The sequence below is a fragment of the Salmo salar genome, chromosome 10, assembly GCF_965601325.2.
Source record: "Salmo salar chromosome 10, fSalSal1, whole genome shotgun sequence".
NCBI classification, from domain to species: Eukaryota; Metazoa; Chordata; class Actinopteri; order Salmoniformes; family Salmonidae; genus Salmo; species Salmo salar.
In genome coordinates, this window is record NC_138300.1 from 35208173 (window position 1) to 35352351 (window position 144179).

The 144179-nt window shown below is 41.8% G+C and overlaps 1 protein-coding gene across 1 annotated transcript; it reads right to left on the minus strand.

Moving 5' to 3' along the window:
- Positions 1-37690: 37690 nt before the first annotated feature.
- LOC106560298 (BMP/retinoic acid-inducible neural-specific protein 3) lies at positions 37691-92436 on the minus strand. The gene is made up of 8 exons (XM_014123051.3): positions 91832-92436; positions 91051-91379; positions 71099-71289; positions 70717-70901; positions 65737-65842; positions 65127-65363; positions 61309-61531; positions 37691-39544 (listed from the first exon to the last, which is right to left on the minus strand). Exons 2-8 carry the CDS (start codon positions 91323-91325, stop codon positions 38428-38430), a joined length of 2334 nt encoding a protein of 777 aa, XP_013978526.2. The 5' UTR covers positions 91326-91379; positions 91832-92436; the 3' UTR covers positions 37691-38427.
- Between the last annotated feature and the right edge of the window lie 51743 nt (positions 92437-144179).

Genomic DNA, 144179 nt, shown 5'->3' on the forward strand with positions numbered 1-144179 from the left:
AGAACTGTGTTCAGTGTTTTTCAAAAAGTGTTTTAACATTTGCAAACTGAGTGTGAAGCAGAGCATGTGCTTGCAGTTTTGCAGACTTGGTCTGAAGATTAGGTACATGAGTTAACCTCTTACATCTAGACGTTCCGCTAGCAGAACACCTGCTCCAATATCCAATGATAGGCGTGGCGTGAAATACAAACTCCTCGAAAATCCGAAAACTTCAATTTTTCAAACATATGACTATTTTACACCATTTTAAAGACAAGACTCTCCTTTATCCTCTCTGGGCTAGGCGGGACGAATTCGTCCCACCTACGCAACAGCCAGTCTAATCCAGTGGCGCGATTTTCAAATACCTTAAAAATCCTATTACTTCAATTTCTCAAACATATGACTATTTTACAGCTATTTAAAGACAAGACTCTCGTTAATCTAACCACACTGTCCGATTTCAAAAAGGCTTTACAACGAAAGCAAAACATTAGATTATGTCAGCAGAGTACCAAGCCAGAAATAATCAGACACCCATTTTTCAAGCTAGCATATAATGTCACAAAAACCCAGAAGACAGCTAAATGCAGCACTAACCTTTGATGATCTTCATCAGATGACAACCCTAGGACATTATGTTATACAATACATGCATGTTTTGTTCAATCAAGTTCATATTTATTTCAAAAACCAGCTTTTTACATTAGCATGTGACGTTCAGAACTAGCATACCCCCCGCAAACTTCCGGGGAATTCGCTAACAATTTACTAAATTACTCACGATAAACGTTCACAAAAAGCATAACAATTATTTTAAGAATTATAGATACAGAACTCCTCTATGCACTCGATATGTCCGTTTTTAAAATAGCTTGTTGGTTTTTAAAATAGCATGTTGGTTTGGTCCAAAATAATCCATCGTTATATCCGAATAGCGGCGTTTTGTTCGTGCGTTCAAGACACTATCTGAAAGGGTAAATAAGGGTCGTGCGCATGGCGCAATTCATGACAAAAAAAATCTAAATATTCCATTACCGTACTTCAAAGCATGTCAACCGCTGTTTAAAATCAATTTTTATGCCATTTTTCTCGTAAAAAAACGATAATATTCCGACCGGGAATGTTCATTTAGCTAAACAGAGGAAAGAAAACAAAGCTTTCGGTCGACGCGGGCACGAGCCTGAGTCTCACAGTACTGTAACCAACCACTACCCAAACGCGCTACTTTGTTTCAGCCAGAGCCTGCAAAGCCACGATTCAGCTTTTTGCCGCCTTCTGAGACCCTATGGCAGCCGTAGGAAGTGTCATGGGACAGCTAAGATCCTCACTCTTCAATAAACAGAGACAAGAAGAACGACACCTTGTCAGACAGGCCACTTCCTGCATGAAATCTTCTCAGGTTTTTGCCTGCCATATGAGTTCTGTTATACTCACAGACACCATTCAAACAGTTTTAGAAACTTTAGGGTGTTTTCTATCCAAAGCCAATAATTATATGCATATTCTAGTTACTGGGCAGGAGTAGTAACCAGATTAAATCGGTTACGTTTTTTATCCAGCCGTGTCAATACTGCCCCCTATCCCCAACAGGTTAACTAACCACACTGTCCGATTTCAAAAAGGCTTTACAGCGAAAGCAAAACATTAGATTATGTCAGCAGAGTACCCAGCCAGAAATAATTAGACACCCATTTTTCAAGCTAGCATATAATGTCACAAAAAACAAAACCACAGCTAAATGCAGCACTAACCTTTGATGATGTTCATCAGATGACACTCCTAGGACATTATGTTATACAATACATGCATGTTTTGTTCAATCAAGTTCATATTTATATCAAAAACCAGCTTTTTACATTAGCATGTGATGTTCAGAACTAGCATTCCCACCGAACACTTCCGGTGAATTTACTAAATTACTCACGATTAACGTTCACAAAATACATAACAATTATTTTAAGAATTATAGATACAGAAATCCTTTATGCAATCGCGGTGTCCGATTTTAAAATAGCTTTTCGGTGAAAGCACATTTTGCAATATTCTGAGTAGATAGCCCGGCCATCATGGCTAGCTATTTTGACACCCACCAAGTTTGGTACTCACCAAACTCAGATTTACTATAAGAAAAATTGGATTACCTTTGCTGTTCTTCGTCAGAATGCACTCCCAGGACTTCTACTTCAATAACAAATGTTGGTTTGGTTCCAAATAATCCATAGTTATATCCAAATAGCGGCGTTTTGTTGTGCGTTCAAGACACTATCCGAAGGGTAAAGAAGGGTGACGCGCCCGGCGCGTTTCGTGACAAAAAATGTCAAAATATTCCATTACCGTACTTCGAAGCAAGTCAAACGCTGTTTAAAATAAATTTTTATGCGATTTGTCTCATAAAAAAGCGATAATATTACGACCGGGAAACCCTGTTTTCGTTCAAAGACTGAAAATAAAAACATGGAGTCGTCTCGTGCACGCGTGCGCCAGTCTCATTGTTCTCAGATCCACCACTTACCAAATGCGCTACTGTTTTTCAGCCATGGCCTGCAAAGTCATCATTCAACGTTCTGGCGCCATCTGAGAGCCTATGGGAGCGTTAGAAAATGTCATGTTACAGCATAGATCCCCTGTTTTGGATAGAGATGATCAAAAAGGCCAAGAAATAGTCAGAGAGGGCGCTTCCTGTTTGGAATCTTCTCAGGTTTTGGCCTGCCAAATGAGTTCTGTTATACTCACAGACACCATTCAGTTTTAGAAACTTTGGAGTGTTTTCTATCCAAAGCTAATAATTATATGCATATTCTAGTTTCTGGGCAGGAGTAATAATCAGATTAAATCGAGTACGTTTTTTATCCGGCCGTGAAAATACTGCCCCTTATCCATAACAAGTTAATGGTTTCACTGAGTGTGCCTCAAGTACCACGTTTAGTGTGTAAGCGATTGTAAAAAAAAAAAAATGTAATCATCTTCTTGATATGCCATACATGTCATGTAGATGGATTATCTTGGCAAAACATAAATGCTCACTAACAGGGATGTAAACAAATGTGTGCACAACATTTGAGAGAAAGAAGCTTTTTGTGCCTATGGAAAATGTCTGTGATCTTTTATTTCAACTCATGAAACATGCAACCAACACTTCACATATTGTGTTTATATTTTTGTTCAGTATAATTCCTATTGAAATCTTGACATTTTTTTATCTAACAATTGAAACTTCAAATCACCCACAATCTGCAGTTACAATGACTGCCAAGTTAGCTTTTTAAGGTATAGGGGGCAGTATTTTCAATTTCGGATGAAAAGCGTGCCCAGAGTAAACTGCCTAATACTCGGGCCCAGAGTAAAATATTTGCATATTATTATTATTACTGGGCAGGAGTAGTAACCAGATTAAATCGGGTACGTTTTTTATCCAGCCGTGTCAATACTGCCCCCTAGCCCTAACAGGTTAAAAAGGCCCTAAAGATTGATGCTATACAACGTTTGACATGTTTCTACGAACGGAAATACAACTTCTTTTGACTTTTCGTTGTGAAATTCGGCGCGCTTCCTACATTTGGAGTAGCTTACTGAACCCGCAAACAACAAGGAGGTATTTGGACATAAATTATGGACTTTATCGAACAAAACAACATTTATTGTGGACCTGGGATTCCTGGAAGTGCCTTCTGATGAAGATCATCAAAGGTAAGTGAATATTTATAATGCTATTTATGATTTTAGATGACTCAAAAATGGCGGGTATCTGCCTTGCCTGATGTATTTTTCTGAGTGCCGTACTCAGATTATTGCAAAGTGTGCTTTCCCTGTGAAGCTTTTTTGAAATCTGTCACAGCGGTTGCATTAAGGAGATGTTTATCTATAATTCTTTGAATAACAGTTTAATATTTTATCAACGTTTATGATGAGTATTTTTTCACCGGCAGTTTTGGAGGCAAAATATTTTCTGTACATCACGCGCCAATGTAAAATGGGGTTTTTGGATATAAATATGAACTTTATCGAACAAAACATACATGTATTGTGTAACATTGAGTCCTAGGAGTGTCACACAGGGGCTTATTAATCTTTGAGCACTTCCTATGGCTTCCACTAGATGTCACGAGTCTTTACAAAGTGTTTTGAGTCTTATACTGTGAGATCTGACCCAAAATAGAGCCTTGGAACGGTGGTGGCCGATTAGACTCTGGCGCGCGAGTTCATGTTGGGTACTCTCGTTCCAATACGTTTTAAAAGAGAATGCAATCGTCCGCCTTGAATATTATTCATGTTCTGGTTAAAAAAGGCACTAATGATTTATGCTATACAACGTTTGACATGTTTGAATGAACGTAAATATTTTTTTCCCCCTCGTTTATGAAGACAAGTCCGGCGGGCATTGATCATGTGCTAACAACACGGAGCTTTTTGGACATAAATTATGAGCTTTTTCGAACAAAACTACATTTGTTATGGACCTGGGATTCCTGGAAGTGACATCTGATTAAGAGAATCAAAGGTAATGGATTATTTACATAGTATTTTCGATTTTAGATCTCTCCAACATGGCGGTTAGTCTGTATCGCAAAGCGTATTTTTCTGGGCGCAGTGCTCAGATTATTGCAAAGTGTGATTTCCCAGTAAGGTTATTTTTAAATCTGGCAATCCGGTTGCGTTCAAGAGATGTAAATCTATAATTCTTTGAATGACAATATAATATTTTACCAATGTTTTCGAATAGTAATTATTTAATTTGTTGTGCTGATTGACTGGCGGTTATTGGAGGGAAACGATTTCCTCAACATCAACGCCATAGTAAAACGCTGTTTTTGGATATAAATATGAACTTGATAGAACAAAAAATGCATGTATTGTCTAACATAATGTCCTAGGAGTGTCATCTGATGGAGATTGTCAAAGGTTAGTGCATAATCTTAGCTGGTTTTCTGCTTTTGGTGACGCCTGTCTTTGAATTGACAAAACATTACACACAGCTATTGTCAATGTACTCTCCTAACATAATCTAACTTTATGCTTTCGCCGTAAAGCCTTTTTGAAATTGGACAACGTGGTTAGATTAAGGAGATGTTTATCTTTCAAAGGGTGTAAGATAGTTGTATGTTTGAGAAATTTGAATTATGACATTTAATTGTTTTCAAATTTGGTGCTCTTGATATTTCACCTGTTGTTGATAGGGTGTACCAGGGGTGGGACGCTTGCGTCCCACATAGCCCATAGAGGTTAAGGACAAGTGTATCTTTAAAATGGTGAAAAATAGTTATGTTTGAGAAATTTGAATTATGAGATTTGGTTGTTTTGAATTTGTCGCCCTGATATTTCACTGGCTGTGTCCCGCTAGCATCCCACCTAGCCCATAGAAGTTAGGGAAGATTGATAAATGAGACTAGCTAAACCATCTAAACTGGCACAACAATCTCAATAATTTACTTCGCATAAATTCAACCACTTACAGATTGGATTAGTTTAGAAAAATGTATGTGATTTACCTTTGAGTTAGTATAAGATCAATGAATCAATCAATGTGTATGCAGAAACATTGATATTAAAACAAACTATTCTAAAAAGCAACAAAGCACGGAAATGAACTCACTGTCGAGTAAGAACAACATCACTTGGTTAACACTTCATTTATTCACCCCATGTGGCATCAATTTCAATCCCACTGGTGTCAACACTCAGAGAAACACTCACAACACTTTTTACCTCAACACCGAGATTTTAACCCCCGCAAATTTGCTGTGTGCTGTCAAATCCAGAGGTGATCAATGCTATTCTACATTGACCTCATAAACCCATGCATTGTTTGCATGGTTCAATCAATACAAATGCATTAAAAATCATTCTCACCCAAAAGGCAACTAAAACAATTCACATTTGACACATGACATATATCTTATCAAATCAAATTTGATAGGTCTATAGGTCTTCTAGTTACAAAGGTGCAGCAATATCTAACAAGTAATCTAACAATTCCACAACAACTACCTAATACACACAAATCTAAGTAAAGGGATGGAATAAGAATATACAGTTGAAGTTGGAAGTTCACATACACTTAGGTTGGAGTCATTAAAACTCGTTTTTCAACCACTCCACTAATTTCTTATTAACGAACTATAGTTTTGGCAAGTTGGTTAGGACATCTACTTTTGCCATGACACAAGTAATTTTTCCAACAATTGCTTACATACAGATTATTTAACTTATAATTCACTGTATCACAATTCCAGTGGGTCAGAAGTTTACATACACTAAGTTGACTGTGCATTTAAACAGAACAAAATGATATCATGGCTTTAGAAGCTTCTGATAGGCTAATTGACATAATTTGAGTCAATTGGAGTTGTACCTGTGGATGTATTTCAAGACCTGCCTTCAAACTCAGTGCCACTTTGCATGACATCATGGGAAAATCAAAAGAAATCAGCCAAGACCTCAGAAATAAAATTGTAGACCTCTACAAGTCTGGTTCATCCTTGGGAGCAATTTCCAAATGCCTGAAGGTACCATGTTCATCTGTACAAACAATAGTATGCAAGTATAAACACCATGGGACCATGCAGCCGTCATCCCGCTCTGGAAGGAGACGTGTCCTGTCTCCTAGAGATGAACGTACTTTGGTGCGAAAAGTGCAAATCAATCCCAGAACAACAGCAAAGGTTCTTGTGAAGATACTGGAGGAAACTGTAACGGCTGTCGTCGGGAATAGAGGACCAAAACGCAGCAGGAATGTGGATGCTCATCTTGTTATTTATTTTAAATAAAGAGAACACCAAAATAACAAAACGAAGAACACACGAACAACAAAACAGTCTTGTCAGGCTCACACAGGCAAAACAAGAAACAATCTCCCACAACACCAAACCAAACAATTACCCATATATAGGACTCTCAGAGGCAACGAGAAAGCACCTGACTCCAATTGAGAGTCCATCCCCCATCAACCTAAACATAGAAATACACAAACCAGAAAGAACATAGAAATACAAAACATAGAACATAGACCAAAACCCGGAAATAATAAATCAAACACCCTACTACATACACCACCACCCCGAAACACATAAACAAAATACCCTCTGCCACGTCCTGACCAAACTACAATAGCAAATAATCCCTAAACTGGTCAGGACGTGACATTATCCCCCCCCCCCAAAGGTGCAAAAACATAATCCCCAAAAACAAACAAAAATCCCCCTAAACTAAAGGGAGGGAAGGGAGGGTGGCTGCCGTCAATGCCGGCACCTGTGCTACACCCCTCCTCCTCAACCCACCTAAACTGGAGGTGGTTCCGGCTCAGGCCTACTGCCCTCCAGACTGCAGACAGACTTGCTCAGTTCCGGGCCATAGGCAGACTCCCATCTTTCCGGATCGTAGGCAGACCCATTCCGTTCCAGATCGTAGGCAGACCCATTCCATTCCACGCTGTAAGCAGACTCATTTTGTACACAGTTAATCACATTTAGTTCCGGATCGTCAACAGACTTACTCAGTTCCGGGTTGCTGATAGACTCCCTTGGTTCCGGGTCATAGGTGGACTCACCCGGTTCCCGGGTCACAGGCAGACCCCTTCGGTTCCGGGTCACAGGCAGACTCCCTCGGTTCCGGGTCACAGGCAGACTCCCTCGGTTCCGGGTCGCAGGCAGTCTCCCTCGGTTCCGGGTTGCAGGCAGTCTCCCTCGGTTCCGGGTCGCAGGCAGTCTCCCTCGGTTCCGGACTAGACACTGTTGCCGGATACTCTAGACTGCACACTGTTGCCGGATACTCTGGACTGCACACTGGTGCCGGATACTCTGGACTGCACACTGGTGCCGGATACTCTGGACTGCACACTGGTGCCGGATACTCTGGACTGCACACTGGTGCCGGATACTCTGGACTGCACACTGGTGCCGGATACTCTGGACTGCACACTGGTGCCGGATACTCTGGACTGCACACTGTTGCAGGATACTCTGGACTGCACACTATTGCCAAACTCTCGAGGCTGGGCTGACGCACTGGAAGCCTGATGCGTGGTGCTGGTACTGGAGGTATCAGCCTGGGAACACGCACCTCAGGGCTAGTGCGGGAAGCGGGAACAGGCCGAGTCGGACTGGGTTAACGCACTGGAAGCCTGATGCGTGGTGCTGGTACTGGAGGTATCAGCCTAGGAACACACACCTCAGGGCAAGTGCGGGGAGCGGGAACAGGACGAGTTGGACTGGGCTGACGCACTGGACCGTAGAGGCGTACTGGCGGTCTCGAGCGCAGAACTGGCATCGTTCTTACTGGCTGGATGCCCACTTCCCCCTGGCAAATGCGGGGCGCTGGTACTGCGCGTACCGGCCTAAAAATACTTGGCCTCGCCACAGTACCCATTACCCTGAAGCACGGGACCTGTCCAGTCACTGGTTGCCCAAAAAAGGTTTGGGGATTTGGCCTGGGGCTCACTCCTCGCCCAGCAAAACTACCCGTGTGCCCCCCCCCAAAAAAAAAAATCTTGGGGCTGCCTCTCGGGCAGCATTCTTACATAGGTATTCCTCTTGTCCAGATGGGATAGGGGAGTATGAGTGCTACGGGGCGATAGTCATTTAGTTCAGTTACCTTTAACTTCTTGGGTACAAGAACAATGGTGGCCATCTTGAAGCATGTGGGGACAGTAAACTGGGATAGGGAGAGATTTAATTTTTCTGTAAACAAACAGCCAGCTGATCTGCGCTTGCTCTGAGGACACGGCTAGCGATGCCGTCAGGACCGCCAGCCTTGCGAGGGTTAACACGTTTTAATGTCTTACTCATGTCATCCACAGAGAAGGAGAGCTGACTGTCCTTGGTAGCGGGGCGTGTCGGTGGCACTGTATTATCCTCAAAGCGGGCAAAGAAGGTGTTTAGTTTGTCTGGAAGCAAGACGTCGGTCTCCGTGACATGGCTGTTTTTTTTGTAGTCTGTGATTGTCTGTAGACCCTGCCACATACGTCTTGTGTCTGAGCCGTTGAATTGCGACTCCACTTTGTCTCTATACTGACATTTCGCTTGTTTGATTGCCTTGCGGAGGGAATAACTGCACTGTTTGTATTCGGCCATATTCCCCGTCACCTTTTCATGGTTAAATGCAATGGTTTGCGCTTTCAGTTTTGTGTGAATGCCACCATCTATCCATGGTTTCTGGTTAGGGTAGGTTTTAATAGTCACAGTGGGTACAACATCTCCTATGCATTTCCTTATAAACTCACTCACCGAATCAGCGTATAAATGAAATTAGTATAAGTGGATTCCGATTGATCAGACCAGCGTTGAAAGTCCTTGTCACGGATACATCCTGTTTAAGTTTCTGCCTACAGGGAGAGAGAAGCAAAATTAAGTTGTGGTCAGATTTGCCAAAAGGAAGGCGGGGGAGGGTGTTGTATGCATTGCGGAAGTTAGAGTAACAGTTATCCATTGTATTGCCAGCGCGAGTGCTACAATCAATATGCTGATAGAAATTAGGTAGCCTTGTTCTCAAATTTGCTTTGTTAAAATCCCCAGCTACAACAAATACAGCCTCAGGATATATGGTTTCCAGTTTGCATAGAGTCCAGTGGAGTTCCTTGAGGGCTGTCGTGGTATTGTCCCTGTAGCTCAGTTGGTAGAGCATGGTGTTTGCAATGCATGGTGTTTGCAATGCCAGGGTTGTGGGTTTGATTCCCACGGGGGGCCAGTTTGGGAAAGAAATAAAAAATAAAATAAAAAAATGTATTTGTCGTAGTGGAGAGAAGACCAAGGCGCAGCGGGTATGTGGATACTCATATTCTTTAACCTCTATGGGCTATGTGGGACCGTCAAGCGTCCCACCCCTGGTACACCCTATCAACAACAGGTGAAATATCAAGAGCGCCAAATTTGAAAACAATTAAATGTCATAATTCAAATTTCTCAAACACACAATTATCTTACACCCTTTGAAAGATAAACATCTCCTTAACCTGTTAGGGCTAGGGGGCAGCATTTGCACGTCTGGATAAAAAAAATGTACCCGATTTAATCTGGTTACTAATCCTACCCAGTAACTAGAATATGCATATACTTATTATATATGGATAGAAAACACTCTAAAGTTTCTAAAACTGTTTGAATGGTGTCTGTGAGTATAACAGAACTCATTTGGCAGGCAAAACCCTGAGACATTTTCTGACAGGAAGTGGATACCTGATGTGTTGTATTACCTTTAAACCTATCCCATTGAAAAACACAGGGGCTGAGGAATATTTTGCCACTTCCTATTGCTTCCACTAGATGTCACCAGCCTTTACAAAGTGTTTTGAGTCTTCTGGAGGGAGATCTGACCGAACAAGAGCCATGGAACGATGATGTCCCATTAGACACCTGGCGCGCGAGTTCATGTTGGGTACCCTCGTTCCAATACGTTATAAAAGAGTATGCATTCGTCCACCTTGAATATTATTCATGTTCTGGTTAAAAAAGGCCCTAATGATTTATGCTATACAACGTTTGACATGTTTGAACGAACGTAAATATATTTTTTCCCCTCGTTCATGACGAGAAGTCCGGCTGGCTTAGATCATGTGCTAACAAGACGGAGATTTTTGGACATAAATTATGAGCTTTTTTGAACAAAACTACATTCGTTATGGACCAACATGACGGCTAGTCTGTATCGCAACGCGTATTTTTCTGGGCGCAGTGCTCAGATTATTGCAAAGTGTGATTTCCCAGTAAGGTTATTTTTAAATCTGGCAAGTTGATTGCGTTGTAGAGATGTAAATCTATAATTCTTTAAATGACAATATAATATTTTACCAATGTTTTCTAATTTTAATTATTTAATTTGTGACGCTGACTTGACTGCCGGTTATTGGAGGGAAACGATTTCCTCAACATCAATGCCATAGTAAAACGCTGTTTTTGGATATAAATATGAACTTGATAGAACTAAAAATGCATGCATTGTCTAACATAATGTCCTAGGAGTGTCATCTGATGGAGATTGTAAAAGGTTAGTGCATCATTTTAGCTGGTTTTATGGTTTTGGTTACCCTGTCTTCGAATTGACAAAACATTACACACAACTCTTGTAAATGTACTGTCCTAACATACTCTAAATTTATGCTTTCGCCGTAAAACCTTTTTGAAATCGTAAAACGTGGTTAGATTATGGAGATGTTTATCTTTCAAAGGGTGTAAAATAGTTGTATGTTTGAAAAATTTGAATTTTGACATTTATTTGGATTCAAATTTGCCGCTCTTGAAATGCACCTGCTGTTGATGGAGTGCACCACGGGTGGCACGCTAGCGTCCCACCTAGCCCATAGAGGTTAATCTAACCACATTGTCCGATTTCAAAAAGGCTTTACGGCGAAAGCATAAAGTTAGATTATGTTAGGACAGTACATTGAAAATAGCTGTGTGTAATGTTTTGTCAATGCAAAGACACGCGTCAACAAAAGCAGAAAACCAGCTAAAATTATGCACTAACCTTTGACAACCTCCATCAGATGACACTCCTAGGACATTATGTTAGACAATACATGCATTTTTTGTTCTATCAAGTTCATATTTATATCCAAAAAAAGCGTTTTACTATGGCGTTGATGTTGAGGAAATCTTTTCCCTCCAATAACCGCCCGTCAAATCAGCACAACAAATTAAATAATTACTATTCGAAAACATTGGTAAAATATTATATTGTCATTCAAAGAATTATAGATTTACATCTCTTGAACGCAACCGGATTGCCAGATTTAAAAATAACCTTACTGGGAAATCACACTTTGCAATAATCTGAGCACTGCGCCAAGAAAAATACGCTTTGCGATACAGACTAACCGCCATGTTGGAGAGATCTAAAATCGAAAATACTATGTAAATAATCCATTACCTTTGATTCTCTTCATCAGATGTCACTTCCAGGAATCCCAGGTCCATAACAAATGTAGTTTTGTTCGAAAAAGCTCATAATTTATGTCCAAAAAGCTCCGTGTTGTTAGCACATGATCTAAGCCTGCCGGACTTGTCTTCATGAAAGAGTGGAGAAAAAATATTTACGTTCGTTCAAACATGTCAAACGTTGTATAGCATAAATCATTAGTGCCTTTTTCAACCAGAACATGAATAATATTCAAGGCGGACGATTGCATTCTCTTCTGAGTTCTGTTATACTTACAGACACCATACAAACAGTTTTAGAAAATTCAGAGTGTTTTCTATCCAAACCTGAACAATAATATGCATATCCTAGCTTCTGAGTTGGTGTAGGAGGCAGTTAAAAATGGGCACATATTTTTTTCAAAACTCTCAATACTGCCCCCTATCCCCAACAGGTTAATGAAAAAACACGCAGAGCATCCACAGTGAAAAAACAATAAATGATACTCACGACAAGAACAGTTTTGCAGGCTATCAAACGCAGTGCAAAAACAACTACCCACAACCCCAAAGAAAAACACACACTACTATATAGGACTCCCAATCAAAGGCAACTCAACACACCTGCCTTTAATTGGGAGTCCAATCACCAACACAACACTTAACACACACAAAAACCCTGCCACGTCCTGACCAAAACTAATGCAATTACTCCCTCTGCTGGTCAGGACGTGACAGTACCCCCCCCCCCCCCCCCTCAAGGTGCAGGTGCAGAATGCACCTTAAAAAAGAAAACACAAAAAAATCCCCAATACCCCAACAAAACCAATAAACAATAACCCCTAAACAATAAGGGAGGGAAGGGAGGGTGGCTGCCGTCAACGACGGCACTGTGCTACACCCTCCCTCCCCAACCCACCTATCCTGGAGGTGGCTCAGGTGCAGGACGTGGACTTCGCTCCACCTTCGGCGTCGCCCACTTCGGTGGCGCCGATAGCTGTGCCGGGCAGACGGGCCACTCGGGCTGACCCTGGCAGACGGACCACTCTGGCTGGGCCGGAGGACATGCGGGCCACTCGGGCTGGGCCGGAGGACAGGCGGGCCAATCGGGCTGGGCCGGAGGACAGGCGGGCCACTCGGGCTGGGCCGGAGGACAGGCGGGCCACTCGGGCTGGGCCGGAGGACAGTCGGGCTGCTCTGGCAGCTCCGGGCAGTCGGGCCGCTCTGGCAGCTCCGGGCAGTCGGGCCGCTCTGGCAGCTCCGGGCAGTCGGGCCGCTCTGGCATCTCCGGGCAGACGGGCCGCTCTGGCATCTCCGGGCAGACGGGCCGCTCTGGCATCTCCGGGCATCTCTGGCGGCTACTGACTGGCGGGCGGCTCTGGCGGCTCTTGACTGGCGGGCGGCTCTGGTGGCTCCTGACTGGCGGGCGGCTCTGGCGGCTCCTGACTGGCGGGCGGCTCTGGCCGCTCCTGGCTGGCGGGCGGCTCTGGCGACTCTTGACTGGCGGGCAGCTCTGGCGACTCTTGACTGGCGGGCAGCTCTGGCGACTCTTCACTGGCGGGCAGCTCTGGCGACTCTTGACTGGCGGGCAGCTCTGGCGACCTCCATGCTAGTGCGTATAGCGGGAAACACCGGACCATAGAGGCGCACTGGCGGTCTTGAGCGCAGGGTTGGCATCACCCCTTCAGGCTCGATGCTTACTACACCCTGGCACATGCGGGGCGCTGGTACTGTGCCTACCGGCCTGAAAACCCCAGGCCTCACCACAGCCCCAACCCCAAAGCACGGGACCTGTCCAGTCTGTCTCTGCCCAACAAGGGTACGGGGAGCTGGCCTGGGGCTCCAATCTCGCCCAGCCAAATAGCCCTTGTGCCCCCCCCCAAAAAATTATTGGGGCTGCCTCTCGGGTTCTACCTGCCTCCCAGGCAGGTTGTCACAGTGGACCCGCAACTGCTCCCATGTCCAGTCAATCCTTTCCTCCAATACTTCCAGCGACCAGGATGCCATCTCCTCCTGAGCGTGCTGCTTCCAATAGTCCTCCTTGACTTCCCTCTGTCCTCTTCTCCGCTGCTTGGTCTTTTTGTGGTGGGTAGTTCTGTCACATGTGTCGTAGTGGAGAGAAGACCAAGGCGCAACGGGTATGTGGATACTCATATTCTTTAATGAAAAAACACGCAGAGCATCCACAGTGAAAAAACAATAAATGATACTCACAACAAGAACAGTTTTGCAGGCTATCAAACGCAGTGCAAAAACAACTACCCACAACCCCAAAGAAAAACACACACTACTATATAGGACTCCCAATCAAAGGCAACTCAACACACCTGCCTTCAATTGGGAGTCCAATCACCAACACAACACTTAACACACACAAAAACCCTGCCACGTCCTGACCAAAACTAATACAATTGCTCCCTCTGCTGGTCAGGACGTGACAGTATTAAATGAAATGTATGCATTCACTACTGTAAGTCGCTCTGGATAAGAGTGTCTGCTAAATGACTAAAATGTAAAAATGTAAATGTATTGACTTGAGGGGGCATATATATATATGGCTGTGACAATAACCGACAAGAATTATCTTGGGAGATAAAAAGGTAGGCATTTGATTGTGAGGAATTCTAGGTCAGGTGAACAAAATGACTTGAGATCTACCAACTCACAAAAACTGTTGCGTTAAATAGCAAATGTGCCTACTCTGGTCTTCCACGTGTGCTCTAGCCAACAGCTCGCAGATAAAGTACGGGTAAACTGTGCTGGTAAGCTTGTCTACATGATGAGATTATTATGGATAAGACTAAGATCGAGAATATTTTTATTTGTCAAACGGCAGTTAAGCATCGTTCATCATGTCACCAGAATAAGACCCTCAATATTTATTGGAAAGCAGCATCAACCTGAACACCGGGCACTTTCAACCAATGGAGGCTCCTCAGAGGAGGAAGGGGAGGACCATCCTCCTCAATGAATTTCATAAAAATAAAAATTGTAATACATTTAAAAGTTTTCCTTTTTAGATAAAACTATACTAAATATAATCATGTCAACAAATAACTGATTAAAACACACTATTTTGCAAATAAGGTCTGCAGTAGCCTCAGCAGCACTCTGTTGGGTAGCACCATGGTGTAACCAGAGGGAAAGGGGGATACCTAGTCAACTGAATGCCTTCAACTGAAATGTGTCTTAACAGTGGGTTAACTGCCTTGCTCAGGGGCAAAACAACAGATTTGTACCTTGTCAGCTCGGGGATTCGATTCAGCAACCTTTCAGTTCCTGGCCGAATGCTCAAAGGACAGCTACCTTCCGTCCTCTTCTGGGTACTTTTACTTCAATACAAAACCTAGGAGGCTCATGGTTCTCACCCCCTTTCAAAGACTTACACAGTAATTATTGTTGACTCAAAGAGAGAAAAATCCAATAGTTGAACAGTTTTGAACAAATTAATTTCTTCCAAAATGAAGGAGAAGCAAAAGAGAAATAGAGAGAGATTTAAAAAAAAAAACACGTTCAGTTTGACTTACTTAGCCTGTTAGGGCTAGGGGGCAGTATTGACACGGCTGGATAAAAAACATACCCGATTTAATCTGGTTACCACTCCTACCCAGTAACTAGAATATGCATAAACATATTACATATGGATAGAAAACACCCTAAAGTTTCTAAAACTGTTTGAATGGTGTCTGTGAGTATAACAGAACTCAAATGGCAGGTCAAAACCTGAGAGATTCCTTTACAGGAAGTGGCCTGTCTGACCATTTCTTGAACTTCTTTTCCATCTCTATCTTTTACTAAGGATCTCTGCTCTAACGTGACACTTCCTACGTCGTCCATAGGCGCTCAGAGCCCGGGAAAAACCTGAATGTCGTCATCCCAGCCCCAGGCTGAAACACATTATCGCCTTTCTCAAGTGGCCGATCAAGGGACTCTGGGCTTAGGCGCGTGACCTGACCGCCCCCGTCTTTGTGATTTTTTCCTCTGTTTGCCGAAAAGGAGATTCCCGGTCGGAATATTATCGCTTTTCTACGAGAAAAATGGCATAAAAATTGATTTTAAACAGCGGTTGACATGCTTCGAAGTACGGTAATGGAATATTTCGAATTTTTTTGTCACGAATTGCACCATGCGCGCGACCCTTCTTTACCATTTCGGATAGTGTCTGGAACGCACGAACAAAACACCGCTATTCGGATATAACGATGGATTATTTTGGACCAAACCAACATTTGTTATTGAAGTAGCAGTCCTGGGAGTGCATTCTGACGAAGACAACAAAAGGTAATCAAACTTTTATTATAGTAAATATGATTATGGTGAGTGCTAAACTTGCCGGGTGTCTAAATAGCTAGCCCGTGATGCCTGGGCTATGTACTTAGAATATTGCAAAATGTGCTTTCACCAAAAAGCTATTTTAAAATCGGACATATCGAGTGCATAGAGGAGGTCTGTATCTATAATTCTTAAAATAATTGTTATGCTTTTTGTGAACGTTTATCGTGAGTAATTTAGTAAAATGTTAGCGAATTCCCCGGAAGTTTGCGGGGGGTATGCTAGTTCTGAACGTCACATGCTAATGTAAAAAGCTGGTTTTTGATATAAATATGAACTTGATTGAACAAAACATGCATGTATTGTATAACATAATGTCCTAGGGTTGTCATCTGATGAAGATCATCAAAGGTTAGTGCTGCATTTAGCTGTCTTCTGGGTTTTTGTGACATTATATGCTAGCTTGAAAAATGGGTGTCTGATTATTTCTGGCTTGGTACTCTGCTGACATAATCTAATGTTTTGCTTTCGTTGTAAAGCCTTTTTGAAATCGGACAGTGTGGTTAGATTAACGAGAGTCTTGTCTTTAAATAGCTGTAAAATAGTCATATGTTTGAGAAATTGAAGTAATAGGATTTTTAAGGTTTTGAAAATCGCGCCACAGGCTTCAAGTGGCTGTTACGTAGGTGGGACGAATTCGTCCCGCCTAGCCCAGAGAGGTTAGCTAGCAAATGCAGCTAGCTGGTTTAGCCAACTGAAACGCCCTGCTCAAACAGAGGGATGCTATGTTAGCTAGCTGGCTATGACTTTCCAGCACAACACTGGAACTCTTCCAAGTCAAGGTAAGCTTTTGGTATTACTCATTTATTGCAACCGGGGCCTGTCGGTGTAACTGCTAACTGATTGTACACTAACGTCACTGCATGATTGTAGCGGGTTTACTAACGCATTAGTTCAATTAGCTATGCTGACTGTGGCGTTACTTTAGCTAATATTGTGAGAAAGATGTAGGCTGTGTGCAGCAGTTTGGTTTGGAAAGTGTTTTTCGCCTGGTCACATACAGCTGATGTGTTGTGCATTGAAGTCCACAAGCAAAGGGAAGAGGTGAAAGGAGGAGAGTGCATATATACGAGAAGGAAAACAACGTGGCTGCTATGAAAGTGAACTGTGTTTAAGCGTGGACAGGGGTGTATTCATTCCAGACAATTCTGTTGAAAACGTTTCTTAAATGGAAGCAAACGTAACAAAACAGGGATGAACATATCTGAATTTGTCCAATAGAAACTCTCATTTGCAACTGTTGGACTAATGATTACACCCTATATCAGCTAGATGCAGGCAACAGTATGCAAGGTGGCATTGAATGTCATTGTCTGTCCATGTGTCACTGTCTGTCACCTCAATTTTTTCTCTCGACCTGTGTTCACCTACGTTGTAAACTTTCATTCATAGGCTAGGTTTGAGCAACCTCATGATGGGAATAGGGAAAATTTGAGTATCAAGTAGCCTAAACCTATCGCTGTTACATTGAACTGGGTGAATGGAATATGAATGAAATTCATCCAATATGCTGTAATTGTCACGACTTCTACTGAAGTCGATGCCCCTCCTTGTTCGAGTGGTGCTCGGCGGTCGACGTCACCGGTCTTCTAGCCATCACTGATCCATTTTTCATTATCCATTGGTTCTGTCTTGTTTTTACACACACCTGGTTCCAATCCCATTCATTACCTGTTGTGTATTTAACCCTCTGTTTCCCCTCATGTCCTTGTCCGAGATTGTTTGTATTGTTATTTTGTGTCGTGTATTTTGTAGTAGTGAGCTACGAGTATTGTTGCCAATGTTATTTCATGTACATTTTGGTTTTGGAGTTCATTATTTGTTTATTATCTTATTAAAACAACTCCAGTGATACCAAGTTGGTTTCTCCTGCGCCTGACTTCCCTGCCACCTACACACACGGCGATGACAGTAATAGAAATAAGGTCATTCTCATGGAAACATTTTTTGTCCTCCCTCATCTTAAACGGCACTGACGCCACTGCTTTTACCACCCTGTGAAGTTCTTTCACCACCCTGTAATTTATTTAATCTGTAGCCTTAAATACTGCATGGTTTCCAGAGTTATAGTGGGAAGACCACACACCATATCATTGCATTTCCGCCACCATTTTTTGCATAATTAATTTTACAGACACAAAAAGATCCCACCATGTCGAATGAACAAATTATCTATCGCCATTTATCAAGCTGTACCGAAACTTCCTGTTTCCATCACAGCTGTCGTGATTTTATTTTAATACGGTAGGACATTACTCACATAAAAACTATGGATTGAAATGTGGTTTGTGGTACCAAATCTTTAATCTTTCGTTCTTCAGTACCTCTTCATTTAAGGCGCTGCAATACAGACGTATCACAGGGTCCATGAACAGGGTCCATGCTACATATTGCTACAGACAGGAAGAATAGAGCTGTTTTTGTTTGATGTTCCCTCTGGCAGAAACCTCCTCAGGTGTCTCCAGTCCTGACTGAGCCAACCTGTCCCCAGTGTTTGTCCCACTGTATCATTAGCCAGCGACTCAGCTCTCCTTTCCAAAATGTCATATATCCACAGTAATAAACTGCTAGAGAGAAGAAAGTAGAGTACATGCTATTCCCAAACTTCCTTGCTGCACAACTCCTATTAATCCAAATGCTCTGACTTTGCTGCTCCAGTACCTCTCCTCATTAGCCATGGCAGGTATCAGGATGCACATAATCTGGAGATGCCCCAAGTCAAGCAGTTGTATATACTAGAGAAGGAGAAAGAAAGAGGGAGAGAGAGCCATGAGGAAATGATGAAACACCCTGGAGAAAGATGACTAGGGCTCAGATTACTGCAGGGGTGCAAGTGGCAAGCATCAAGCTCGCATTCTGTTTGTCAAACCGTGTCAACCCCTTCCAGTGTACTGTGCCAATCAAAAGTCCCTAAAAATATATATAAAAATGTAGAGAGGGGACAAACTAGGTGTTTGTGGATTCCAATAACCCTCAGAGGCTCTGTGAGGCGCCCCCTATATCCACTTATGCAATGTTTACCTCACAGAGAAGCATTGTTATAAAAAACTAATATTTATGTATCCTGCACGTTGAACTTCCTTGCCAGTCCCTCAGTGGGGGAAAGTGAGGCTCTACTCTCAAACTATCTTTCCACTGATGTTCATTGTCTTGGATTAGAGTATGTCCTGTGGTTAATATTACAGCACTGTAACAGAACGCCTTGCCTTCCTGGCTTTGTCACAATTAAGACAATCTCATCCTAGCTCCTCATGAATCTGAGCACTTGGTACACTTCATGGCGAGGGATGACTGAGAGCCCGATTTGCGGAAATGCTTTCACAAATAGATGCACAAACAAGTTATAACACTGCTATGGTACCTCATTCTCTACATGTTTCCCCTGCATTAGTTTCCATGTTAAATTGAACGGGGGGTGTCCACCTTAATTGCATCTTGCCCTGGAGTGACGTTGGAGACACGTGGTGTGGAGGGGCATGGAGCGGCATGGTGTGGGGCAGTGCGGAGTGGGCAGGTGTGGTTGGGTGAGAGTGCTTTAATAATTGCCTGGGCAACATGGCCGAGCCCTGGTGGTTGTGTGCTGCAACTCTGAAGAAGACGCTCAGAATGTGCCACTGCATCATAGATTGAGGTTGGGAACCTAGGAGCACGTCTGGGCCATTTTTCAAATGTGCAGTTCTTGTCCCAGAAGGAAGAAGTGGTTTTCCCCTATCATAAGCAATTGGAATAGATACAGGCACTAATATACTTCTTCGGCATGCGTAAGTAGGTTGAGAAAGAGGGCTTACTGTGATGTTTTTCCTGGAGCACTCTATTTCTCCTTCCTGTTTTCACTGATAGAAGAATGAGGAGAGATCTGGGCTTACTGACCCATTCAATACTGCAACAGCCATGCAATTACTCTCCGTATGCTCTGACACCACTTTGAATGTGGTATAGAAGATGGCAATGCAACAACACAGTATTTACAACAGCATGGTGCTTTTAGGAGATTGCATGGGGTCCTTACTGTAACAGACAAACACTGTAGAGATTTTCACAAGGGAATAACACACAAAAGCAGTTACCCCATTTGAAAATATAAATATGAATTATATATGAATATTGAAATATAGAAATAAATATGAATTATAACAGTAAATCCAAATGGCACCAAAATAAGTAGTGCCTGGACCTGGAAGTTCTTACAACTTAACACCCTTATTGTGGATATGATTTTTCCTTCCTGTTCTCTTTCAAGAAAAGGCACCAATCAATGTTAGTAATTGGAGAGCGAATGGAAAGGACATTCCTTAGAAATACCACTCCTAAATGTTCCCCCAGTGTCAAATGAGGTAAGGGACATATATTCAAAATCCCCCTCATCTCTACTTCCTTATCAAATGCTATGCAAAAATCTGATGATTTAGAGAAAAGCCTTGCCTTTTCTAATCCAGCAGAAATGTCATGCTTGATTGAAACTTGGAGGAGTTGCAGAGTCGAGTCAAGTGAGAGGCGCATTCATTTGCATTTGGCCGACCAAATCACTATTTTTATAGTCTCCCTTTTCACAATTACACTCTCAGGATGTTAATGTTACTTTCAGACAGAATTACCTCTTTATGTGCTCTGATGCTTGTACTCCATTAATTTAGTTTTATTGCCACTAAATTAGTTTCACTCAGCCCCTCTGGCAGAGAAACCTAATGTGCATAAATATAATTTATGCACCTAAACATTTGTACTCAAAATATTCAGCTCAAGTACACTGTAGGTAGGCCGTGGGAATGTCAATTACCTTCACAACTCTTTGACTTCCACTCTGTTCTGACTGTGTAGGAAATGAATAGACTTATAGAGTTATTCTGGTAAAGTCATTCACCACAGGAATACCTTGTCTCTAACCTCATAGATAAAGTTTCTAAGGGAACATTTTCTCAGAGGATTGTGCCTCATTGTAAAAATGTCACCTTCAGCCCACCAAATTCGGAAGTCTGTGCTATTTCACTTTCATGCATGAACATTATGTTTTAGTGCTACTATTAAGGCTATATGAGTTCAGATATTACTGTTTTAGCAGTGGGCGGGGGAAACTAGGTGTCACATTGGGAATTGCACTTGATTGCAGTTGTGTGGTGAACTATGAAGATCATTTTGGAGAAGGATGCAGAGATTACACCATGGGGAGCTCTACAGTACCTAACTGAGGAATAAACATCCACTAAACAATAAAACAACAATTATAAAACATTTCAGGAATAATGAGGTCTTTATGAAAATCTATGTTTATAAAGACTCAAGGTTGAGTCTTTCCTTGTCGACTGAATGACATTAGTTGGAGCATGAATATACATATGTGGACTACAATAAATAAGATTTTTTTTGTACTGCTTCAGAGGGAGAGACATTACAGCAAATAAAGTAATATCAGCAGGAGATAGCTCTACACAAGGATGCACTAATGAACCTGAGATGTTTTGGGAGATACTGGCTATTAAGGCTTTTACTCCAGCCCTGATCTAACACACCTTATTTGGCTAATCAAGGTGATGAGCAGCTGATTTGTAAGGCAGATTTGTTAAAGCAGGAGAGCACAGTAGCTCTCCGGCAGGAGGGTTGACCACCCCTGTTGTTTTCTATTTACTATTTTCCTCCTGCTTCACTCATTGTGTCTGAGCTGTTCAGAGGATGCTGTGGAATGTTTGAGTGTCATTTCCTCCAGTTGTCATTCTGGGTGATGAAGCTAAAGCTGAGCTAGGGTTGGGAGATTTAAACCAGAATGTAAACATTTGTCTCCCATCGAGACAACCCAAAGCTTTTTCACTCCGAGGCCTCTCAGGTGAAATTCCTTTATTCCAGGACCCAGAGTAAGACATAAAACTCTATAGATTACAAGAGACTGGCAGCTAGGGAGAGAAACACCTGAGATAATGAGCTTTGATACGCTGCCTGTCTCTCTTCCTCCAGCAGCCATCCATCAATGGAAATGTTAGAGACAGAGAGGGCAAAAGCTGGGTTATTCTCCTCCTGTCACTGGAAACTAGATTCCACACACCTGCCTGACCTTTGGTGAAGCAATTTTCTTCCCATGTAGTACAGCCTACTGCTGGTGTCCTCCCGACTACGCCAGCTGCTGGGATGAGCGATGGGATTTTATTAGGGATGGCGACATCTTGTTACTGACCGAACATAACTTATACCTGCACCCACCTACATCCCACTGGGAACACCATGTCATTTCAACATGGGTAATTAGGTAATATTTGGTTGCGATATTGATCAATGAGATTACAACCTATATTCAACCAAAAAAAAAGCTTCTCCCAAGTGGGTGTGACACATACTCCCATTGCCTGCTGCACTGCTGCTTGGATTCCACCTGGCGATCTGTTCACCGTCTGCCCTGGCCTGTCTCCCACTGTCTGGTACAGGTACCTCCACCACACTCACCCCTCTCTCCCAAGCTTTCGCGCGCCTCCAGCACTCACACACTGTTGGGGCGAGTGACTCTGAACTTACAATGGCTAGCCCCAAGTCGTTATATATATCTTTTTTTTTTCTTGTGAATTTTGCTATTTGCCTCATGACTGCTGCATGCTTTGTTGACTACAAAGTTTCTTTACCCAACCGTTGGACAGACTGTTTGTTCCCACACTCGGAACTTTGACTCTCTATTGGTTACACAGACTTTTGGCCTCCCATCCTATTCCAACCACCTCTTGCCGGCTTTGTATTCATGTTACCTGATGAAATTGCTGTTCAATATGCTCTTGTTGCCATCTGATGCACATTCAGATGTAATAATTTAGCACTGCAGATCTCTCCCTGTACTATGCCGTGCCTTGATTGTATTACTGTTGATCATATCTGGAAATGTGCATGAACACCCTGGCCCACCTACTGTTGCTAGCCCCAATTCTCATTGTGCTCTGATATCTGCTTCACTGATTTCTGCTCTCGTAAAAGCCTGGGTTTTCTGCACGTTAACACTAGAAGCTTATTACCTAAAATGGATCAATTGAAGTGTGCGTTCACAGCTCCAATCCAGATGTGTTGGTCATTACTGAGACATGGTTTAAGGATGAGTGTTTTGAATACTGATGTTAACCTTTCTGGTTATCACTTTTTTTGGCAAGACAGATCTTTCAAAGGTGGGGGAGTGGCAATCTTTACCAAGGATGAGCTTCAGTGCTTGGTCATCTCCACCAAGTCTGTCCCCAAACAATTTGATTTGCTGGTTTAAAGCTTTAAACTTGCAAATAGCTCTTTGTTGACTGTTGCTGGGTGCTATCGTCCTCCGTCAGCACCAGCCTGTACCCTACCTGCCCTAAGCTCTCTCCTGGCCCCTTACAATAAGTCTGAATTTGTCCTGCTAGGTGACCTAAACTGTGACATGCTCAAACCACCTGACCAGGTCCTAAAACAATGGGACTCCCTAAATCTCTCTCAGATTATCACCAATCCCACAAGGTATGACTCCAAACACCCAGATAAGGCTACTCTCCTCGATGTTATCTTCACAAATAATCCTGATAGGTATCAGTCCGGTATTTTCTGTAATGACCTTAGTGATCACTGTTTTACAGCCCGTGTTCCTAATGGCTGCTCAGTGAAACGACCTGTCCTGATTTGTCATTGATAAAATGACAAATCATGATAAAAAACTTTAATGAGCAAGCCTTCCTTCATGAACTGGCCTCTGTAAAATGGTATAGAATCAGCTTGATCCCCTCTGTCGAAGACGCTTGGACCTTCTTTTTTGATATTTTCAATGGTATTGTTAACAAACACGACCCCATAAAGAAATGAGAACTAAAAACAGGTTCAGCCCCTGGTTCGACCGTGATCTTGCTAAGTTACTCCACCTCAAGAATTGCATTTGGCGAAAGGCTCGGCACACGCATACTCAAGCTGACTGGCTATCATTCAGGCAAATGAGAAATAAGTGTACTCAGGCAATCTGGAAGGCCAAAGTTAGTTACTTTAAGGAGCAGTTCTCTCTCTGTGGGTCTAACCCCAAGAAGTTCTTGAAAACGGTTAAAGACCTAGAGAATAAACCCTCCACCTCAGAGCTTACCATGTCCCTTAATGTTGATGATGTGGCTGTTACTGACAAGAAGCACATGGCTGAGCTCTATAATCATCACTTCATTAAAAACTTATTTGGGATCGGTGTCCCTTCCACGGGATGGTTGAGCTATCGTAGGCTAATTCGATTAACATGAGGTTGTAAGTAACAAGAACATTTCCCAGGACATAGACATATCTGATATTGGTAGAAAGCTTAAATTCTTGTTAATCTAACGGCACTGTCCAATTTACAGTAGCTATTACAGTGAAAGGATACCATGCTATTGTTTGAGGAGAGTATACAATTTTGAGCATGAAAAGTTATTAATAAACAAATTAGGCACATTTGGGCAGTCTTGACACAAAATGTTGAATAGAAATGCAATGGTTAATTGGATCAGTCTAAAACTTTGCAAATACACCGCTGCCATCTAGTGGCCAAAATCGAAATTGCACCTGGGCTGGAATAATACATTTTGGCCTTTCTCTTACATTTCAAAGACGATGGTAGAAAAAAAATACAAAAGAATGGTTGGTTTTTTTCTTTGTATTATCGTTTACCAGATCTATTGTGTTATATTCTACTACATTCCTTTCACATTTCCACAAACTTAAAAGTATTTCCTTTCAAATGGTACCAAGAATATATACTGCTCAAAAAAATAAAGGGAACACTTAAACAACACATCCTAGATCTGAATGAAAGAATAATGTTATTAAATACTTTTTTCTTTACATAGCTGAATGTGCTGACAACAAAATCACACACAAATAATCAATGGAAATCCAATTTATCAACCCATGGAGGTCTGGATTTGGAGTCACACTCAAAATTAAAGTGGAAAACCACACTACAGGCTGATCCAACTTTGATGTAATGTCCTTAAAACAAGTCAAAATGAGGCTCGGTAGTGTGTGTGGCCTCCACGTGCCTGTATGACCTCCCTAAAACGCCTGGGCATGCTCCTGATGAGGTGGCGGATGGTCTCCTCAGGGATCTCCTCCCAGACCTGGACTAAAGCATCCGCCAACTCCTGGACAGTCTGTGGTGCAACGTGGCGTTGGTGGATGGAGCGAGACATGATGTCCCAGATGTGCTCAATTGGATTCAGGTCTGGGGAACGGGCGGGCCAGTCCATAGCATCAATGCCTTCCTCTTGCAGGAACTGCTGACACACTCCAGCCACATGAGGTCTAGCATTGTCTTGCATTAGGAGAAACCCAGGGCCAACCGCATCAGCATATGGTCTCACAAGGGGTCTGAGGATCTCATCTTGGTACCTAATAGCAGTCAGGCTACCTCTGGCGAGCACATGGAGGGCTGTGCGGCCCCCCAAAGAAATGCCACCCCACACCATGACTGACCCACCGTCAAACCGGTCATGCTGGAGGATGTTGCAGGCAGCAGAACGTTCTCCACGGCGTCTCCAGACTGTCACGTCTGTCACGTGCTCAGTGTGAACCTGCTTTCATCTGTGAAGAGCACAGGGTGCCAGTGGCGAATTTGCCAATCTTGGTGTTCTCTGGCAAATGCCAAACGTCATGCACGGTGTTGGGCTGTAAGCATAACCCCCACCTGTGGACGTCGGGCCCTCATACCACCCTCATGGAGTCTGTTTCTGACCGTTTGAGCAGACACATGCACATTTGTGGCCTGCTGGAGGTCATTTTGCAGGGCTCCGGCAGTGCTTCTCCTGCTCCTCCTTGCACAAAGGCGGAGGTAGCGGTCCTGCTGCTAGGTTGTTGCCCTCCTACGGCCTCCTCCACGTCTCCTGATGTACTGGCCTGTCTCCTGGTAGCGCCTCCATGCTCTGGACACTACGCTGACAGACACAGCAAACCTTCTTGCCACAGCTCGCATTGATGTGCCATCCTGGATGAGCTGCACTACCTGAGCCACTTGTGTGGGTTGTAGACTCCGTCTCATGCTACCACTAGAGTGAAAGCACCGCCAGCATTCAAAAGTGACCAAAACATCAGCCAGGAAGCATAGGAACTGAGAAGTGGTCTGTGGTCCCCACCTGCAGAACCACTCCTTTATTGGGGGTGTCTTGCTAATTGCCTATAATTTCCACCTGTTGTCTGTTCCATTTGCACAACAGCATGTGAAATTTATTGTCAATCAGTGTTGCTTCCTAAGTGGACAGTTTGATTTCACAGAAGTGTGATTGACTTGGAGTTACATTGTGTTGTTTACGTGTTCCCTTTATTTTTTCACCCCAGGCCCCTGTCCCTGCAGGACGCCTTTTGCCTTTTGTTAGGCCATCATTGTAAATATGAATTTGTTCTTAACTGACTTGACTAGTTAAATATGATTTTTTTATTTTTTTAAATAACCACTCGGAAAGATAACCAATGTGTTATCACTATGCTGTCAACCATCTAAAAGGCAACCAAATATCAACATTTGAAGGAGATTAATCTTCTGCTTGAATAGTTCCATCTGTGCCACTGACTTGGTCTGGCTTTAATTCCAGTTTGTCTGCAAATGAATAATTGATATGTTGGATTCAAGTCTCCATCTCAACCAAAAATGTAAATTATATAATATGACTAAATCAAATCAAATCTTAAAACAAAACAAAAATAAAAAACAAAGTTTGATACTTATACTTTAACCTTTATTTTTGGTTGAGATGGTTATGTGAATTCATCAATAAAATTATTAATATGAAGACAAACTGGAATTATCCAGCAACGTGCTTCAAATGTTGGTTTTTATGTGTGTTGACAACTAAACGTGCGCTTCGATTTGTTTGTTTGCAAGTGTTTTTTGTTATAATTATTTCAAATAATGTTTTGATGTAGTCAACAAGTTACTTGGGCCATATAAAATATTCTCCATCTTTTTGATTATGGGAGAAAGCAAACAGATATCAATTGCTCAGTTGCCAATGCTGAAAGCTCCTCAACCACGCACCTCTGTTTGAAAGTCTCGTCTCCTACTCAGCCTCCTGACATCAGTCTCTCCCAAGCACCTAGGCTACTCCGGTGGCATGCTGCACTGCTTGGCTTCCACATTTCGGTATTTTCTTGACTACCTAGGCCTGCTCCCCAATGTCTGGTACAGGTACCCCCACCACTTGGCCCATTCTCTCCCGAGCTTCACTCATCGCTCCAGCACACACTTACACTCAACATCTGATCTAAATGTTATCTTTAGCCTGTGGACTTGAGTGGACTTTTCCTTGAGAACTTGTACACATTTAGATTTGTATTACTTGGCCTATTGTTATTTTATTATAACTTATTCATTGTAGCTTAGGCCAATTTGTGATTAGTGTGCAACCTCATATGCTTAATATTTTATAGTCATAGAAAACTTATGGTTATTTCTCATGTTGATTGATAGGCCACAAATGAACATGTTGCTGTTGTTATTGTTGCTATTGTCTACCATTGACTTTTACACTGAGGATGATGCATTTAGGTCCTGTTGTCTTTTAAATGAAAAACCATGTCTGGATTGTTCCTTCGGTACTTAATCATGTCTCTGGACTGTACACATGTTGTGTTAAAGACTCTGGTTCCTCTGGACTATGGTTCTAGTACTGTTTGGGAATCCAAATGTTGTAAAATCGGATATTTTGCTGCTTTAACTGTCAGGAAATTTGCAATCTAACCCACATCCTGACATTTCCACCCCCCTCTGAATTAAAATGCCAGAGTGGTCTGAAGTTTGCGCATAAATGTAAGAAGTCTTCTTCCAAAACATGATTTTGTGAATATTTGCATTAAAAACCTCAGACACAGATGTATTTATGCTTTCTGAAACCTGTCAATATATATATATATATCAGTGACAAAGACAATGATATTGATGGTTACAATGTTTTTTTGTTCCGATTGCATATTTAAGGGTGGTGGTGTTGCTATATACATAAAAGACAAGTTTTTGGAAACCATTCTGACTTATGTTACCAAACCCAAGCAATTTCAATATCTGTCTTTGAATATAAATCTGACTGTCACGACTTCCGCCTAAGTCGGTCTATCTCCTTGTTCGGGCGGCGTTCGGCGGTCGACGTCACCGACCTTCTAGCCATCACCGATTCACTTTTCATTTTCCAGTGGTTTTGTCTTGTCTTCCATCACACCCGTTTCAATTACTTCAATTACATGTTGTGTATTTAACCCTCTGTTCCCCCCCATGTCCTTGTCCATAATTGTTTGTTGTCAGTGCTTGTGCATGTTATGTTCTGGTGTGCGTCGGGTTATGTACCCATTTATTTTATTGTTCTGTATCCGGTGGGTTTTGATAATTAAACTTAGCTGTTGGAAACATAGTTTTGCTCTCCTGCATCTGACTTCTCTGCCACAAGTACGCACCCCTGACACTGACTCACAGGTGGTAACTAAGAACCTATATTCTGAACTATTTTAATCAACATTTTCATGATGCAGACACATTATTTGATAGAGTTAAATTGATGTAAAAAAATCCCCTGCCCAATGATCTAAAACCCCACCTACTACAATTAGCTGCAGACATCGTTGCTCCCCCTTTAACATACATCTTTAACCTCACCCTAGAATGTAATGAAATCCTCAGGTTGTAGAAATCAGCATTTGTCCTACCTCTTTTGAAACTCTACTTAATAATTATCGGCCAAGATCTAAATCATCTGTTCTGGCAAAGGTATTTGAGTCCCTAGTCAATAAGCAGCTTAAGGTTAACCTCCAGGAAAAAAACATTTTGAATGGTATGCAATTAGGTTTCAGGTCTAGCCATAGTACTGCCACAGCAACTTTGAGGGTGTGATATTCACTGTGCCTTGGATAAGAAGCTGCATTGTGTATCTGTTATCATAGACTTGACAAAGGTTTTTTGACATTGTAGACCATCTGTCTTGGTGCAGAGCTTAAAGTTTATTGGGATTACTGGTCATACTCTGGAGTGGTTTGTGAACTACCTGTCAAAAACCAGTGTGTTAAGGTAGATGGTTGTAAATCGGACACCATAGAGTTGTGAACGGGTGTGCCTCAAGGATCCATTTTAGGTCCCCTGTGGTTTATTATCTATATCAACAACATTAAGGGATATATTGAGACAGCTGAAGTATGTTATTTATGCAGATGACACTGTTCTCCATTCAAGTGGCAGCAGTTTTACTTTGGCTTTTGAAAAAGGCTCAAACAGCTTTAACGTCATTCAACAAAATCTGTACAATTTGAAGCTTGTTCTGAATTTCTCTAAAACAATATGCATGGTATTTCCCAATACTAAACATTCTGAAAACCATGAAATTACTACCTTGGAAGGACATTCTACAGAGCAAATAAAAACATACAAATATCTGGGAGTTTGGGTTGTTGTGACTTTTGGCTAATTCATATTTAAGATAATTTACTGATTAATAACTGGAATAATTAAATTATCTGATTTGTTTGATTAATTTGGTTATCCTATTCAAAATAATCTATGTGGACACCATTAAGGTTTGGATACAGAGAAACCCTTGACTTAATGCTCCCAGTAGTTATCATTAACCGTTATACCATTAATGACTATATCAACAAGTCAATAATTTCAAGTTTCAAGTTTTAATGTCACATGCAGTGAAATGGCTTTCTTGCAAACTCAAAACCCAACAATGCAATAATCAATAACAATGTATCAAAAAACAAAAAATACAAGAAATAAGAATAAGAAATATGAAATACACAATAAAGTAAATATACTATATACAGTAAATATTTTAAAAGTCAGTTCCAATACAATAGTTACATGTGCAGGGATACTGGAGTGATGGATGCAGATATGTATAGCGCTAAGGTGACTAGGAAACATGATATAATATAAACAGAGTAGCAGCAGCTTGCATGTGAGTGGGTGTGCGGGTGTGTAGAGTCAGTATAAATGTATGTGCATATTATGTGTGAGTGAGAAAATGATGGAGTGAGTGTTTGTGTGTGTTGGTGTGACAGTGTGTGAGTGTGCAGGGCAAATACTGAAATAAAAGGTCAATAAAGATACAAGGTAAACTCGGTCCGTGTAGCTATTTTGTTAGCTATTTATCAGTCATATTGCTTGGGGGATAGAAGCTATTCAAGAGCCTGTTGGTGGCAGACTTGATGCACCGGTACCTCTTGATGTGCGGCAGCAGAGAAAATAGTCTATGGCTTGGGTGGTTGGGGTCTTTGACGATTTTCCGGCCTTCTTTTCACAACACCTGATATAGCGGTCCTGGTGGCAGGGAGCTCGGCTCCAGCAATATACCTCAAGGAATACTCTGTCTAATAAAATTCTCATACTTAATTAAGGATTAGCCCCTTTTTTTCAATTTTCGCCTAAAATAACATACCCAAATCTATCTGCCTGTAGCTCAGGCCCTGAAGCAAGGATATGCATATTCTTGGTACCATTTGAAAGGAAACACTTTGAAGTTCATGGAAATATGAAAGGAATGTAGTAGAATATAACACAATAGATCTGGTAAAATATAATACAAAGAAAAAAACAACTGTTCTTTTGTATTTTTTTTCTACCATCATCTTTGAAATGCAAGAGAAAGGCCATAATGTATTATTCCAGCCCAGGTACAATTTTGTCCACTAGATGGCATCAGTGCATGTGCAAAGTTTTAGACTGATCCAATTAACCATTGCATTTCTGTTCAAAATTGTGTCTAGACTAAATAGGTATATCGTTAGGTAATTAAAATATACAATTTTAAGACAGGGTACAATGGGATACAACACAGTTATTGAGGTGAGAAGCTCCACAGGTCAATATGAATAGGCTTATGTACTCAACAACACATTCACAGGACTTTTGAAGGTGATATGATCTTATTCATTGAAAGAGAATATGTGAGAGGGCTACATCAACATAGGCTTTCACAACCGTGAAACTATAGAGCTCACCTTCCAGGAATAGACATGGACTAGGCTACCAGTTAGCATCCAATGTTGACAGTGCCAGGACAGTATTGATCATCCATTTGTAAATTATACCTACCCTCTTACAATACTCAATGACTTCCACCACTTAACACACACAGCACCACTTTCAGAGGAACGACTTGCATGTCGGTGTTGCCTGCCCAGTTGGATTCCGTTAGGATGAGATGGAGCTGGGGTAAAGGGTTTGTTGTCCAAGTCTCTCTCGACAGTACTGCTGAGGTCAGTAGGCCGAAGTTGCTCATAGCAGAAAGAGCTATACCCTCTTCTCTCTCTCTCAGTCCTCAGTCCAGGAGAGAAAAGTCTATTAGAGCTTTTTCCTGTGCAGTGAGTTCTTCCTCTGATCAAAGCTGGGATGGATTGTGAACTCAGTCAGTTAGTCTGAATGAGCAAACAGTGCATTCCGCAGGATCACCTCTAGGATGATTGATTCTGTCTGAGTGGGATAGGTCTCGTTGATAGGTGTTTGGTTCCAAGGTAATGTGGATAATTTGTTCAACTGGTGTGGCTGCACCGCGAAGAAACTTGATATACCAGTCTGTTAGCAAATCCTGTAATTATAGGGATACTCACAGAGGGAGGGCAGATAGGCCGGACAAGGTACCACAGGACCACCCCGTTGATTCCAAGAATCCAGCCAATTTTTGACAATTGAGATACATCTAAGATTTCCTCATAAGTATCGACAGTATGTTCCTACTGTAGAGAAAACAGGTCAACAGTCCCTAGGATGAAATACATATCCTGTTGATTCTAAACATGCCTTAAGTAAAATGCATTAATTCCATGTAACACATTATAACCCTTTTAGAGACAGAATAATCAGAAGAAAAATATCAAGTTATGCCAACCAATGTCATGAGTCCTTCTGTTCGATACATTGTTCAGAAATGAGTTTAAATGTCACTGCCACAATTGCTGCTACTTTTCCTTCTTGTTACAAGGAATATCATAGCCTGCCCCCCTTGGAATCCACATCTATGATACCCGAAAGTCTAGTTGGTAATCTCCAGTAACACATGTATATTGTAAAGATGGTCTGCTGATCTACAGAAAGTGCCTGTTCTTTGTCTCTTGGACCTCCTTCAGGAGACACTCAGAGTCATAAAAAGGGGAAAGGGAGAGGAGTTTATTGTTCTTGTGATAGGGGCATCTTGTAAGCTACTTAGTGACTGGAAGGTCTGACCCCCTTTGCACATTAATGCGTGCAGAGGGAAAATTTGCTCTATCATTGATAGCTTGAGGAAGGTGCTGTCATTAACAGAACACTCTGGCCTGGAATGTAGTACATAGGGAATATATGTTCTCCACCATTCATAACTGAGGGCCACTTGTCAACAACAAAACTTAAAATCTTTGCCTGGAGGGTGTGTAACCCTCACTCGTGTGCTCTTGTTACAACAGGGAGGATGAGAAGTTGAGTTAACACCCATGTAGAGAACCTTGTCCATAAACACATGCTGGGAATTGGGTTTTATTACCGGCACAAATCTCGTTTTTCCTTTGCCGCCTTTGTTGATTCGTTGTACCTTTCTCTCTGTGTTGGTCTATGGTGATACTATTATGTGTAAGCCTAAAGCTCTACACTGAAGGCTCTTGAATCTGTATCATGCAGCCTTCATTTTGTTACCAATCAGAGACATCTAACTCATCATGGTGATCTCTACAGTGTACTAGCAACACGCAGGCTCAAACACTGATACATTCTTGAGGTCATTTTAGGTCAAGTTTATCTATCCACTCTTCTAGCTTGAAATGGAAACACAAACAAGCTCAGATCTCAATCTTGTCTTATGCTAATCGTACAGCAAATTAGAACCAAGCATGGAAAAAGCTCCTTTCATTACAAAGCCCCCTGGTCTTGGAATTCCATCCAAGCCAACCTAAATCTCCAAGACCTGGTGTCCCTGGAGGAGTTCAAAGGACAAATAGATAAACAGGTTGTTGAGACATGTAGTTGATTCTAGTTCTCACCCGATATCACACACATCCACTGTTTGCCAATGTTGTATTTGTTCTGTAGCCAGTGTCTTCTGTCTGTGTTGTCCATTTTGTCTCACATTGTTGTCACCAATGATGAAATTGGGGGAGGGGAATGTGGATCTTTCTCCGTCCGTCTGTACATTCGTTCGTTTATTCGTTCGTAGATTTGTTTGTTCATACATTAGTCACACACAATATTGCAAACAGCACTGGCCCAATTTTAACTAAACTTTGGTGTATGATGTGTCTTGCCATAGAGATCCAGCATTTACACAATTACACTGATTGGCCAGATGGTGGCGCTATAATAAGAGATTGAAAATGCAAACTTTGAAAGGTCACGACCCTCACCCCGTTTGATCTGAAGTCATGAAATTATGTACATAGGTCCAACCCTCACAAGGAACACATTTCCTTCAGGGACCCATAAGGTCCGATATGATGGAATTTCTGCCATTTTTAATTTTGTGAAAACACTTCTGGCACCGAATGACTGATATGCATGGAACTTGATGTGTGGCATCAATGGACAATATTTTCCAGACTAGTACCTAAAACAACATTGCCAATAAACATTTACGTGGATGTGGCCTGGTACATAAATGCGTATAAATAAGTCAAGGTTATTCGTATTGTAGCACAATTTGGTACATATGTTGCAAACACTCAAAACATGCAAGAACATTCATATATTTTTTTTTTATTTAACCTTTATTTAAATTGGCAAGTGAGTAAGAAGAAATTCTTATTTACAATGATGGCCTACCAGGGAACAGTGGGTTAACTGCCTTGTTCAGGGGCAGAACGACAGATTTTTACCTTGTCAGCTTGGGGATTCGATCCGATTCAACCTTTCGGATAACTGGCCCAATGCTCTAACCACTAGGCTACCTGCCACCCCAAATAATATGTTTACATATCAACCACATTGTGGCGCTATAACGGGAACATGTTTATATCTCTTGATCTGTTTGACTCAGAGTGCTGACATTTGGCACATATGGTCAGGGACAGGAGTCTAGCTAACCCACACAATATCTCAGACACCACTGGCCCAATTAGGTGTATTTTTGGGGTAAATTATCTGTCTTGCCATAGCGATCCATATTTTACAAAATTCCACTTATTAGCCCAAGGGGGAGTTGCATCATTCGCGAGGGACTACATGTTTACTGTTGCCTTTTTTGATCATGGTCAGTGATACACCCAATTTTGACAAAGATTTTGTCAATTATGCATCTTGCCATAGAGATCCGGCATTTTCAAAATTACACCGATAGGCTCAAGGGGGGCGCTATAATAATGAACTGAAATTCAAAACTTTGAATAAGCATATCTCCTGCCTTTCACCTGCTGTTAATGTAAATCATAATTTGTTCTTAATTGACTTGCCTGGTTAAAGTGGAACTGACAGCATTTGAACTACTTTGGAGATATGAAACAAACAGACAATCATAACATCAGCCAAAAATATAAAATTCCAAGTTTGTGCTACAAACCAACTTTATAAGAGGTTTAAAAATAGGTTATATTTTTTATCAACATTCCATGACGTACAGTAAGGCATTGTTGGCAGAATAAGTGGATGCAGATCAATGCATGATTAATATAATTCACCAATACTTTTCTTGGCAGTCCCAAAAATATTGCTATCATGTTGTAAATCACAGCTGTCATGGAATATTGTTTGCTGCCTCCATTTGGGATGCACTGTTTTAGTTTCAATTATTTAATATTTTGGACAAAAAAACGGACGAATGTAACTAAGGCTGGGAATGTCAATACAATGAAACTAGCAACGGCAATGATCACAAGTCAGTCATAACGTGGCTAATAGGCTAGCGTATCTATTTATGTAGAAATCTAAAAACACAGAACCTAATGTTAGCTAGCTAGCTGCTAGTAGAATGTTATGTCATTGCAGGAGTGGGTGAATGACTGACTGACTTCTTCCCTCATATTGTTTTTCGGTGGCTACACAGCTAGAGAGTCAGGTGTCTTTTGCTTAGCTAGCAAGAAATGTGAATTGTTTTGCCAGCTAGCTAGCTAGCTATGCTGAACTTGAACGACTGTTACCCAGTTAGCATATCTCTTGTGTTTGCAAATTTACTCTGACTATCTACTCCGATTTCAGAGCACTCTCGTCTGTGTGGCAAAGTACAGAATAAATGATGAATAAGAATGTGCAACATGCTGAATACGACCGGTGTCATTAAACATGGGCAAAACAAGTAATTGTTAGTCACGAATGCTCTAGATAACATGCAAACACCCTAACCAGCTCTGTTACGGCAAGTAAAATGGTCAAAGTGAGGTGTTCTCTCGTTTGTGTCTGGAAGTAGCTAGCTAGTAAGCTAGCCAACTTTAGCCATTTAGATTGGGTGCTTGGTTGTGAGAAGCATGCATATGGCAGGCATGCTGCAGAAAGAAGAGCAGGTAACTTACTATTCCCCATCGTTTATCAGTGCAATTGTGACAGCCAACTAGCTCAAAAAGTTTGAGAGGGTTTATCTAATGTTCCTTCGTTCGATTTTACCGCATCTTGCTCTGGCTAGCATTAGTTGTTCATGTTGTTGTTGTTGATTGGCATATAAGGAAAGATATCCTAGCTTTTTGTGGTTGTTTGATCAATTGGACTGTAAAGTTCCAAAATGTAAGAGGACTCACATGGTATTTATATATTTGCAGAAATCCATTAAGGTGTAATTTGTGGCTTGTGCCAAATGCATTCTAATTTTCTAAACAGTTGTGCTGATGCAAATGTCTGTAAACACACAGGTCAGTTCAAAGTGAATAATGGCAGGTCCTTGTGGCAAATGGTTGTTTGCATAAAGGCCTACTGTAGCTCTGATTGGCTATGGCGCAACAGCCTGTCTAGACTCCAGTCCTGGATGAGAATTATTTTTATTAGGTTTTATTTACTGTAGTGTCTATTAACTGTCCAAACACACAGCCGCTTTCCCACTCTATATTACTATAACATTTTCTCAAATGCCTTAATATACGTAATTCCCAAACATTCTAAGAATTTCTGAAAAAGTGAAAAAAAAGTGCTCGCTTGTCAGAAAATGTACCCCAAAAAATTCCATTCTTCCCAGGGGTGTATTTGAACAGATTTAAAAAAGATTTAATTAAAAAAAAAAATGCTGTCAGTTCAACTTTAAATAAAGGTTAACTAAAAAAATATAGGCCTAAATAGCATCATTGATGTTATATGAGTCACATTAGTTTGCTCTGTTAATCTACCCTTTGGAATGACTTCAATAGCAACAGTGAATCTATTTAGTTTTTAAGTGGAAATCACTCAACATAATTCTCATGATAGCATATTGGTAATAGTCAGTAACAAATATCATAGCTAAGCAGGGCTTGGTTAAAATCCTGAATGGGAGACCAAAAGGTTGCTGTAGATAGATTAATTCTCCAGTAGGAGGTTCTGCCCAGCTTATTGTTTTTTTCTGATAGTGGATTTTACTTTGAAGATCTGATGTTTTAAATAAACAAATTCAAAATAATTTATAGAAGGTTTGTCTATGTTGAAATGACATAATCCTGTGGTTGAAATTTCACCCTCAAAAACAAGTTTACATTGATGACTTTTTTTCGAATCTAATGTATTTTCCACGTAGATTCCACATCACAATAGGTTGACAAATTGCGTCGAAACAACGTTAATTCAACCAGTTAGTGCCCAGTGGGATGTAATTAAAACAAAGACAATTGAAAGTCCTTGAAACTCACATTTCAAATGTACCAACAGACACTTTTGTTTCACTGTTATGTCATCAGACATCCAATTAACCTAAAAAAAAATGTTTCTTTCTTAAAGCCAGATTTCATAGTGGCACATAAAAAACATTCATACCTCATATTCTCACAAATTCTGAAAAAGTACTAAATAATGACAGACAGAACGAAGACAGAGTAAATCGATGAATAAGGAATGCCTCCACTTTGATTGATGATCATCTGAAGTTATAGGGAAACTTTCCAGGCTACCATTCTTATAGTATTTTACACTTTTTTTCCTGCAGTGAATTGGCTGGATTGCTTTCAAGGATATCCAAGGGGAAAAGTAATTAGTCGAAGAATAAGTCACCTGGCGTTTCATGCCAAACACTGGAGCGAGTTGTGCTCTAGGGTTTGTTGTGACTTAAATATATTATTTTGTTGTCGGGCAATGTTGCCTTGTCGAAGTATTTTACACAGATAAATTGCAAAGGTTCATTCAAGGCAACATTTCTTAGAATGTCTGGCTGTCCTGCTCTCAAATTACAGGATAAAAAATCCTCTCAAAACACAGAAGGACTGAATGGAACATCTTATATTCTGTGGTTTGCATGAAGCATTTCCTTTTCATAGAAGAGATTGATATTGAAATATAATCTTAAATGACACACGTCCGTTTTATATCCCTGTATTTTTGTGAATTGGTATTAATTGACAGGATCTGGAAATACATTAAAATGAAGTTGTCTCTTTTTGTGCTAGTTGCATCAGATATGATATAATCTAGATTAATTAACCAAAGATCAAATATAAATATGAAATTGATTCATCATACATAGATTATCTCTGATAAAAATATCCACTAGATAAAACATCTAAACTTTTATTTAGTGAATTAGCAAATTCAGAATGTTTTCATACATCATATAGACATTGTTTCATAACTGTTCACAAACGACTGCATTATAAAAAATAAAAGTAACATAAACATACTAGCCATTGCGTGTATGGTGTTTTATTCCGGCATGTCTGAAGTATTGTATAACGTGAAATAGAAAAGCCTGTGTAGGAATTTAAACTTATGAAAAACAAGGAACATTTGATTTCCTTAGCGTCTCATTTAGCTCTGGACACATGGGGTGGAGTGGGATTAAACAGAAGAGTATGATAATAAAAAAAATGGTGTGTTCAATAACAAAGTGAAAGACCTAAGTAAAGCCATGCTGGTGTCAAACCAAACACACTGTTGAGATAACACTTAATTATCAGCAAAAGCTTCACATTTTAACGGATTATTGAGATCTGTGCAATCTATGGGAAACATATCAGTGATGACACATCTTTTATATCCATCACGGTCAGAAATCAACTCTGTTTCTTATTCTTATCATTTAAAAAAGGCAAAGTGGGCATGCTGAAGCCCCCTTGTGTTTGTATGACACACACTTTCCAGAAATATATCATTTTACATGAATCCCAATAAACAGCGCTCAATATCATAAAAACAAAGAAAATGTCCCTCAGTGCCTTACAAAATAGCTCTTAACTGTATCAAGTCAGCGTGATAGCAGCACAAGCATCTGTGTAGTTGGACTCCGGCCCCTTATTAGCTACATAATTTGGTTGTTTCGTATTCCATTGAGTTCGGCTGTTTGGCAGAAAAAATCTGCAACGCTGCCTGTATTCGGACAACATCTGTGGTGGATAATTTCAGGCGGTGGCGCAGCAGGCAGGAAAATAGGTCCAGGAGCTGAGTTCCAGGAGGGGACAGTCTGTTGACCCGGTCCCTGATCTCCAGCAACTGCAGCAGGGCTGAGTCCTGCGATCCCTGAGTGTACGGGTAGTCCAGCTGCAGAATCAGGTCCTGGATCGCTTCCGGGTCAAAGTGCATACTGTAGCCAAACACCTGGATGCTGTTTATTTTCATGTAGCCCAGGTTCTTACCAGGCTCCAGGAACTCTAAAGGTTCATAGTAGACTGAGCCATTCCCTTGAGGCAACGGAGCACTGATCCGGCTCCGCAAGTAGAAGTGGACAGTCTCAAAAAATGTTTTCCACTTGTTGCCCAAAGTCAACGTCCAGTTGTAACAGTCCAGGGGAATGTCTAGTTTAGTCCTTTCCCAGTCGGGGTAGCTGTTCTGGTGTATAGGCATGATCCAGCTCTCAGAGTGACTGCCCCCGAAGGGGTTGATGTAGACAGACAGCACTGGCTCCAGGGTGCTGTTCTTAGTAAGGCAGATCTGCAGGGTCATCCCGAGGAGCATGTGGACGTGGTTGGACTTGTACTTGTTGCTCTTCAGTGTCAGTAGCATCCTCTTTCTCCACGACGGGTCAAACCAGTTGTTGAGCCGGACATCGTTGCTGACGAAGATCCCATGGATGCCAATACGGCTGTCTTTCTTCTGTAGCAGGTATCTCAGCTCCAGGTCCTGCAGGTCCATCTCAAAGCCGATGTAGTGGTCTGTGGAGTCCGGCACCTCATTGCGGCAGACCCCCTGGCTGAGCATGTACCCAGGATTGCATGTGGCACAGCGGGAGCGGTTGTCGTAGGAGCAGGAGGCGCAGAAGGAGCCCTCGCCCATGGTGCAGGGTATGACACCCTGGCAGGACGGGTGTTCATAGGGGCAAGAGCAGCTCCTCGTCTCCTCCAGGTATGAACCTATGTGGTTGTTCTCACTGCAGTACATGATGGACAAGATAAAGTTCAGCCAGTAGGTGAAGGACCTGCAAAACACAGACAAACACAATGAAGATAATCTTCCAGTTTTCTACAGGAAATGCACGTTGTGTGGCCAAACACTTTGCAGTTCTGGGAAAAGGGAAAGGGGGATACCTAGTCAGTTGTACCACTGAATGCTTTAAACGGAAATGTGTCTTCCGCATTTATCACAACCCCTTTTGAACACTATCTGCACTAGGATCAAATCAAAATGTATTTGTCACATGCTTCGTAAACAACAGGTGTAGACTAACAGTGAAATGCTTGCTTTGTCCTTTTTAAATGTGTGTGAGAGTGTGGCGTCAGTATGCATGTGTGCTCATGCGATGTGTGGGCGTATGTAGTATATCTGTGTGTGTTGAGGTGTCAGTGTAAGTACAGTTGAAGTCTGAAATTTACATACACCTTAGCCAAATATATTTAAACTCAGTTTTACACAATTCCTGACATTTAATCCCAGTGAAATTCCCTGTCTTAAGTCAGTTAGGATCACCACTTTATTTTAAGAATGTGAAATGTCAGAATAATAGCAGAGAATGATTTAATTCAGCTTTTATTTCTTTCATCACATTCCCAGTGGGTCAGAAGTGTACATACATACATACTCAATTAGTATTTGGTAACATTGCCTTTAAATTGTTTAACTTGGGTGAAATATTTCGGGTAGCCATCCACAAGCTTCCCACAATAAGTTGGGTGAATTTTGGCCCATTCCTCCTGACAGAGTTGGTGTAACTGAATCAGGTTCGTAGGCCTCCATGCTCGCACATGCTTTTTCAGTTCTGCCCACAAATTTTCTATAGGATTGAGGTCAGGGCTTTGTTATGGCCACTCCAATACCTTGACTTCGTTGTCCTTAAGCCAATTTGCCACAGCTTTGGAAATGTGCTTGGTGTCATTGTCTATTTGGAAGTCCATTTGCAACCAAGCTTTAACTTCCTGACTGATGTCTGAGATGTTGCTTCAATATATCCACATAATTTTCCATCCTCTTGATTCCATCTATTTTGTGAAGTGCACCAGTCCCTCCTGCAGCAAAGCACCCCCACAACATGATGCTGCCACCCCTGTACTTCACGGTTGGGATGGTGTTCTTCCAAACATAACAATGGTCATTATGGCCAAACAGTTCTATTTTTGTTTCATCAGACCACAGGACATTTCTCCAAAAAGTATGATCTTTGTCCCCATGTGCAGTTGCAAACCATAGTCTGGCTTTTGTATGCCGGTTTTGACGCAGTGGCTTCCTCCTTGCTGAGTGGCCTTTCAGGTTACGTCGCTATAAGTCTCGTTTTACTATGGATATAGATACTTTTGTACCTGTTTCATCCAGCATCTTCACAAGGTCCTTTGCTGTTGTTCTGGGATTGATTTGCACTTTTCGCACCAAAGTACGTTCATCTCTAAGAGACAGAACGTGTCTCCTTCCTTATTGTTTATACAGATGAACGTGGTACCTTCAGGCATTTGGAAATTGCTCCCAAGGATGAACCAGACTTGTGGAGGTCTACAATTTTTTTTCTGAGGTCTTGGCTGATTTCTTTTGATTTTCCCATGATGTCAAGCAAAGAGGCACTGAGTTTGAAGGTAGGCCTTGAAATACATCCACAGGTACAACTCCAATTGACTCAAATTATGTCAATTAGCCTATCAGAAGCTTCTAAAGCCATGACATCATTTTCTGGAATTTTCCAAGCTGTTTAAAGGCACAGTCAACTTAGTGTATGTAAACTTCTGACCCACTGGAATTGTGATACAGTGTATTATAAGTGAAATATTCTGTATGTAAACAATTGTTGGAAAAATTACTTGTGTCATGCACAAAGCAGGTGTCCTAACTGACTTGCCAAAACTATATTATATATTAATTAGTGGAGTGGTTGAAAAACGAGTTTTAATGACTCCAACCTAAGTGTATGTAAACTTCTGACTTCAACTGTATGTGTTAGTGTGTGGGTAGAGTCCAGTGTGTATGCATAGAGTCAGCGCAAGAGAGTTAGTGCAAAAAAGGGTCAATGCAGGTAGTCCTGGTAGCCATTTGATTGGCTATTTAGCAGTCTTGTTAAGCAGTCTCATGGATTGGGAGTAGAAGCTGTTCAGATTTCTGTAGGTTCCAGACTTGGTGCATTGGTACCACTTGCCGTGCGGTTGCAGAGAGAACATTCTATGGCTTGGGTGGCTGGAGTCTGATAATTTTTTGGTCTTTCCTCTGACACTGCCTGGTGTAGAGGTACTGGATAGCAGGTAGCTTTGTCCCATTGATGTACTGGGCCATACTCGCAACCCTCTGTAGCACCTTGAGGTCGCTGTAGTGCCTTGCGGTTGGATGCCTTGCAGTTGCTGTACCAAGCAATGATGCAGCCAGTTAAGATGCTCTCAATGGTGCAGCTGTAGAACTTCTTGAAGATATGGGGGCCCATGCCAAATCTTTTCAGCCTCTTGAGGGGAACAGCCACTGAAGTACCCTCTTCACAAAAGTGTGGGTGTGTGGACCATATTAATTCCTTAGTGATGTGGACACAGAGGAACTTGAAGCTCCTGACCTGCTCCACTACAGCCCCAACAATGTATCAATGTGGATGGGGGCATGCCTGCCCCTCCATTTCCTATAGTCCACAATCAGCTAATTTCTCTTGCTGACATTGCGGGAGAGGTTGTTGTCCTGGCACCACACCACCAGGTCTCTGACCTCCTTCCTATAGGCTGCCTCATCGTCATCGGTCATAAGTCCTACCACCGTTGTGTTATTAGCAAACTTGATGATGGTGTTGGAGTAGTGTGCAGCCACACAGTCATGGGTGAATAGGGAGTACAGGAGGGGACTAAGCACACACTCCTGAGGGGCCCCCATGTTGATGGTCCGCGTGGCGGATGTGTTGTTGCCTAACCTCACCGCCAGAGGACGTCAGGATCCAGTTGCATAGGGAAGTATTCGGGTCTTGAGCCAGGTAATGAGCTTGGGGGGGCGACGACTTTGGTGTTGAAAACTGAACTGTAATCAACGAACACCATTATTACATAGGTATTCCTTTTGTACAGGTGGGTGAGGGCAGTGTGGAATGCAACAAAGATCATCTGTGGATCTGTTGGGGCGGTATGCGAATTGGAGTGGGTCCAGGCCTTTCTAAGAATTTCATGGTTATAGATGTGAGTGCTACGGGGCGACAGTAATTTAGACAGGTTACCTTGGCGTTCTTGAGCATGGGGACTGTGGTGGCTTGCTTGAAACAAGTTGGTATTAAAGAGCAGGTCAGAGAAAGGTTGAAAATGTCAGTGAATACACTTGGCAGCTGGTCAGCGCATGCTCTGAGTACACATCCTGATATTCCATCTGGCCCTGCGGCCTTGTGAATGTTAACCTGTTTAAAGGTCTTATTGACATCGGCTATGGAGAGCGAGATCACACAGTTGTCCAGAACAGCAGGTGCTTTCATGCATGGTTCAGTGTTGCTTACCTCGAAAACGAGCATAGAAGGTATTTAGCTCGTCTGGTATGCTCACGACACTGGCCAGCTCGTGGATGGGTTTCCCTTTGCAATCCATAATAGTTTGCAAGCCCTGCCACATCCGTCGAGCAGAGCCGGCGTAGTAGGATTTGATCTTAGTCCTGTATTGACACTTTGCCTGTTTGATGGCTCATTGGAGGTCAAAGCGGGATTTCTTATAACCTTCCATGGCTTCTTGATGGGGTATATACGTACACTACCGTTCAAAAGTTTGGGGTCACTTAGAAATGTCCTTGTTTTTGAAAGAAAATCGCATTTTCTGTCCATTAAAATAACATCACATTGATCAGAAATACAGTGTAGACATTGTTAAATGTTGTAAATGACTACTGTAGCTTCATTAAATAGTACCCGCAAAACACCAGTCTCAACGTCAACAGTGAAGAGGCGACTCCGGGGAGCTGGCCTTCTAGACAGAGTTCCTCTGTCCAGTGTCTGTGTTCTTTGTCCATCTTATTTTTTTCTTTTTATTGCCAGTTTGAGATATGGCTTTTTCTTTGCAACTCTGCCTAGAAGGCCAGCATTCCGGAGTCGCCTCTTCACTGTTGATGTTGAGACTGGTGTTTTGCAGGTACTATTTAATGACGCTGCCAGTTGAGGACTTGTGAGGTGTCAGTTTCTCAATCTAGACACTCTAATGTACTTGTCCTCTTGCTCAGTTGTGCACCAGGGCCTCCCACTCCTCTTTCTATTCTGGTTAGAGACATTTTGCCCTGTTCTGTGAAGGGAGTAGTACACAGCATTGCACGAGATCTTCAGTTTATTGGCATTTTCTCGCATGGAATAGCATTCATTTCTCAGAACAAGAATAGACTGATGAGTTTCAGAAGAAAGTTCTTTGTTTCTGGCCATTTTGAGCCTGTAATCGAACCCACAAACACTGATACTTCAAATACTCAACTAGTCTAAAGAAGGCCAGTTTAATTGCCTCTTTAATTAGAACAGTTTTCAGCCGTACAAACAAATGCAAAAGGGTTTTCTAACTCTCAATTAGACTTTTAAAATGATAAACTTGGATTAGGTAACACAACGTGCCATTGGAACAGGAGTGATGGTTGCTGATAATGGGCCTCTATACACCTATGTAGATATTCCATTAAAAATCTGCTGTTTCCAGCTACAATAGTCATTTACAACATTAACAATGTCTACACTGTATTTCTGATCAATTTGATCTTATTTTAAATGGACCAAAAAAATGAGCTTTTCTTTAAAAAACAAGGACATTTCTAAGTGACCCCAAACCTTTGAACGGTAGTGTACGTACGGTCACTTTGGGATATCAAGTTCACTAGAATAACTGCAAAGTTGGCAGATATTCACATTCCCCAATACAAAATTCCATCTTCCTTGGGTTCATGTCATGATACAGCTGTATTTTCCTAACAAAATAACAATATATTATGTATTACCCTGTAGTATTTTATGTCTGCCCATATCAGTGAGTTGTTGCAGAGTGTTTAATTCAAACAATGATATATATATATATATATAGATATATATACACACACACACACACACACACACACACACACACACACACACACACACACTACATATATATATATATATATACATACACATACATACACATACATACATACATATATACACACACACACACACACACACGGCTCAAAAAAATTAAAAGGAACACTTAAACAACACAATGTAACTCCAAGTCAATCACACTTCTGTGAAATCAAACTGTCCACTTAGGAAGCAACACTGATTGACAATAAATTTCACATGCTGTTGTGCAAATGGAATAGACAACAGGTGGAAATTATAGGCAATTAGCAAGACACCCCCAATAAAGGAGTGGTTCTGCAGGTGGGGACCACAGACCACTTCTCAGTTTCTATGCTTCCTGGCTGATGTTTTGGTCACTTTTGAATGCTGGCGGTGCTTTCACTCTAGTGGTAGCATGAGACGGAGTCTACAACCCACACAAGTGGCTCAGGTAGTGCAGCTCATCCAGGATGGCACATCAATGCGAGCTGTGGCAAGAAGGTTTGCTGTGTCTGTCAGCGTAGTGTCCAGAGCATGGAGGCGCTACCAGGAGACAGGCCAGTACATCAGGAGACGTGGAGGAGGCCGTAGGAGGGCAACAACCTAGCAGCAGGACCGCTACCTCCGCCTGTGTGCAAGGAGGAGCAGGATGAGCACTGCCAGAGCCCTGCAAAATGACCTCCAGCAGGCCACAAATGTGCATGTGTCTGCTCAAACGGTCAGAAACAGACTCCATGAGGGTGGTATGAGGGCCCGACGTCCACAGGTGGGGGTTATGCTTACAGCCCAACACCGTGCATGACGTTTGGCATTTGCCAGAGAACACCAAGATTGGCAAATTCGCCACTGGCACCCTGTGCTCTTCACAGATGAAAGCAGGTTCACACTGAGCACGTGACAGACGTGACAGAGTCTGGAGACGCCGTGGAGAACGTTCTGCTGCCTGCAACATCCTCCAGCATGACCGGTTTGGCGTTGGGTCACTCATGGTGTGGGGTGGCATTTCTTTGGGGGGCTGCACAGCCCTCCATGTGCTCGCCAGAGGTAGCCTGACTGCTATTAGGTACCAAGATGAGCTCCTCAGACCCCTTGTGAGACCATATGCTGGTGCGGTTGGCCCTGGGTTCCTCCTAATGCAAGACAATGCTAGACCTCATGTGGCTGGAGTGTGTCAGCAGTTCCTGCAAGAGGAAGGCATTGATGCTATGGACTGGCCCGCCCGTTCCCCAGACCTGAATCCAATTGAGCACATCTGGGACATCATGTCTCGCTCCATCCACCAACGCCACGTTGCACCACAGACTGTCCAGGAGTTGGCAGATGCTTTAGTCCAGGTCTGGGAGGAGATCCCTCAGGAGACCATCCGCCACCTCATCAGGAGCATGCCCAGGCATTGTAGGGAGGTCATACAGGCACGTGGAGGCCACACACACTACCGAGCCTCATTTTGACTTGTTTTAAGGACATTACATCAAAGTTGGATCAGCCTGTAGTGTGGTTTTCCACTTTAATTTTGAGTGTGACTCCAAATCCAGACCTCCATGGGTTGATAAATTGGATTTCCATCGATTATTTTTGTGTGATTTTGTTGTCAGCACATTCAACTATGTAAAGAAAAAAGTATTTAATAAGATTATTTCATTCATTCAGATCTAGGATGTGTTGTTTAAGTGTTCCCTTTATTTTATGAGCAGTATATATATATGCAGGCAGGGTGTCATGGTATTTTCAGAACCCCAGATGAGACATACAGTAAACAATGATAGATACTGAATTTATGTGGGTATATGTGCACCCAGCAACAGTTTATGAAGAATTGACGACAGTTTATGAAAATATATGAAAGTGGAAAAACCGAAAATAAAATGCTCTCCCTTAAAAGCCAGCCTCAAGGTATCTATAATGGGCTATTTATCTATAAGACATTTTATCCATGTTTGTTAATCAAATCTCTTTATAGCTGCAGAAACATTTATATCTACTGGGCCTGGTTTATTTGCCCACGTGGGTATTGTGCATATCTCTCCTCCTCACTGGAACTTCTGCTCAACCAGGAATGCTTTTCTCCCACCACGCCGACCCAGAATACTTCATGGCGGGGATATGTAAATACTACTGGAGTCGTGTTGCCATGAGAGACGGGGTGAGGTGAGCGAGAAGGTGGGTGGTAACTGAAGAGGTGTTACATGAACCAGTCAGTCTGTCAGTGCCAGAGGAGAACGACTGCCCCCTCTCGTTTAAGCCACGGAAGTTGAAGGCCGACCATAGTACTGCAGGTATTGTTAGCAGAAAACAGGACCCCCATTATAGTGAATGGAAAATGTATAAAAAAATGTAATAATGTAAACACAGTAATAGTACAAATAATTGCTTCTAATACACCAGAAAGTATTCACACCCCTTGACTCTTTGTACATTTCGTTGTGTTACAGTCTGAATGTAAAATGCATTCAACTGAGATTGACCTACACACAATACCCCACAATGTCGAAATGGAAAGATTTTTTTCTAAATGTTTACAAATTAATAGAAAATCTAAAGCTGAAATATCTTCAATCAATAAGTAATCAACCCCTTTGTTATGGCAAGCCTTAAGTACATTTTTACTCCTGAATTTATTTAAGAAGTCACATAATAAGTTGCTTGTCCAATAATAGTGTTTAATATTTTTGGGTGCTTTTAACCCCTTTTTCGTGATATCCAAATTGGTAGTCACAGTCTTGTCCCATCGCTGTAACTCCCCTACGGACTCGGGAGAGGCGGATGTCGAGAGCCATGCGTCCTACGAAACACAACCCTGCCAAGTCGCACTTGGTCTCCCGATCACAGCCAGCTGTGACACAGCCTGGGATCAAACCCGGGAATGTAATAACACCTCAAGCCTTAGGCCGCTGCACCAGTCGGGAGGCCTTTAATATGATTTTTGAATGACTACCTCATCTCTGTATCCCACACACAATTATCTGTAAGGTCCTTTAGTCGAGCAGTGAATTTAAAACACAGATTCAACCACAAAGACCAGGAAGGCTTTCCAATGCCTCACTAAGAAAGGCACCTATTGGTAGGATGGTAAAAAAAACACAGACATTAAATACCCATTTGAGCATAATATTAGTTATTAATTGATATTATAAGTTAGAAATTACACTTGGAATCTTGTATCAATACTCCCAGTCACTACAAAGATACAGGCATCCTTCCTAACTCTGTTGCCGGAGAGGAAGGAAACCACTCAGAGATTTCACCATCAGGCCAATGGTGACTTTAAATCAGTAACAGAGTTTAATGGCTGTGATAGGAGAAAACTTAGGATTGATCAACAACATTGTAGTTACTCCACAATACTAACCTAATTGACAGAGTGAAAAGAAGGATGCCTGTACTGAATTCAAATATTCATAAACACGCATCCTGTTTGCAACAAGGAACTAACTAATGTAGGTAGAGTTAAAGTGACTATGCATATATTAAAAACAGAGAGTAGCAGCAGCGTAAAAGAGGGGTCTGGGTAGCCCTTGATTAGATGTTCAAGAGTCTTATGGCTTGGGGGTAGAAGCTGTTAAGAAGCCTTTTGGACCTAGACTTGGCGCTCCGGTACCGCTTGCCGTGCGGTACCAGAGAGAACAGTCTATGACTAGGGTGGCTGGAGTCTCTGACAATTTTTAGGGCCTTCCTCTGACACCGCCTGGCATAGAGGTCCTGGATGGCAGGAAGTTGGCCGCAGTGATGTACTGGGCCGTACGCACTACCCTCTGTAGTGCCTTGTGGTCGGATCCCGAGCAGTTGCCATACCAGACAGTGATGCAACCAGTCAGGATGCTCTCGATGGTGCAGCTGTAGAACTTTGAGGATCTGAGGACCCATGGCAAATCTTTTTATTCTCCTGAGGGGGAAAAGGTTTTGTCGTGCCCTCTTCTCGACTGTCTTGGTGTGTTTGGACCATGAAAATTTGTTGATGTGGACACCAAGGAACTTGAAGCTCTCAACCTGCTCAACTACAGCCCCGTCGATGAGAATGGGGGTGTGCTCGGTCCTCCTTCTCCTGTATTCTACAATCATCTCCTTTGTCTTGATCACATTGAGGGAGAGGTTGTTATCCTGGCACCACACGGCCAATGTCTCTGAGCTTTGTACATGCCTCTCTGTGTGTGGAGTAAAGGTGGTCCAGAGTTTTTTTCCCCCCTCTTGTTGCACATTTAACATGCTGGTAGAAATGAGGTAGAACAGATTTAAGTTTCCCTACATTAAAATCCCCGGCCACTAGGAGCGCCGCCAGCGGATGAGCGTTTTCCTGTTTGCTTATGGCCGTATTAAGCTGATTGAGTGAAGTCATAGTCCCAGCATTGGATTGTGGTGGTAAATAGACAGCTACAAAGAATATAGATAAAAACTCTTAGTAAATAGTGTGGTCTACAGCTTATCATGAGATACTCTACCTCAGGCGAGCAAAACCTAGAGAGTTCCCTACCATTAGATTCTGTACATCAGCTGTTGTTTACAAATATACACAGACCGCCACCCTTTGTCTTACCGGAGGCGGCTGTTCTATCTTGCCGATGCAGCATTAAACCGGCCAGCTGAATGTTATTCATGTCCGCATTCAGCCACGACTCAGTGAAACATAAGATAGTACAGTTTTAATGTCCCGTTGGAAGGATATTTGTGATCATAGTTCATCTATTTTGTTATCCAATGATTATACGTTGGCTAATAGTACTGATGGCAGAGGCAGATTACCCACTCACCGTCGGATCCTTACAAGGCACCCCTAACTACCGCCCTGATATCTCCGTCTCCGTCTCATGCAAATCACGGGGATTTGGGCCTTGTCAGGTATCTTTAGTAAATCCTTTGCATCTTACTCGTTAATAAAGATTTTTTTGGTCATAAGAGATGGTGGTAGAAACATTATGTACAAAATAATTTACAAAAAAAAATAACAAAAATAAAAAACACAATTGGTTAGGAGATCGTAAAATGGCAGCCATCTCCTCCTGTAACGCGGGTCGTATAAAGGGGACCCAGGCGCAGCGTGTAGAGTGCTCATATTTACTTTTAATGAATATACTTAAACAAAACGACAAAACAACCGACAACAGTTCCGTCAGGTGACATACACTTAACAGAAAACTACCCACAAAACCCAAGAAAAAACCCTACTTAAATATGATCTCTAATCAGAGGCAACGAGGATCAGCTGCCTCCAATTAGAGATCAACCCCAAACAATCCAACATAGATATAGAAAACTAGAATTTAAACATAGAACTAGAAAACATAGATCAGCCCAAAAACACCCCCTGTCACGCCCTGCTCTACAGTACTATAGAGAATTACATCTTACTAGGGTCAGGACGTGACAACTAATGAAATGGATGTTCTCTCTATGGGATTTTGTATGTAAATAATAAACATGAATGAATTAAATGAATTATGGCTGACGGTATTAGTGAGATCTAGGTAACTACTGTATTCCAAACAATCCCAACATAGAAATAGAAAACATACAAACCCCCAAAACACCCCCTGTCACGCCCTGACCTACTCTACTATAGAAAATGACATCTTACTAGGGTCAGTACGTGACAGTACCCCCCCCAAAGGTGCAGACTCCGAATGCAACATAATCAAAACCCAACAAAACAACCAAACAACCACAAAACACAAGGGGAGGGTAGGGAGGGTGACAAAAGTCTATGGTGGCTCAAATGCAGTCCACATAACCTTAACATCCAGCATAGGAGGCGGCTCCGGTTCTGGGCGTACTCCCCGCGCCACCCGCTGATCCTTCTGCTTTATTACCACCTGACCGTGGATTGTCGTCGAAGGAACCGGACTGTAGATCATTGCTGGAGACTCCGGGCCGCAGGCCGCCGCTGGAGGCTCAGGGCCGCCGAGCGCCGCTGGAGGCTCAGGGCCGCCGAGCGTCGCTGGAGGCTCAGGGCCGCCGAGCGTCGCTGGAGGCTCAGGGCCGCCGAGCGTCGCTGGAGGCTCAGGAACACCTTATGGATGCACACTGGAGGCAGAGTACGAAGAACAGGCACAGGACGTACCGTATTCTGGAGGCACGCTGGAGGGAGAGCGCGAGGAGCAGGCACAGGACGTACTGTGCTATGGAGGCGCACTGGAGAGAGAGTGCGAGAGGCAGGCACATGCTTACCACAAAAAGCACAGGGAATTGGCTCAGGTCCCAGTCCTGGCCCAGCCAAACTACCCGTGTGCACCCCCCAGTCTCTCCTCTCAATCCACTTCTGATGTGACCAGGTGTCCATTTCTGCCCGGGCACGCCGCTTGATCCAATCATGGTGGGTAGTTCTGTAACGCGGGTCGTATAAAGGGGACCAAGGCGCAGCGTGTAGAGTGCTCATATTTACTTTTAATGAATATACTTATACAAAACAGAACGACCGACAACAGTTCCGTCAGGTGACATACACTAAACAGAAAACAACTACCCACAAAACCCAGGAAGAAAAACCCCTACTTAAATATGATCTCTAATCAGAGGCAACAAGGATCAGCTGCCTCCAATTAGAGATCAACCCAAACATAGAAATAGAAAACATAGAACAACCCAAAACACCCCCTGTCACGCCCTGACCTTTTATTTGTATCCATTATAGGTAGTTTCAAAGAAAAAAAAAAAGTCATACAAAAAGACAATCAACACTACAGAATACAGTCCTTCACTGAGCAAAATATAGTCCTTGACGGTGAAAAATAACAGTAAAAGGAAATACTAATGTCACGGCTGTTCGAAGGATTGGACCAAGACGCAGCGTTTTCGTAGTTCCACATATTTATTAAAAGTGAAACTGAATGCAAATACAGAAAACTTGAAATACCAAAACAACAAACCGTGACGCAGAGAGGACGACACACTACTAAAGACAATAACCCACAAACCACAATGAGAAAAAACCCTACTTAAATATGATCTCTAATCAGAGGCAACGAGGATCAGCTGCCTCCAATTAGAGATCAACCCAAACATAGAAATAGAAAACATAGAACAACCCAAAACACCCCCTGTCACGCCCTGACCTACTCTACTATAGAAAATGACATCTTACTAGGGTCAGCACGTGACACCTCCGGTACCATTATCTAGCAAACAAAAATTGTTTTGGGAAAAATCCAAGGGGTGTGAATACTTTCTGAAGGCACTATATGTCCTTGAACTGATTTTTTTTATTGCACAGTTGCTAATGGCAGCCTTGCAGTATCCCGGTCGGCCTTCAACTTGAGTTATTCAATAGGAGGGGCAGCACTGAGCTAGCTTGCAACGTCACTTCCTGGAGTAGTTCAAACTGCGCATGTTATGTCTTCATGAGATGCCATCTTAATTTGGCTTCAATGCGCCATTGAGTCTTCACATAGGAAGGAATGAATGGTGTCACGTGATCGATGGCTTTGTCCCTTCATATATACAGTAATTTGTCAGAGCTTTTCACAGACACCCAACACCAGAGACAGTGGATACCTCTGTGGGCTCTATTTTAACAAACCTAATGCAATGGTAAATCTTAGTGCTGGCGGTAGCGTTATAGATTCGGGGGTGTGTCAGAAATATTTTTGCTATTTTCAAACCAGAATGATGGTCGCAGTAGCTGGCGGTAGTGTGAAAGGGCTGGGTTTTGATGAATAAAGTTGTGGGATTGTCGAGGCTTGGCCCCTCACTGGGCAAACAGAACGTGCTCCATGGCTAAATATGTGGTTGCTTCAAGTTGTGTATTTATGGTGTTATGTATTGCATTGTCCTCAACCCCAATTTGAATATTAGTTCGTTATAGCCTAGTTTGTTAAATAGCCTGCCCTATATTTGCTAAATATGTTAAACATGTCTGCAGTCCACACTGTTGTAATTGCATCAATATGGAAATACATTGTTAAACATAGGCTATAGCATTCACATTGATATAGGGGCTAATTTAATTTAATTTGAATTTAACCCTTATTTTTACCAGGTAAGTTGACAGAGAACAAATTCTCATTTACAGCAAAAACCTGGGGAACAGTTACAGGGGAGAGGAATGAGTCAATTGGAAGCTTGGGAATGATTAGGTGGCCGGGAAGGTATGAGGGCCAGATTGGGAATTTAGCCAGGACACCAGGGTTAAAACACCCCTACTCTTATGATAAGTGCCATGTGCTCTTTAGTGGCCACAGAGAGTCAGGGCACCCATTTAACATCCCATCAGAAAGACGGTACACTACACAGGGCAATGTCCCCAATCACTGCCCTGGGGGATTGTGATATTTCTTTTGACAATATGAAAGAGTCTCCCATCCATGGACCGACCAGGACCAAACCTGCTTAGCTTCAGTGGCAAGCTAGCAGTGGGACGCAGGGTGGTATGCTGCTGGCTAAAATTGCAGTCTGGACATGCCAAATGTAGTCAATAAGCAAGATTAAATTCACTAGGCTATTGATAAGGCCTAAAAAGACTATAATTGTTATCAAATTCTACAACTTATTTTAAATAGGCTATGTCTAATTACAGTTACAGGCACCATAATTGCTCCTTCTGGGTGTATAATACAGACAACTTATACTATTGAGGGTTTTATGCACATCCAAACTTTTCACAGGAGCTGGATAAAGATCCAATATAAAGAGAATGTGGAAATGTCCACTTACTGTGATACTGATCGCAAATGTAATGTATAAACATCATGGAACCATCTTACAGATCATATTAGCGCTTACCCAGAATTAGCAGCTGAAATTACATTGCATTCGAGCCATGTATGTTCTCACCATAAACCAATTAACGATAAATCTTTGTAATAAGTTTGGTTTTTAATAAAATGAAACAAAAAACAAATTGTTTTTAAACCAACAACAATGTGTCTAAATAGGATCGAGTCAGAAATATACCATAAATCGCTTCTCTCGTTTCATGGCACTGTGTGCACATGTAGGCTTAAATGTCTTTATGCATAATATTCACACTTCTATGCAAAATACTAGGCTCCTCTCAATTCTATCGTTGCCTACAGTATGTGCAAGGCAATAGTTTTTTTTTACCTGGTTGATATGGTATTATAGGAAGACTGAATAGTTTGGAGGAGTGTGTCTTTGGTAATTGGACGAGGGGATGGATACTCTACCATTGATCCACATCAACGGGACTGCAGTAGTAGAGAGAGTCACGAGTGAAGTTCCTTGGAGTCCACATCAACGAGGACTTGTCATGGACCAATAAAACCACCACTCGTGTCAAGAGGGCACAACAGCGTCTCTAATTCCTAAGGTGGCTGAAGAACTTTGGCATGCTGCCCTGGGTCCTCTACAAATACTACCGTTGCACCATCGAGAGCATCCTGACCAGTTGCATCAAAAACATTTCCAAGCACTCGCAGTAGACCATTTAAAACCTCCTTATTCATAGTCTACTTGGCTAATGGCCACGATAAAAATACGCACTATGTGATGCTGCTAAACCAGCCTATATTAAAGGGGAGGACAGGCTCTGCTTGTTCTTTTTTTATCAAATGGTGGTGAAAAAAAATCTATTGCACAAAAGGCACATCTGTCCTTCCATGGGCTCTGTGCATCATGGCTGGATAGGGTGCGCTTTCGCTCTCAAAATCCATGCCATTATCTACTGCATTACAGTTAAGACCTGCTTTTTGTGGGTCTTAAAACTTCCCATTAGCACTGCATGAAATTGTGACTTTTGCGCTTGTTAAGGACACACCTCAAATATTGCCACCTCTTGTACCTCAGCGCAAGCAAGTTGATGTTAGACAGGTAAATAGCCGAACCTGGCGTTAGGTTTGGAAAATGCCAGTGCACCAGTTTTTACATGACGAAATTGCAAACTAATGTGCACCTCCTTAGCACCAGCCAAAAATAGAACCCTGTGTCTCTGCATCTCTGTGCTGGCACCCAATTCTCTGTGAATAACTGGATTTACTTTTTGAATTGAGTCCATGAAACAATTTGTCGAAACACCATAAGGTTGAGAAAATGAAGGGGCAAAGAAACCTATAATGGAAATTGGAGGGGCAGAGAGTAGCTTGTATTGCTTTACTAAAGCCCATTAACAGAAATATGGCACAGAGTACACGATCACTTCTGTGTTAGAGCCACAATAGCAGTAGTACTAGGAGACTAGTACAAATTAACATAGTTTATGAGATTCTCATGGCCACAGACCTTTTATTTGTATCCATTATAGGTAGTTTAAAAAAAAAAAAAAAATGTCATACAAAAAGACAATCAACACTACAGAATACAGTCCTTCACTGAGCAAAATATAGTCCTTCACGGTGAAAAATAACAGTAAAAGGAAATACTAATGTCACGGCTGTTCGAAGGATTGGACCAAGACACAGCGTTTTCGTAGTTCCACATATTTATTAAAAGTGAAACTGAATGCAAATACAGAAAACTTGAAATACCAAAACAACAAACCGTGACGCAGAGAGGACGACACACTACTCAAAAGACAATAACCCACAAACCACAATGAGAAAAACCCCTACTTAAATATGATCTCTAATCAGAGGCAAATGAGGATCAGCTGCCTCCAATTAGAGATCAACCCCAAACAATCCAACATAGATATAGAAAACTAGAATTTAAACATAGAACTAGAAAACATAGATCAGCCCAAAAACACCCCCTGTCACGCCATGCCCTACTATAGAAAATTACATCTTACTAGGGTCAGGAGGTGACAGTAGTACCCCCCCCCCCCCCCCCCCAAAGGTGCATACTCCGAATGCAAACAAAAACCCAAGAAAGCAACCACAAAAAACACAAAGTGAGGGTGGGTTAGGTGACTAATGTCTATGGTGGCGGCTCTGATTCCGGGCGTAGTACCCCCACCGCCCGCTGATCCCCCCGCTTCTGTACGTCAAGAGGAACAAGACCATGGATCATCGCCGGAGGCTCCGGGCCGCCGAGCGTCGCTGGAGGCTCCGCGCTGAAGAGCGTCGCTGTAGGTTCCGGACTGGGGACCTTCGCTGCAGGCTCTGTGCCATGGGTCATCACTACTGGTTCCGCGTCATGGATAATCACTGGAAGCTTTGTGCCATGGATCATTACTGGAGGCTCCGGGCCATGGGTTATCACTGGAGATGTCGGACCAATGACCATCATTAGAGGCTTCCTTCGGGGCGCTGGAACTGGTCTCACCGGACTGGGGAGACGTACTTCGGACCGCGTACTCACATCAGGCACCAGCCTTACCGGGCTATGGTGGCGCACTGGAGGTCTGCTACGTGGGACTGGCATAGGAGGCGCCAGGCTAGTCACACACACCTTCAGGCTAGTGCGGGGAGCAGGAACAGGATGTACTGGGCTCTGGTGATGCACTGGAGGTCTGCTACGTGGGACTGGTATAGGAGGCGCCAGGCTAGTACCACACACCTTCAGGCTAGTGCGAGGAGCAGGAACAGGACGTACTGGGCTATGGTGGCGCACTGGATGTAGAGTACGCGGAGCAGGCACAGGGTACACTGGGTCTTGGAGACGCACTGGAGGTCTGGAGCGCACGGCCTGCACAACCCGTCCTGGCTGGATGGTCACTGTAGCCCGGTACGGGCGGAGCGCTGGCACAGGGCGAACTGGGCTGTGCTGGGGAATGAGGGCTGCCATGCGTAGAGCAGGCGCAGGATAAACTGGTCCGAGGAGACGCACTGGCAGCCAGATGCGCTGAGCAGGCACACGCCTTCCTGGCTGAGTGCCAACTCTAGCATGGCAACGCTGAGGAGCTTTCACCGAGCGCACGGGGCTTTGAATGCGTATGGGCGCTACAGTGCGCATTTCCGCATAGCTCGGTGCGTTCCTCGTCACCCGCTCCCCACAGTAAGCACGGGGAGTTGGCTCAGGTCTCCATCCTGACTTAGCAAACCTCCCCGTGTGCCCCCCCCCCCCCCCCCAATATTTTTGGGGGGGGCTGCCTCTCGCACTTGCCTTTCGGTGCATATAACGCCTTGTAGTATCGTCGCTCTGCCTTCACTGCCTCAAGTTCCTCCTTCGGTCGGCGATACTCCCCAGCCTGACTCCAGGGTCCTTCCCCGTCCAAAATCTGCTCCCATGTCCATTACTCCTGCTGCTCCTTCTTCTTACGCTGCCTGGTCCTTTTATGGTGGGTTATTCTGTCACGGCTGTTCGGAGGATTGGACCAAGATGCAGCGTTTTCGTAGTTCCACATATTTATTAAAAGTGAAACTGAATGCAAATACAGAAATCTTGAAATACCAAAACAACAAACCGTGACGCAGAGAGGACGACACACTACTCAAAAGACAATAAACCACAATGAGAAAAACCCCTACTTAAATATGATCTCTAATCAGAGGCAAATGAGGATCAGCTGCCTCCAATTAGAGATCAACCCCAAACAATCCAACATAGATATAGAAAACTAGAATTTAAACATAGAACTAGAAAACATAGATCAGCCCAAAAACACCCCCTGTCACGCCCTGCTCTACAGTACTATAGAGAATTACATCTTACCTCGGGTCAGGACGTGACAACTAATGAAATGGATGTTCTCTCTATGGGATTTTGTATGTAAATAATAAACATGAATGAATTAAATGAATTATGGCTGACGGTATTAGTGAGATCTAGGTAACTACTGTATTCTCTGTATGTAGTCTATTAAAATCAAAGATATCTCAGTATATCTAATGTATGAAATAGAGTTTCAGTTTTATTAATCAGTCCTCTATGCTTGTTAAAGTCAATTTTCCCCTGACGAAGAAATATGGGCTGATTTTGCCAAGTGAAACCTTTTATAAAACACATTTAGAAGAAAATGAAGAAAAAAAACACAAGCACAGCAGAGTTTCACCCGACAAGAGGGTTGGTGAAATTGGAGATGCTATCTCATGTTCTGATTGATTGCCTGTGAACTCTTTTGAACATAAGAAACCAAAAAAATCTGTGCAGAAATGTCAAGGCAATATGCAGAGTACAGAATTCATCTCCCCTCACCTATCAACAATGTGTATGTCTGAACAGCAGCCATTTTTGACTGGGACATTCACAACATCTCCGAGTCTATTCAGGGTCAAAAGGGATACTCAGGCAGATTTCTTACATGGCCTGGATATTTTGGAGGGAGACTAGACCGGGACCAAGTCATCAGCATCGAAACATTTCTTTCTACAAAAACCCTTCTCAGGTCTCTGCTGAAAACAAAGTGTTGTATTTATTACCATGTTATAAACACAACATTTTGGGGCAGCAGGTAGCCTAGTGGTTAGAGCGTTGGACTAGTAACTGAAAGGTTGCAAGATCGAATCCCCAAGCTGACAAGGTAAAAATCTGTCGTTCTGCCCCTGAACAAGGCAGTTAACCCACTGTTCCTAGGCCATCATTGAAAATAAGTATTTGTTCTTAACTGACTTGCCTAGTTAAATAAAGATATATTTTTTAAATTAGTTTGATACCCCATCCAGAGATAGCACAGAAATATAACTACCAGTTTGAGACTTGATTTCTCATCCATATTCATGTAATTTAAAGGTCACCAACAATGTTTATCATAGCATCCTCTCACCTCTGTCACCCCCCCCCCCCCCAAAAAAAAATCTCTCTACCCCCCACCCCCCTTCGCATTCTTCATGCACATACAGTACCAGTCAAAAGTTTGGACAGACACCTACTCATTCAAGGGTTTTTATTTATTTTTAGAATAATAGTGAAGACATCACACCTATGAAATAACACATATGAAATCATGTAGTAACCAAAAAAAGTGTTAAACAAATCAAAATATATTTTCTATTTGAGATTCTTCAAAGTAGCCACCCTTCTTTGCCTTGATGACAGCTTTGCACACTCTTGGCATTCTTTCAACCTTCAGCTGGAATGCTTTTCCACCAGTCTTGGAGTTCCCACATATGCTAAGCAGTTGTTGACTGCTTTTCATTCACTCTGCTGTCCAACTCATCCCAAACCATCTCAATTGGGTTGAGGTCAGGTGATTGTGGAGGCCAGGTCATCGGATGCAGCACTCCATCACTCTCCTTCTTGGTCAAATAGCCCTTACAGTCTGGAGGTGTGTTGGGTCATTGTCCTTTTGAAAAACAAATGATAGTGGCACAAAGTGCAAACCAGATGGGATGGCGTACCGCTGCAGAATGCTGTGGTAGCCATGCTGGTTAAGTGTGCCTTGAATTGTAAATATATCACTGACAGTGTCACCAGCAAAGCACCCCCACTCGATCACATCTCCTCCTCCATGCTTCACGGTGGAAACCACGCATGCAGAGATCATCTGTTCACCTACTCTGCATCTCACAAAGACAGGTTGGTTGGAACCAAAAATCTCAAAATAGGACTCATCAGACCAAAGGAGAGATTTCCACCGGTCTAATGACCATTGCTTGTGTTCCTTGGCCCAAGCGAGTCTCTTCTTATTGGTGTCCTTTAGTAGTGGTTTCTTCACAGCAATTCAACCATGAAGTTCTGATTCACACAGTCTCCTCTGAACAGTTCATTTTGAGATGTGTCTGTTACTTGAACTCTAATTCCCACTGATTCCAGTCTCGATCATCCACACTACTAACTAAACCAAGGTGATCACGTAAGTATTGTACATATTGTTTTTTGTTGTTGTATGGATCCATCTGTTATGGACTTCAATAAGCAACATGATTATGCAAAGGACTGCAGCAGAGGTAACTCTGGGTCTTCCTTTCTGGCAGTCCTCATGAGAGCCAGTTTTATCATAGTGCTTGATGGTTTTTGTGACTGCACTTGAAGAAACGTTCAAAGTTCTTGACATTTTCCAGGTTGACTGACCTTCATGGAGTGTAATTTCTCTTTGCTTATTTGAGCTGTTCTTGCCATAATATGGACCCTAACCCTATTTGGTGAAAACTATCTTCTATATACCACTCCTACCTTGTCACAACACAACACAACTGATTGACTCAAACGCATTAAGAAGGAAAGAAATTCCACAAAGTAACTTTTAACAAGGCACACCAGGTGGTGATGCAACCGGTCAGGATGCACTTAATGGTGCAGCTGTAGAACTTTGAGGATCTGGGAATCTGGGGACCCATGCCAAGTCTTTTCAGTCTCCTGAGGGGAAAAGGTTTTGTCGTGCCCTCTTCATGAGTGTCTTGGTGTGTTTGGACCATGATAGTTCTTTGGTGATGTGGACATCAAGGAACTTGAAGCTCTCGACCCTCTCCACTACAGCCCCATTGATGTTAATGGGGGCTGGTACGGGCTGCCTTTTCCTGTAGTCCACGATCAGCTCCTTAGTCTTGCTCACATTGAGGAAGAGATTGTTGTCCTGGCACCACACTGCCATTTATCTGACCTCCTCCCTACAGGCTGTCTCATCATTGTCGGTGATCGTTGTCGGTGTCAGCAAACTTAATGACGGTGTTGGAGTCGTGTTTGTTTGGTCGTGGGTGAACAGGGAGTACAGGAGGGGACTAAGTACACACCCATGAGGGGCACCGTGTTAATGTAAATGCATTCCAGGTGACTACCTCATGAAGCTGGTTGAGAGAATACCAAAAGAGTGTGCAAAACTGTAATCAAGGCAAAGGGTGGCTACTTTGAAGAATCTCAAATATAAAATATATTTTATATGATTCCAGATGTCTTCAAGTGCAGTCACTTGATCCTGGACTTCCTGATGGGCTGCCCCCAGGTGGTAAGGGGAGGCAACAACATGTCTGCCATGCTGATCATCAACACTGGAGCCCCTCATGGGTGTGTACTTAGTCCCCTCCTGTACTCCCTGTTCACCCACCACCAAACAAACACGACTCCAACGCCGTCATTAAGTTTGCTGACACCGACAACGATCACCGACAATGATGAGACAGCCTGTAGGGAGGAGGTCAGATAACTGACAGTGTGGTGCCAGGACAACAATCTCTCCCTCAATGTGAGCAAGACTAAGGAGCTGATTGTGGACTACAGGAAAAGGCGGCCCGTACCAGCCCCCATTAACATCAATGGGGCTGTAGTGGAGAGGGTCAAGAGCTTCAAGTTCATTGGTGTCCACATTACCAACGAACTATCATGGTCCAAACACACCAAGACACTCATGAAGAGGGCACGACAAAACCTTTTCCCCCTCAGGAGACTGAAAAGACTTGGCATGGGTCCCCAGATCCTCAAAGTTCTACAGCTGCACCATCAAGTGCATCCTGACCGGTTGCATCACCGCCTGGTATGGCAGCTGCTCGGCATCTGACCGCAAAGCGCTACAGAGGGTAGTGCGTACAGCCCAGTACATCACTGGGGCCAAGCTTCCTGCAATGCAGGACCTATATAATAGGCCGTGTCAGAGGAAAGCCCATAAAATTGTCAGAGTCCAGTCACCCAAATCATAAACTGTTTTCTCTTGCTACCACACGGCAAGCGGTACCGAACCGCCAAGTATAGGACAAAAAGGCTCCTCAACAGCTTCTATCCCCAAGCCATAAGACTGCTGAACAATTAATCAAACGGCCACCGGACTACTACATTTTTTTATTTTTTTTTATTTGGTAAATATTGTCTTAACTCTTCTTGAACTGCACTGTTGGTTAAGGGCTTGAAAGAAAGCATTTCACGGTAAGGTCTACACTTGTTGTATTCTGCGCATGTGACAAATAAAGTTAATTTGATTCAATATTATTCTACAATGTAGAACATAGTAAAAATAAAGAAAAACCCTGGAACAAGTACTGTAGGTGTCCAAACTTTTGACTGGTACTTTACATGCCAGCTAAACTTCACAGGCAATGTTTATCATAATATAGTCTCACCTCTCTCTCAGCACAATGACTTTCGGCTGTGTCCGACACCTCTTGCTGAGGGTGAAGAGTTTGTTGACGATTCGTCGGGATTTGGCAATGAGCTGTCTGCTGCTGAGCTCCAGCTGTCTGTAGCGTTGGTGGATGGCCGGCTCCATCTTCCAGAAGTACTGGATGGCAGATGTGTTGAGGGCGTAGAACGTCGGGAGTCTCCGCAAAAAGTTCTGGAACTCCTCTGAAAGGCAGACAGGTGTGGAGAGGTTTAATGCCCCCTTGTCGTTCTGGTCCGCTTATTTATTTATATGATTCTGTTCATTTTGGCTGATAAAGTCAGACGGCATTAAGGGATCACTTTAGAGAGAGCACACGGGACTTGGTTTGCCGGGCCGCGGTGGGGGAAAATGGAAGTGATGCATACGCTAATAGAAAGAGGCAGAACTAAATGTGGGTCTGTGTCTCTGTTTGAAACACCAAGAACCCAGCCAGCTCCTGGCAAAGCAAGCTCATGGCTCTGTCAGCAAAGGCACAACAGCCAAACAGATAGAAAAGCAGCAAAAAATATGACTTTGCTTCATGGTAAGTGTTAGGTTTAACGAGTCAAAGGGGGCATCGCAGGAATGAACAAAAATCTATTTTCAGAGCAATCGATATATTCTTTCATGATTGAATAGATTTTTCAGAATTCAATTCTAACTAATCTGTAATGAGAAAGTGACAGTGATATTTACAATTAACAGTGATGTTGATTATCTCTGATTACAATCGTCATTCGCTCTCCAAGTGACTAGCCATGGTGTAATATGTACTGCTGTGAAATGAATAACTTCTAAAAAATAACTAACACAATGGACTTTTTGATAAACCATTCGCTATATTAGGAGAGAGAGATCTCAGATTGCAATTACAAGTAAACGTAGTAGTGTCTTTACGGCCATTAGATTCCATGATGTGCTCGGTAAAGGATGTTTACATGTTTTAAATCAGCCTCCAGCTGCCGCATTCAAATGAATTAGTGTGCTCCATTGCACCCTGAGTAAACCTGCTTAGGCTGGCACCATTCCCGGGACAAACAATAAAAAATAAAACTGTCTGTTCATGCCAAGACTAGAACGCTGTTTCACTGCCACGACAATGACACCTCATCCCTGAAAGCCAGGCCTCTTCCCACCATTATTATCTTGTCAGAGGCTGAAAACAGCTAGGTAACAATGCTTCTCTCTTAATGCCTTCCCACAGCTCTGCTCTGAGACGAACCACTGCAGAACTACAGGTACTGAACCAGGGCAAATTTAACAACAATGCAGTAGGGCAGATGGTGTGGAGGGTATAATTGGTCCAACTGGCTCAGACAGTTACACTATAATGCTGCCAACATCAAGGTTGTGGGTTTAGTCCCTCGCATGGGCCATGTGAATTAAACATACAGTGCCTTCAGAAAGTATTCATATCCATTGACTTATTCCACATTTTGTTTTATTACAGCCTGAATTCAAAATGGATTAAATATAACTTTTTCCTCACCCATCGACACACAATACCCTATAATGGCAGTGAAAACATTTTTTTTTTTTTTTTAAATGAAATACACAAATATTTCAGATACATAAGTATTCACAACCCTGAGTCAATACAGTACATGTTAAAATCGCCAGCGGTTACGGCTGTGAGTCTTTCTGGGTAAGGCTCTACGAGCTTTCCACACCTGGATTGTAAAATATTTGCACATTATTCTTTAAAATAATTCTTCAAGCTCTGTCAAGTTGATTGTTTATCATTGCTAGACAGACATTTTCAAGTCTTGCCATATATTTTCAAGCAAATTAAAGTAAAAAATGTAACCAGGCCACTCAGGAACATTCAATGTGGTCTTGGGAAGTAACTCCAGCGTATATTTGGCCTTGTGTTTTGGATAGTGTCATGCTGAAAGGTGAATTTGTCTCCCAGTGTCTGTTAGAAAACAGACAACCAGGTTTTCATCTAGGATTGTGCTTAGCTATTCTGTTGATTTTTGTCCTAAAAAACTCCCTAGTCCTTGCCAATGACAAGCATATCCATAACATGATGCCGCCACCACCATGCTTTAAAATATGAAGTGGTACTCAGTGATGTGTTGGATTTGCCCCAAACAGAACACTTGGTATTCAGGACAAAGTTAATTTATTTTTCCAAATGTTTTGCCGTTTTACTTTACTGCCTTATTGCAAACAGAATGCATGTTTTGGAATATTTTTATTCTGTGGAGGCTTCCTTCTTTTCACTCTGTCAATTAGGTTAGTATTGTGGAGTAACTACAATGTTGTTGATCCATCCTCAGTTTTCTCCTATCACAGCCATTAAACACCCTCTAACTGTTTTAAAGTCACCATTGGCCTCATGGTGAAATCCTTGAGCAGTTTCCTTCCTCTCCGGCTACTGAGTTAGGAAGGACGCCTGTATCTTTGTAGTGATTGGGTGTAGAAAAGCAACTTCACCATGCTCAAAGGGATATTCAATGTCTGCCCTTCTTGGCGAGGCTTTGGAAAACCTCCCTGGTCTTTGTGGTTAAATCTGTGTTTGAAATTCACTGCTCGACTGAGGGACCTTACAGATGTATGTGTGGGGTACAGAGTTGAGGTTTTCAAAAATCATGTTAAACACTATTATTGCACACAGAGTTCTTTGAACTTATTATTTGACTTGTTAAGCAAATGTTTACTCCTGAACATATTTAGGCTTGCCATAAGAAATTGGTTGAATACTTATTCACTCGTTTTTATTAATTTGTACTTTGACATTATGGGGTATTGTATTTAGGCCAGTGTCAACAAATTTCTATTTAATCAATTTTAGATTCAGGCTGTAACACAACAAAATGTGGAACAAGTCAAGGGGCATAAATACTTTCTGGAGTTACTGTATGTGTTCACAGACTTCTCAAGTGTGGCCTGACATTTCATATGAATAATTCAGCCTTTAAATATACATGTGAACCCATAGACAGCAGACGTCACACTGATTTCTGTGTTGTGTAAGGTTCTATGGCATATATCAGGAGACTGCAAAGATTTGTCATTGGTCCCCAGATTCTCAAAACGTTCTACAGCTGCACCATCGAGAGCATCCTGAACGGTTGCATCACCGCCTGTATGGAAACTGCTCGGCATCTGACCGTAAGGTGCTACAGAGGGTAGTGCCTCCTGCCACGTACGTCACTGGGGCCAAGCTTCCTGCCACCCAGGACCTATATATATTAGGCGGGGTCAGATGAAGTCCCAAAACATTATCAAAGACTCCAGTCACCCAAGTCATAGACTGTTCTCTCTGCTACCGCATGACGAGCGGTACCAGTGCGCCAAGTCTAAAAGGTTCCTTAACAGCTGCTACCCCAAATTCATAAGACTTAACAGCTTCTACCCCCAATCCACCCCCCCCTTTGTTTTTACACTGCTGCTACTCGTTGTTTATTATCTATGCATAGTCACTTTACATGTACAAATTACCTCAACTAACCTGTACCCCGCACATTGACTCAGTATCGGAACTACCTGTATATATCCTTGTTATTGTAATTCTATTGTGTAACTTTTCATTTTTTTACTTAAGAAAATATTTAAACAAAATAATAATTAAGTAAAATAATAAAATTAACTCTATTTCTTGACCTGCATTGTTGGTTAAGGGCTTGTAATAAGCATTTGACGGTAAGGTTGTATTCGGCGCATGTGACAAATACAATTTCATTTGATTTGACATACAGTTGCAGTACATTTGTGCAAGTATATTGAATGTTCTCTATACAAATTCTCTATATACGCCTCTGTGAGTGTATCGTCAATGTCATACTCCCATACCCGACTCCTCAAAGTCCTGGTTGGCCATGTTCCAGGTGTCTCTGATGTGCAGTAGGCTGGCCTCCATGGCCCTCAGGTCCACGTCGGGGCAATTACACTGGGGGAAGCCTGGGCTGCAGCGGCACCAACAGTCATTGTCTCGGCACACAAACTGACCCTCCTCGTTACAGCCGATGTAGCTCAGAGCAGCCTGGACGAACCTGACCCTCAGGTACTGTGGTAGGATGGCCTGGAGACCTGGGGAGAGGACATGGTACAGTTTATATATGACAACACTGGCTAAACTACAAGACAAATTACTGTAATAATGTAAACTAGACTCAAATACTGTATTAACTATAGACTTTCTACTGTAAGTTACTATAGGACAGAAGAGGTTTTTTTCTGGTCACTTTATAGATACATTTCCACTGGCTTGTTCATACATGTCTATAAATCCCTGTGATTCACTTAGGGATCCAGAGGTTCGTTTTTCCAATGCCAGACAAAGACGAATTGAAGCTAAATTCCTTCTGACACTCTGGTGCGTCTTGTCTAACGTTTGGCAGAGAATATAAACTGTGACAATTCCATCAGAATGTCTGGGTGGGTTCAATTATGGATGGCCGACCTTGCAGATTAATCTTGTTTTCAGGGCTCTGAACCAGAACAGAGCTGACTGAGTCCAGGTTGTCATAGTTACTGCATCCAAGAGGGCCCGTCCTGGTTTCGGTCACCTAACGGGAAAGACAGAGGCACATGGCAATACTCCACTACACTGTAAGAGAGAGCCACTAAAGTCATAAAAAGTTTAGGGATGCAGAGCTGAATGTCATGTGGAATGAGATCAACAACAACAATAGTACGCTCACTCACTTCCTACCATCTGTACTTCCACAGGACTAAATATTTTACACCTTATTGAGACACGTTTAAATGTTCACATCAACAAACATTACAAGTAATAGTACAGTAGTTTAGTTGTTTGGTGTATGATGCAACACCAAGGTTGTGCATTTAGACATATCCACTATTCAGTATAGTCTGTTAGATGATAATTCTCTGTTCAGAGGCCACATTATGTTATATCCAAAAAGTATAGTGCATGAAGAAGCTTAAGGGTGAGAGGTGGTTTCTTGTCTACTCAGAGAAAGCGATGATGACATACAGTAGCAATGCAACCAAAAAATACTGTCATCTGACACAAGGGAGAGAAGAATGTGGAGTCTGCAAAAAAGTAAAAGAAAGAACTACGTATGAAGAATTATTTTCGGTGGCACCTTCCAATTATGCTTTAAGTCTTGAAAGATGCAGTTACATGCAAGCCTGGCACACATATCACTAGATTCACGCTGACAAATGGGAAAGACACAGGATCTCTTCTCCTCTGGGTGAGTGGTTAGATCGTTCACAATCACAGCTCAATCATCCTTGACAAAAGGATGATTTAAAGCTCCCATATATCAAGGTTTCTCTGCCACCATTCCAAGTCTGGCAGCCTGCGGGCCTATCCATCTCCCTCCTCGTGACTTGCAAGTTATTCTCCCCTAACGCCACAGTGGCTCCTTCTTTGAATATTTTCCCAAAGGGCCAATAAAAGTAACCACATCACCAGTGTAAATCAATGAGGAACTATGGTTCTACATTCAGAAGAAAGGGGACACTTTCCATTCCCTCTGTGGGCAGAAAAGTTTGCTTTCTTTGACACCTACTTTAAGGTCACTGTGAAAACAGAGGGAAGGGTGAGACACAAGAAAGAAAAATAACAGAAACTGAACTGTATCAAAAAGGTATGCATTCAAAACATTAAGACACCAGAACCATGATCAACCTTCAATACATAAGCAGCAGTGATTCATTATATGATAATCACAAAATATTATTTTTCATTCAACATTGAGGTTTGAGTTACATTGAAATGGAGAGGGGGGGAGAGAGGGTTGAGAAAGAGAGAATGAAAACCTCAACTTCAGCAGGCCTATCAACGGCATTTCCATTATTTTTTTTATTGATGCTTCGACGCAAATAATTAAAATCCGAGAAATGTCTAGAGGGATGGGCAGATTAATTTCTAACACAGACAGATGTCCAACTTAAAGGGAAATGTTTTAATTTAAATCTGGATTTTCTATGCATAGCAATGAGACCATCTGCAACAAGGACCAAGTGAAGCCGAGCATATGCACACTTAGTCCTTTCTATAAGAAATGGATTTAGATTTTTTTTTTTTTTTAAATAACTCTTAACAGTTGTTTGTATAAAAGTATGTTCAGTAACTTATGGGGACTTTGGTAGATAGAAACATGTAAATGAGGAGGTGGAGAGAGAGCGAGCGGGGGTTGCCATAATCGAGTGCTGACTATCAGAAATTCTTACAGCTGCATTTAATGGGTCTGGCGATTGCTCTTAAAGGCTTTCCTGCAATAGGAATGTGTTGCTTGGTTATGTGATGGAGACGTGTCTGGTATGCATCATCATATTCTACATTTAAGTAATTCAGCAGACACTCTTATCCAAACCGAGTAACAGTAGTGAGTGCATAATTTTTTTTACTTCAAACTGGTCCCTAGTGGGAATCAAACCCACAACCATGGCATTGCAAGCGCAATGATCTACCAAACTGAGCCACATGAGACTTAATATAAGGGAACAGCACTCACTCACAGTATGGATGCTTCTTCTGATTAAGGCAGAGACCAAAGTCCCCTGTCCTGCCTCAGCCAAAGAATCTGCCCCTGGGGAATTGTTTAAAGGTCTTGCTAGTGTTTAGTGTTTGGGAATAGCTAATGGTTTTAATATATGAGCATATCACAAGTGCTACAAAGCAATGCAGTAACAACCCTTGTATACTTTTATATGCATGGTGCAATGCCTCAAATGACGAGGAAGCTCAATTATTTTCTAAATGCAAGCATTATTAATATTATCATGATACCACTAAGGCAGAGGCATGGAAACTGATGAAGATCATGCCTTCTGTTAATTCCACAAAAGCAGAATAAAATACATAAAATGCCAGTAAGTGAGCCACAGATGTCAGATATTCAAATAATAATGGGTATTAAGAGGCCTATACACCAACCTGTTAAAAAAGTATGGAATGGCATTAATGTTTGGGACTGGCGCTTCTTTGGAAATTGCTTTTTCACGGCACCACAGAAAATCGGCCTGTTTTTAATCACTAGGCATAGCCTTAGTCGATGCAGCATATCCCCATTTGCATCCTAGATGTGTTTACGCGTGTTTAGACACTCTTTGAGGATTCCGGCAAGATGTTTTAAAACCACTTTGTTGCACTGGCTTACACTACGATGTCAACCAGAGCTGAGGATCAGCTTATCGACTTGAAGAGAGAAAAAATAAACTAGCATGAGATTATATTTGTGCCCCCTAAATAAATGGAGGCTCATTGAAATCCGCAGGGGAGCAGCAGGGGACCTTTAAGAGAAGAAAGTAGGAGTTAATACTGTGGCAAGGGAAACTATGATATGCTGTTTTTGAGATGGGAGTCTGTTTCCCAACTTGGATGGGGCTGAGAGAGAGACTCCTTTTGATTTGGAACAAATTATCGTCCCTCTTCCCTTCTCTCAGAGCTTAATAATTCTGGTGCTCTTGGCAGACAATGTTGCAGAGAGAGGAAACAGAGCTGGCTAAAGGTTAAGATTACTCACAACTTGCAAATTAGTAGCTTGACTGACGATGACCCAGACAGAGGTTAAAGGGTAAGCGAAGCCAACTGCAGCTCATACCTTTATCTAATTTGTAATGTTCTCCCAGAGTATATAAGACCTTGATAGAAAATAACAAACTTCCTCTTGTTTTTACATCTGAGGGTGTATTTTTCTTGAGGGGGAGGACATGGCAAAATGTTAAAGAGGACACAACAATATAATAATGAAGATGACAAAATCTGTATGAAATGAATAATTAATTGATACACAAGGGATAAAACAAGACAGTGTTTTTTATTTTTATTTATCCACATCAAATCTGTTCTACATCGTGAACAACTGCAACCATAATTTCTCACTAGGTTTCCAAAGCTCAGCCTCACAAATGATCTTTATTCTCCTACAAATGAACCATAAGAGGACATGAATAACTAAACACTGCAGTAGCAAGGCAGCAAATTGGGTCAAAAACACTCTTCTGTCCTCTCCCCATCGATGGCTAGTTGTTTTTCAGGCTAATTGTAATAAACCTTAGTAGAAACGGACCTGGGTTGTAAATCAAACTTTAACCACTTGATTTATGTACACCCAGCACTGTTAGTGTCTCCTGTCAGTGTTTCTTGCTCGCTGGTAGGTTAAAGCACCGATTATTACAGATGGCGGAACCCCAGTATTCTTCATACGTCTTCTATTCATTAGCGTGACACCTTAACTCATACCCAAAATGGCTGACAAATGGGGCAAGCTCTCTAAGAAGTTGTTGAAATAGAACCGAGGATTCATCACTCTGATGCGTAATTGTAGAGGCACAACTTCCCTTCCCTTCCCTTCGCCTCCCCTCTATCTTTTTAATTTCTCCTTTCTCTTTATTTTTCACCTGAAGTGTTATAGCTATAGCTCCTACATTATACCAGGACAACAGGCTTTTCTCCTCCTGAAATCTGTTCTCTTAAAGCCGTTGTCCGGTGCCCTCTTTCTAAGAGATGCTTTTGTTTTGCCATCTGTCTTCATCTTGACGAGGTAAAAATCCATGGCCTGAATTAAAGGCAGCTGATGCTGTGAATATTTCACATCAGTCACCTGAAACTGCCTCCTAAACAAATGCACCTCAGAGGACTTCTGCTCCATTCATCTCAATCAGACGATTTTAGCAGCACTTTGTCCACGAGGACGCTGCCAACAAAGCCATGATGTGTCCTGTTGCCAATTCACTTTAAGGAATATATGGCCTTATCTGTCTGTGGTGGCCAAAGATGGGATAGCACTGGGAAAAGTCACTGATAAATGGATTGATGCTTTCAAACTACAAGTGAGTTTATAACTCTACATCATCTTAGATAATGTTCAAAATCAATGTTGAACTGTACAATTGTGTCAGGTATGACTGTCACATGTATTTTAATACACACCTTCTCCCCTCCCCCACATTCTTTAGAAGTGGTTCCCCAAACCTCAAGATGTACAAAACAGTCTAGCAGTCCAGTTTTAAACCATCACTATTAAAGAAATGTAAAAATCGACACCAGTGGCTCACCAGCTGGAAAAACACCGCTCTCATACAAGGTGTCTATGCATGGGAAATTCCTCAATGATAATCCTCTCATTGCCACAGGTACATGTAAACAAATCACAGGCTCACATGGAAACGAATCACTCCGAATACGGAGTCTGACAAACATGTCCTGCTGTGCAAAGGGCAAACTCAGCCGATCACACTCATTACTCAGTAATAATGACTGACACAGTGATTAATGGACCCAGCTAGAGGGCTCTGGGAATGAATGTGTGTGGGGGGGAGGGGCCGTGGATGCAATCTGGATGTGGTGCAGTTTGTAGGTTTACCTTAATGGCTGTGGATGCTATCTGGATGTGGTGCAGTTTGTAGGTTTACCTTAATGGCTGTGGATGCTATCTGGATGTGGTGCAGCTTGTAGGTTTACCTTAATGGCTGTGGATGCTATCTGGATGTGGTGCAGCTTGCGTAGGGTGCTCTCTCTGTCGATGAAGTAAGAGGCAGCCAGCTGGTGCAGGGCCTCTAGAGTCACGGCTGTACTGTTGGCCTCTCTTGTCTCCACCGTTCTACTCAACCTCCGCTTGTCCACAAAGATCATTAATGACTCCTCCCCTAAACACACAGAGTGGAGCAGAATATGCACCGAGAACTGGGCTGGGGAATAGAACACATTCAATATGACACCTTTACAGCAAAGTGAGAATTTACTGTTTGCGTTTCTGAAGCTGAGCATCAGCAGCATACAAAGGATTGGGTTGAAAGAAAAAGGTCTTCCAATCATTACACCAATAAATAAATATTATTCTTACCCCCCAAGGTGGCTGAGAGCAGGAAGTGTGTTCCGTACTTCCTGATGATGCTGTCTGTAATGGAGCTGAGGCTGGGCCGTCTGCCTAGGTGCCTGATGGTCTGGAGGAACTCAGGGTCCAGGGGAAGGGCCAGACCATTGTTGTCCTGTCTCTCTAGAGCCAGGCTGTTCACTTTCCAGCGGCCAAACTCCCTGTAATGTCACAGACACACATTAGCACACACACACACACACACAGAGATGCACATGCGCCGCCCCCCCCACCCCCCCACACGGCAGGCTTCATTTGCAAACACCCTCTTTCATAGTGAAGACAGAGGAAAAAGGTCTCAAGAGCATGTTATAGCCAGCCAACAGCCTTGCCCTGTGTGAGGAGACTTATTTTTAGAGTCAGGCAATGCTGGGTGGAAAATATGTCTGCACGCCACGACATCTCCGGTGCCATTTCTTAAAATATGAACGGTGCCATGCTGTTTACACTGTTCTGAGAAGGTCTCTCTCCCTCTCTCTCCCCCCTCGAGGGCGCCAGGCTCCCCATCATTACGCACACCTGCCTTCCCCCATCACACAAATCAGTGATTATTGGACTCAATCACCTCTGTCATTACCTCCCCTATATCTGTCTGTTCCTCCGCACTGTTTCCTGCTTCAGCATTGATTGTCATATGTCCTTGTATAGCCGTGTGCTGACGCTGTTCCTGTCTTGTTCCATGTCTGTTCCGATTAAATGTTTGACTCCCCGTACCTGCTTCTCTACTCCAGCGTCGGTCCTTACAGATTACCATGCAGCTCAAACAGCCCATAATAACCAGGCTTCAGTGGTCAAGCCTGTTATGGAGAGAAAGGATCATTGTAAAACTGTCAGAAATTAGTGCTGCGGATTTGAATGGAATAACAATGGAGGTGATCTACTGTGGGTCGGAACAGCGAGTAGAGCTTAACCGTGATCGACACAAAGTCTCGCCAGGCTTGTTGATGTACAGATGTACGGAGGCTTGTTGATGTACAGATGTACGGATGCTGGTTGCAAGGGCACACACACAAACACCCTTGCGAGTTAGCTAGCATTAACACTGGGCAATTCCTCCACTGGCCCCCTACAGGGATGCTAGGACACTCAGGGCTTTATTTTTTTTTATTGAAAAAGAACGCAATGGTAAATCTTAGCACTGGCAGTAGTGCCATATGTCAGGCGGTGTGTCAGAAATATTTTAGCTATTTTCACAGCAGGAATTATGGGTGCAGTCGCTGGCGGTGGCACATAAGGGCTTGACCCCTCACTGCCCAATCAGAACGTGCTCCATGTCTAAATACAGTATGTGGTTCCATTAAGTTGTGTATTAACAGTCTTTTAGGTATTGCATTGTTTTCAACTCCAATTCAAACATTAGTATGCTGTAGTCTAGTTTATAAAATACCCTACAGAAACAAAATAACAAAAATGTAAGCCAATCCCATATTTGCTAAATAGCCTATGTTGAACATGTTTGAAGTCTATCTTGTTCTAAGTAATTTCATGGCTTCAATAGGCCTATGAAAATATATTGTTTAACATAGCACTGCACTAATATAGGGGCTAGGCCTACTGTAAATGGCATTTTGTCTCATCCATGGACATGCCAAACGTGGTCAATAAGCAAGAAATTCACTATTGATAAGACCAAAAAAAAAAAAAAGAAAGTGAATAATTGTAATTCAATTCCATAAAAAACAATTCAACAACAACTTGTTTTAAATAGGACATGTCCAAATACAGTTACAGGCACCATACTGTAATTGCTCCGCGTGGGCATATACTGTAATATTAATCAAGGCAACTTAGTCTGGAGGGTTTTACACGAATCCAAACTTTTCACAGGAGCTGGACATAGATTAAATACAACCCCCAGTGCATCAATATAAGTAACATAATAAAAAAATCCCCATCAAAATCTGTCAGTTTAAGCTATAAATATAGGTTCTTTGCATGGGCTGCGTCTCAATTTACTGCATCCTCCTACAGTATGTCGCCCTTCCACATCTGTGGTAGAAAGTGGCAGAGTCTTCTCACTAAACCATCTGAACGGTTTGGCCTACAAACTAATATGACCCCACAGTAGAAAGGGGTTGACTCTCACAAATACAATGGTATTCTTCATTTGAATAGGCCTCTCCACTCTACGACCATCTAAAGGTAACCCATACAAATGAATGGAAGTACGGAGGTAGTTTTGACAATAAGGGGTTAAATGTGTAAACAAAAAAAAGATTTAAAAAAAAAGGTTAAAAAATTACTTTTAAGCCTTGAGACATGGATTGTGTATGTGTGCAATTCAGATGATAAATGAGAAAGAAAAAATATTTTAAGTGCCTCTGAGCATGATATGGTAGTAGGTGACAGGCACACCGGTTTGAGTGTCAAGAACAGCTGGACACTGCCAACTTGGCACGACTGTGGGAAGCATGGACGTTTGTCTTAGCCATTGAATGGTACACAGTGTCCTACAATAGGCCCAGTTGTAAAAAAAACATGTAGCTTAGTTTGTTTTACATTAAATAAGTAATTAGCTTCAACATGGAACTATTAAAGACGCATTGCATTCACAGTTCTAACCAAACGTTATAAGATAATCCTACCAACGCTGTTAATATGGCCTGTGATGACTTTACCACGTGAAAGGTAAACAAACAGGTAAATAGCCTACAAGCGTATTCATCACTACATTATGCGATCGTAATTCCTGTGATTTGCCAGTTATAGAAGCAGGGTCTCTTTTGTAGCTGAGAATTTTGTGTCATACCATTTTTTGGGGGGTACAAAAATAAAGAAAACAAAGCTTTTTTTAATAACTTGATGTTCCTTAACAGGCTTCCTACAGCCATGACCTTTCATTCAATGGGCATCGCACATAATACATTTGCACACACTGCATATAGATTTTTTCTATTGTGTTATTGACTGTACATTTGTTTATCCCATGTGTAACTCTGTTGTTTTTGTCGGACTGCTTTGCTTGATCTTGGCCAGGTCGCAGTTGTAAATGAGAACTTGTTCTCAACTGGCCTACCTGGTTAAATAAAAGGTGAAATATATGTTTTTTTAAATATAATAAGCCCAAACTTTTCACAGAATCTAGTAAAAAACTATGACAAATACACAGAAAAAAGGTGAATGTCAGCTGACTGTTTTGGTGATCTCCAAGGTGATATTTTAATAAAACATTAATAATATGACACGGATTTGGCAACTGAGCTCCTCCGCTGGCAAAATCGATCCCATAACCAGCATGCATTACTGCTAAGACCAGCTTTAGGTTGTTCTTAAATATCTTCAGTTGCGCTGCTTAGAAATTGGCAGTTTGGCACACGTAATTTCACAGAAAAGTCACTGTAAAATGTTACCGTAATTTCCTTTTTTCTGAATAATGAACATATATTTTTTTAAATACAGTAATCATCTCTAATTTCAAATGTTTCCTGTAAAATAACGGTTTATGTATATTATAACAAATTATGGATTTTTTGGGGGGGAAATCATTATATTTTAACATACTGTATGTAAATGTACATTTATGTGGAAATCAAAGTCAAAAGACATTTAGTTCACTGTGAATAAAATAACTAAATTACTGTATATATACACAGTTTAACAGTTTGGAAATACACAACCAAAATACAGTAATTTCTGATTAAAGTAGCTGTTTTAAGATGTAAATTAACTCAAACATATTGTAGAAATACATTCTGTGTGTGTGTGTGTGTGTGTGTGTGTGTATCTGTTTGTCAATAACAGCTGGTGCGCGATGTCTAATATTAAAGAAGTCTCAAGGTATTGCTCGCCTGAGGTAGAGTACCTTATGATTAGCTGTAGAACACACCATCTACCAAGAGAGTTCTCATCTATATTATTCGTAACCGTCTATTTACGACCACAAACCGATGAATACGGCTGCACAGTACTGTCTTTTATCGATGGCGGTTATGATATCGTTTAGGACCTTGAGCGTGGCTGAGGTGCACCCATGACCAGCTCGGAAACCAGATTGCATAGTGGAGAAGGTACGGTGGGATTCAAAATGGTCGGTGATCGGTTTATTAACGTGGCTTTCAAAGATTTTAGAAAGGCAGGTGCCATGACGTTGGCCTGTTGGGGGAGGTTTATGACCCCCATAAATACCTTTCCCCTTCTCTCGCTCTCTACTTTACAGAACCATATAGAACCATATTTCGGTAATCCAACCAGTTGAAAATATTCGTTGGTACTTAATGAATATGATCTCAGATCAGTTGTTGTCTGAGACATTACTACTAATGACAGGATGACAAACTGTACCTTGGAAAGTCGACACATTCTAGTTATCAGATTCACATGGTATTTTTGTGCAATTTAAAATGTTTAAATATGAAACTATTTGTGAAAAGAGGAAATGTAATTTTAGCTTCTTAAATGAGAGAACGGTTTGTCATAAGAGTAAACTTTGCTCACTCAGAGGCCCTGCCCAAGTGAACAGACATTGGTTGTAAACTATGAAACACGCCCCCTTCTTTCACCACTATATAAACCCGTTGACAAAAATTCGACTTTCTGTTCCAAGGATGAGAGGACAGCGTTAATAAGACAAGATCACTAACAGAACTAAGCCAACCTCAGCGTGAGCTGAAGGTTGCAAATCAATGATTTGGACATGAAGTGTGAAAAAGCTAATTTACAGTACCAGTCAAAGTTTGACACACCTACTCATTCAAGAGTTTTTCATTATTATTTACATTGTAGAATTATAGTGAAGACATCAAAACTTTGAAAAAACACATATGGAATCATGTAGTTACCAAAAGAGTGATAAACAAATCTAAATCTCCTCCCAGAGTGCTAAGAACCTTGGCGTGATCCTGGACAACACGCTGTCGTTCTCCACTAACATCAAGGCGGTGACCCGATCCTGTAGGTTCATGCTCTACAACATTCGCAGAGTACGACCCTGCCTCACACAGGAAGCGGCGCAGGTCCTAATCCAGGCACTTGTCATCTCCCGTCTGGATTACTGCAATTCGCTGTTGGCCTGTGCCATTAAACCCCTACAACTCATCCAGAATGCCGCAGCCCGTCTGGTGTTCAACCTTCCCAAGTTCTCTCACGTCACCCCGCTCCTCCGCTCTCTCCACTGGCTTCCAGTTGAAGCTCGCATCCGCTACAAGACCATGGTGATTGCCTACGGAGCTGTGAAGGGAACGGCACCTCCATACCTTCAGGCTCTGATCAGGCCCTACACCCAAACAAGGGCACTGCGTTCATCCACCTCTGGCCTGCTGGCCCCCCTACCTCTGAGGAAGCACAGTTCCCGCTCAGCCCAGTCAAAATTGTTCGCTGCTCTGGCACCCCAATGGTGGAACAAGCTCCCTCACGACGCCAGGACAGCGGAGTCAATCACCACCTTCCGGAGACACCTGAAACCCCACCTCTTTAAGGAATACCTAGGATAGGATAAAGTAATCCTTCTAACCCCCCCCCCCCCCCCTTTGGACTCATCAGACCAAAGGACAGATTTCCACCGGTCTAATATCCATTGCTTGTGTTTCTTGGCACAAGCAAGTCTCTCCTTCTTATTGGTGTCTTTTAGAAGTGGTTTCTTTGCAGCAATTCGACCATGAAGGACTGATTCACGCAGTCTCCTCTGAACAGTTGATGTTGAGATGTGTCTGTTACTTGAACTCTGTGAAGCATTTATTTGTTCTGCAATCTGAGGTGCAGTTTACTCTAATGAACTTATCCTCTGCAGCAGAGGTAACTCTGGGTCTTCCATTCCTGTCGTGGTCCTCATGAGAGCAAGTTTCATTATAGTGCTTGATGGGTTTTTGCGACTGCACCTGAACAAAAAACGTTCAAAGTTCTTGAAAATGTCCGTATTGACTGACCTTCATGTCTTAAAGTAATGGACTGTCGTTTCTCTTTGCTTATTTGAGCTGTTCTTGCCATAATAGTGACTTGGTCTTTAACCAAATAGGGCTATCTTCTGTATACCACGCCTACCTCACAACACAACTGATTGACTCAAATGCATTGAAAGCAATTCCATAAATTAACTTAAGAAGGCACACCAGTTAATTTAAATGCATTCCAGGTGACTACCTCATGAAGCTGTCATCAAGGCAAAGGGTGGCTACTTTGAATAATCTCAAATATATTTGATTTGTTTAACACTTTTTTTGGTTACTACATGATTCCATGAGTGTTATTTCATAGTTGTGATGTTTTCACTATTATGCTACAATGTATAAAATAGTATAAAATAAAAACTCTGGAATGAGTAGGTGTGTCCAAACTTTTGACTGGTACTGTAGGTACCATTGACTTGCATTGGATTTGTGCCACAAATTCTAATAAGGTAAGCATTTCTTGTTCACCCAAATTACATATTGGTTTTCTTAACCTGTTAGCAGTATATGGAAAAGGGGTGACAGCAATCCATTCTTTGGTTGATGTTCTCTGGAACGGTTTCCAAAATGCTAACGTTTTAGCATTGGTGGCACAAATCCCATTCAAGTTATGAGACCGATAATAGGATTTTTGCACATTTTGTTCAAATCATCTGAAGTTACTTTGTTGAGCTTTACACTCATTTGTAGATACTTTCGGATGATTTGGACATGATGCATGGAATACGCTCATATCGGTCCCATGACTTGAATGGGATTTGTGATGCAAAAAATATTAGCATTTGGAAACAGTGCCAGGGAAGCTAGACCAAAGCATGGATTGAGGTCATACTTTACAGTGTAATTAAAGCCTAAATGTAATTTTGTAATTTGAGTGAACTATCCCTTTAAGTAGGCTATTTGCAAATGTATTATAGTGACGTTACAATTCCCACCAAGTGGGTTAACCCAGTTAATATAGGGAGTTTTCCTTTCATGACAGTGACCCTGGTTCCCTTCCCTGCCCCGCCGTTCGCTACTCTGGTGCTAGAATTGGGATGGCGGCCGTGAGGCCATTGGAATGCACTGACAGACATTTAAAGAGGCCGATGTGGTTGAAGCACGGAATCGTGCCTTCCCATTTGGAGGGCGCAATATAGTGGTCTTCGCTAATATGAGCCTCGTTACCATCCTCAAGTTTACCCTATTTGCGCAATGCGTAGGGTGTTTGCTTTTCATGGCAGTGACCCAGGTTCCCTTCTCTGCATTGCAGTTTGCTACATTGGTGTCAGAATTTGGATGGCAACAGTGAGGCAATTGTAAAGCACGGCTGGACGTTTGAGGAGGCTGATGTGGTCAAAGCCACGTTACCATTCCCAAGTGGGGTTACCCTATTGGCACCATGTGTAGGGTGTTTGACTTTCACACCAGCATGTGGATTTCAGATAAATCACAATTGAGTATTTTTCAACACTAGTTAAAGCAAGGAGCTAGAGCAAAGAACATATTTTCAACCATTTTACACAGTTAACCAATGAACAAGGGGGTAATATATATATATATATATATTACTCTGGGCATGCATCATGGTCTGCAAAAACGGAATTACTTTTCACTGAGTGTACAAAACATTAGGAACACCTTCCTATTATTGATTTGCACCCACTTTTGCCCTCAGAACAGCCTCAATTTGTCGGGGCATGGACTCTACAAGGTGTCGAAATTGGTCCACAGGGATGCTGGCCCATGTTGACTCCAATGCTTCCCACAGCTGTGTCAAGTTGGCTGGTAGTAGCTCGTTCCATCTCATCCCATAGCTGCTCAATTGGATTGATATCTGGTGACTGTGCAGGCCACTGCAGTAAGCTGAATTCACGGTCATGTTTGTGGAACCATTCCTGGACAATTCTAACCTTGTGGCATAGGGCATTAAAAATCTATTTGCAGATGTATATACTGCTTCCATGAAGGGATGCAACTGATGATGTTCAGATATTATGTGGCATTAAAATGTTGGTCCACTTTTATCAAGGCGACCAATGTGTGCCATGAAAACACACCCCACATCACCACTGTCACGTCCTGACCAGTATAAGGGTTATTTGTTATTGTTGTTTGGTCAGGACGTGGCAGAGGGTATTTGTTTTATGTGGTTCGGGGTGGTGGTTTATTTAGTTGGGTGTTTGATTTATTATTTCCGGGTTTTTGGGTACTGTTCTATGTTAGTGTATTTCTATGTTCTGTCTAGTCTTTTGTATTTCTATGTTTTGTTTATTGGGGTTGGACTCTCAATTGGAGGCAGGTGTTTTCTCGTTGCCTCTGATTGAGAGTCCTATATATGGGTATGATTTATTATTTCTGGGTACTGTTCTGTTAGAAATACACTATGTTCTGTCTAGTCTTTTTGTATTTCTATGTTCTGTCTAGTCTTTTTGTATTTCTATGTTCTGTCTAGTCTTTTTGTATTTCTATGTTCTGTCTAGTCTTTTTGTATTTCTATGTTTTGTTTATTGGGGTTGGACTCTCAATTGGAGGCAGGTGTTTTCTCGTTGCCTCTGATTGAGAGTCCTATATATGGGTATGTGTTTGTGGGAGATTGTTCCATGTATAGCTTATGGCCTTACAGGACTGTTTATTCGTCGTTGTGTTCTTTTGGTGTACATGTTTATTTTGGTTTTTCCTTCTTTCCGTAATAAAAGATGAGTACACATATACCCGCTGCGTTTTGGTCTCAATCCGACGACAACCGTTACAACCACCAGCCTAAAAAAAAAGCACGAACCAGGATTCATCAGACCAGGGAACATTTTTCCAATTCTCCACCGTTTTCATTCCTTACGTAACAGTATAGCTTCCGTCCCTCTCCTCGCCCCTGCCTGGGCTCGAACCAGGGACCCTCTGCACACATCGACGACAGCCATCCTCGACGCATCGTTACCCACCGCTCTACAAAAGCCGCGGCCCTTGCAGAGCAAGGGGAACAACTACTTCAAGGTCTCAGAGCGAGTGACGTCACCGATTGAAACGCTATTAGTGCGCACCACCACTAACTAGCTAGCCATTTCACATCGGTTACACTTAGCCCATTGCAACCACACTTTCTTTCTGAAGGAGTTTAACTCTGTAAGGTCGTCGGCTGCCATACCCCATTTGTGTCAAGGTACGAGTTGTGCATTATTTACGGGTCTTTGGGCACCAATGTTGTACGGGACTGTCAGTTGACTAACTTTAGCCAGTCAGTTTCTCTGCACAATTCTTGTCAGCCTCCTTTGTCCTCTCAATGACCCATTTTTGACCACTGGCCTGGTGTCGGCTGGATGTCCTTTGTGTGGTAGACCTTGATGCACACTGGAAACTGAGCGCGAAAAACCCAGCAGCGTTGAAGTTCTTGACACACTCAAACAGGTGCGCCTGGCACCATACCTCCTCCAAAGTCACTTAAATATTTTGTCTTGCCCTTTCACCCTCTGAATGGCACACATACACAATCCATGTCTCAATTGTCAAGGCTTAAATCCTTCTTTAACTGTCTCCTCCACTTCATCTACACTGATTGAAGTGGATCTAACAGGTGACATCAATAAGGGATCATAGCTTTCACCTGGTCAGTCTGTCATGGAAGGAGCAGGTGTTCGTAATGAAAGCACACCTTCCACTTTGGTGGTGTTAAATCTACAGCATAATGATCAGAGAAGAATATGTGAAGGAATCCCTACCAAGGCAGTAACTATGAATTTGATCAAACAGCTTTGATAATTTGTCATCTATTCCTGACACTAGAACAAGCCAGTTCAGAATATATAATGAAGTATCACAAATTGCTGTCTGTCTGAAAATACTTTGATGTCCGATTTTGCAGTAAAGAGAATAACGTAGTTCCCGCCTTTTACCTTTGTAGGGCGGGGCAGGGCCTACAACAAAATATTTTCTATGATCAAAGTGGGTAAAAGTTATATCATTTGCCTGGTGCACTGGGTGTGTGTGTAGTCAGACATACATTTTTGACCATTCATTCCCTTGTGTGATGTTAAATGTGTGTGTACACTTTTAAGAGTTCAAAGGCAAGCTCCCGTGCTTTCAGAGAAACAGAACAAACGGGACAACGGTTAGCAATCACGCCTATTGATGTTCTTCTCGTGGTACCACCTTAAAATCTCAGATTTGTGCATTTTTCTAACAGGACGAAGATGGATCCGCAGTGCGCTTTGGCTGCACCTGCACTTCACAAGAGGATTTTGAAACAGGCGCGAATCAACTTGGCAAAAAGTGAGCATCTTATTCTTAAACATTAATGTTACTTAGCTAGCTGACTTAAAAATGTTGTTGACTAGTTTTGATTTCAAATCAAATTGTATTGGTCACATACACATGGAAATGTGAGTGTAGCGAAATGCTTGTGCTTCTAGTTCCGACTATGCAGTAACGTCTAACAAGTAATCTAACAAATTCACAACCACTACCTTGTACACACACACACACACACAAATGTAAAGGGATGAATATGTACATATAAAAATATGGATGAGCGATGGCGTGCGGCATAGGCAAGATGCAGAAGATGGTGTTGAATACATTATATACATATGAGATGAGTAATGTAGGATATGTAAACATTATTAAAGTGATGTTATTTAAAGTGACTAGTGATACCTTTATTAAGTCCATTTATTTAAGTGGCCAGAGATTTTGAGTCTGTATGTTGGCAGCAGCCTCTGTTAGTGATGGCTGTTTAACTTAAGGTATAGGGGGCAGTATTTTCGATTTCGGATGAAAAGCGTGCCCAGAGTGAACTGCCTACTACCCAGGAACTAGAATATGTATATTATTAGTAGATTTGGATAAAAAAAACTCTGAAGTTTCTAAAACTGTTTGAATGATGTCTGAGTATAACAGAACTCATATGGCAGGCAAAAACCTGAGAAAAATCCAACCAGGAAGTGGGAAATCTGATGTCTTTTCAAGTCATTGCCTATCTAACACAGTGACTTAGGTTCATTTTGCACTTCCTAAGGCTTCCACTAGATGTCAGTCTTTAGAACCTTGTTTCAGGCTTTTGCAGTGAACAGAGAGCGAACAAGAAGGCCGGTAAGTTGGTGACTCAAAATTACATGAGTTCATTGGCGCGCACACTTAGCATTGTGCATGGTAATCTTAGGCTTGTGTGTGGCTGCTCGGCCATGGAAACCCATTTCATGAAGCTTCCCACTAACAGTTATTGTGCCGACGTTGGTTCCAGAGGCAGTTTGGAACTCAGTAGCGAGTGTTGTTATCGAGGACAGACAATTTTTACACGCTACGCGCTTCAGAACTCAGGCATCTCGTTCTGTGAGCTTGTGTGGCTTACCACTTCACGGCTAAGCAGTTGTTGCTCCTCGACATTTCCACTTCAATAATAGCACTTCTGTTGTCCGGGACAGCTCTAGCAGAGCAGACATTTGACAAATTGACTTGTTGGAATGGTGGCATCCTATGACGGTGCCACGTTGAAAGTTACTGAACTCTTCAGTACGGGCCATTCTACTGCCAATGTTTGTCTATGGAGATTGCATGCTCGATGTTATACACCTGTCAGCAACAGGTCTGGCTGAAATAGCCGAATCAACTCATTTGAAGAGGTATCCACATATACTTTTGGCCATGCAGTGTCTCTTTCTAGTTAGGGTTAGCTAACATCAGTTAGCAAGCCCGTTAGGCTAGGTTTTATAGCACGTGTCAAATTTGCAAATTAGGCCTATCAGCACGTAGATGTTTGCTATGTGTCTCATTTGTAATCACACACAGTACACCTATGCAACTGTAAGGCTGTGTAACTGTCAATGCAGCTTTGGGAGTACATTCTCATTAAGAAAATAGATTTTGGAAGATGAGCCTCTTCACTGAGATTAAATCCAGTTTGCCAGGACTGTTCAAAGTGAAATCTGATATTTGCTGCCATTAAATAACTTGTCAATACCTCAACAGGCCTCCCTTCAGACCTTAAATGCATTTTGTGACGGTGAGGAGACAGGACTCGGAATTGCGTAAGGACTCATTAAGAAAGTTGCCTGTTTTTATGCTCGCTCAAACAGGTTGCTCCGTAGTTCACAACACTGGTGTCTGTGGACCTCCAGAAGTCGTTCAATGAAGGCCTGGACAGTCATCTGCCCAAGCTCCTTGAATTCTACAGGACCAAGAAAAGTGGAGGTACTGCTAAAACAGTTGATGGGCAGTCTTGACAAAGAAGTTGTATTATATTTATGGAAATGAAAGTATTCTGTACAGTTCAATACGTACTTGTGTCTATTGATAATATGTATAACTTTTTTTCAATACGTATGGATATGGGTGATGACGCCTTAACATTGTGTTATTTACAACCACTTTGATAACAATGTTGTAAATTGTGCTTGTCGTCAGTTCCATTCAGAGGGAGGCTGTGCTGCAAGGCCTGCCTTGCTTCATGAGAGAGGACCCTATCCATTTCTTGAAGATGTGAGGTATATAACAATACAACATTATTATTTCAACCTCCTTTTCACAACATATCTTTTTCAGAGCTGATCTAATTACACCGGAGATATCCCTGATCAGCTGTTTAGAGAAAATGACCCCTGAAGTTTTTTGGTTCTGTTTCCAGAGCAGCGCTTTTTGCATTCTGATAAATTGCTAATGTTGTTATAAATATGCTTTCATCAGGTGCTCCAGAGATGTTCATCATGAGGAGATATCCTTTCGCTGGCTTTGAAGTGGAGGGAAGGAGCATGCATGAGTTGACTCTCCACATGTTATGCTCCTATAAAAGGAGTCTATGGATTTGCTACCATAACATTTTATTCCCTATCCACCTGTACACTGCATTAAACTATTGTAAATTATAGCCTACCCCAGGGTTCTCCAACTATTCCTAGAGAGCTTCTGTGCAGGTTCTCCCCAGCCCATCACTAAAACACATTTGAAGAATCATGCACAGCAAGTTGCTCTCCCAATATCAGAGACCCTTGGCCTACTGTTAGCGATGTGTTTTATATCTGATGAATACTTGTTTATGAATGATTTGTGTTTTAAATTAATGTTTTAAATCAACAATTTGTACTGGAAAATTACATAATTGTTTATTTTATAATAATGTGAGACCCATAATCTAACTGGAAATGTTTGAACGATCTGATCCTGTACAATAATTTGAATCTTAACACATACATTTTCAATTAAAGTAGAGGGTTTCAGATGTAAATTACCTAGCCAATATTATAAAAATACATTGTAAATATGGTAATTTAATCAAATTACTTGTTTTACTGTAATTTTAGCCTGCCAAAGCAGGACATATGTTAATTAACCATTTGTCATTCTTAATCTTTATGTAAATGTCTGTAATTTTAAGATTCTCACACGTCATTTGAATCTGACATTTTTCTGTAATTTTACTGTTAATGTTTGGCACCCTGTGGTGCCATGCTTTTGACAGTAACAATATTGTCCTGTCATTTTATAGGTATGGCCCATAAAATTACAGGGCAATATTGTAAATATACATTAAAAAACGTTAAATGTAAAATTACAGAAAAATGTCAGATTGAAATGCCATGTGAAAATCTTTAAATTACAGACATTAACATATTCACTGCTTTGGCATGCAAATTACAGTAAAACAGTTTGATTAAATTACTGTACTTAATTTACTTCTGAAACCCCTAATTTGATTGCCTTATCAAAATATACATTTTCTATCTTATGAAGTGACTAATACCGTAAATATTCAGATTTACCCAAATGTGACCATTTACGTATTTTTACAAAATTGTCAAGTTGATTTACAGCTTAACACATACTTTAAATCAGAAATTACTGTTAAGGTAACTGAAACATATTGTAGAAATGTTCCAAATAGCCAATTGTAAAGGTGTCACGGGTGTCGTAGGGTGTAGACCAAAACGCAGCGGGACTATGTACACTCTTCTTTTATTTAGGACAAAGAAGGAAAACCAAAACAAACACGTATACAAAAACACAACGCCGATTAACAGTCCTGTAAGGCATGAAGCTATACACGGAAACAATCTCCCACAAAATCCCATGCCAAACACACCCCTAATTATAGGACTTTCAATCAGAGGCAACGATAGACAGCTGCCTCCAACTGAAGGCCCCAATACCAATTAACTAAACATAGAACAATAACCAAAACCAAAACCCTGGACAAATAAATCAAATACCCCTCTACATACATAACCACCCCGAACCATATCAACCAAATACCCCCTCTACATGAACACATACACAAACACACCCTGAACCACATAAAACAGATGCCACGTCCTGACCAAACTATAAGAACAAATAACCCCTTTACTGGTCAGGACGTGACAAAAGGGTACATTACTGTATATTTACAGTTTAACAGTAATTCTATAAAAACACACACAAAAAAAGTTATTTCTGACTTAAAGTTTTTGTTTTTATGGAATTACTGTTAAACTGTAAATATACATTAATGTACCCCTAAAATTGGCTATTTGGAACATTTATACAATATGTTTCAGTCATCTTAACACACTTTAAATCAGATTTTTTTTTTTTTTTACTGTAATTTTTGCCTGCTAAAGCAGAGAATGTTAATTAACAGTTTGTCACTCTTAAATGTAAATGTCTGTAATTTTTAGATTTTCAAATGTCCTTTGAATCTACAAAAATGTTCTGTCATTTTACGGTTAATGTTTGGCACCCTGCGCTGCCATGCTTTTGACTTAAAAAAAATACAATTTTAACAGTGCACAGCTTACAGCTTCTACTGTACAGGCTGTGCTCTTTTACAAGTTGAAGACTTACATTGTGCGTTTCTCTCTCAGGTATTAATCTAATGTGACATTGATCCCTCTGAATGTTCAATGTGCATGCCCCATCAGCAACAGAGGAATAGTTTTGAATTTTTAGACCCAGGAAGAAATATCCTTTTTATTGCAACGACTTCAAAGTCACCATACGTGACGTCGAAGTAAACAGCCCCTATGCCAGCGTCAAGTCAAAAGCCAGCTTCACATTCAAAGGAGCGCAGATCAACTTTCCTAATTGAGCTGCTTAATTTGTGTGATAGAGAGCAAGAGACGGCAAGCAAGAGAAGAGACAAAAGTGAGATGGAGTATTGGAATGGAGAACCGCTATGATCCTCTCTGAATAATGATCCCAATAGTGAAGATGCCACCAATACCACCAAAAAGGATCAAACACTCACCAAATAGAGAATGATTTACTTGGAATGGTTCACATAAACAATGTGATATGGATTCAGCATCATGGATTTAGGATAGAATTGCATGTAATAGTCACTGCAGCGTATCGCTATATCTCCAGGATAAGGAGCTAATTTTCATCACACAACAGGGTCATTACGGTATTACCCTCTCCCTTGTTCCGATCCCAGCCATAGGTCTTTAGCCTGGGCCACAAAATGAGGCTACTGTCACATAATGGAGGGAGCCTAACATATGTGGATTTAGTACCTGGCCTTTCTTCCTTACCAGAAGCAGGTGTGAATGTAATCACCTTCACTGTAAACAGCCATCATATTGGCCTGGTTTATAATTTATGGTGTTTGGCAGAGCGGGGTGGAGCTACACACCATGTTCACTGTTGATCCTCATTGTGTTTCTATTGTCACAACAAAGCAGACGAGCCAGGATCTCACACTCTGCGCAAGGACACATTACTGTAGCAGTGCCTGGAATATCTCACACATACAGTGCATTCGGAAAGTATTCAGACCCCTTGACTTTTTCCACATTTTGGTACGATACAGCCTTATTTGAAAAAAAGAAAAAGCCCTCAAGCTACACACAATAGCCCATATTGAAATGTTACCACATTCACATGAAAAAAAAAAAATAATATTACATTTACATAAGTATTCAGACCCTTTACTCAGTACTTTGTTGAAATACCTTAGGCAGTGATTCAGCCTCGAGTCATCTTGGGTACGACGCTACAAGCTTGGCACACCTGTATTTGGGGCGTTTCTGAGATTTTTCTCTGCAGATCCTCTCAAGCTCTGTTAGGTTGGATGGGGAGCATCACTGCACAGCTATTTTCAGGTCTCTCCAGAGATGTTTGATCAGGTTCAAGCCACTCCTGCGTTGTCTTGGCTGTGTGCTAGAGGCATCATTCTGTTGGAAAGTGAACCTTCACCCCAGTCTGAGGTCCTGAGCACTCTAGAGCAGGTTTTTATCAAGGATCTCTCTGCATTTTGCTCCGTTCACCTTTCCCTATCCTGACTAGTCTCCTGCCGCTGAAGAACATCCCCGCAGCATGATGCTGAGACCACCATGCTTCACTGTAGGGATGGTGCCAGGTTTCCTCCAGACGTGGCGCTTGGCATTCAGGCCAAATGTTTCAATCTTGGTTTCATCAGACCAGAGAATCTTGGTCTGAGAGTCCTTTAGGTGCCTTTTGGCAAACTCCAAGTGGGCTGTCATGTGCCTTTTACAGAGGACTGGCTTCTGTCTGGCCACTTTACCTTAAAGTGCTGTTTGGTGGAGTGCTGCAGAGATAGTTGTCCTTCTAGAAGGTTCTCCATTCTCCACAGAGGAACTCTGGCGCTCAGTCATCTCCCTGACCAAGGCACTTCTCCCCTGATTACTCAGTTTGGCCAGGTGGCCAGCTCTAGGAAGAGTCTTGGTGGCACCAAACATCCATTTTAAGAATGATGGACACCACTGTGTTCTTGGGGACATTCAATGCTGCAGAAATGTTTTGGTACCCTTCCCCAGATCTGTGCCTCGACATAATCCTGTCTTGGAGCGCTACAGACAATTCTTTCGACCTCATGGCTTGGTTTTTGCTCTGACATGCACTGTCAACTCTGGGACCATATATAGACAGGATTGTGCCTTTCCAAATCATGTCCAATCAATTGAATTTACCATAGGTGGACTCCAATCAAGCTGTATAAACATCTCAAGGATGATCAATGGAAAAATGATTCACCTGAGCTCAAAAGGGTCTGAATACTAATGTTAATTATTTTTCTAAATTTGTAAACATTTTGAAAAACCTGTTTTTGCTTTGTCATTGTGGGGTATTGTGTGTAGATTGATGAGGAACAAAAAACAATTTCATCCATTTGAGAATAAGGCTGTAACGTAATAAAATGTGGAAAAAGTCAAAGGGTCTGAATACTTAATGCGCAAGTTTGCTACAGGTGGAAAATAATCCAGAAGCAACATGAAATTCAAATTATGTGGATTCTAATTAATAGAGTTTTTTGTAGGGTTGATAAATGTTTTGTTAGGACAAATCAAGTCTGACATTTTAAAGTGGAAATTACAAACTTTAGAAGCCTATTTAAACCTTGAATACACTACAAGTTTGCATTTCTCAGCAACAAAAGTGATCAAATGAAGATCCTACATCTGTATAGCTTATTCACACACAGCACCAGACTGCCATCAACACTCCTCACCTCTTCACTCGGCTGCCCCTGAGAGTTCTGTCACCACCGACACACAGCATAGGCTCTGGAACAGACATTACCATGGACCTCTGCTACACACACGCACGCACACACACAGTCGCTATGGCAGAGGTGACACCACGGACCTCTGCCCCATATAACTTCCCCATCACACACACACACACACACTTGTCAGGAACCATAAGCCCTGTGCTCTATGAGCTCCTCGTCACGACTCCCCGAGCTACAGGGACACGCTACTGTGACTGTCCTGAGGCATCACTCAACCTTTGGCTGGGGGAGAAGAGAGGTTATGCTGAGTCTATATATTAACCATTTGAAGCAGTTTATGTTCTATGTGACTGGAAAATGGATTTGTGTGGCTATGTTTTGTGATTTTTAGGAGACTGAAAATAATTTCCCTCTTGGAGGACTAATCTATAGGCAATGAGAACTGTCTGTTGCCTTAGGATGGCTCTGAAAATAAACCAGTGGCATACAGAGTTATAGTTACCAGCCATTAAACGACACTATTGTATGAATCAATCTTGTAGGCGTTGATCAAGACGCGTCTCCAGAACAAACATGTTTTTGTCGGTAGCGAACCGTGGCTATTGGACCTAGGCCTTCAGAGAGAAAAAATAAATAAAAATCTTCCAAAACTTTGTATCAAACTCAAAAATCGAGACAAATTACAGTCATAACATCACTATATGCACCCAACATTATATATAGCTCTAATACAGAAAAGCAATGCTTTTGATGACATCATGAATTAATCAAACAGGGCTGCAACTCACACAGAGACATAACAGTACCGGCACAGAATAATGCGACCCGCAACAGCCACACTGCGCACCCAATTTATGGTAGCCCACACCATCACTATCACCAATATTGACAAAAGTCAGTGACACATCAAAGGATGTGACAGCTAGTCTCGTGGTCCTGAAAAGACAGCAACCGTAATACCTGCATAATCCATGTAGGAGCGCTCACTTTTTATAAAACATAGGCCTATATAGCACGGCCGATAGGAAGACAGCAGTCACTCAGCAAAATGATCAAATCATCCCATACACTGACATTTTTTTGCAAGTCAAAATTTGTTTGGTTGATTCCACTGTCAATCCAGAATTCTGCTCTAATACAGTTGAATGGCAAATGTATTGAGGGGGTTTGTTAATCTGGCAAGGGTTACCCCGGTGGGAGGAGTTTATACCAGGTGAAAAGTGATTGCACTCGTTTTGGATCCGGGCTGCCTCCCGGGTGTGAGCCAGGTGCCTCGCTCTGGCCGACAGCGAAGTCAGCTCAAAACTAAAGTGACATAATTAAGCATGTGTGATGAGTAGGAATCTGTGTTTTCACATGAAAAGTGATTGCTTTTGATAAAAATGCTTTAGATGCATTGCCAACGAAAACGAGTTTAAAAATTCTAACATTTATTTTTATGGCACAACATAACAGCTCAAAATAACTATCGCTTGCACAGGAGAAACGAGAGCTTATCTTACATATCATAGTCCTTAATAAGGGATGACATTCACTGAGGTGTTGAAATTCTAAGATACTATTGCCCTTTCTCTTCCAGAGTCACCAGGTGTAGCTCTGTGCTGAGAGTCACCAGCAGGGGGGAGTAAGGCACAGAGAGAGAGAGACAGAGAGAGAGAGAGACAGAGAGAGACAGACAGACAGAGACAGAGAGACAGACAGACAGAGACAGAGAGACAGACAGACAGAGACAGAGAGAGAGACAGACACAGAGACAGAGACAGAGACAGAGAGACAGAGACAGAGAGACAGACAGACAGAGACAGAGAGAGAGACAGACACAGAGACAGAGACAGAGACAGAGAGACAGAGAGACAGAGAGACAGAGAGACAGAGACACAGAGAGAGCGAGAGAGCGAGAGAGCGAGAGAGAGCTAACACTTTCACAGTCCTCTTGACTCCCTTTCCCTGGTTCTGACTGAACATGTCACTGAAGCACTGGAGAGAGAGCGAGAGAGAGAGCAGCGTTACATTCCCCATCTGTGCCTGGCCGTGTCACCTCAGCCGGCAGCCAAACGCCACTGTGTGTCAGTCAGGACCCTTTAGCTGGTATCATCCACTATGCTTTTCCAGCAATCCCATGCCCGACAACATCACACACAAACACACCAAGGACACACACATGCAAAATCACACACACGCCTTGCACGAAAATTGAAGAAAAAAAAAAAATCACAATAAACACTATAGGTATGGACAGGTGACAAAGAAGACAACACTCACTACAGCAAACAACCCCAGTATTCATCCACCTGACCTTGCCAGCAGTCAGTGCAGTATATGTTATTGATGAAGAACACTGGTTGTGAGCTGCGATATATTTGGCCACTCTGCCAGACTTTGCAAACCGCCTTGTCCTTCCTGTTCTTTTCAAACTAGAAATGCCAGCTGTAAGGCTAAACCCCGCTGCTTCGTAACACACACACACTGGCAATCTCACCTGTATCAATGTCATCTGTACAGGTATCTCTAAACCATAGTGTTGATCTTACTCTGAACCTTGCTACTCAACAAACTTTCGATGATCTCAACAGTCTCTCTAAACTCTGCAGCCATCTTTACTTAAGCCATGCAGACAGACTCACCTGTATATCTTGTACTTGGTGGTGAATCCTTGCTGGTAGCGCTCCGTAAAGTCAGAAAACTCCTGGGAGTGATGAAAGGGCCCTTTGTCAGACAGGAGCCAGGCGAAGGGCCCTGTGGCTTCGCTGGAGCCCCCTGCCCCTGTAGACGCCCCAGCTCCTGCCCCGGCCCTGCTGGCCACCGCCCCTACCACCCAGCACTGTAGGAGGCTTAGAGCTGTACACTCCCATAGAACCATCAGAGCCACCCGTCTAACAGTGATACACCAGCCGCTCATGCTTCCCCCGCACCCGACGACTCCTCATTCTCCCCAAACTTCTCTCCCCTTGTCCTGAACGATAGGAGGGAGACAGACAGAATGGTTAGATGTTAGAGAAGGGGATGAGTGTGTGAGTTTTGTAATTAGAGTAATAACCAGAGGCTAACATGCCACCAGTGTGTGTGTGTGTGTGTGAGAGAGATACTGTGCTTGTGTCATCACAGTGAAATACTGTAGGTACCAGGAGCTTGTCATTTCTTGACCTTCCATTAGCTAGGCAACCTGACTATTTTACAATAGGTCTTTTCCAAAAAAATATTATATCCTGAATTAACACTATGCGATTTAAATACTATAGTGCAGTGTGTATTGTATATTATGTATACGTTTTCCAATCAATAAACAACCAAATTAATATGATAATGTAAATAGTATTTTAAACACAGGTGTCAAATTGTCTACAATTAATATGCTATTGTATTTTTACACATTCGTGGTAGAACATTAGTAGAAAGCCATTTTACCTGATTCTGCTAACGGTGTGGTACTAAGCTTATCGGTGAAGTTATTGTTACAATTTCGCCCCAGCGGATCTTCTGAGTGGACCGTAAAGTTGTGATCAGCCCAATGCATTAGAGAACTCACATGTGAAGGAGACCCAACTGGATAAACCTCCGTTTACCGGGTCAGACGATCATACGCTATAAATCACGGCCACGGGAAGTTAAAAAATAGTGACTGAGCGACATCCACCTGAATGGCTGGAGCTCCCTCTTACCGCATCATACCTCCAGTGGGTAGGCTACACTCGATTATGTAAAATCCAAATGAAGGAGAAGGCAACAGCGCACCGGAAAGAGACGAACAAGGGCGCGCTGCTCATTCAGCTGGAGGAAAAATAATTGCCACCTTCCAGGTGAATTTTCTGTTGTTTTTTTCCGAGGGAAATTAAGTTGTTTATGATGTTCCTCGGAAGAAAAAACACAATGCAGAAATAGGTGGTTGCTTTCCCCTCAACGTCAAAAAAGCCAAATGATCCTCTTTTCTAACTGAGACGCACTTGGAGCACTGCGCACTCGAGTGCGATGCTCTCTTGTACTCCAGTCAGTGTGGTGGCATGTATCAGAGTGATATTTGCTGGTTTGCTCTCGAGCACGGTTAAAATGTCAAATTTATTCCCAAACCGAGCCCACCCCACTCCCCATTGGCTGAATGGAGATAAGAGAGGCAGGGTTTAGGTCTGGCTGTATAATGGGACGGATGGTCAAGAGATTACCTAGAGAATTGGCTCTTCACTTCTGTCAGAATAAATCAGGGGCCATTTGTCGAAAACAAATATTTGAGAGGCACAACATCTGACTATAGGCGACACATCTTATATCGGCTAAATGTTTGTCATATGTTATTGGGCTATGCTGATTGTAATGTTGTCTCAGCCCTTGAAAGCTTGAAAGACACCATTCGTTTATTTTACAAAAGATGTGGAGTTTCAGATCCAAGTTACTCTTGAAGGGAGGAAAATACCTTGCAGGACAAAACAATTACATAACAAATCATCAATTTGGCTTGGGCCATTAAGGTTACATGCTCCATGCAAAAGACCAAAAATAACAAATATATATTTTTTTTACATTTTAGTCATTTAACAGACGTTCTTATACAGAGCGGTTTACAGTAGTGAGTGCATACAGTAGTGAGGGCTTCCAAGACGGTCTTGTGATCTGTGGTGATTTGCGAAAAAGGCGTCATTTCCGGTCACAACTTGTAGACTTGTTTATTGATCTAGGTTAGGCAAAACTTAACATGGCGGTGTTCGCCTTAGCGATCTGACTGGAACAAAGACCTCCTCCATTCCTGTCATTATTGAAAGAGATTGTGATATCTCACATCTCAAAATAGGGCTACTTAATGTTAGATCCCTCACTTCCAAGGCAGTTATAGTCAATTAACTAATCACTGATCATAATCTTGATGTGATTGGCCTGACTGAAACATGGCTTAAGCCTGATGATTTTACTGTGTTAAATGAGGCCTCACCTCTTGGTTACACTAGTGACCATATCCCCTGCACATCCCGCAAAGGCGGAGATGTTGTTAACATTTACGATAACACATTTCAATTTACAAAAAAGAAACAACTGCGTTTTCGAATTTTGAGCTTCTAGTCATGAAATCTATACTCAATCACTTTTTATAGCTTCTGTTTACAGGCCTCCTGGGCCATATACAGCGTTCCTCAATGAGTTCCCTGAATTCCTGTCGTACCTTGTAGTCATGGCAGATAATATAAAACATTTTGGTGAGTTTAATTTTCACATGGAAAAGTCCACAGACCCACTCCAAAAGGCTTTCGGAGCCATCATCGACTCAGTGGGTTTTGTCCAAAATGTCTTCGGACCTACTCACTGCCACAGTCATAGCCTGGACCTACTTTTGTCCCGTGGAATAAATGTTGTGGATCTTAATGTTTTTCCTCATAATCCTGGACCACCATTTTATTACGTTTGCAATCGCAACAAATAATCTGCTCAGACCCCAACCAAGGATCATCAAATGCTGTGCTATAAATTTGCGGACAACCCAAAGATTCCTAGATGCCCTTCCAGACTCCCTCCACCTACCCAAGGATGTCAGAGTACAAAAATTGGTTAACCACCTAATTGAGGATCTCAATTTAACCTTGCGTAATACCATAGATGCAGTTGCACCACTAAAAACAAACAACATTTGTCATAAGAAACTAGCTCCCTGGTATATAGAAAATACCCGAGCTCTGAAGCAAGCTTCCAGAAAATTGGATCGGAAATGGCGCTACACCAAACTGGAGGTCTTCCGACTAGCTTGGAAAGACAGTACTGTGCAATATCGAAGAGCCCTCACTGCTGCTCGATCATCCTATTTTTCCAACTTAATTGAGGAAAATAAGAACAATCCAAAATGTATTTTTGATACTGTCGCAAAGCTAAGTAAAAAGCAGCATTCCCCAAGAGAGGATGGCTTTCACTTCAGCAGTAATAAATTCATGAACTTCTTTGAGGAAAAGATCATGATCATTAGAAAGAAAATTACGGACTACTCTATAAATCAGCGTATTCCTCCAAAGCTCATTTGTCCTGAGTCTGCACAACTCTGCCAGGACCTAGGATCAAGGGAGACACTCAAGTTTATTAATACTGTATCTCTTGACACATTGATGAAAATAATCATGGCCTCTTAACCTTCAAGCTGCATACTGGACCCTATTCCAACTAAACTACTGAAAGAGCTGCTTCCTGCCCTCCTATTTTGAACATAATAAATGTCTCTCTATCCACCAGATGTGTACCAAACTCACTAAAAGTGGCAGTAATAAAGCCTCTCTTGAAAAAGCCAAACCTTGACCCAGAAAATATAAAAAACTATCAGCCTATATCGAATCTCCCATTCCTATCAAAAATGTTTGAAAAAGCTGTTGCGCAGCAACTCACTGCCTTCCTGAAGACAAACAATGTATACGAAACGCTTCAGTCTGGTTTTAGACCCCATCATAGCACTGCACTTGTGAATGGAGTAAAACACCTTTTAATGGCGTCAGACCGAGGATCTGCAGCTGTCCTCATGCTCCTATACCTTAGTGCTGCTTTTGATACCATCGATCACCACATTCTTTTGGAGAGATTGGAAACCCAAATTGGTCTACACAGACAAGTTCTGGCCTGGTTTAGATCTTAACCTGTTGGGGCTAGGGGGCAGTATTTGCACGGCCGGATAAAAAACGCACCCGATTTAAACTGGTTACTACTCTTGCCCAGGTTAATACTCTTGCCCAGTGGAATCGCGTGGCGCGAAATACAAATACCTCAAAAATGCTATAACTTCAATTTCTCAAACATATGACGATTTTACACCATTTTAAAAACAAGACTCTCGTTAATCTAACCACATTGTCCGATTTCAAAAAGGCTTTACAGCGAAAGCAAAACATTAGATTATGTCAGGAGAGTACCCTGCCAAAAATAATCACACAGCCATTTTCAAAGCAAGCATATATGTCACAAAAACCAAAACCACAGCTAAATGCAGCACTAACCTTTGATGATCTTCATCAGATGACACTCCTAGGACATTATGTTATACAATACATGGATGTTTTGTTCAATCAAGTTTATATTTATATCAAAAACCAGCTTTTTACATTAGCATGTGATGTTCAGAACTAGCATACCCACCGCAAACTTCCGGGGAATTTACTAAATTACTCATGATTAACCTGTTAGGGCTAGGGGGCAGTATTGACACGGCTGGATAAAAAAGGTACCCGATTTAATCTGGTTACTACTCCTGCCCAGTTACTAGAATATGCATATAATTATTGGCTTTGGATAGAAAACACCCTAAAGTTTCTAAAACTGTTTGAATGGTGTCTGTGAGTATAACAGAACTCATATGGCAGGCCAAAACCTGAGAAGATTCCATGCAGGAAGTGGCCTGTCTGACAATTTCTTGCCCTTCTTGATTATCTCTATCCATTACAGAGGATCTCTGCTGTTACGTGACACGAATTGCGCCATGCTCGTGACCCTTATTTACACTTCGGATAGTGTCTTGAACGCACGAACAATACGCCGCTATTTGGATAAAACTATGGATTATTTGGGACCAAACCAACATAAAGGTTAGTGCTGCATTTAGCTGTCTTCTGGGTTTTTGTGACATTATATGCTAGCTTGAAAAATGGGTGTCTGATTATTTCTGGCTGGGTACTCTGCTGACATAATCTAATGTTTTGCTTTCGTTGTAAAGCCTTTTTGAAGTCGGACAGTGTGGTTAGATTAACGAGAGTCTTGTCTTTAAAATGGTGTAAAATAGTCATATGTTTGAGAAATTGAAGTAATAGCATTTCTAAGGTATTTGAAAATCGCGCCACGGGATTACACTGGCTGTTGCGTAGGTGGGACGTCCCACCTAGCCCAGAGAGGTTAACGTTCACAAAATACATAACAATTATTTTAAGAATTATAGATACAGAACTCCTTTATGCAATCGCGGTGTCAGATTTTAAAATAGCTTTTCGGCGAAAGCACATTTTGCAATATTCTGAGTAGATAGCCCGGCCATCACGGCTAGCTAATTTGACACCCACCAAGTTTGGCCCTCACCAAACTCAGATTTACTGTACGAAAAATTTGATTACCTGTGCTGTTCTTTGTCAGAATGCACTCCCAGGACTTCTACTTCAACAACAAATGTTGTTTTGGTTCCAAATAATCCATAGTTATATCCAAATAGCTCCGTTTTGTTCGTGCGTTCAAGTCACTATCCGAAGGGGGATGCACGAGCGCATTTCGTGACAAAAAAATTCAAAATATTCCATTACCGTATTTGAAGCATGTCAAACGCTGTTTAAAATCTATTTTTGTGCTATTTTTCTCGTACAATAGCGATAATATTCCAACCGGGCGACGTTGTATTCATTCAAAGGCTGAAAGAAAAAAATTGAGAATTCTCATGAACGCGCATCTCCAGTGTCACTGTTCCCAGCCTGACCACTCACAAATTATCCTGCTGTTCTTCGCCCAGAGACAGGAGACACATCATTCCACTTTCTGGAGACTTCTGAGATCCAATGGTAGCCTTAGAAAATGTCACGTTACAGCAGAGATGCTGTATTTTCGATAGAGATGCAACAGAAGGATAACAAATTGTCAGACAGGGCACTTCCTGTATGGAATCTTCTCAGATTTTGGCCTGCCATATGAGTTCTGTTATACTCACAGACACCATTCAAACAGTTTTAGAAACTTTAGAGTGTTTTCTATCCAAATCTACTAATTATATGCATATTCTCGATTCTGGGCAAGAGTAGTAACCAGTTTAAATCGGGTATGTTTTTTATCCAGCCGTGCAAATACTGCCCCCTAGCCCCAACAGGTTAAGGTCCTGGAGTGGCCAAGCCAGTCTCCAGACCTTATTCCCATAGAAAATCTGTGGAGGGAGCTGAAGGTTCGAGTTTGCCAAACGTCAGCCTCGAAACCTTAATGACTTGGAGAAGATCTGCAAAGAGGAGTGGGACAAAATCCCTCCTGAGATGTGTGCAAACCTGGTGGCCAACTAGAAGAAACGTCTGACCTCTGTGATTGCCAACAAGGGTTTTGCCACCAAGTACTAAGTCATGTTTTGCAGAGGGGTCAAATACTTATTTCCCTCATTAAAATGCAAATCAATTTATAACATTTTTGACATGCATTTTTCTGGATTTTGTTGTTGTTATTCTGCCTCTCACTGTTCACATAAAACTACCAAGTAAATTATTGACTGATCTTTTCTTTGTCAGTGGACAAACGTACAAAATCAGCAGGGGATCAAATACTTTTTTCCCTCACTGTACTCTATGGTCAATGACGCAGGCCTCCTTACTGTCCCTAGAATTTCTAAGCAAACAGCTGGAGGCAGGGCTTTCTCCTATAGAGCTCCATTTTTATGGAATGGTCTGCCTATCCATGTGAGAGACATAGACTCGGTCTCAACCTTTAAGTCTTTATTGAAGACTCATCTCTTCTGTAGGTTCTATGATTGAGTGTAGTCTGGCCCAGGAGTGTGAAGGTGAACGGAAAGGCACTACTGCCTTACTGTCTCTGCCTGGCCGGTTCCCCCTCTCCACTGGGATTCTCTGCCTCAAACCTTATTACAGGGGCTGAGTCACTGGCTTACTGGTGCTCTTCCATGCCGTCCTTGGGAGGGGTGCATCATTTAAGTGGGTTGAGTCACTGATGTGATCTCCCTTTCCGGGTTAGCGCCTCCCCTTGGATTTGTGCCGTGGGGGAGATCTTCTTGGGCTATACTCGGCCTTGTCTCAGGATGGTAAGTTGGTGGTCAAAGATATCCCTCTAGTGGTGTGGGGGCTGTGCTTTGGCAAAGTGGGTGTGGTTATATCCTGCCTGTTTGGCCTTGTCCGGGGTATCGTCTCCCGACTCCTCCTGTCTCAGCCTCCAGCATTTATGCTGCAATAGTTTATGTGTCGGGGGGCTAGGGTCAGTCTGTTATATCTGGAGTATTTCTCCTGTCTTATCCGGTGTCCTGTGTGAATTTTAAGTATGCTCTCTCTAATTCTTTCTTTCTCTCTCTCAAAAGACCTGAGCCCTAGGACCATGCCTCAGCACTACCTGGCCTGATGACTCCTTGCTGTCCCCAGTCCACCTGGTCGTGCTGCTGCTCCAGTTTCAACTGTTCTGCCTGCGGCTATGGAACCCTGACCTGTTCACCGGACGTGCTACCTGTCCCAGACCTGCTGTTTTCAACTCTCTAGAGACAGCAGGAGCGGTATAGATACTCTGAATGATCAGCTATGAAAAGCCAACTGACATTTACTCCTGAGGTGCTGCCCTGTCATCTATGAACATTTGAACATCTTGGCCATGTTCTGTTATAATCTCCACCCGGCACAGCCAGAAGAGGACTGGCCACCCCTCATAGCCTGGTTCCTCTCTAGGTTTCTTCCTAGGTTCCAGCCTTTCTAGGGAGTTTTTCCTAGCCACCGTGCTTCTACACTTGCATTGCTTGCTGATTGGGGTTTTAGGCTGGGTTTCTGTATAGCACTTTGTGACATCAGCTGACGTAAGAAGGGCTTTATGAATACATTTGATTGATTGATTGATACATTTTTATACTTCTTGTACCGGTCAATGTGGAAATGAAGCACAACCCTGGCGTTGCATGCGCCTTGCTATACCAACTGAGCCACATGGGAACTAACATATCAAGTTACAATAAATTAATCAGACAATTATAATGAAACTTCAAACACTAAAATTCCAACCTGTTCTGAAAATATAATTGTTTGTTGGCGCAAAAATTAGTCTGTCCAAACAGGAAGTGGCAAACCTCGGTTTCGAGATTACAAGGACATTAGCAGAGGAGGTCCCAGGGTTCAATCCAGGGGAGAATGACTGCTCCTTCTCATTGAATCAATGTAAATTCAAGGCCAAATGCAGTAAGGCTATTATTTAATGTTTCATCAAATATCGTTTTAATATATTTTTGGGATACCTATAGGGGTCATACATTTTTTTTATAAAATAGATAAATTAGTATGACCATTTTAAAACAATTTCATATGTTAGCTTAGTAACCAGCCCTGGCCTTTTGACCGTCACAGAGAAAGGAACATTTACAATCTTGGTGGTCAATCTTCGTGTAAATAAAAACATTTTTGAAGCCATTCATGGTACCAATAACTGCTTCTAATACACCAGATGTATGTTCTTGAACCGATTTTTAAAAAAATCACACACTGAAGAAGTTATACGGATAATTTAGTTGCTAATGGCAGCCTGCAGTAACCCTGTCGGCCTTCAACTTGAGTTTCTCAATAAGAGGTGCCAGCACTGAGCTAGTCTGCAACGTCACTTCCTGGAATAGCTCAAACTGTGCATGAGACGCCATCTTAAAACCTGTTGGGGCTACAGGTTAGCAATGAACCCCGAGTCGGGATTGCTAACAAGGCTGGAAATTCAAAACATCAAAAATCTAATAATTTCAATTTCTCAAACAATCAACTATTTTACACAATTTAAATGATAAACATCTCCTTAATCTAACCACATTGTTCGATTTTCAAAGAGGCTTTACGGCAAAAGCATAAAGTTAGATTATGTTAGGACAGTACATAGCCACAAAAGTACAAACATCCATTTTCAATTCAAGGTCAGGCGTCACCAAAAGCAGAAACCAGCTAGAATTATGCACTAACTTTTGTCAATCTCCATCAGATGACACTCCTAGGACATTATGTTATACAATACATGCATTTTTTGTTCCATCAAGTTCATATTTATATCCAAAAACAGCATTTTACAGTAGCGTGAAATTCAGATTTTTTTCTTCTCTGAAATGCTTCCGGTGAACATAACAAAATTACTATTCGAAAACATTGGTAAATTATAATATTGTCATTCAAAGAATAATATATTATCATCTCGTAATTGCTACCGAATGGCCAGATCTCAAAATAACTTTACTGGGAAATCACATTTTGCAATAAACGGGGTGCTATGCTAAGAACAACAGGCTATGCTATACAGTTAGCATCATCTAAAATCGATAATAACATTGTAAATATCCCCTTACCTTTGATTATCTCCATCAGAAGGCAGGCATCCCAGGTCCGGAAGGCATCCCAGGTCCAGAACAAATGTGGTTTCTTTTGACAAAGTTCATAATTTATGTCCAAATAACACCAAGTACTTAGCGTTCATTATGCTCCCACAAAACGTGGTGGGGGGAGTGTAAAATCACGCCGAAAAGCTAAAAAAACCTAGTAAATAATCTATTTACGTCCGTTCAAACATGTCAAATGTTGTTAAACATTAATCTTTTGGTCCATTTTTAACGTTAAACATCAGTAATATTTTCACACAACCTATCCTATGTCTAGATAAACAATGATGAAAACTCACGCTTCTCAGATTTATGCGCAGGCGCAAAAAAATGAAGTGATGACATGTCAACTTCCTTGGATTCTAATTTGCTCTCTGTTTATCATAGACGCTTCAAACAACTTTATAAAGATCGTTGACATCTAGTGGAAGCCGTAGGTGTTGCGAAATGAATCCTTTCTCACTATGGTATCTATAAAACAATGACACTAAATAGTACAGTCACAAAATTCACATTTTTTTTAAATCTATTTTTCACAGGTTTTTGCCTGCAATATGAGTTTTGTTATACTTACAGACACCATTCAAACTGTTTTAGAAAATTCAGAGTGTTTTCTATCCGAATGTGTTAATAATATGCATATCCTAGCTTCTGAGTTGGTGTAGGAGGCAGTTAAAAATGGGCACATATTTTTTTCAAAATGTCTCAATACTGCCCCCGAGCCCCAACAGGTTTTAAACAACTTCATTTGGGTTCAATGCAATATTTAGTCTTCACATAGGAATGAATGGTGTCACGTGATCGGTGGCTTTGTCCATTCATAAATACAGTCATTGGTTTAAACCAAGTATAGCAGCCTATGCCACTTCCTGTTTGGACAGAGACTACGGATGAGATTTGGCGCCAACTAACAATTCTAATTTCAATGATTTACAATAATGATTGCATGATTTGCAAAAATAAAGCTATTATAGTTGATAAAACAACATGTAATTATAAATACGTAACAAAGATAACAATGAGATGTGCCGAGGATCCAATGTCAAAATAAAGGCGCTGGTAGAACTTTCCCGACTAGGCACCAAAAACATGATATGAAAAAGACCATGGAATAATGTTCATGGGGGTGGATGGATTATGTGAGCAGTGCATATGCCTACAATACACAGGTAAGAGAATACAAACATGTTATCTGATGTGTGTCGGCATGATGCAACTACAAAAATGGTTGCATCACCTGAAAATTGTTGTCTAGCAATGATCAACAACCAATTTGACAGAGCTTGAAGAATTTGGAAAATAATCATGGGAAAATGTTACAAGATCCACATGCAGAAGGCTCTTAGAGACTTACCCAGAAAGACGTACAGCTGTAATCACTGCCAAAGGTAATTCTAACATGTATTGACTTAGGGGGTTCCTGTCATTTCCTGTCACAAACTCAGATACCTCCTACGCCTCGACCTGTTGCTTCAGCCTGTGTCGGAAGTTTTATTTTGTTTTATTTTTGTATTGTTCATAATTGTTTGTGTCAACACCGGCTACCAACTAGCTACCAACTAGCTAACTGGCTAGCTGGGTTGCAATGGAGACCGCTTCACCTGGAATAGCTAACGAAAGTTTCCAGCACAGTAGAAGCTGTATTTATTACGCTCTTGTCCGGGACAATATTGACTATCCAGCGTTCCAATGCAGCAATTGTTTCATGTGGAGGAATACAGGGAGGAGGTGGCTATGCTTAGCAAGCAAATCTCAATTCTGAGCATACATATGGGGAAAACGCAAATTTGAACTTTCTCATTCTCAACTTCTGTGACTGGATGCCGCTCGGGCCTGATAGATGTTTCCCCGCCTTGTCATCTGTCCCTATCCAAATGGCCTGTGCTACCTGGAACTTGCCTGCCAAGGAAGTCGTCTCTATCTGCTTCTCCTCCTCCATCTAGTAGTGGAGTAGACGGAGAACAGCAAGAAGACTATTCCAACCAGGGCTGGTCCCATGTCACATGTCGTGGAAACCGAAGGCAGCGGCATACTACTAAGCGGACAGGAGTGACTGGGAGATGGTCAGAGCAGATTGACATAAGGAATAGCTTCGCTGCACTGGTGCCTGATCTACCTGCGCCTTCATCGCTGGGATTGCCTGTGTCTACGAAGGCTGTGCTGACTCCGACAACGCTGACTCCAGCAGGGGCTTCGCTGTCGAGTTCGTGTCCTTTCCCTCAGTCTGGATCTGACGGGGCACTGCCTGCTGTGGGAGGTTTGGACCTATCGCCAGGAGCAGCAGGTGTACACTATCCTGCTTCTCGTGGGCCCGTGAAAGGTTCAATGAATTGTGTGAGGTGTAGGAATGGGCAGATTCACAACACTATCAACGAGGCAGGTAATACAAGCTCTAGTTTTGCCGCACATGGACTACTGTTGAGAGATGTGTGTTCAGGTGCCACAAAGAGGGACCTCGGAAAATTATAATTGGCTCAGAACAGGACATCACTGCTGGCCCTGAAATGTACATGGAGAGCTAGCATAAATACTATGCATGTAAGTCTCTCATGTCTCAAAGTGGAGGAGAGATTTACTTCATCATTACTTGTTTTTGTAAGAAGTGTTGACATGCTGAATGCACAGTGATGTCTGTTTAAACTACTAGCACATAGCTCGGACACCCATGCATACTCTACAAGACATGCCACAAAAGGTCTCTTCACAATCCCCAAGTCAAGAACAGAATATGGGAGGTGCTGTAAGGTTCTGGGTGTAGTGGGTGCGAAGTCAGGCGCAGGAAGCAGAGAGTACAGGGTAATGCTTTATTGCACAAACGGCGAACATAAGCCACCCCACTAAGAATACAGGGTGCACACAAAACAAAATGCGCCAAACACTGGGGACTGAAACAATCCGGAGAAAACCCACGACCGAAACACCTGAGACACGAGCGTGCACAGATGCCACATAAAACAATCCCGCACACAGAGCAGGCGGGCCTACTGGCTAAAATAACCCGACTAATCAGCCTAAACCAAAACAGGTGAAACCAATAAACAGAAAGGGGAAAAAAGGGAATCAGTGGCAGCTAGTAGATCGGTGACGACGACCGCCGAGCACCACCCGAGCAGGAAGGGGAGCTACCTTCGGTAGGAGTCGTGACAGGTGCACAGTATTACATAGAGCCATGGCTCCATTGAACTCTATTTCACATCAGGTAACTGAATCAAGCAGTAGAATCGGATTTAAAAAAACAGATAAAAACACACCTTATGGAACAGGGTACACACATACACATGGATGTTGTATTGTACATTTGTGATAGTGGAGTAGTGGCCTGAGGGAACACACTAAATGTATTTGGTAAAGTGTAATGTAAAGTAATGTCAAGTACTATTTTAAACTGTATGAAAATGTCTTAATGTTGCTGGACCCCAGGAAGAGTAGCTGCTACCTTGACAGCAGCTAATGGGGATCCTTAATAAATACAAATAAAAAAATATTTGTTTTATTTTTCATACATTTTTTCAAAGAATATAATTTGTTTTCCACTTTGACATTACATAGTATTTTGTGTAGATAATTGTCAAAAAAATTAAAATGTAATCTATTTTAATTCCACTGTGTAACAACACAATTTAGAAAAGGTCAAGGGGTATGAATACTTTTTGAAGGCGCTGTATATGAGTTTTATGATATGGAAATGTGAAGTGCACATTTGGACTGGTGTTTGGCTTGCTTGTATGACATACATGTTTTTGTATTTTTTTATCAGCCTCAGCATCTCATCTATCAAAATACACTGAGTCCTCATAATTTACAGCATTTCCCTCACTCAGACAACAAATGTGCAAAAGTTGCCCAATTAGCGGGAGGGATGGGGGCAACTTCTTGTCGCGCACGGTGCTCAAGTTCAGAACGTCTGTCAGTCAAAACTCACACAGAGCTGTGAAGTGGAGAACCTGAGCTCTGACATCATGTATAGTTTGTTACTGTACAGCTACTGCATTCCAATGTAGGTGCTTATCAGTGTCCAAATCTGCCATTTTCAACTGTATACGGGTATCAGTGTAAAGGGCTACACAAAACATATTTTTCTTTAATAACACCAGTGACAGTAACACCAGTGACCAGTAACACCAGTGACGGTAACACCAGTAACAAATCTGCAGACAAGATGGCATGGTTAAGATGGCAGCCACAGTAGCTCAAACCACACTTCTTAAACTGTAAATAAAACACCTAATTGTGTGATTTGATCAATTATTTTAATGAAATGTCCTTTCACCTTATTATAAATGGTGCAAAACCAGTGACAGATCCTAAAGCCTCGCATGAAATCATCAGATTGATAACGTATGAAGATCGAGTGCAGACCCACCATGTGATTTTCAAAACAGCCTTACCTCCAATGAACCTTTGACCCAGGAAGAAATTGTGAAGGATGTTGCATTGGTGGTTTTTATAAAGGGTAACATCAGCAACATGTAATTGAGGGACAGCTATTCCCTGTAAATTATTTATAATACTGGATGATATTTAAATTTTTCTTCTCTAAGGGGTATTCAATGTCTGCTATATTACATTTTTACCCATGTAGGCCTACCAATTGGTGCCCTTCTTTGCAAGGCATTGGAAAACCTCCCTTGTCGTTGTGGTTGAATCTGTGTTTGAAGTTCACTGCTCGACTGAGGGACCTTACAGATAATTGTATGTGTGGGGTACAGAGATGAGATAGTCATAAAAAATTGTGTTAAACACTATTATTTAGTCCGTTTTACTCCTGAACTTATTTAGGCTTGGCAAAACAAAGGGGTTGAATACTTATTGACTCATGACATTTCAGCTATTCATTTTTTATTAATTTGTAAACAATTCGAAAAACATAATTCCACTTTGGCATTATGGGTTATTGTGTGGTTGTGTGTGTGTGTGTGTAGGCCAGTGTCAAAAAATCTCAATTTAATCAGTTTTAAATTTAGGCTGTTACACAACAAAATCTGGAAATTGTCAATGGGTGTAAAGTCACTGTAATATACAGTGTCAACGTTTATGATCACTATGTTTGATGTACAATTATAAGATGACATGGTGTTATACTCTGGGTTGTCCTGAACAGAATGAGCCTGTGTTTGTTGTATTGTGAAGAAAAGTCGCCGTGGACCACGCGTCTGAATGCACTCATTACTCCATTCTATGCATGCCAAAATGACCATCAGCTGCTTTTAATTGCCTTGTGAAAGCCTAACACTGTAATATCGGATTTTATAATTTAGCTAGTCATGCTGGGAATACAAGCTTTCATATTATGGCCATCTGACCCAGATTGCGATTTATGATGCACCGTTTTTGGATTGCGTAAAAAACAACAGTAATTGTGTTTTAGGAAGGAATGCAGGGAGGTTTTCCAAACAAAACAACTACAATTGTGCTTTCTCTAGTTTCACAGTTAGGAGAGCAATTATAATTACTGTGCACACTTTGGAGAGGTGTGTGGCCACGTTGATACACCAGGTAGACATCTCACTCAAACCTTTGTATGTTTTTGTCTAATGTTGCGCCTACCCCAAATTCTCCAAGAATATTCTTATCATGTTACTGAATGTATCCAGAGTATTTTGTTATCAACAATCTGGTAAAAAGTACAGTAAATGTAAAATGCACATCAAATCAACAATGTAATATTTGGATTCAGTCTTGTGCCAGGCAAACTGTTGTGTCCTCAAATTTAGTCAAAACATTTTACCATGATCTCCAAATGGTTCACTTTTCATTTCTACCATGGTTATGCATTTGCTTTTCATATTTCTTCTGTAAGAATATAGGCAAATTCCCATGAGTGTAAGGGCTTAAAGTAAATTGTTACAAATATATATTTTTTATCATTAACCATTTCTGTCTTTGATTATATATTCAAATTAAATAGTCAAATTACATTCTGGAAAGCCTCAGTTGTCATTAAAATATACAGTTGGAGTCGGAAGTTTACATACACTTAGGTTGGAGTCATTAAAACTCTTTTTTTCAACCAATCCACAAATTTCTTGTTAACAAACTATAATTTTGGCAAGTCGGTTAGGACAGCGTGCATGACACAAGTCATTTTTCCTACAATTGTTTACAGACAGATTATTTCACTTATAATTCACTGTATGACAAATCCAGTGGTTCAGAAGATTACGTACACTTAGTTGACTGTGCCTTTAAAATAGAAAATTCCAGAAAATGATGTCATGGCTTTAGAAGCTTCTCATAGGATAATTGACACCATTTGAGTCAATTAGAGGTGTACATGTCGATGTACTTCAAGGCCTACCTTCAAACGCAGTGCCTCTTTGCTTGACATTGTGGGAAAATCAAAAGAAATCACCCAAGACCTCAGAAAAAAAATTGTAGATCTCCACAAGTCTGGTTCATCCTTGGGAGCAATTTCCAAACACCTGAAGGTACCACATTAATCTGTACAAACAATAGTACGCAAGTATAAACACCATGGGACCACGCAGCCGTCATACCCCTCAGGAAGGAGACGCATTCTGTTTCCTAGAGATGAAGGTACTTTGGTGTGAAAAAGTACAAATCAATCCCAGAACAACAGCAAAGGACCTTGTGAAGATGCTGGAGGAAACAGGTACAAAAGTATCTATATCCACAGTAAAACGAGTCCTATATCGACATAACCTGAAAGGCCACTCAGCAAGGAAGAAGCCACTGCTCCAAAACCGCCATAAAAAAAATCCAGACTACGGTTTGCAACTGCACATCGGGACAAAGATCGTACTTTTTGGAGAAATGTCCTCTGGTCTGATGAAACAAAAATAGAACTGTTTGGCCATAATGACCATTGTTATGTTAGGAGGAAAAGGGGGGATGCTTGCAAGCCAAAGAACACCATCCCAACCCTGAAGCACGGGGGTGGCAGCATCATGTTGTGGGGGTGCTTTGCTGCAGGAGGGACTGGTGCACTTCACAAAATAGATGGCATCATGAGGGTGGAAAATAATGTGGACATATTGAAGCAACATCTCAAGACATCAGTCAGGAAGTTAAAGCTTGGCCGCGAATGGGTCTTCCAAATGGACAATGACCCCAAGCATACTTCCAAAGTTGTGGCAAAATGGCTTAAGGACAACAAAGTCAAGGTATTGGAGTGGCCATCACAAAGCTCTCACCTCAATCCCATAGAACATTTGTGGGTAGAAGTAAAAAAGCGATTGCGAGCAAGGAGGCCTACAAACCTGACTCAGTTACATCAGCTCTGTCAGGAGGAATGGGCCAAAATTCACCCAACTTATTGTGGGAAGCTTGTGGATGGCTACCCGAAAAGTTTGACCCAAATTAAACAATGTAAAATCAATGCTACCAAATACTAATTGAGTGTATGTAAACTTCTGACCCACTGGGAATGTGATGAAAGAAATAAAACCTGAAATAAATAATTCTCTCTACTATTATTCGGACATTTCATATTCTTAAATTAAAGTGGTGATCCTAACTGACAGGGAATTTGACAGGGGATTAAATGTCTGGAATTGTGAAAAACTGAGTTTAAATGTATTTGGCTAAGGTGTATGTAAACTTCCGACTTCAACTGTAGGTAACACGTGACAAAAAGGCAACAAAATATTTAAAAAAATGTATGTAGTAAAAATAAAAATAAATATTAAGCTCTCATTTATGTTGATTTACAATGTTTATAGGTTAACTTTTATCTCACTAAGTGTTGGTAAAAAAAAAATATATATATATATATATATATATATTTTAATTGGCTGGTCAAAAAGTCAAACATTTTTGTAGAACAACCTATGAAATCAAATCAAATTGTATTCATCAAATGCTTTGTAAACAACAGGTGTAGACTAACAGTGAAATGCTTACTTACGTGCCCTTCCCAACAATGCAGAGAGAAAGGAAATCGAGAAATAATAAAAAAGTGAAATCGGTAATAATAAATACAGAACGAGAAACAATAATTTAGCTACAGTGGTTCCTCCTTTAAAAGTTGCGAGCTTGCACCGCGGGACTTAGAGGTACCCAGCGTCACGGCTTCATTGCTCCAGACCACCACAAGGGGGAGTTAAAGCAGTCATTATGCATTTGGGTCCCAAAGTTTTTATATGACCAATCATATTGATTGGTTCCAATGACGAATTCTGACACAAGCCACCCGTCCCTGGGTGAAGATGGCTGACAAAATGTACAACTGAGAGGAATATGTTCATGTAGAGTAAAACGTTTGTTCATATTTTTCTGTCATAAAGTTAATTTACAAAAATCTCTATTTAGCAAGTTATCTGACTAGCAAACATTAGCCAGCTAGCTAGTGATGGGAGAATGAATTTGTAATTTGTGTTGTTTAATGTTTTAGGGACTCCTGAGAAAACCAGAAAACCAGGCTGTCATCTTGAGAAACAGTGGATGTAAAGAATCTGGCTAGCTAAAGCATTAACTGCAAATTGAATGTACAATTGTGTAAGCTTGCCTTGCAATACAGCTGAGTTAACATAGTTAACTATTTACTTGCTTATTGTGTAGTGGAGGATAAAAATAACTGTATGCCTATGGATGTGTAGCTAGCTACAGCATGTAGCCGATCTGTGTATGGACCCTAAAACGTTTGCTATGGATATTCTGTGTATGGAGCCTAAAACGTTTGCTATGGATATTAGTTCAGAACCTATCTATGAACCTCAGCTATCATAGTTGTTGTATCAAATTCAAGTCTTAATGGCATTAATGAAGCCTATGTGTAACCGGTGTGAAATGGCTAGCTAGTTAGCGGGGTGTGCGCTAATAGCGTTTCAATCGATGACGTCACTTGCTCTGAGACCTTGAAGTAGTTGTTCCCCTTGTTCTGCAAAAGCTGTGGCTTTTGTGGAGCGATGGGTAATGATGCTTCGAGGGTGGCTGTTGTTGATGTGTGCAGAGGGTCCCTCGTTCGAGCCCTGGTAGGGGCGAGGAGAGGATACGGAAGCTAAACTATTACATATGGATAGAGTAGAATATCATAACTTTATTATGCTAAGGATGCAAGTCCTATATACATGTACTGTAGTTATTACCATGCATGAGATTCCCACATTGTAGCCTGTACATTGAATATATTCACTGATCATGTACTCTTCCTTGGCAAATGAAGGTGCGGTTCAGGTATGAATCTCTGAGACATTCTTTTTCAGTCATATCAAACTCCATTATTTGAATGATGTTGTGTCTGCATGTATGAATTACAATTACACACTTCAACAGTGTTTACCACTCCTGCTCCTGGGACATCAATGATTACACATTGTAACTATGCAATAGACTACAAACATGATTGATTTGTAATTCATATATACAGAAACAAACTATGCATATCGAACTCCCTTCATCTGCATTAATCTGATGACACAGGATAGTATTTTAATTTCAACCAGTGGAGAATATATAACGCTTTATTGAAAAAAGTTAATTATCCAGGTGTTATAAATACATAATAAATGCATTATAATTATGATAATTGTAATATTATAAATACAAGTTCAATCTGTACTTCAATGTACATATGGTGTGCATTATAAAACGAGGAAGAAAGATGAGGTAGGGAGAGAGGTGTAGGAGACAGAAAGGGAAAGAGGTAAGAACAGCGGCAGACAGCATATGATTAATGAATTACAGTGCTACCCTAATATTCTCAGTTCATCACAATTGCGGTGTCTCCTAACCAACCTTGGGCCCCCAGTTGGCCCGAAGGTTATCTTAAGAGTGGGTGAGGTGGCGATGACGGGACTGGCTTTCTCTCTCACATCAAAACATACCTGCAGACGAGTGACAGATGGATAGAGAGAGAGCATGATTAAGCCTTATTCTAACACGGTCAGTCACTACTACATCTCTGTCTGTATTTCAATGTAAAGCATCTCTTTAATAATACTTCCTGTTGACCCGACCAAGTGACATCTCAGCTATGATCATGCTGTGCCCTTTGTGTCAGCCAGTTCAGATGCAGGAGGGGTTCACCAAAACAGGTGATATAACCTAGAGGATTTAGGGAGAAGAGGGAGAGGGATGAAGTGAAGAAGAGAGACTGTTATTGTGTGTGTGTGTGGTGTCACCTGGTGTCCACACTAAGTGGCTACAGAGTACTTTATGCTGAAAAACAGACATGAGGACAAGCAATAGAAGATACTGTATGTGACGCAGACACCTATCAGAGTGTACCTGAAACATTTAAATATAGAGGGCTATGTGTCTCACCAATTGGTTATTGCAAGGCTAACCCCCCAGAGAAATCATGACTTGGCAGCAACAGATAGTCCAGTGAAAATTTCTGTGGTTATGTGGTGTAAATCTGAAAATTATTATTTTTTTATTAATGCATGTGAGACAGGTTCCATGTAAAACAAGACAGGCAGAGATGGAGAAAAAGAACACAGAACAGTTTAATTACCTCTGGTTATGGACACTTTTGCCAGCAATAAAGCTTCCACGGCCTGTTCCTCGGACAGTGAACGTCTGGCAATATCTAGATTTTCGACCCCTTGATCAGCTTGCACTCTGAAAGTAAAGAAAACAGCTTATTTTGTATAGATATGAAAACAATAACTGAGATATGACCGTTCAATCTAAAGCAGCAGATGTCATTTTTAGGATACGTCAATACAGCCCAGTGCTGCTTACCTGAGATGCCATCTTTGTAGGTGTCCGCTTTGACTTCCTTTGTGTCGAAAAAAGTTGCTTTCAGAATAATCATTTTTGATTGAAAATAAAAAAGGTTTTGCTCTCAACAAAAAGACAAATGTACCTCCATAGCATATAACAATTTGCCTGTGAATAACCACAACTTCATACAAACGTGCTACTGTATGCAGAATTCTTGACGCACAACCGAAGATGCTGCCATATCCTGCAAGCATTCCCACAGGAGAGACACTCAGGAACAGAATGATGATTCGTAGAAGAGGGAAAGGAATGAGATGGGAACAACAATTTGTTGCAAATTGGGGAGGGGGGCTAATAGCTGAACAATAGACTATTCAACCTTTACTAAAGAATATTCTAATAGCAGAGCTAGGTGTGACATTTTTTTATTTTACCACTACATTCTGTTCGTCGGACAAAACTGGAAAAAAACAACTTGTGTAGAAAGTAAACATCCGCACCTCGATTGGGTCAACTATGCTTATGTCTGCGTAACGACAAAGTAAGGAAAAAATAAAAACTTTTGACTATTTCTGGTCTAGCGATCGATGACAAACGAGCTCGCTGCCCAGACTTAAATCATTACAAAGAGGAGATTCTGCTGATTAAAATGGTGCCCGTGTAACATTTTTGCTTCCGTCCCTCTCCTCGCCCCTATCTGGGCTTGAACCAGGGACCCTTTGCACACATCAACAACAGCCACCCTCGAAGCATCGTTACCCATCACTCCACAAAAGCCAAGGGGATCAACTACTTCAAGGTCTCAGAGCGAGTGACGTCACCAATTGAAACACTATTAGCGCGCACAAAACAATGGGGGGAGCTCAGTGTTCCAAGGGCAAAAAGTATTTTGGGGCTAGCATTTGATGACAACCGAGTTAGCTGCCAGGCTTGCATAATTAGAAAGAGGAGATTCTCATGGTTAAAGTGGCGTCCGAATTGAAAAAAATGTAAATATACACATTTTGAGATATTTGGCGAAATAGACAGACATGCCTGTATTTCCCCCATCGGAAACAATGGGAAGACCGCAGAGTTCCAATATTATTTTTGTTGTTTACATTTTAACTATAAAGCAACATGAACCGGTCTCATTGCCAACCTTAGCGAAGCAGGCATTGTGACGTTGAACAATAAGCTGGGAATAGAACGTTCGCAAGGCGAGTTGGTGACACGGTGCTCAATAGAACTAATAGGAGCTGGCAGGGTGAAAAATGCATTAAAATAAGGCCTGTTTTTTCACGATTACTTAAAAACGACAGCAAGCAGCTGGGAAATATGGTCATATTATGAAACTGGGCTCCACTGCGGATGCAATGAACTAGTTTGTAACAGAAAAGAACATTGTTAAAAATTGGATGTGTCCAGCCTACTATCTACACGGATATCAGAGCACTCCCGTCTGAGTGTACCAGAGGACAGAATATCAGAGCACAGTAGCCTAATAAACAAATAACCACATTCCGTTATTAAAATAAAGATTAAAAATACTCTTTCAAAATGCAGATGTTGATTTAGTTATGGATCCATAATGAATTACTATGGGAATAAATATCATTGATTGACAGAAATATTGGAACAAAGTTGTCTAATGAAGGCAAACAATTTAGAATCCTCCAATCCTGTAGCCTACTCCCGACAATCACGTTGTACAGCGCCATATTTTCTATTCCATCCTAACAGAAACCCTTAGGGTTTCGTTTTTCATTTTTCTCTGAATGTAAACACCATAATATTAATTACATCTAGACGTTCCGCTAGCGGAACACCTGCTCCAATATCCAATGATGGGCGTGGCGCGAAATACAAACTCCTCTAAAATACAAAAACTTCAATTTTTCAAACATATGACTATTTCCCAGCATTTTAAAGATAAGACTCTCCTTTATCTAACCACACTGTCCGATTTCAAAAAGGCTTTACAACGAAAGCAAAACATTAGATTATGTCAGCAGAGTACCAAGCCAGAAATAATCAGACACCCATTTTTCAAGCTAGCATATAATGTCACAAAAACCCAGAAGACAGCTAAATGCAACACTAACCTTTGATGATCTTCATCAGATGACAACCCTAGGACATTATGTTATACAATACATGCATGTTTTGTTCAATCAAGTTCATATTTATATCAAAAACCAGCTTTTTACATTAGCATGTGATGTTCAGAACTAGCATACTAATGTAGCAGAACTAACTTCCGGGGAATTCGCTAACATTTTACTAAATTACTCACGATAAACGTTCACAAAAAGCATAACAATTATTTTAAGAATTATAGATACAGACCTCCTCTATGCACTCGATATGTCCGATTTTAAAATATATTTTTGGTGAAAGCACATTTTGCAATATTCTAAGTACATAGCCCAGGCATCACGGGCTAGCTATTTAGACACCCGGCAAGTTTAGCACTCACCAATATCAGCTTTACTATTATAAAAGTTTCATTACCTTTTGTTGTCTTCGTCAGAATGCACTCCCAGGACTGCTACTTCAATAACAAATGTTGGTTTGGTCCAAAATAATCCATCGTTATATCCGAATAGCGGCGTTTTGTTCGTGCGTCCCAGACACTATCTGAAATGGTAAATCAGGGTCGTGCGCATGGCGCAATTCGTGACAAAAAAAATCTAAATATTCCATTACCGTACTTTGAAGCATGTCAACTGCTGTTTAAAATCCATTTTTATGCAATTTGTCTCGTAAAAAAGCGATAATATTCCGACCGGGAATCTCCTTTTAGCTAAACTGAGGAAAGTAAACAAAGCTTTCGGTCGACGCGGGCACGAGCCTGAGTCTCACAGTACTGTAACCAGCCACTACCCAAACGCGCTACTTTTTTTCAGCCAGAGCCTGCAAAGCCACGATTCAGCTTTTTGCCGCCTTCTGAGACCCTATGGCAGCCGTAGGAAGTGTCACGGGACAGCTAAGATCCTCACTCTTCAATAAACAGAGACAAGAAGAACGACACCTTGTCAGACAGGCCACTTCCTGCCTGAAACCTTGTCAGGTTTTTGCCTGCCAAATGAGTTCTGTTATACTCACAGACACCATTCAAACAGTTTTAGAAACTTTGGAGTGTTTTCTATCCATATGTAATAAGTATATGCATATTCTAGTTACTGGGTAGGAGTGGTAACCAGATTAAATCGGGTATGTTTTTTATCCAGCCGTGAAAATACTGCCCCCTAGCCATAACAGGTTAATCAAATTAATTAAGCCAAATTTCTTAAAATCAATCCCACATACTATGTTATTACAAAAAAGGTTTTAAATTCTCTGGTGATGCCAATACATAATACTATCAAATGCTTCTCAAAACTGCCCTCTGGTGGTAAAACTAGCAATAACTTGCAGTAACAGAAGAAATGGCTGAGAATTAAATAACGTTCCACAGAAAGCTGCAGCAGCACGCAGGGTGTGCCGCAGTATGACGCAACTTTTAATGGAGGAACCACTGTATATACATAGGGTACCAGTATTAAGTCGATGTACAGGGGTACGAGAAAATGTAGGTAGATTTGTAGAGTACATATAACTAGGAATAAAGTGACATATAACAAACAGTAGCATTAGCGTATGTGATGAGTCAAAAAGTTATTGCAAAAAGGGTCAATGCATATTGTCTGTGTAGCTATTTAGTTGACTATTTAACTAACTATTTAGCAGTCTTATGGCTTGTGGGTAGAAGCTGTTCAGGATCCTGTTGCTTCCAGACTTGGTGCATTGGTACCGCTTACCGTGCAGTAGCAGAGAGAGGAGTCTTTGACAATTTCTAGGTCCTTTCTTTGACACCGCCTGGTATAGAGGTCCTGGATGGCAGGGAGCTCGGCCCCAGTGATGTTCTGGGTCGTACACACTACCCGCTGTAGCGCCTTGCTGTTGGATGCCAAGCAGTTGCCATACCAAGCGGTGATGCAACCAGTCAAGATGCTCTCAATGGTGCAGCTGTGGAACTTTTTCAGGATCTGAGGACCCATGCCAAATCTTTTCAGCCTACTGAGGGGGAAGAGGCATTGTCGTGCACTCTTCATGACTGTGTTGGTGTGCTTGTACCATGATAGATCCTTAGTGATGTGGACACCGAGGAAATTGAAGCTCTCTACCCGCTCCACTACAGCCCTCAGTTTCCTGTAGTCCACGATCAGCTCCTTTGTCTTGCTGACATTGAGGGAGAGGTTGTTGTCCTGGCCATAGCCGTGGGAAGTAGGGGTGCTAAGCCTGAAAAACCTGAATTAAAACAAAATATATATAATTTTTTCTTTACAAAAGTAGTGAACTGTGCCTTTACTAGTCCTGTATTAACGACTGATATAGCTGTCTGTAGCATGGGCAAAAACATTTTTTTACCCTCTGTTTAACCAATTTGAAAATAGTGCATTTTATACAAACTCCACATGTGCACGGACCATGGACCAAAATCAATCCATTCTAACTTTGTGACTGTTCTCCATGGATTCGTCTGGCTTCTCCCTTAGCCCTATGATGATGATGATGATGAGCAGAGGAAGAGGAAGATTGATGATGATAGTTCTTTATGGTTGATATCATCATGACACCACTTTGGTATATCTACAGGCCTATGTTATTCACACCTAATTTGAAAGCTAATCCAGGTCTCAGACAGTAATCTACCTCTGCTATTCCTCTGAATTGATGCATTTGACACTGAGCATGTCACACGGAGGTAGAGCAGAAGGGAAAGTCATATAATGCATTCCTGCAGACGATCAAAAGAAGATTGCATTAGAAAACCAACACTATTGAGTCATGATGAGATATGTTTGCTGTGTTGTTCATAGAAGAGTTGATATCCCAAGACCCAGTCTCAAGAAAGACTGAAAGACTGAGTCGATTCCCCACCATGTCATCAGCTCTCAGGAGGTTGAGCTCATGGAAACATAATTCTAACTCTTAAAGCTGTGCTCCCTCGGGATCAGGCCCTGAGCCCCGTGATCTGCATGAAGAAGAGGCGGAGAAAAAGAGGCCGGAGAGCGGGCTGCCTGCTGAGAAGTCGAAGTCGATCGAATAAACCCCCACTTCCCTCCATTCTGCTAGCAAATGTGCAATTTTTGACCAATAAAATTGACGAGTTACTCTTAAGATTAAACTACCAACATGACATTAAAAACTGTAGCATCTTATGCTTTACCGAGTCGTGGCTGAACGACGACAACATCAACACACAGCTGGCTGGTTATACGATGTACCGGCAGGATAGAACAGTGGCGTCTATGTATTTTTGTAAACAACAGCTGGTGCACAATATCTAAGGAAGTCTCAAGCTATTGCGATATCTAAGGAAGTCTCAAGCTATCTCATGATAAGCTGTAGACCACACTACCTACCGAGAGTGTTTTCATCTGTATTCTTTGTAGCTCTTTACATACCACCACGGTCAGAGGCTGGCACAAAGATAGCATTGAATGAGCTGTATTCCGCCAAAAGCAAACAAGAAAACGCTCTTCCAGAGGCGGCGCTCCTAGTAGCTGGGGACTTTAATGCAGGTAAACTTAAATCTGTTTACCAAATTTCTATCAGCATGTTAAATGTGCAACCAGAGGGAAAATAAGTCTGGAGCACCTGTACTCCACACACAGAGACGCATACAAAGCTCTCCCTCGCCCTCTATTTGGCAAATCTGACCATAATTCCATCCTCCTAATTCCTGCTTACAAGCAAAAATTAAAGCTGGAAGCACCAGTGACTAGATCAATAAAGAAATGGTCAGATGCTAATCGACAGGACTGTTTTGGTAGCACAGACTGGAATATGTTCCGGGATTCCTCCAATGGCATTGAGGAGTACACCACATATGTCATTGGCTTCATCAATAAGTGCATAGATGACGCCTTCCCCACAGTGACCCAACCAAAAGCCATGGATTACAGGCAGCATCTGCACTGAACTAAAGACTAGAGCTGCCGCCTTCAAGGAGTGGGACTCTAACCCGGAAGCAACCTGTTGGGGCTAGGGGGCAGTATTTTCACGGCCGGATGAAAAACGTACCCAATTTAAACAGGTTACTACTCTGGCCCAGAAAATAGAATATGCATATTATTAGCAGATTTGGATAGAAAACACTCTGAAGTTCCGGAAACTGTTTGAATGGTGTCTATGAGTATAACAGAACTCATATGGCATGCAAAAAACCTGAGAAGAATTGAATCAGGAAGTGGGGGAAATTAGAAATGTAGTTTTTCTTTTGAATCCCTTGAAAAACTACAGTGACATAGGATTTACGTTGCACCTCCTAACTCTTCCATTGGCTGTCAACAATCTTTAGGAACTGGTTTCATTCTTCACCTGTTACCGGGCAGAAAATTATGGCTAAGTCACTCACTGGCCAGTCTGAGGACAGGTGTCTTATGACGCGCGTGCACGTGGCTTCGTTGTTTTTTATTTTTGTTCTGGGATGAATACCTATTGCCCGGTTGTAAAATTATCGCAATTTTACATTAAAAAATACCCTAAAGGATTGATTGTAAACATCGTTGGACGTGTTTCTACAAACGGTAATGGAACTTTGAACATTTCGTCTATGTATTTGCATCCACACCACATGGCATTGTAAAGTGTTCTGGATGGGTCAACAAAACGGACGTATTTGGACATAAATTATGGACTTTGCAGAACAAATGAACATTTCTTGTGGAAGTGGGTGCCCATCCGAGTGCATTCCGCCGAAGATCAGCAAAGGTAAGTAAATATTTCAAACATATTTTTAGAGATTTGTCATGGTTGTAGACTAACTGTATAGCTTAGCATTGAAGGCTAAGTTCTGTACTCAGAATATTGAACAATGTGCTTTTTCTGTAAAGTTATTTTGAAAGTGGTTGCATAAAGGGGTAGATTATCTCTAATTCTTTAAATAATTGTTATAAATTTTGTCAACGTTTATGAGTTCTTCTGTAAATGTATGTGCCTATTCACCGGGAGTTATGGGGAGAAAACATTTTCTGAACGTCACGCACCAATGTAAAAATTGGGTTTTTGGATATAAATATAAACTTGATCGAACAAAAAATGCATGTATTGTCTAACATGATGTCCTAGGAGTGTCATCTGATGAAGATTGTCAAAGGTTAGTGCTTCATTTTAGCTGTATATCTGGTTTTGTGACGGCTATCCGTGCTTGGAAAATGCCTTTTTTTTTTGCTAATGTGCTATGCTAAAATAATCTAATGTTTTGCTTTCACCGTAAAGCCTTTTTGAAATCGGACAATGTGATTGGATTAACGAGTAGAGTATCTTTAAAATGCCGTATAATACTTTAATTTTAATTTTGAGATTATTATTTTTTTGAATTTTGCGCCGTGCTATCTCACTGGTTGTTGTCCAACCAATCCCTTTAGCGGGATTGTATCCTCTAGAGGTTAAAAGAAATTCCGCTATGCCCGCCGACGAACCATCAAACAGGCAACGCATCAATACAGGACTAAGGTCGAGTCGTAATACACCGGCTCTGACACTCGTCAGATGTGGCAGGGCTTGCAAACCATTACAGACTACAAAGGGAAGCACAGCCCAGTGACACTAGCCTACCAGACGAGCTAAACTACTTCTATGCTCGCTTCGAGGCAAATAACACTGAAACATGCATGAGAGCACCAGCTGTACCGGAAGACTGTGTAATCACGCTCTCCACAACTGATGTGAGTGAGATCTTTAGACAGGTCAACATTCACAAGGCCACAGGGCCAGACGGATTACCAGGATGTGTACTGCGAGCATGCGCTGACCAACTAGCAAGTGTCTTCACTGACAATTTCAACCTCTCCCTGTCTGAGTCTGTAATACCAACATGTTTTCAGCAGACCACCCAAGAACACTAAGGTAACATGCCTAAATGACTACTGACTCGTAGCACTCACGTCTGTAGCCATGAAGTGCTTTGAAAGGCTGGTCATGGCTCACATCAACACCATCATCCCAGAGACCCTAGACCCACTTCAATTTGCATACCACCCCAACAGATCCACAGATGATGCAGTCTCTATTGCACTCCACACTGCCCTTTCCCACCTGGACAAAAGGAACACCTATGTGACAATGCTATTCATTGACTACAGCTCAGCGTTCAACACCATAGTGCCTTCAAAGCTCATCAATAAGCTAAGGACCCTGGGACTAAACACCTCCCTCCGCAACTGGATCCTGGACTTCATGATGGGCCGCCCCCAGGTGGTAAGGGTAGGTAACAACACCTCCGTCACGCTGATCATCAACACAGGGGCCTCAGGGGTGCGTGCTCAGCCCCCTCCTGCACTCCCTGTTCACTCATGACTGCACAGCCAGGCACGATTCCAACACCATCATTAAATTTGCAGATGACACAACAGTGGTAGGCCTGATCACCGACAACAACGAGACAGCCTATGGGGAGGACGTCAGACACCTGTCCGTGTGGTGCCAGGACAACAACCTCTCCCTCATCGTGATCAAGACAAAGGAGATGATTGTGGACTACAGGAAAAAGAGGACCGAGCACACCCCCATTCTCATCAACGGGGCTGCAGTGGAGCAGGTTGAGAGCTTAAAGTTCCTTGGTGTCCACATCACCAACAAACTAACATGGTCCAAGCACACCAAGACAGTTGTGAAGCAGGCACGACAAAACCTATTCCCCCCCAGGAGACTGAAAAGATTTGGCATGGATCCTCAAATCCTCAAAAGTTTTCCTGCTGCACCATCGAAAGCATCCTGACTGGTTGCATCACTGCCTGTTATGGCAACTGCTTGGCCTCTGACCACAAGGCACTAAAGAGGGTAGTGCGAACGGACCAGTACATCAATGGGGCCAAGCTTCCTGCCATCCAGGACCTCTATACCAGACGGTGTCAGAGGAAGGCCCTAAAAATTGTCAAAGACTCCAGCCACCCTAGTCATAGACTGTTCTCTCTGCTACCCCACGGCAAGCGGTACCGGAGTGCCAAGTCTAGGTCCAAGAGGCTTCTAAACAGCTTCTACCCCTAAGCCATAAGACTCCTGAACATCTAATCAAATGTCTACCCTGACTATTTGCATTGCCCCCCCACACACACACACACCACTGCCACTCTCTGTTATCATCTATGCATAGTCACTTTAATAACTCTACCTACATGTACATACTACCTCAACTTACCGGTGCCCCCGCACAACGACTCTGCACCAGCACCCCCCTGTATATATTGTTCTTTTTTTACTGCTGCTCTTTAATTATATGAGCCCCTGTTGGATAGGGGCTCATATGTAAGCATTTCACTGTAAGGTCTACACCTGTTGTATTCTGCGCATGTGACTAATAAAAATGTATTTGATTTGATCTCAAACCCTAATCCCCATAGGCCTATAGTGTACCATTTTTGACCAGAGCCTTGTTTGTGTGCAAACTATGACAAAGGAACACAGCCAACTGTAGCACTGGATCCTTGATAATAAAACTGATTTTGGATCCTACACTATGCTCTCTCACTTTCCTTGGATAAGACCCAGAAGTCTGGTTCCTCTTTGGTCATCCACCTGCTTCTGTTTGGTGCTATAAAAGGTGACTCATGTACTGACGTGTCTCAACATGGCATAACTACGCAATGGTGGAGAGAACCAATAGGCAATATTTTATTTATAGGTCAGAATCAATGAAAAGTGTGACTGAGCTATGCATGTGTGTGCATGTGTGTGTGCGTGCCTGCGTGCCTGTCTAATCGTGAGTGTTTATAAAAAAAGATGGTCAAAGTGATTTGCAATTGATGGCCAGTATTCTATCTGATTGGCCATGGAAAGAACAGTTGGAAAGCCAGAGGAAAATCTAAGAGTGTGTCAAAGCAGAGTGCTCATTATAGGGATAGAAAGCACAGGCTGTCTGTCCAGGTTGCCGTGGCTCAACAGAATAATGAGGACTTGTCGGGATAGGTTTGTGTTGCAGGGGCTGCAGTTTGCAAAAATAATGTCCTTGGCAGGTGAGGTGAGCTCATATTGTTGTCATATATAGGTAGCTCATATCGTTGTAATTTTTCATAAATGCTGAGTTTGTTTGTATTTATTTGATAATATTGGCAAATTAATAGTGTTTATAAACAGCTTATAAGCAGACATTCTAATAAAGTGTTACTCAGGTGACATTGTCAGGTATGCACAGTATTTTCTCTACACAACTGCCTAACAGTCAATAGAGTATTCATTCTAGCTTGTTCATTAACACCAATGAAGTGTCTCAGTGACAAGCAACCAGGGAAGAGTTACCAAAGAGAATATTTGAATTACCAGATACTTGACAGCTTTTGTCACTACTTTGTCAGATCAGTATCATGTGTTGTGATTTGTTTATTGAATACATAATGTTGGCTGGTTACAGTACAGACACTTGAATGTATATTCCCGAAATAGAGTTATGCTGCTGTACAGACATAGATGGACTGGTTGGGGTTTACCACAAGTGGATTCTTTTAGATTGACAAGATAATCATTATGTAGTTTGATTCATAGTTTGACAAAATGGGAGAGAAATAGACATAATTATTTCTTTAACTGTTTTTGTTTAGATTATGTACAGTGCCTTCGGATAGTATTCAGACCACTTGACTTTTCCACATTTTGTTACGTTACAGCCTTATTCTGAAATAGATTTTTTTTAAATCGTCAACAATCTACACACAATACCCAATAATGACAAAGCAAAAATAGGTTTTTAGAAATGTTTGCAAATTAATAAAATAAAATAAACAGAAATACCTTATTTCCGTAAGTATTCAGACCCTTTGCAATGAGACTCAAAATTGAGCTCCGGTGCATCCTGTTTCCATTGATAAACCTTGAGATGTTTCTACAACTTGACTGGAGTCCACATGGGGTAATTTCAATTGATTGGACATGATTTGGAAAGGCATACACCTGTCTATATAATCAGGCCAACATTTCTGCAGCATTGAATGTCCCCAAGAACACAGGTCCCGCCATCATTCTTAAATGGAAGAAGTTTGGAACCACCAAGACTCTTCCTAGAGCTGACAGCCCGGCAAACTGAGCAATCAGGGGAGAAGGAACTTGGTCACTCTGACAGAGCTCTAGAGTTCCTCTGTGGAGATGGGAGAAACTTCCTGAAGGAGAACCATCTCTGCAGCACTCCACCAATCAGGCCTTCAAGTTAGAGTGGCCAGACGGATGCCACTCCTCAGTAAATGGCACATGACAGCCCACTTGGAGTTTGCCAAAAGACCCCTAAAGATTATCAGACCATGATAAACATTGATTCTCTGGTCTGATGAAACCAAGATTCACCATCATTGGCCTGAATGCCAAGAGTCACGTCTGGGACGGTGGTGAAGCATGGTGGTGGCACATCATGCTGTGGGGGTGTTTTTCAGAGACTAGTCAGGATCAAGGGAAAAAAGAAAAAAGAATGGAGCAAAGTACAGCAAGATCCTTGATGAAAACCTGCTTCAGAGCGCTCAGGACCTCAGACTGGGGCGAAGGTTCACCTTCCAACAGGACAACGACCCCAAGCACACAGCCAAGACAACACAGGAGTGGCTTCGGGACAAGTCTCAATGTCCTTGAGTGGCCCAGCCAGAGCCTGGACTTGAACCCGATCAAACATTTCTGGAGAGACCTGAAAATAGCTCTGCAGCAACGCTCCCCATCCAACCTGACAGAGATTGAAAGGATCTGCAGAGAAGAAATGGGAGAAACTCCCCAAATACAGGTTTTCCAAGCTTGTATTGTCATACTCAAGGCTGTAATTGCTGCCAAAGGTGCTTCAACAAAGTACTCAGTAAAGGGTCTGAATACTTATGTAAATTTGATATTTCTGTTTTTTCTTTTGAATAAATTAGCAAAAATTTCTAAACAGTTTTTGCTCTGTCATTAGGGGGTATTTGTGTGTAGATTGATTAGGGAAAAAAACTATTTAACCAATTTTACAATAAGGCTGTAACTAACCAAAATGTGGAACAATTCAAGGGGTCTGAATACTTTCCAAAGGCACAGTAAGTGAGTTAGACTGTCGAATGCTTTATTTCTGGTCATCATCATCATCATCATGTGCTGAAAATATTTTGCAACTCTTACAATGGTAGTAGAGTTTAAAAAATAATATATTGTTTAAACCAAGGTGTTTTGCCCTGTAGCGTAAACAGCATCTACCCCCAAGCCATAAGACTACTGAACATCTAATCAAATGGCAACCCAGACTACTTGCATTGCCCCCCCTCCCTCTTTTACGCTGCTGCTACTCTCTGTTATTATCTATGCATAAGTCACTTTAATAACTATTTTCTTAAAACTGCATTGTTGGTTAAGGGCTTGTAAGTAAGCATTTCATTGTAAGGTGCATACCTGTTGTATTCGGCGCATGTGCCAAATAAAATTTGATTTGATTTGCTATAGTATTGTGCACATGCACTCCAGTTCACTTTAGTTCCCTTCCAAAGGCTTCAAGACTGTTTAATAAAGCCTCACAATGTTTTCAACACTCCAAGCCAAGAAAGTGATCAACAGTAGATTAATTCACTCAAGTTTCCTTTTGAAGACTGGAAGGCATAATATGGCTTGGAAGTTCGGCGCTACCGAGTCAGCCCAACCCTCAGGTTTTTACTCACCAGTAAAAATATGTTATGCGGAACATAGAGACCTTGCCGGTCAATTTAAGCAGAACATTTCTTTGAATTACAGTATGCATGTAATTAATGGTTAGGAAAAGAGAGAAAATTATATGCTGAACCCGATGATCCAAATGGCTTCTTTCTCCTTCTTAATTGTAAATCTAAGAGTAACAGTAGGCAGAGGGGCAATTAGTAATATCAAAGGCTTGGCACAAGGTGTTTTGGACCTGATCCATACAATTTACATTTTAAAAGCACACAATTAAGACAAACAACATGATTACAACAAATGTCATGCATAATTAACTACTTCCATACCAAGGCCAGTTACCCTGCACTACAAACCAAATTCCATCCTCAATAGCACTCACATACACAGCTACAGTATCTATTAACAGTTAAGGCAGGATATGTATCAAATGTGAATACGTAACCTAAAATTACCACTGTCCATTAGGCCTTCAGTTTATCCGTGAAGGGGATTGGGGCCTGAGGGCTGGACAAACCAACTGTGTTAATATGCTAAGGTTAAGCCGGTGAACGGCCAGACATTCTAACCACTAGGGAATTGAAACCATTTGTGGTCCCAAAAATGTGATTTTAGATTCAGAATCTTTCCACTCCTGTTAGGAGAAACCAATTAATTTATAGAGTGGTTGCTTAACAAACATTTTGCATTTGGAGTGGATTTTAGAAGAGAGAATACAAACAATCGACAGTAATATTTTGGGTTTGGTTTTCGTTCATCTCCAAAATTCCAGAAGTCAAGGATCATTTAAAACAAACAGGATGCAGACTAGTAAAGCAACTTTAGAGCATATTTTTCTGGTATAAAAAAGTAGCGTTAGGAGGACTGTCCTACTGTATGTGTGACCTGTGTGGTGTGGGTTTATGGGGCGTGTAGGTCACTGATAGGAAGTAGTGCAGCCTCCGTGTACAGCAGTAGCAGGTGATAAATGATTTAGGCCCAGAAAGCTGTAAGCTTGTAGGACAGTGGCCTGGCCTTATCATAGAGGTCTGTCCCACTATTTTCCATTTCTCGCTCTCCATGCGGCGGTGAGGCCTGGGCTGATTACTGTAACTAATGGCATGGCTGACTGTCATAATTATCATTACATCAGTGAAGCTAACAGCTTGCTAGAACCCAATCTGCTCTGCTCTGCATCACACACACCTGTGGAATGTGGATGTACCTGAGGACTGTATACAAGCAAATCTGAATATTCAACATGTTGCTAATCAGTGAAAAAAAAAATGTGTGTGTGGACATATTTAACCATACTTGCTGGGACCAGAAGTCCCCACAAGAATGATAAAGAAACAAACATTTTACTAACTGGGGACATTTTGTTAGTCCCCACAAGGTCAAATGCTGTTTCTAGGGGTTTTAGGGTTAAGGTTAGGGTTAGAATTAGGTTCAGAGTTAGGCTTAGGAACTAGGGTTAGTTTTAGGGTTAGGGATAGGAGTTAGGGTTAAGGTTAGGTTTTGGGGTTAAGGTTAGGGCAAGGGTTATGGTTAGGTTTAGAGTTTAGAATGGGACTAAATTGTGTGTCCTCACAAGGTTAGTTATACAATACTGTGTGTGTGTGTGTGTGTGTGTGTGTGTGTGTGTCTGTGTGAGAGAGAGAGAGAGAGTGCGTGCGTGCATGCATTTGTGCTCAATAGTCTATACAAGGAACAGAGTGCAGTTGAATATTGGAAGATAATCACAAACTTGACATGTGGAGATTACGTAAAATCAGTAAGATGAAAGTGTTTACTCTTGTTCTACCTTGTAAGAGTATAACCTTGCTTATGCATCTGTGTGTGAGTGTGTGTTCATTTGTGGAAGAGCTTGCGTATGCATGATATGAGTGTATGTGTGTGTGATTCCCTGACTGACGTGCAAAGCGTTGTCTCCATTCTAAGAGAGCTGACCCAGGTCAGAGAGCCCCCCCTAAGGGTCTGCTTGATGGGATGCATCCAGTTCAGAATCATGATCCCAAAAACACTGACATCCTGCTGGGTCACTGATGATATCAGGCTCCTCGGCTGATTATTTAGTTTTACAAAAAGGTCAGGTATTACTGTGCACATCTCCTCAGGCCATGTCAAAGGCTTATACGTGATGACACAACAACATGCAAACCCTTGAGTTGATTGGCACTGTACCATGGCAACTGCATCTCTGTGGTTATAGGTCCTCCTCTAGCTCCACAATGAAATAGGGTGCAGGCCAGGCAGCAGGCTGTTAGCCAGCCTGCCAGCTTAGTGGAGTCTGCCACTAGCACAGTCAGCGTAGTCAGCTCAGCTTTCCCCATTGAGACCGTGTCTGTGCCTCGATCTAGGTTGGGCAAAATTAAAAATGGCGGTGTTCGCTTTAGCAATCTCACTAGTATAAAGACCTCCTCCATTCCTGCCATTATTGAAAGAGATTGTGATACCTCACATCTCAAAATTGGGTTACTTAATGTTAGATCCCTCACTTCCAAGGCAGTTATAGTCAATGAACTAATCACTGATAATAATCTTGATGTGATTGGCCTGACTGAAACATGGCTTAAGCCTGATGAATTTACTGTGTTAAATGAGGCCTCACCCCCAGGTTACATTAGTGACCATACCCCCCGTGCATCCGGCAAAGGCGGAGGTGTTGCTAACATTTACGATAGCAAATTTCAATTTACAAAAAAAAAAACAACAATGACGTTTTCGTCTTTTGAGGTTCTAGTCATGAAATCTATGCAGCCTACTCACTCACTTTTTATAGCTACTGTTTATAGGCCTCCTGGGCCATATGCAGTGTTCCTCACTGAGTTCCCTGAATTCCTATCGGATCTTGTAGTCATAGCAGATAATATTCAAATTTTTGGTGACTTTAACATTCACATGGAAAAGTCCACAGACCCACTCCAAAAGGCTTTCGGAGCCATCATCGACTCAGTGGGTTTTGTCCAACATGTCTCTGGACCTACTCACTGCCACAGTCATACTCTGGACCTAGTTTTGTCCCATGGAATAAATGTTGTGGATCTAAATGTTTTTCCTCATAATCCTGGACTATCGGACCACCATTTTATTACGTTTGCAATTGCAACAAATAATCTGCTCAGACCCCAACCAAGGAGCATTAAAAGTCGTGCTATAAATTCTCAGACAACCCAAAGATTCCTTGATGCCCTTCCAGACTGCCTCTGCCTACCCAAGGACGTCAGAGGACAAAAATCAGTTAACCACCTAACCGAGGAACTCAATTTAACCTTGCGCAATACCCTAGATGCAGTTGCACCCCTAAAAACTAAAAACATCTGTCATAAGAAACTAGCTCCCTGGTATACAGAAAATACACGAGCTCTGAAGCAAGCTTCCAGAAAATTGGAACGGAAATGGCGCCACACCAAACTGGAAGTCTTCCGACTAGCTTGGAAAGACAGTAGCGTGCAGTATCGAAGAGCCCTTACTGCTGCTCGATCATCCTATTTTTCCAACTTAATTGAGGAAAATAAGAACAATCCGAAATTTCTTTTTGATACTGTCGCAAAGCTAACTAAAAAGCAGCCTTCGCAAATGGAGGATGGCTTTCACTTCAGCAGTAATAAATTTATGAACTTCTTTGAGGAAAAGATCATGATCATTAGAAAGCAAATTACAGACTCCTCTTTAAATCTGGGTATTCCTCCAAAGCTCCATTGTCCTGAGTCTGCACAACTCTGCCAGGACCTAGGATCAAGGGAGATACTAAAGTGTTTTAGTACTATATCTCTTGACGCAATGATGAAAATAATCATGGCCTCCAAACCCTCAAGCTGCATACTGGACCCTATTCCAACTAAACTACTGAAAGAGCTGCTTCCTGTGCTTGGCCCTCCTATGTTGAACATAATAAACGGCTCTCTATCCACCGGATGTGTACCAAGCTCACTAAAAGTGGCAGTAATAAAGCCTCTCTTGAAAAAGCCGAATCTTGATCCAGAAATTATAAAAAACTATCGGCCTATATCGAATCTTCCATTCCTCTCCAAAATTTTAGAAAAAGCTGTTGCACAGCAACTGACTGCCTTCCTGAAGACAAACAATGTATACGAAACGCTTCAGTCTGGTTTTAGACCCCATCATAGCACTGAGACTGCACTTGTGAAGGTGGTAAATGACCTTTTAATGACGTCAGACCGAGGCTCTGCATCTGTCCTCGTGCTCCTAGATCTTAGTGCCGCTTTTGATACCATCGATCACCACATTCTTTTGGAGAGATTGGAAACCCAAATTGGTCTACATGGACAAGTTCTGGCCTGGTTTAGATCTTATCTGTCGGAAAGATATCAGTTTGTCTCTGTGAATGGTTTGTCCTCTGACAAATCAATTGTAAATTTCGGTGTTCCTCAAGGTTCCGTTTTAGGACCACTATTGTTTTCACTATATATTTTACCTCTTGGGGATGTCATTCGAAAACATAATGTTAAATTTCACTGCTATGCGGACGACACACAGCTGTACATTTCAATGAAACATGGTGAAGCCCCAAAATTGCCCTCGCTAGAAGCCTGTGTTTCAGACATAAAGAAGTGGATGGCTGCAAACTTTCTACTTTTAAACTCGGACAAAACAGAGATGCTTGTTCTAGGTCCCAAGAAACAAAGAGATCTTCTGTTGAATCTGACAATTAATCTGGATGGTTGTACAGTCGTCTCAAATAAAACTGTGAAGGACCTCGGCGTTACTCTGGACCCTGATCTCTCTTTTGAAGAACATATCAAGACTGTTTCAAGGACAGCTTTTTTCCATCTACGTAACATTGCAAAAATCAGAAATTTTCTGTCCAAAAATGACGCAGAAAAATTAATCCATGCTTTTGTTACTTCTAGGCTGGACTACTGCAATGCTCTACTTTCCGGCTACCCGGATAAAGCACTAAATAAACTTCAGTTAGTGCTAAATACGGCTGCTAGAATCCTGACTAGAACCAAAAAATTTGATCATATTACTCCAGTGTTAGCCTCCCTACACTGGCTTCCTGTTAAGGCAAGGGCTGATTTCAAGGTTTTACTGCTAACCTACAAAGCATTACATGGGCTTGCTCCTACCTATCTTTCCGATTTGGTCCTGCCGTACATACCTACACGTACGCTACGGTCACAAGACGCAGGCCTCCTAATTGTCCCTAGAATTTCTAAGCAAACGGCTGGAGGTAGGGCTTTCTCCTATAGAGCTCCATTTTTATGGAATGGTCTGCCTACCAATGTGAGAGACGCAGACTCAGTCTCAACCTTTAAGTCTTTACTGAAGACTTATCTCTTCAGTAGGTCCTATGATTAAGTATAGTCTGGCCCAGGAGTGTGAAGGTGAACGGAAAGGCTGGAGCAACGAACCGCCCTTGCTGTCTCTGCCTTGCCGGTTCCCCTCTTTCCACTGGGATTCTCTGCCTCTAACCCTTTTACAGAGGCTGAGTCACTGGCCTACTGGTGTTCTTCCATGCCGTCCATGGGAGGGGTGCGTCACTTGAGTGGGTTGAGTCACTGACGTGGTCTTCCTGTCTGGGTTGGCGCCCCCCCCCCCCCCCCCCCCCCTTGGGTTGTGCCATGGCGGAGATCGTTGTGGGCTATACTCGGCCTTGTCTTAGGACGGTAAGTTGGTGGTTGGAGACATCCCTCTAGTGGTGTGGGGGCTGTGCTTTGGCAAAGTGGGTGGGGTTATATCCTGCCTGTTTGGCCCTGTCCGGGGGTATCATCGGATGGGGCCACAGTGTCTTCTGATCCCTCCTGTCTCAGCCTCCAGTATTTATGCTGCAGTAGTTTATGTGTCGGGGGGCTAGGGTCAGTCTGTTACATCTGGAGTATTTCTCTTGTCTTATCCGGTGTCCTGTGTGTATTTAAATATGCTCTCTCTAATTCTCTCTTTCTCTCTTTCTGTCTTTCTCTCGGAGGACCTGAGCCCTAGGACCATGCCTCAGGACTACCTGGTATGATGACTCCTTGCTGTCCCCAGTCCACCTGGCCGTGCTGCTGCTCCAGTTTCAACTGTTCTGCCTGCGGCTATGGAACCCTGACCTGTTCACCGGACGTGCTTGTTGCACCCTCGACAACTACTATGATTATTATTATTTGACCATGCTGGTCATTTATGAACATTTTAACATTTTAACATTTTGACCATGTTCTGTTATAATATCCACCCTGCACAGCCAGAAGAGGACTGGCCACCCCTCATAGCCTGGTTCCTCTCTAGGTTTCTTCCTAGGTTTTTGGCCTTTCTAGGGAGTTTTTCCTAGGGAGTTTTTCCTAGCCACCGTGCTTCTTTCACATGCTTTGCTTGCTGTTTGGGGTTTTAGGCTGGGTTTCTGTACAGCACTTTGAGAATATCAGCTGATGTACGAAGGGCTATATAAAAATAAATTTGATTTGATTTGAAATTTGATAGGTTCCTAATATAGTGAGAATAGATGGAGATGGGTGCAGTCTCTCTGTTTGTCTGTCAGAGGTGGGCAGGCAGTAAAATGCAGGGCCAGATGCTGTTTGGACACACACTGTGACAGCAGATTACATGGCCAGGCTGGACTAAAGCTTTACAGGCTGAAGGTCACTGGTAGGATGACTGTACGACACCCCGTCAGCTGTCACCAACAGTGGGACAGTAATGGGTGGTTTTGGATAGTCCCCAAATAAAGAATATTCCGCTGTCTACAAATACTGGGATGTGTGAAGAAATTAGTGGTGGAGTCAAGGTTGTGTCCTCAGGAAAGAATGAAATGTTTTGTATCACAGGAAAGTTATCAGTCTCCTACACTTCTACGTTTCTAGAGAGGTGATGGACCTATAAATCAAATCAAATTTTATTGGTCACATACATGTGATTAGCAGATGTTATTGTGGGTGTAGCGAAATGCTTGTGCTTCTAGCTCTGACAGTCCAGTAATATCTAACAAGTCTAACAAATTACACAACATATACCCAATACACACAAATCTAAGTAGGAATGAATTAAGACTATATACATATGGAAGAGCGATGTCTGAGAGGAACGGACTAAGATACAGTAGAATAGTATAGAATATAGTATATACATATGAGATCAGTAATGCCAGATATGTAAACATTAAGTGACTGAGATACCGTAGAATGGTATAGAATACAGTATATACATATGAGATGAGTAATGCCAGATATGTAACCATTATTAAAGTGACTAGTGTTCCATTCCTTAAAGTGGCCAGTGATTTGTAGTCTATGCCTATAGGCAGCAGCCGCTAATGTGCTAGTGATGGCTGTTTAACAGTCTGATGGCCTTGAGATAGAAGCTGTTTTTCTGTCTCTTGGTCCCAGCTTTGATGCACCTGTACTGACCTCGCCTTCTGGATGATAGCGGGGTGAACAGGCAGTGGCTTGGGTGGTTGATGTCTTTGATGATCTTTTTGGCCTTCCTATGACAGGTGTCCTGGTGGGTGGGTTGTTTGCCCCCGGTAATGCGTTGTGCAGACCGCACCACCCTTTGGAGAGCCTTGCGGTTGCAGGTGGTGCAGTTGCCGTACCAGGTGGTGATATAGCCCAACGGGATGCTTTCAATTGTGCATCTGTAAAAGTTTGTGAGGGTTTTAGGTGACAAGACAAATTTCTTTAGCCTCCTGAGGTTGCGCCTTCTTCACCACACTGTCGGTGTGGGTGGTCCATTTCAGTTTGTCAGTGATGTGTACGCCAATGAACTTGTAGCTTTCCATCTTCTCCACTGCGGTCCCTTCGATGTAGATGGGGGATGCACCCTCTGCTGTTTCCTGAAGTCCACGATCATCTCCTTTGTTTTGTTGACACCCTCACGTCCTCCTTGTAGGCTGTCTCATCATCGTTGGTAATCAAGCCTACTAATGTTGTGTCGTCTGCAAACTTGATGATTGAGTTGGAGGCGTGCTTGGCCACGCAGTCATGGGTGAACAGGGAGTGCGGGAGGGGGCTGAGCACGCACCCTTGTGGGGCCCCAGTGTTGAGGATCAGTGGAGTGGAGATGTTGTTTCCTACCTTTACCACCTACCACCGTCAGGAAGTCCAGGACGCAGTTGCATAGGGCAGGCTTCAGACCCAGGGCCTCGAGCTTAGTGATGAGCTTGGAGGGTACTATGGTGTTGAATGCTGAGCTATAGTCAATAAATAGCATCCTTAAATAGGTATTCCTCTTCTCCAGATGGGATAGGGCAGTGTGCAGAGTGATGGCGATTGCATCATCTGTGTATCTATTGGGGTGTAAAGTTAATTGAAGTGGGTCTAGGGTGACAGGTAAGGTAGAGGTGATATGATCCTGGAATAGTCTCTCAAAGCACTTCATGATGACAGAGGTGATAGTCAATAAGTTCAGTTACCTTTTCCTTCAGTTACCATGACCTAAATAAATAATTAACAGTGGTGTAAAGTACTTAAATAAAAATACTTTAAAGTACTACTTAAGTCATTTTTGGGGTATCTGTACTTTACTATTAATAGTTTTGTAAACTTTTACCTCACTACATTCCTGAAGAAAATTATGTACTTTTTACTCCATATATTTTCCCTGACACCACGTCAGTTTGTGGTGGAGGTTGACGCTTCAAATGTCAGAGTGGGGGCTGTCCTGTCCCAACGTTCTCCCCTGGACCTAAAGCTGCGTTCCTACGCCTTCTTTTCCCATCGTCTTAACACCACAGAGAGGAATTATGATGTGGGAAATCGAGAAGTACTCACGGTGAAGATGGCGTTGCAGGAGTGGAGGCACTGGCTAGAGGGGCGGAACATCCATTCATTGTGTGGACGGATCACAAGAACCTGGAAAATCTCCGCAACGCCAAGCCTCTCAACTCCAGGCAAGCTCGTTTGCCCTGCTTTTCACTCGGTTCAACTTTACCATCTCCTACCCCCCGGGACCAAGAATGTTAATCCGGATGCGCTTTCACGCTGCTATTGCCCCGCTGCTACACCCTTGAACCCCAAGACCACCCTTCCTACCTTGTGTCTGGCGGCTGCACTCATCTGGAGAATAGAGTACCATGTCCGTGATGCGCAGCGTTCCAGTTGGACCCCGGGGGCGAGGGGGATGGCTAACCAGATGTTTGTCCCAGACGCTGCCCGCTCCACGGTCCTGGAATGGGCTCATTCCTCCAGAATGAATACATTTTTTGTATGTGATCCCAGTGGGAAACAAACCCCCAAAGCTGTTATTGTATGTGTCTTGCTCTACAAATGGAGCTACACAGGACCACATTAAACACCTATTCATTATAATTCTGAAGTTAAAGGACATCCATCAAGATAATACTTCACTGGAACATACTGTACATGCTGCATTTGAACGTGAGTGAGAAGTAGGACTTAAAATCGATATGCTTTTCAGCATCTACCAAATCTGTGGCCTGGGAAATGTTAGGGACAGCAACTTCATATGCTACAAATCCCATTTCAGACCGAAGATATTACAAATCTAATTTTATTTTTCACACGTGAAGAATACAACAGGTGTAGTAGACCTTACTGTAGGTGTTCCTTTTGTCCAGCTGGGATAAGGCTGATATTCATATAAATAGTAGGAAGAGTTTGCTACAATGATGTTGTTTAACAGTCTAAATTCTTGAATATTGTCATTCACGTTGGTAACAATCAAATACTTTTGACTTGTATATCTATTCCCATTTAGAACAAGCCACTTGAATGACACAACATGTTGTAATTTGTAAATACTACAGAAGTCTCTAACTTTTGACTGAACATATTATACATTTTTCATCTCAGAGAGTGTGCCCAATTCCTTTTCCTGTAAAAAGAAATGAGGTGCTGTGAGCCATTCAGTATATGACTGCATTCAAACAGCTGATTGTGCATTACCAATGATTTGTAATCAATTTAGAAGACCATTGCTTAATAAAAAAACAGTGTTTTGATTCAAATGATTCGCATGCGGGAAGGTGAAGCAAGTTATGTTGCTTGGGTGTTGCATTTTTATCAGAAAAAATCTTCTTGAAATGTTTCAAATGTTGCTTGATTAATAACTTGAGTCTTTTATTTTTTTTATTTTACCCCTTTTTTCTCCCCAATTTCGTGGTATCCAATTGGTAGTAGTTACAGTCTTGTCTCATCGCTGCAACTCCCGTACGGACTCGGGAGAGGCGAAGGTCGAGAGCCATGCGTCCTCCGAAACACAACCCAACCAAGCCGCACTGATTCTTGACACAATGCACATCCAACCCGGAAGCCAACCGCACCAATGTGTCGGAGGAAACACCGTACACCTGGCGACCTGGTCAGCGTGCACTGCGCCCGGCCCACCACAGGAGTCGCTAGTGCGCGATGAGACAAGGATATCTCTGCCGGCCAAACCCTCCCTAACCCGGACAACGCTGGGCCAATTGTGCACCGCCCCATGGGCCTCCCAGTCACGGCCGGCTGCGACAGAGCCTGGGCTCGAACCCAGAATAATAACTTGAGTGTTGAAATGGTTTGAAGAGACATCACTGTGGCAAAACGTATTTGGGTAATCTCTGTCAACTCAAGCATGAAATGTGTATATATACATTTTCTCCAATATCATTCAACAAAAAAAGGCAACATTTTCAAGAGAACCAACATTTGTCCAGAAGGTTGAGTTTGTCGTCATTCGATGCCAAGGTGTTAACAGTGATTGGACATGATCTGTCTGTTATATCAAATGGTGAGTATGGAACATTTTGCATGGCTCCAATGAATGTGTCCATCTGCCCTGAGAGAATGAGATGTTTCAATACACATTTTATTTCCGCAAGAATTACACAACTGGTCAAAAGTTTTAGAAGACCTACTCATTCAAGGGTTTTTCTTTATTTTTACTATTTGCTACATTTTAGAATGATAATGAAGACATCAAAACTATGAAAAAGCACCTATGGAATCATGTAGTAACCCAAAAAGTGTTAAACAAATCTAAATAAATGTTATGTTTGAGATTCTTCAAATAGCCACCCTTTATTTTATACCATTATTTAACTAGGCAAGTCAGTTAAAAACAAATTCTTATTTTCAATGACGGCCTAGGAACAGTGGGTTAACTGCCTTGTTCAGGGGCAGAACAACACATTTTTACCTTGTCAGATTGGGGATTTGATCTTGCAACCTTTCGGTTACTAGTCCAACGCTCTAACCACTAGGCTACCTGCCACCCCTTTAGCTTGATGACAGCTTTGCACACTCCTGGCATTCTCTCAACCAGCTTCATGAGGTAGTCACCTGGAATGCATTTAAATTAACAGGTGTGCCTTCTTAAAAATGTATTTGTGGAATTTCTTTCCTTCTTAATGCGTTTGAGCCAATCAGTTGTGTTGTGACAAGACAGGTGGGGGAGGGTGTATACAGAGGTATACAGAGGATAACCCTATTTGGTAAAAGACCAAGTCCATATTATGGCAAGAACAGCTCAAATAAGCAAAGAGAAACGGCAGTCCATCATTACTCTAAGACATGAAGGTCAGTCAATAAGGAAAATGTCAAGAACTTTGAAAGTTTCTTCAAGTGCAGTCACAAAAACCATCAAGCATTATAATGAAACTGGCTCTCATGAGGACCGTCGCGGGAATGGAAGACCCAGAGTTACCTCTGCTGCAGAGGATAAATTCATTAGAGTTACCAGCCTCAGAAATTGCAGCCCAAGGCCTTCATGGTCAAATTGCTGAAAAGAAACCACTACTAAAGGACACCAACAAGAAGAAGAGACTTGCTTGGGCCTAGAACACGGGTAATGGACATTAGACCAGTGGAAATCTGTTCTTGGTCTGATGAAATGCTTCACAGAGTTCAAGTAACAGATACATCTCAACATCAACTGTTCAGAGGAGTCTGTGTGAATCAGGCCTTCATGATCAAATTGCTGCAAAGAATCCACTACTAAAGGACACCAAGAAGAAGAAGAGAATTGCTTGGGCCTAGAAACACGAGTAATGGACATTAGACTGGTGGAAATCTGTTCTTGGTCTGATGAGTCCAAATTTGAGATTATTGGTTCCAACCGCCGTCTCTTTGTGAGACACAGAGTAGGTGAGCAGATGATTTCTGCATGTGTGGTTCCCACAGTAAAGAATGGAGGAAGAGGTGTTATGGTGTGGGGGTGCTTTGCTGGTGACAGTCTGTGATTTATTTAGAATTCAAGGCACACTTAACCAGCATGGCTACCACATAATTCTACAGCGATACGCCATCCAATCTGGTTTGGGCTTAGTGGGACTATCATTTGTTTTTCAACAGGAAAATGACCCAACATACCTCCAGGCTGTGTAAGGGCTATTTTAACAAGAAGGAGAGTGATGGAGTGCCGCATCAGATGACCTGGCCTCCACAATCCCCCAACCTCAACCAAATTGAGATGGTTTGGGATGATTTGGATTGCAAAGTGAAGGAAAATCAGCCAACAAGTGCTCAGCATATGTGGGAACTCCTTCAAGACTTGGAAAAACATTCCAGGTGAAGCTGGTTGAAAGAATGCCAAGAGTGTACAAAGCTGTCATCAAGGCAACGTGTGGCTATTTGAAGAATCTCAAATATAAAATAGATTTTGATTAGTTTAGCACTGTTTTGGTTACTACATGATTCCATGTGTTATTTCTTAGTTTTGATGTTTTCACTATTAATCTACAATGTAGAAAATAGTTAAAAATAAAGAAAAACCCTTGAATGAGTAGGTGTTCTAAAACTTTTGACCGGTAGTGTATATGCATAATATCTTGTGGTGTTTGTTGTATGAGAGAGATGCCTGTAAATTCAATGAGTTTACTTTTTCCATTAATCTCATAAGTGGTTTTTAGGCTATTTTTTTTCTTCAGAAAATCTGTGGGGGCCTTCTCTATTTCAAGGCTATGCCTAATGTGCATGTCCAATGTCCTTCTGACAAAATCCTTCTCATAAAAGTTCCTTTGCATGTCTTCAAACGTACACTCAGTGCCTGCATTTGCTGTACACAAACCCGAGTCCCTCCTTGATCTACCAAGCTCATGTTGAGCTAAATTGTCACCACAAACAGAAATAAATGAACCAAAGAAATCCATTTTACCATTGGAAGTTTGGATCTTTACTCCATGATACAAGAAATCCAAGTCATTCTGAATTCTCTCCAAGACCACATCAGCACCATGGCGAGAAAGGTCACTTAATTTAGCAAGGTCACTTGATTTAGCAATGGCAAGAAGTCTGATTGCAGTTAGCTTTGATCTATATTTAGGATCTATATTTCCTAATGAATAGTAAACCCTCTGCAATTTTTAGACGCATGTGATCCAAGTGGGTTGCATACCTCTATATCATATATATATACTAAATCAACTGCAAAGCATTGGGTCTGACAGAGAAAAGTGGGTGTGACTGGAAAAGGTCTGCATCGGCTATGTCATACAAGAATCCATCCTTGCACTTCTGTGACCCTGTCACTGTCGTGGCAAGAATTATTGAGTCAGAAGACAACTGCTCCAGGCTTTTGAGCAAGGGTATGTAGTAAAAACATGAATGGCATGAATGTATCGCACTAGACTAGCCACAAACAAAATGCACCAATACATTAGTATTGTTCAATGTTGTTTCCTTTCTGATGTCAGACAGAGCCCATCAGTCTTGGGCAGGAACAATAAGTCTCACATCAACCAGCATTTAATATTCTATAAGTAATCCATCTAATATAATAAATAATACTGTAAGTGTTTTGAAATACGAATTTCCCAGGACCACAACATATCTAAGGACTAAGGTGTGTACTGATGGTACATGATGTCACAAATATTTAAGGCAAAAGCAGTAGCACATCTGGTCAGATTTACTGCTTATCTTCAAATCAAAACAAATGTTATTTGTCACATACACATGGTTAGCAGATGTTAATGCGAGTGTAGCGAAATGCATGTGCTTCTAGTTCCGACCATGCAGTAATATCTAACAAGTAATCTAACAATTTCACAACAACTACCTTATACACAAGTGTAAAGGAATGAATAAGAATATGTACATAAAAATATATGGATGAGCGATGGCCGAACGGCATAGGCAAGATGCAGTAGATAGTAGATGCTATAGAGTACGGTATATACATATGGGATGAGTAATGTAGGGTATGTAAACATTATATAAAGTGGCATTGTTTAAAGTGGCTAGTGATACATTTATCACATCCAATTTTTAATTATTAAAGTGGCTAGAGATCTGAGTCAGTATCTTTGCAGCAGCCACTCAATGTTAGTGATGGCTGTTTAGCGGTCTGATGGCCTTGAGATAGAAGCTGTTTTTCAGTCTCTCAGTCCCAGCTTTGATGCACCTGTACTGACCTCGCCTTCTGGATGATTGCGGGGTGAACAGGCAGTGGCTCGGGTGGTTGTTGTCCTTGATGATCTTTTTCGCCTTCCTGTGACATCGGGTGGTGTAGGTATCCTGGAGGGCAGGTAGTTTGCCCCCGGTGATGCATTGTGCAGACCTCACTACTCTCTGGAGAGCCTTACGGTTGTGGGTGGAGCAGTTGCCGTACCAGGCGGTGATTCAGCCCGGCAAGATGCTCTCGATTGTGCATCTGTAAAAGTTGAGTGGTTTTGGTGACAAGCCAAATTTCTTCAGCATCCTTAGGTTGAAAAGGCGCCGCTGCGCCTTCTTCACCACTCTGTCTGTGTGGGTGGGCCATTTCAGTTTGTCCGTGATGTGTACTCGGACACATCTGAGGTTGAGGACGCTGAGGAACTTAAAACTTTCCACCTTCTCCATTACTGTCCCGTCGATGTGGGTAGGGGGCGGCTCCATTTGCTGTTTCCTGAAGTCCACGATCATCTCCTTTGTTTTGTTGACATTGAGTGTGAGGTCATTTTCCTGACACCACACTCCGAGGGCCTTCACCTCCTCCATGTAGGCCATCTCGTCGTTGTTGGTAATCAAGCCTACCACTGTAGTGTTGTCTGCAAACTTGATGATTGAGTTGGAGGCGTGCATGGCCACGCAGTCATGGGTGAACAGGGAGCACAGGAGAGGGCTGAGAACGCACCCTTGTGGGGCCCCAGTGTTGAGGATCAGCAGGGTGGAGATGTTTCCTACCCTCATCACCTGAGGGTGGCCCGTCAGGAAGTCCAGGACCCAGTTGTGCAGGGCGGGGTCGAGACCCAGGGTCTGCCACATACCTCTCGTGTCTGAGCAGTTGAATTGCGACTCTACTTTGTCTCTATACTGACGCTTAGCTTGTTTGATTGCCTTGCGGAGGGAATAGCTACACTGTTTGTATTCAGTCATATTTCCGGTCGCCTTGCTCATTTTAAAAGAAGTGGTTCGTGCTTTCAGTTTTGTGCGAATGCTGCCATCAATCCACCGTTTCTGGTTGGGGAAGGTTTTAATAATCGCTGTGGGTACAACATCACCGATGCACTTGCATACATAAACTCACTCACCGAATCAGCGTATTCATCAATGTTATTGTCCGACGCTATGCGGAACATATCCCAGTCCACGTGATCGAAGCAATCTTGAAGCGTGGAATCCAATTGGTCGGACCAGCGTTGAACAGACCTGAGCACGGGCGTTTCCTGTTTTAGTTTCTGTCTTGATGCATGATTAGTGGTTAGAGCGTTGGGCCAGTAACCAAAAGGTTGCTAGATCGAATCCCCGAGCTGACAAGTTAAAAATCTGTCGTTCTGCCCCTGAACAAGGAAGTTAACCCACTGTTCCTAGGCCGTCATTGTAAATAAGAATTTGTTCTTAACTGACTTGCCTAGTTAAAAAGGTTAGATAAAAAAAGATATGTAAATAAATAAAATTACACGCCTCCTGTAATGTCAATGAATAGCAGAGTTAGGCATAAAGCACCTATTTAGCCTCTCTTGGGTAGGGGGCAGTATTTGCACGGCCGGATAAAAAACGTACCCGATTTAATCTGGTTATTACTACTGCCCAGAAACTAGAATATGCATATAATTGTTTGATTTGGATAGAAAACACCCTAAAGTTTCTAAAACTGTTTGAATGGTGTCTGTGAGTATAACGGAATATTATCGCTTTTTTACGAGAAAAATCGCATAAAAATGGATTTTGAACAGCGGTTGACATGCTTCGAAGTACGGTAATGGAATATTTAGAATTTTTTTGTCACGAAACGCGTCGGGCGCGTCACCCTTCGTCACCCTTCGGATAGTGTCTTGAACGCACGAACAAAACAGAGGATATTTGAACATAACTATGGATTATTTTGAACCAAACCAACATTTGTTGTTGAAGTAGAAGTCCTGGGAGTGCATTCTGACGAAGAACAGCAAAGGTAATCCAATTTTTCTTATAGTAAATCTGAGTTTGGTGAGGGCCAAACTTGGTGGGTGTCAAAATAGCTAGCCCGTGATGGCGAGCTATCTACTCAGAATATTGCAAAATGTGCTTTTGCCGAAAAGCTATTTTAAAATCGGACATAGCGATTGCATAAAGGAGTTCTGTATCTATAATTCTTAAAACAATTGTTATGTTTTTTGTGAACGTTTATCGTGAGTAATTTAGTAAATTCATCGGAAGTTTGCGGTGGGTATGCTAGTTCTGAATGTCACATGCTAATGTAAAAAGCTGGTTTTTGATATAAATATGAACTTGATTGAACAAAACATGCATGTATTGTATAACATAATGTCCTGGGAGTGTCATCTCATGAAGATCATCAAAGGTTAGTGCTTTATTTAGCTGTGGTTTGGGTTTATGTGACATTATATGGTAGCTTGAAAAATGGGTGTCTGATTATTTCTGGCTGGGTACTCTGCTGACATAATCTAATGTTTTGCTTTCGTTGTAAAGCCTTTTTGAAATCGGACAGTGTGGTTAGATTAACGAGAGTCTTGTCTTTGAAATGCTGTAAAATAGTCATATGTTTGAGAAATTGAAGTAATAGCATTTCTAAGGTATTTGAATATCGAGCCACGGGATTCCACTTGCTGTTGAGTAGGTGGGACGATTTCGTCCCACATACCCTAGAGAGGTTAAATACATGCATACCTTACAGTGTGAGAATACTTGCTGTAACTGTATTATTATGCAATCCATCAACATCATTACATTAGTGAATAAAAGCATATTGCAATAAATCGTAAAAAAATAAAAAAAATAATTGGGGAGATGTGAATTCCATTCTAATGTGTTAGAAACATTCTGGGTTGGGACCACCATTCATCTGTATAAGTTATCAGTTACATTTCATACATTTTTGTAAAGCTTAACTTCATAGCCAGATAGAAAGTCATTAATGTTAGCTAGCAAAATGTATAGCTAGCTGGCACTACTACATACCATGCCACGGTCTTGTGGCGCCACCTGCATCGATTCCTTAGTATCCAATTTAACATTTACGCCAGCATCTGTCTCTTGTGCCTCTTGTGGAAAATCCTCAAAATCAACATCTCCATGCACTGACAAAGCAACAAGATTGGTTGTTTGGGTCTGTTCGGGTGAAGTGCACGCAGAAATCCTATGCCTGTTGGATTGTGGCTCTCTGTTGGGTAGCTGACAAGGCCCACCATTAGCTCCATCGGTAGTCCTGCTTCTTGGTGGACGTCCATTTGACAGATAGAAAGCATGCATACATTTAATATGATAGTCAAACGAGTTGTAAACTCTACTCCTCTGCATAGCTGTCGATACCACAGATGGCACGGAAATCGGGACTGCGCCCATGTGCTATATTTATGTTGCCCAAAATGAAACTACAAAGTCAAGGCCACAAATACAAGCAAATAACACACCGCCATTTCATTGCATTTGTCAAACAATGCTCCAAGTTAGTTAGCTAGTATTTGTAGTCAGCAGGTTGAGTCCAGCTCCAGACAGCAATTTCCAGTAACTATCATAACAAAATTAATGATTGTGTGTTTTCTAAATTGTTATCCCGTGCTATTTTTGGTTTATACCATTCCCCATAGTGTGTGTGTAGGGTAATACATTATATAATAGTAATGATAATTTTCTAATTATGTCAATAAGCTGTTTGTGCTCAATAATGTGCAAATCAACCGTTATCACATTTTTTTTTAACCATTGGGAAAATAAGTTAGAATAGGCATTTATGAGGGAACCCCCTCATCACATGAACAGTGTTTTCCACTTTTCAGCCATCCAATTTGAACTTTGAAAAACAAAACCGAGTTAAGTCTAAGAAAGTTGTTGGTTGGTCAAAGTTATTGGGAAAACATTTACTTGTTGGAGTCAGTCACTTCCTAGATAAAATGCAGAATAAGTGTAAAATACATTTTAGACTACGGTAAGCATTTGCAATTTTAAGTTAGCTACTGTATCTATTCAGCCAACTAGCTAACTTAACATCTAGAAACCAGTCAAGGTGGGAAGTCAGGAACAAAGGAGCTTAGCTAGCAAGCAAGTTAGTGCTAGCGGTAGCCGGTTAGCTATTAGCTCACATTAGATTGCACAAGAGTTCACCAAATTGACCAGTCAACAAAAGCTAGCTAACTGTTAACTTTTAACACGGATTAGTGCAGAGGATGTCAGACATGGACTATTTGGATGACACGTTGGTGAGCATTTTAAAAGGTAAGTAAAAGTTTGCTAGCTATCAAGTTACCTACCCAGGCTAGCTGACGTTTGCTAGCAAGCTACTAAGGTAGGAAACAATGTTACTAGCGTTAGTGTGTTGGTGTGTGGTCGGCTAAGTAGCTATTTGAGCGATAACCATTGGCATTTCCTAAAACTATGTGTTAATGTAACATTACCTTAACTAACTTGGCAAATTGATTGTCACTTTTACCATTTTCAATATTATTTGAGGATTTGATAATGGAGGAAAGGTCCTACTATATATCAATGTGAGTTGTATAGGGGCAGAAAGGGTCAATGAATAGGGAATCTGGCCGCCATTTTGTCTAACAGCACATAGATTGCATTATTAATGTTAGTCTATTGGTGCAACCTAGCATTGTGTATTTACCATGACATGCATTGTTTAGACATGTACATTTCTGATATACTTGTATCTTGTTAATTCTTGAAAGATATTACTTATACAGTGGCAAAAAAAAGTATGTGAACCCTTTGGAATTACCTGGATTTCTGCATGAATTGGTCATCAAATTTGATCTTCATCTAAGTCACAACAATAGACAAATATAGTGTGCTTAAACTAATAACACACACATTTTTTCTTGTCTATATTGAATACATAATTTAAACATTCACAGTGTAGGTTGGAAAAAGTATGTGAAACCCTAGGCTAATGACTTCTCCAAAAGTGTCACGTCCTGACCAGTAAAGGGGTTATTTGTTATTGTAGTTTGGTCAGGACGTGGCAGGGGGTGTTTTTTTTTATGTGGTTCGGGGTTTGTTGGTTTATGTTCTATGTTAGTTATTTCTATGTTTTAGTCTAGTCCTTTTAGTTCTATGTTTAGGGTTTTGATGGACCTTCAATTGGAGGCAGCTGGTCCTCGTTGCCTCTGATTGAAGGTCCTATGTATAGGGGTGTTTTTGTATTGGGATTTGTGGGTAGTTGTCTCCTGTTTAGTGTCTGTTCACGTGACAGGTCTGTTAGGTTCGGTTGTTACGTTTGTATACGTGTTTTTTTTTTTCTTCTTCTTTTATTTAATAAAGAAGATGTGCATACACGTTCCCGCTGCACCTTGGTCCAATTCTTACGACAGCTATGACAAAAAGCTAATTGGGGTCAGGAGTCAGCTAACCTGGAGTCCAATCAATGAGACAAGATTGGAGATGTTGGTTAGAGCTGCCTTGCCCTGTAAAAAACACTCACAAAATTTGAGTTTGCTATTCACAAGAAACATTGTCTGATGTGAACCATGCCTCGAACAAAAGAGTTCTCAGAAGACCTAAGATTAAGAATTGTTGACTTGCATAAAGCTGGAAAGGGTTATTAAAGTATCTCTAAAAACCTTGATGTTCATCAGTCCACGGTAAGACAAACTGATTATAAATGGAGAAAGTTCAGGACTGTTGCTACTCTCCCTAGGAGTGGCCGTCCTACAAAGATGACTGCAAGAGCACAGTGCAGAATGCTCAATAATCCTAGAGTGTCAGCTAAAGACTTATAGAAATCTCTGGAACATGCTAACATCTCTGTTGACGAGTCTACGATACGTAAAACACTAAACAAGAATGGTGTTCATGGGAAGACACCACTGAAGAAGCCACTCCTGTCCAAAAAAAGCATTGCTGCACATCTGAAGTTTGCGAAAGTGCACCTGGATGTTCCACAGCGCTATTGGCAAAATATTCTGTGGACAGATTAAACTACAGTTGAGTTGTTTGGAAGGAACACACAACACTATGTGTGGAGAAAAAAGGCAAAGCACACCAACATCAAAGCCTCATCCCAACTGTAAAGTATGGTGGAGGGAGCATCATGGTTTGGGGCTGTTTTGCTGACTCAGGGCCTGGACAGCTTGCTATCATCGACGGAAAAATGAATTCCCCAGTTTATCAAGACATTTTGCAGGAGAATGTTAGGCTATCTGTCCGCCAATTGACGCTCAACAGAAGTTGGGTGATGCAACAGGACAACGACCCAAAACACAGAAGTAAATCAACA

Bases quoted from the DNA above. Each gene is read 5' to 3' on its own strand.
- LOC106560298 (XM_014123051.3), bottom strand. From the start codon at position 91,325: ATGAGCGGCTGGTGTATCACTGTTAGACGGGTGGCTCTGATGGTTCTA. The intron at 71,290-91,050 runs GTGAGTCTGTCT...GTGACATTACAG, and splicing joins ACCAAGTACAAGATATACAG to GGAGTTTGGCCGCTGGAAAG. The intron at 65,843-70,716 runs GTAAACCTACAA...CTTTCCCGTTAG, and splicing joins TAGCATCCACAGCCATTAAG to GTGACCGAAACCAGGACGGG.